We start from the raw sequence: 121,141 nt of genomic DNA on the forward strand, positions 1-121,141 counted from the left end.
AAGGTTCAGACATTTTTATTGGAGCCAAGGAACATTCCAGCTTCCAAAGGTAATAAAAGTGCTTTGTGCCAGAAAACAACAGCAAACAATAGCAAAGGGATTTTTGGTCTGTGAGGTGCTGCTAAATTCACTGTTACTGCCTCTCTCAGGGTTCCAGCATCACCCCAATGGGACAGACACCTCATATTCCCAAATTCCTCCATGCCTTCCAAGCTCTGAAGGGTTTAATTAATCTTTTTCCTGGAATGATGAGCTTGTGAATTGAAAGACCTGGAAATTCCAATTCTGTGCTCTGTTCTGGCTGGAGAGCAATTGTGCCACAGACAGAGAGAACTCTGGCACCAGCACAAGATTTTTTCTTCCTACACGACCACTAAGCTTAATGAAGTCCTGTAACCCAGCAAGGCATATTCTACAGACTCCAGGACATTGTTCCCTGAATTTATCTCGCAATATTTATTTCAGAAAGTATTTCAGAAAGGCTGCATCAGCCCCAGCATCCTGGATCATCCAGGAGTTCATTACAAGGCAGCACTCCGGAGGTACAGACATTTCCTCGCTGTGGGTGATGTGCCATTTGTCACTGTATTCCTGCAGGGGGGGGAATTTCTGGGGGAAACAGAGAATTTTTTAAATTGTATTCCCATCTGGTTGGCTCAGCTGAGGCTGGAGCCTGAGCAGGCAGTGCTGAGGTGGTGGGAGGAGAAGGCAGCAGCAGCGTGGAGCTGGCACAGAACACTCAGAGCAGATCTGCATGTTCTGCTCCCTCCTCCAGCATGTTCTCCTGCACCCTGTGGCACCTCAGCATGACACAGAGATGAGAATTCCTCATGATCTCACCCCAGTGTTTTTCCAGGGGAAGCTTCATGCCTGCACAAGCATTCTGCTGCGATCAGCCAGTTGGACACAGGGCTGCTTTGTTTGACTTCATGCTCTGCGGATGTCCAATGACACATCAAGCTGGAAAGATCATTTCTGAGCAACTCAAGCTGGCATTTCCACACATGAGGTGTCAGCCAGGGAGATTTCAGTCAGATTTTTAATACCTCCATAAGCCAAGAGCTTAAATCATCTCTGCTTTGTCACTGTGTGTTAACTGTAGCCATCGACAGATTTAGGGTGAGATTTTAAACATTGCTTAATCACTGTTGGTTTTAAATAGAATAGACTTTCCTGAGCCATGCGTTTGGTGCTGAAAATCCCATTCAGCATTTTTCCTGCACACGGATAATGGGAACAACAGTCTCAGTGGGTTTGCCAGGGAGATGTGGAGCCTGAGGTTCACATCTGTGTTTGGAAGGGATGAGAGGATGTGGGGCTATCTGGGAATCCTCCTAAGGTGGATTCAGCCATCTCCTTCCAGGGATCCATCTCCAGCTGGCAGGAATGGATGTGTTCAGCAGCAAGGCTTCGATAAGGAGAACAACACAAAGCCGTAAAAATGGAAATCAGCTCCTGTTCTGCATCAACCTGGCAAAAATTCTCGCTGTGGCCAACAATGAGCTAATTACAGAAACACCTCTAAGCACGTGAAGTATCAGATTGACTGAGAAGTTGCTACCTGCCTGTATTTTCCTGTCTGAGCAGCCCAGAAGTCTCAAAGCACATTGTTGATTTGCCTCCCTGCCCACATCCCAGGGGCTGTGTGGGGAGATAAAATCTGCAGGAGTGCCTGGGACTCTCCCAGATCCTGGGGCTGGAGGCTCCAGCAGCCAATTTGGCTGCACAAATCTGCTCCTTCCAGCCAGCACTGCCTGCAAAGTCAACCTCAAGGAGCTCCAAATTTTTCTTACATAACACTCAATACCCGGCCTGACTCTCCAAGTACTCTTTGTATCATTTAGACAAGAAAAAAGCCCCTTTAGGGCAAAGTAATTCAAGCCCTTCTCCTGCAGATGATGCTTTGATGGGTAGTGTAAGCTTAGTCCTCCAGTGCATTTAAACACCCTGAGGAGCACAGCACAGGACAATAATGCTGAAAATCCAGCTTTTTCTCCCTGAAACTTTGCCAGTAATTCCCCTCTTCCCCTGCTCCTTGTTTATTTGCCTTGTTTGTTTGCCATTGGCGTGTCCTCCCCGCCTCCAGCTCGGCACAAAGGGACACTGCAGTGTCTCTCACTCCTCCCAGCAAATTCCCTGGATGGAAAAGAGGGAATGGCAGTGAATTCTCTTCCCTGGGCACCGCAGGGACAGGCAGGAGTGGAGAGTGGACTCCGGTAGGGAATGATCAGCCTGGCAAGGTCTCCTTGCTCAGCATCCCCCAAAGTTGGGATGTCCCTCCTGGTGACTCTGCTCTCCCAGGGCCGGCAGGATTTCATGGATTGGGTTTTTCAGCAGGAAAATGATTGTAAAGATCTCCAAACCTGGGCTTGCAAAGGGTTCATCAAGGACTGGAAGGGTGGGGCTGTTGTGTGAGGGTTCATTTTTAAAAATTACCTCTGTTTTACGGCAGGATCTGACAAGAACTACAGCACGAGCACCGTTCATCAAATTCTTGTGTGCAAACCACAGCCAGGGAGGCACAAGGACCTCATTCCCCAGGAGCAAAGCCAAATATTCATCTCCAGCCACACAGGCCTTGACTCAGGTACATGAGTGAGTTGCTTAAATAACTCAGCAATTCCTGCAGCAGCAGGGAAAGAAAAACCAAAAAAAAGGAGGATTGATTTCATTTTCTACCCTGTGGCTGGGCTGAGGCTTAGCCCTGGTGAAATCCCACTGATTTCTCTGCAGTCCCACTCGGGATCACTTTGGGATTTTGGAGGCCCTGTTAATGCAGCAGGATGCTGCTCTGCTCCCAGGCTTTCCCACACATTAGCATTCTGGGCTGGTAGAAATCCATCCCATCACACAGTGCTGAGAATTTTCAAATAATAAAGAAGCCAAGACGCCTGCTGTCACCACCAGCAGCTAATTATAGCAGCATGGACAGGCTTTCCTTGCAGAATTCCATATGCTGTATTCCTCCAGCACAACAAATAAACCATGTTAGAGAGGGAGGGCTGAGAAGACATTGCTGATTTTGAAATCCTCTAACCCCAAAGTCAGAAACACTTGAAAGAATTGAATGGAAATGTGCCTATATATATATATGTATCTATTTTTTTATGTAGCTTTTTCTCGACATGTGCTGCTGGGGAAGTGAGCACGGTGCAGGGGCAGAACCTGATATTTAGCTATTTATTAAGAGTTTTTCTATTAGATTCCTCCACACAACCCTGGGCTTTAGGCACAGCCATCCCAAAATTCAGTTAGTCTTTCACCTGGCACTGCTGGAACACTCAGCAAAGGCCAGGAGGCTGATCCAGTTTTCCTAATTTTTCAGTGATGCTGAGCACTGGAGGCATCCTGCCTTAGCTATTTTTTGGAGCAGCCCCAGTAGGAAGAGGAGACTCCAAATACACCTCAAAGAGCAGAGCTGCTGCCACAGGTGATTATCTCACACAGGCTCCATCCCCTGCCTGCTGCTGCTACCCTTAATTATTCTTTTTGCACATTTTCCAGTGCTAAAAATTGCCTGGAAGGAATAAAGAGGAATCCCCCTTGGGCTTGGATTCTATTAAGCCGTGGTTCCATTTGCTTCAGAGGAGAGAGACCTAAATGTGGAGCTGAATTTCCTGAAAGTTAATTCCCCAAGCTGGGCACTGGATGGATGTAGGTCACTTTGCTTTGTTCTGAGACCGAGCTGAGCTATAAATACCACTCGATTTTCTCGGAAAAGTGGGAGAACTCACATCCTTGCTGCACTATCCAGGTCATTGCCTCCAAAGGCAAAGCCACAAGGTAACATCAGTGGCTCCTGCAGCTCCTCCTGCCACTTCCAGGCTCTGCTTTTTGGGAGAATTTTTTCCAATTTTTCCAATTTATTTTTTTTGGGAGAATTTTTTCCAATTTTTCCAATTTATTTTTTTTAATTAAGCATGCAAAACAGCACTGCAGGACATGCATTTGGGGGAATTATTCTTCCACGCAGGTCCTGAAACACATTTCTCCCCCTCAATCACTGATATATTCTTATCTCACAAACTGTTCACACTCAAAGAACATCATTCCTGTTGCCATCACAGAGGGATCAAGCAGCCCAAGTTTTCCATGTGCTATGTCGGGAAGGTGCAAAATATTAAGATTTCCTTAGGGGGGGAAAAAAAAGCAGGTTAACAGGGATAAATCCATCTAGCCTGGCTGGCCCTGGAGTGGCTTCCATGGCTGACACAAGGAAGGAAATAGTCATGAATATTTCTGTGGAACAGCGGCATCCAGTGGGCAAAGAATAATTCCTGGTAACATCCCTGAAAAATTGGGATAGGCCTGGAAAAGCAGAGGTTTCTCCCAGATATTCAGTGCTGTGCATCTCCAGCTCGTAAACATTGCAATGTCCAAATTTTCCCTGACACCCAAGCTGAGTTTTCCTTGCTGCATTCTTGAATTTTAATATTTTTTAATTTAAAAAAATCTTTAAAATTTTTTTAGAAGAGAAATTAGTGTGAATCTTATTTTTTTTAAATTTAAAAAATATTCCATTTTTAATTTTTTTTTTTTAAAGAGAAATTAACCTGAAAAAAAACCCCCAACCTGACATAACTCAAAGCCTGGGTGTGCAAGCACTGGCAAAGGTAAGGCCTAAATTATTTTGATATTTATTGACTGAGCCCAAAACCAGCTACTCTGTGAATGGATCTTGTAGGACAATTGCTGTTGGCTGCAGGTGAATTGGTGTTGGCTGCACTCACCTACCTTTAATTTATTTTTATATTTATTTTAACATAAATCTGCTTGGCAAAAGGCAAGCTGAGTGAGGGAACAGAGCATGTTCAGACCCACTTACCACATTCCCAAATATTTCCTAGCGCTCACTTTTCACCTTCTGGCCAAAGGCTGACATCAAATGCAGTTGTGGACACAACCAGAGCAGATCAATTCCCTCATTCCACGCTCACATGTCCATATTTCCTCAATTTGTGTGTTCAGCTGGCCTGGCCAACATCACTTTTACGCAACCCAGAGGACAAGGGACACCGAGTGCTCCTGTTTGGCTTTATCAAGTGGCAATGACAAGCTTGTTTTTGGACAGGTCCTTTGTACCCTGCAGCCATAAAACTTCAGTAACAGCTGCTGTGCTGTGACACTGTCTCAGAAATTTGCTCTCTTCAGCCTCCACGAGCTTCAGGCAATGCTGCTGCCTGATGTCCTTCCTTCCTCTGTTTGACTTTCAGGGCTCTGGTGGTGTTCCTGATAGGCTGGAGGGACAGGGGTGGCACTTGGGGTGGTTTTGGTGACCTTGCTGGGAGTGCAGGGTGTTGGGCTGGCAAGGTCTCACCTCTCTAAACCTCAGTGTTTGTGAGGTGTCTCCAGGCTCAGCAGGGGCAAAGTCAGCAGAAGGTGTGTCCTACACCTGCCAAGAGAAATCCATGTCAGCACTGTCGTCTTTGTCATCATCACAGAGAGGATATAAACTCCTAAATTGCCTCTGGAAGTAATTATAAAAGTAGGAGTCTTATGCTTTTAGGTTAAAGGCCAGGCTGGGTGGAGCTCTGAGCAACTTGGTGGAGTGGAAGGTGTCCCTGTCCACAGCAGGGGTTTGGGGCTGGATGCTCTTCAAGATCTCCTCCAACCCAACCTATTCCATGGTTTGGGTGTTCAGATTCATGTCTGGTGGCACATAAGCCACCCATGATCTCATTCCAGGCAAAAGGCTGGGGTGAGCAATGGGAGGATTTCAAAGCCCTCCTGGCCTGCCCTGCTGAACAAAGATACGAATCTCCCTTAGAATTCATAGAATCATAGAATGATTTGGGCTGGAAGGGGACCTTGAAGATCATTTCATTTCACCCCCTGCCATGGCAGGGACACCTTCCACCATCCCAGGCTGCTCCAAGCATCGAACACTTCCAGGGATGGGAGATCCACACCCTCCCTGCACCCAGCCAGTGCCTCACCCCGCTCACAGGGCAGGATTTGCCCCTAATATCCAACCTAAACCCACTCTTAAAAATCTGATCCCGCTAACTAAGGACTCGCTGGACTCAATCATCCCGAAAAACCCAAATCCCAACCACTGAACCACCTGCATCCCCTCATGTCCCCTCACAACCCCTCACATCCCTCCCCATCCCCTCACTACCCTCACATCCCCTCACTGCCCTCGTATCCCCTCACAACCCCTCACAACCCCTCTCCATCCCTCCCCATCCCCTCACACCCCTCCCCATCCCCTCAATTCCCTCACATCCCTCCTCATCCCTCCCATCCCTCCCCATCCCCTCACGCAGGCTCCCCACCGCCCCGCCTGGCCCATCCCCACACGCCGCCGCACCTTTCCCACCACTCCCCAACATTTCCCCTCACCCCGGAGCCGGGGCGGGCCCGGGGCTCCCCGCGGGCTCCCGGGAGTTGTAGTCGGAGCGCCCGGAGCGGAACTACGGCTCCCGGCTGCCCGCGGGAGGGGCGGCCCCGGGGCCGAGCGGCGGCTGCGGCAGCGGCACCGCGGGGACGCGGCGGCCGCGGGGACACGGCCCGGCTCCACACCGGGGCGGGCGGATCGGGGACAGCCACGCCGGCAAGGGCCGGGATTACCGGGAGAAGGGCGGATCTCAGCGCCGGCGCCCACCTGAGCGCCTTCGCCGCGTTCTCCGCCCGCCCGGGCGCGGCTGTGGGGATGGAGGGACGGCGGAGAGCGCAGCGCCGGGCTCGGGGCTCTGGGGATCCTCGGCTCTCCCTTCGCGCTGAGGTACGTGCGCGGCTTTGCCCCGGGTTTTCCCCTCGGGATGGGGTGGTTGTGGCAGCTTTAGCGGGGCGGTTGTGGCAGCTTTAGCCGGGGTGAGGCCGAGCCCGCCGCTGGCGCTCCGGGTGAGGAGGGTGTGAGCAGCCGTCCTGTTCCCGGCAGGTACTGCAGGTACGGCCTGGCTGCCCGAGGGGACAGCGGCGATTCCTGCGGGAATTCCCTGTCCCTGCAGCCTGTGGCGAAGGGAGCTGCGAGATGAGGCACGTGTGGCTTTTTTTCTCTTGTGTTTATGTGTTTCCAATCTTCCTGAATGGAGGTAGAGGCGTGAAAAGCAAGGGTCGGGCTAAAGCCGGACTAAAGGCAGAGAAGTTGGTGCAGCTGCACTGGAGGCACTGAAGGTGTTTGCTCTCATTTCTCTGTCCGTGCTCGGCTGCAGAATTACTTTCTGAATGTCACAAATTCTGGTTTCTACCTCGCTGAGAAGCAAGGGAGCCCTGGCTCACCTTCATGGAGGTCACTTGAGCTTGGCTTTGCTGCTCAACCTTCTCTCTTTTTGGCTAAGAGCCTTATGACATCCTCTGCACTTCTTCGTTGCTATAGGAGGAGTTTATTTGGCTCAAATGAGATACCATTTTTATTTCTCCTCCGCTGAGCAACTCCACGGTTTCCTGAAACTGCCTGCTACGAAGAATGATGCAGATGTTCATCCTTCTAGGACCTTCCTCCGTGCTTGATTACCTGTTGAATTTTTCATTCATGGTTCTAGGATATGGAGGAGTGGATTGTCAAGGGATGCAGCTCCTGTAAATAACCCACATCCCACATTGTTATGATGGGAATGTTGCTGTGTGACAAGGAGATAATGGAAATCAGGAAGGGGAAGCTTCCATAGCCTTGGCAGAGCTGGAGAATTTGTGATCTTTGCTTTCCGCTCTGAGTTGTAGGTGTGTAGGTTTGTGTTTGGAGCAGGTGACATCTTTTGGGCACGTGATGGTTCCTTAAAAAAGTTCTTTTTTAACTTCCAGGGCAGTAGTTTGGATATCAGGACACTCACTGTAATCCCAGCTCTACTACTGGTGTATCTTCAGTACCTTAAGCCTGTTTTTCAGACTGATTTATTCCTGTGGAGGAAGGTCAGGAGCTCCTCTAGGGTGCCTGCAGCATTGTTAACAAACAACCTCCCCGTTGTCATTTAACAATGGCTCTGTTTTATTGAAGAGTTGTTCCCTTTTTAGGCTTCACAAAGGTAAATGTGTTCCCCATCCCTCACAGCTCTGTGAGTCACTGACATGAGAAGGAGCTTCATATTTGTATGATATTTGGCTTGGCTCAGTTCTCTGCTTATTCTGATATTGCTGTATAGCATCATATGTTTTGACATTTATTTTGAGTGCATGTTTGGAGTTCTGTGGCTGCGAAAACCCTATGCCAAATTTGTGGATAAAGAATCTGTTTTTCTCCTGCTTTGGTCTGCAATGGCCACTGCTGGGGTTGTTTGGGAGAACTGGGATGGCATGCACAGCCCCTTTCCACTAAAACTTTGTCAGATGTCTGGGAAACTGCAAAAACTGTGGAAGCACTGCGAGTACGGTGGTTGCAGTTGTCTCCTTCCCTTTTTTTTGTGGAAGGGGTATATCCATGGCTTTTTAAGCTGCCTTGATCGAGAGGTGGGTGGCTCAGGAGCACAGGATGCTCAGAGCTGTGGCTGCTGCCTCTGAAATGAGCTCCTCTCATGTCTGGTGCTTGGTTTTGTTGCTCACAGAGGCAAGTCCTGGTGGTTTCTCTGGAGTTGAAGGCTCTCTCCAACCCAGTCCAGCTCTCTGAGGTCATATTGTCCCTGCCTGCTCCCATCAAATGTTTGCCTTGCTCATCATCTCTGCTCCAGAAGTGCTCCTGGCTCTGGCAGGATTCAGGGCTGTGCTGAATGTGACCGTGCCACTCACAGCAGCCCTGATCCTGCCCTTCTTTCAGCTGCTGTTTTCCAGGGACAGGATGGAAAGTCCTGGTTGAGTTCTGTTTCTTTTTCGAGGATTCTAATTCATGGCTTATCAAGGGCATTTTTGGGGAGACCAAAACACCTTTCCCTACACTCTAACTGGAAGCTCTGATGGGAGAGAGATCACTGGATTCTCCTTAAACAAAGAGAAAGTGGAATCTGTTGTTTCTTGGGAGACTTGCAGAATTTAAATATTTCTTTTCCCTCTCTATTAGTGTTTGAAATTTCCGAGAATACAGAAAAAGTGTTGCAGCATTTAGACTGGAAAATGGAATCGGTGAAGTTACATGTGTGCTGGCAGGACATCAATGGCTCAGTCTCACACCTTGATCCACATTCCTTAATGGGACCCCAAGGAAATTAGGGATGCATGCTGAATCAGGGGTTGAAATTCCCTTCTTTTCCTGTGACCAGGCTGTGGAGAACAGAACTTGGAGCTGGCATGTGTGAGCTTTGTTCCTGGCTCTGCCACCAACCCCACGTGTACCCATGGCTCCATTTCCCACCTGAAAAATGTCCTTGTGTTCTCCAGAGTCCCCAGAACTCAGAGATAACATCTGGATTTGTAAAATGCACAGAGTTGGAGGTGAAAGGATGGACGTGCTGACCCTCAGATCTTGGCTGAGTAAGGAAGGCAACAGCTCCCACTCACTTTGTTCAGCTCCTCCACGTCTGCCTGGCCAAAGGCATGTCAGGAGAGATTAGACTTAAACCTCCTTGATCTGCTTTCAGAGCACAGAAAGGGCAAGTTCGGGGCTGAAAGCAGGCAGGAGTGCAGTGCTGACCCTTCTGGGAGCCTGAAGGGGAATCTCAAGTCGGTAGGATGAGCTATCAAGGCTCATCAGGGATCCAGCAGGTTTCATGCTCCAGCTCCCTCCGTGCCAGGCTGAAGGAGCTGCTTTTCAGTTGGAAAAATCGGAGGAGGTTGTGTTCGTAACTCAGCTGATTTGTTAATCCCGTTGTACCACCGCTGCTGAGGGTAGCAGGGTGTAAATAAATACCTGTGAGCAGCCCTGTGTTTCCTCAGCCCCGTGATTCAACCACCCCTCAGGACTTCAGAGTTAACTCCTCTTGATTTTTTCACTCCTGCAGTAAGTCCGAATTTTTATTTTGAATGACTTCTGGGCACACTTACTGCCCTTCTGCACAGGCAAGGCAGTGGTGCCATTAGACTGAAGTTTTATGAAGTTTTAACTGCTCAGACTCAGATTTTAGTGGTAAATAGGAGTTGATGGCTGGTGTGAGAGAGATGCAGACCTGAGCTTTACCAGGGCTCCACACCATCAGCTCTGGGCCAGATGGTCTTGCCTCTGAGAAATATATTAGAGCAATGTCAAGGAAGAGCACAGTTGAAATCCGCTGCCAAGACAGATTTCTCACTGTTGGAATATGTTTCTGTCTGATCCTCTATTTCGAGATGATTGAAAATAGTTCTGGAAGGGATTTTGCTGAGGCCACCTAGTCCATCCTTTTCCACAAGGCATGATAAAGTGCACTGAAACCCTTCCTGATGGATCTGTTAAGCTTGTTCTTTAAGCAATGGAAATTTTCCAGCTGCCCTGGGTGGGTTGTGTTTGACTTTAATAAACTATTTTTTTTTTATATTGTGGCCTTTGTCACTATCCTGGACACAGAAAAAAAGGATGCAAGTGGCTGATTATTGACCTCTTAATGCCAAGGGCCAGAAAAGTGATGGTGATTCCTGGCAGGAGATGGGAGAGGAATCACTCAATGCAATACTATTGAGTTTTTGTTTTCCACAGGGATCTTCCATGGAGGGCATGGCAAAGTTAAAATACCATTCTCCCATTTTTTTCCATGCAAAGTAAAAAAGACCTTCATTCAAACTTAGCAAATAATTGCTTTTTTTCCCCTTAAACAACATTACCTAGTGTGTGTGTGTGGGTGGGCAGGGAGTATTTGTTTTTGCTGTAAAGCAATGTAAATTTAACTCTGAGATCTGCTATTGAGGAAAAAAGTGGATTCTCATCAGCTACTGAGCTTTTTCAAGGCTCCAGGCTCAAATCTGCAAACTGTCGGCTCCAATTAAAGCAAATGGCTGGAGCTGTTTTTTCTCCCTCCTGGAAAGAACACAGTTCATCAAAAGCCAGAAGGAAATTTCATCGGGCTCATGAGCAATTATCTCATGGGATGTAATAAGAGACATCCACGAGATGCCCAGTGTGAACTTTCACTTGTAATCACTTTTGATTCTCCACTGGGCAGACGAGCACTGATCTCAGCAATTTGAAGTTTTCCTGTGGAGCAGAAGCTGTTGGAGGGAACTTGTGCTCTTGTAAGGTTTGATTGATGTCGACTCAGAAATGTGGATTTGGAGCATCCCTGAGCTGGCAAAAGGTATTTCAGATTTAGGAGTGGGGTGGGTTAACCCTGCTGGGCAGATCCCAGTGGGACAGGGAGCAGGGCTGGAAGGGTAAAATTCAGAAAGCAGGACTTCCTCAGCTGTAAGGATTGCTCAGGAAGGCAAAGAGACTCCAAACATTCCCCTTTCCTATTTCTTCCCCCAGTTTTTATTGCTCTGATCACTCGGGGTCAGCTGCCCTGGCTGCTTCCTCCCAAATTCCTGTGCACCTTCAGTGGGAAAACCAGAAAAGGCTTAGATTGTTCAGCACTGCTTTGGTCTCAAATCCAGAACAGAGCACCAGACAAGCTGCAGTGAAGAAAAATCCCAGCCAAACCCAGTTCACTGTGGTGTACCACAGCTTGTGGTGGTGGCAGCCTGTGCCAGCTGCTTCTTTTTGGTTTATGGTGGTGTTTCCCAAAGGTAGTGTTTGCATTTCTGTGTTTTAAAGCAAATATTGACCATTGTGCAATCTGGTTTATTGCATGGTTTAGTCCTTCAGTTAGCACGGAGCTGATTCATGGAAAACACTGTGCTGTGTCTTTGCTCCTGGGTGATCACTGTCACTTTCTTTTTAATTAATTTTGTTACTCACTGGTGACAAAAAGCCCTTTTCGCTCCACAGATCTCAGTGACAAGCCCAGCTTGGATTTTGTGCAGATCAGGACTGGTTTTGGAGCAGGTTCACTTTTCTGTGTCTTTTTTTGTTGTGGAGGGAGGTTGAAATTTGGGTAAGAATTAAAGATTCAAGGCCAACTCAGTTTATTTGGCTTTTGTGTCCACTGAAGCTGTTAGGTCCTGCCATTCTCACACACAGTGAACCCAAAATTTAAGATATGTAATTTCTCTGTAACATCTTCCACATTTAGGATTTATTCTGAGGTTGTTGGCCATTTTTTAGGAAACCAGAATGCTGGAATCAAGCATTTACACAAAACTCCTGCTCCTGAACATTCACAAATCTGCTGGAGCTTCCTTTAGACTCACATCCTCTAACAAGGTGAAGGAATAGATGGAAAAGCAGAGTGAGAATCACTAAAATATCGCCGAAAGGGAAAGGGAACAACTCAATGCCAGGACACAACCAGTGTAAAATGGAATGTAAAAATCAGTGTGGGCAAAACAGATCAATGGGCTGGCATTTGTAAAGGCCAAGTGTTGATTGCAGAGATAAAATGCTCGGTGGGGACTCTGAGCCTGGATATTTTTAGCATTTCCTCGCTGTGTTTCAGGATGTGCCTGTGCCTGCTCTCGGTGACGCCGAAATGACAAGATATTAATCCCTGAGCAAAGGCCTATTAATCACCTGCTTTATTCTGTTTATGTAATACAGTTAAATATACTCTGGGAGCAGGTGAGGTTTGAGGCTTGGAAATCATTTTGCCTCATGCAAGCTTTTTTTTTTTTTTTGATTGATTGGTTTTACCAGTGGCTGCTGCCCTATATCTGGTTTTTATTTTTTCATCTGAGGCTGTTTTATCAGTAAAATGGGTTGCTTGATCTGCTGTTGGTATTTAAGCCACAAAACCAGCATCTGCTCCTCTCTCCCTCCCTCCCTCCTTCCCCCGTGCCAGTGATGCCATTTAGCAAAATTTTAGGCTAAACAAAATTCCTGGCTGCACCGAGGGAAAGGGAAGAAAAGCATCACTGAGGCCTTGTGGCTTTGCAGGGGAATATCATGGAATTCCAGGCTGGTTTGGGTTGGAAGGGAAATTAAAGTTAATTTTGGTCCTGCACTGTCCCAGGTTGCTCATGTCCAGCCTGGCCTTGGACACTTCCAGGGATCCAGGGAGAAATCAGTACTGCTAAAAACCAGCAGTTCTTAAGTCAGTATGAGCTGACTTAATTCAGCCATTACACCAAAATTGTGTCTGTGTTGATATTCCTGGCGTGAAGATGTGCAAAAGTTAAGTCTTGAAGCTTTACAGTGGTGGTAGTTGATCAATCCACACATTTAATGGCTTGATAAGATTATTTAATGGCACTGGAAGAGTCAAAGGGAACAAAAAGAGTAAGAAATGGGGGCTGATGTTATTTTCAAAATGCTCTTTTGGGGCTTATCAGTTGGGAATTTCAGGCTGGAGGGAGCTGCTGTGGAAAGGACCCTGAAATAGAAGTTCTGCTGCAGCCACCTCCACGTGTGTTCACAAAGGATGGCCAGAAATGAGGGAAATGTCAAAGCCTGAGCTTGTGCTGTTTTGGAGAAGTGTGGAGAAGCTCCAACTGTTTTGGAGAAGTGTGTGATTTGCAATTAAATCTCTCTAAAGTGGAGCAATTCACCTCAGAAGACAATGTAAACACCATGTAAAGGAAAGAAAAAAAAACCTACTTTTTTTAAAAAAAATTTTTAAACACTTCCTCTGTTTACCACGCTGTTCAAATAGTGTGATCAGCAGGTTCCAGGCTCTGATTTTTGTCACCTGCTTACACCACTGCTGGGTTCTGTTTGCTGTGGGGCCACAACAGCAGCGACCTTTGCCTCCCACGAGGTGCATATTGGGTTGTCACAGCTGAATATTGGCAGAAAAGTTGCCACAGTTATTGCAGCTAAAATGTTGTGGATTAAATACCAGAGTATTTTCCCTTTGTTCCAGTTAAGTTTTAGTGGGATTTCCTCAAGATGGGCTCAGAGATTAGGCCTGGGTTGCTCTTTCCTGTGTCACAGTAGGCAAGGTCAGGATGTTAGATGAGGATTCAGAAATCTGCTTGCGTCTTATAATGGATTTTTTGTTCATGGTTACTCGGAATTCCCAAGGGAAACCGATGTTTTCTCTGTGAATCACTTCTGGCAGCAATACCTGTCCTTCCCTGGAATAATTAGGGCCCAGGCAGCATCAAGGGAGGAGTATTTGCTTCAGTGAGTGAAACATTTCCACTTAGGAAGTCAATAATGCTGCTCTGGCAAGGCTCAGACCACAAGAGCGCTGTAATTCATCTCAGAAAGATTCTGAACAACCCTTTCCTCCTGTTCTGCATCTCCCCTGCGGAGGAGCTGGGAATGCAGGATGTACTTGGTGCATTCTGGGGTGGAAAATGGAATATTCCCATTAGGAAGATGTCCTTAGATCAGCCAGCAAGGGACTGGTGGTGGTTTTTCCAGCACTGACAGCTCCTTTAGAAGCATTCAGCATCGCAAATGTGCAGCTGAGCTCCAGCAGCATCCAGAATCGGTGGGAAGGTGCATGGGGAAAGTGTGGGATTGCCTTTCTGGGGCACAGGGTTGGCTCTGCTGTTGGGATTGTCTGCTGGGCACTTGTCAGGATGTGTCAGTGCCAGCCTGCTCTGCTCTCGTCAGGTAGGGAGGGATTATCCTCCTTTATGCTGAGGGGATTTATGTCTTATGGGTTTGTGGCACAGCCTGGAATGTTCTCTGGTGATCAATAATTGCTGGAACTGGCATTGCCTTCCTTGGGGTGCTGAAAGGTCTGAAGCCTGTGGTGTTTCATTCCTTCCTGGGCAGGGAGAGAAGGCCCAGAGAAATGGCAGAAAACTCTTTAGGCTGGCAAGTGACTCTCTATCCCCATCCAATACCCTGTGGAATTTGTTGTTTCCTTCCCTAAGGAAGCGTGGAATTCCTCTGGATGGAACAGGAAGGGGTGGTGGTGGTGGTTCTCTTTAGGAAAAGCCCTGGAACAATAATTGAATTGTGTTTCTCGTTCTACCTTTGCATTGTGGGATGTTCCCATTCGTTTTCTCTGCTTAGCTGCCTTGACTGGTTCTTAGCAGCCTTGAAAAAAAAAAAAAAGCAGTTCTGCCTCTCAGTTGCAGTGATAAATAGTCCATTTTATTCATCTCTGATCTGGAGGAAGAGAGAGACTCTCACCAGAGCTCTGCAGAGCTTTCTGAAAGGAATATTCTTTGATAATTCCTGCCTTCATAAAGACAGTAAACACTGGTGCACCTTCAGCTCAGCAATGTTACATCCACCCCCACAAACCCCAATGAAAGAGTCGCCCAGGGCGACTTTTAGCGATGATTAGAAGCAAAGCTGATGTGAAGTTCAAAAGGACAGCTGGGTTTGATGCTGTTCTCATGTGACAGGTGTTGGGATGTCACAGTGAAGCGTGGCAGGGAGAGGCTGAGGCTGCAGAGATGCTGAGGCTGAGCAGAAATCAGCCTCGTTCCACACGCTGGAAATGGGGTTTTGCATCAGACGACTCCTCCATGCATTCAAAAGGGGATGTTTGGCTGGAGGATGGGTTTATTTTTAGGGCTTGGTGGTTTCAGTTGCTTTTCTTGGTAGGTGGGAGATTTGACAACACGGCACAGGGCCCAGAGCTGCTCCTGTTGCTGGGGCTGAGCACATCCCAGCAGCTGGACCAGGCTCCTCACCCTGGGCTGAGCTGCCTCTGTGTCATGGCACTGGGGGAGCTTTGCTCCTGACATCTGCATTATTCAGCCCTTGGCATCCCCTTGGGCCTTTTTTTCTAATTTTTGAGAAAATCTGAAAGTTATTGTCAGCTCAGGAGGAGCAGGGAGACCCAGGGATGCCCAAGGATGCTACATGAGATTTTTCCACGTGTTGAAAACCACACTCCTCTGTCCTGTTGTGCTGGTAAAGGGAGAAACAAGGATTTGAGAATGTTTGATTTGAGAATCTGTTCGATTTGAGAATCTGATCTAAGTCAGAGCTGAGGATGTGCTGCATCTGTGTGGCATTCACCTCATTTACCCATTGTCATGGCAACAGTTGGGAAGGCTGTCCCTGTCTCACTGATCCCAGCACTAAATCTGCTGGGTTTATTGCAGCTTGAGCAATAGCCCTTCCCTGTTCCTGCTGCAGCTCATGGATAAATAACAGGAAAAGACTGAAATTAATCTGATATTGGCCATGTTTTGGAAAAACTGCAGTTACTTGGGGAAAACGGACAAACGCTTCTTTCAACTTCTAAAACTTCCTGTGTCCTCAAATCAAAACTAAAAGTGGCCTGAAGAGGCAAGTGAAACTCGACAGTGCAGTATGAAGATAAGATGCATGTGAGGACACTTCCTGAAAAATAGACCGATATTGACTTTTATTGCTGAGATCGTGCTGCTGGTGTTTTCCTGGTCATTTCTTTCGATTTTATTTACTGTGCTTGCTTGTTTCTGTTACTGTTCTGTCTCTGGTGGCTGTTGTGCTTATTCCTGAGCTTGGAATCACGGGTTGGTACTGGAATTTTGTAATTTGCCCGGTTCTCCCCTCACACACAGCACTCTGGAACAAGTTTTTGGGGTTGGTACTGGAATTTTGTAATTTGCCCATTTCTCTCCCCTCACACACAGGACTCTGGAACAAGTTTTTGGATATTATTGCAGACGATGATGAACCTTGGAAGCTTGCTGAGTTTTTATATCATCCCCATCAGCGCTCAAGCTGTGAGGATCCCAGTTTTGAATAAAACAGAGATTTATCTGCTCAAAAATCAGGCTTTTTTGGGGGGGGGAAGGATGCACGGAGTGGCATCACCCAAATTGCTCTGTGTTCCCAGGTGTGCTGACCATGCTGCCCGCAGTGCTGCCGCTCTCCCCTCCCGTCTCCGAGACCCCCGTGCAGGAGGAGCTGTAGGGTTTGCAGTGCAGATCCATGGACCTGGAGCCCCATGCCAGCATGCAGGTGGGCATGAGGGTCGTGCGTGGCGTGGACTGGAAGTGGGGCAGCCAGGACAGCGGCGAGGGCAACGTGGGCACCGTGGTGGAGATCGGCCGGACGGGCAGCCCGACCACGCCCGACAAGACCGTGGTGGTGCAGTGGGACCAGGGCAACAGGACCAACTACAGGACAGGCTTCCAGGGGGCCTACGACCTGCTGCTCTACGACAACGCCCAGATAGGTGAGCAGGGCAGGGCAGGGCACAGCCACTCCTGCCCCCTGTGCCAGCCTTTGGCACCTGCCTTGGTGGTGGCAAGGATGTTCCTGTTCCACTCTGTGCAAAGGCTCTGCTTTCCTCCTTTTTCCATCTGGGAATTCAACACTTTCACTTGATGCCTTAGGATTTTGGCTTCTATATTTTTTAGGTGTCTGTAATCCTGTGATTCTTAATGTATAACTCTGAACTCCACACAGGGTGCTGAGCTGCTGTTCTCTCATTTTTAGACAAAACAATTCTTCTCTAAGCTTGAAATTCAATGACACTTTACTGTCTCATGCCCCAAGATATGTAAACAGCAGTGAATTAATTGGGGGAGAAATCTTGGAGTAATTGACTTCATTACTTGAAACTGTAATTGGAGGATCAACCCCAATGTGCAAATGGACAAAACCTATAAAGTATGAAAAACCTGTGACCTTATAAAAACCTTATAAAGTAGGAAAAAACTTACTTAAAAGTATGACCTGCTGTCCATTTTGGATGTAGTCCCTGAGTGGGCTGTGACTGCCCTAAATGCACCTGAAGGGCCTTCAATAAATTTGCCTGCTTTTTATTCTCTTACCTTTGTCTGGCCTGTGTTTTAGGTAACCCTTTGGCACTGATTCTGTCCTTCTGCTGAGTCCCTCAGCCAGGAAATGGATATTTCAAATTACACCTATCCCTTTTTATTATATTATCCCATCACCTTCAATAAATACACGATTTTTTTGCCGTTTAAAACATACATTCATCAAGTTTCAGTTTATTCCCCTTTACAGTCATGTGTCCTAATTCTGTAAAACATGGGCTAGAGGAGTTTTTTCATTCAGAGCAGTTGTGCCAGGATTTTCTAGCCCTTAAATAATTTCCCTTTAGAAACGTAGCTGTTTCAATGCCCAGCACTAAGCATGGCACTCTTTCAGGAGCAGCACTCATGCTGTAATGAGCAGAGATAATTACTTGAGATATAACTAGGATGAACAATGGGAATGTCAGAAGCTGGAAAGAGGTGAACACAGGAGTCACAGGATTTCTAGGTGCATTGTGTTTGCGTGTGAAGCACTTTTACCTCCCTTGGCTCTGTGAAATGTCTTTTTCTGGAAAGGTTTGGCATTCTGCAGTGCCAAAAAGCGATTTAAATCCCTGTGCAGTTCTAACCTGTTTTTCTGTGGAATTTTTGTGCATCTCCCATCCCCTTTTGCTCCCCCAGGTGTCCGACACCCCAACATCATCTGCGACTGCTGCAAGAAGCACGGCATCCGGGGGATGAGGTGGAAATGCAAGATGTGCTTCGACTACGACCTGTGCACCCAGTGCTACATGAACAACAAACACGACCTGTCGCACTCCTTCGAGCGCTACGAGACAGCTCATTCCCAGCCGTGAGTCCTCTCCACCCCCAGGGGATTTAGTCCAGCTCAGTCCCATCCTAGGGCTCTCCAAAACGTGCTCTGTGCACCCCAGGGCTGTGCAAAAGAACCCAGAGCTTGGCTCGTGTTAAATCCCGTGGCTGTGGGATTTGTAAAGAATTAAATATAAATATATCAGGCAGCGCTCAGTTTTTATTGATTGGGTTGCATGACCAGAAAGGTTTATTCTGTAGAATAATAGAAGGCTTGGTTGGGCAGTTTTATGAAGCTGTATGAGAAAAGGGCAGCAAACAGAAATCTGCAGAGTGGTTTTGTAAAGTGCCAAAAGAATGCTTTTCTGCTCTGGTTTTTCTCTTCCTCACCCCCCACACAATTAAATAATTTCTCAGACATGCTTTGCTATTTGCTGTTCTCAGGCCACAGTGAAGCTGGCAGGGATCTTGCACTCCCAAATTGTTGATTTATTCTTGGGGTCTATTCGCTGAAGAGCAGCACCTTCTCATTTACTCCTGCTCTGCACATTAATCTTTTTTAGAGGTGACTGCTGCACTGATGCCTCTGGAACAGCACCTGTAATTTTATGCTCCTCCATGATTTGCCAAAACATGGGAGATCTGTTCTCCTGTCCTGAGCAAGAACTCAAAAATAGTCTCAGCAGTACTTTTATTTGCACCTCCTAAAGTGGGCATGAAGATGAATCATGTAATCCTCTTGCCTTCAGGAGAAGGAATAAGAAATCAGCTTATCTCTGTCATTGGTTTTCTTTTTTTCTTTCTTTTTTTTTTTTTTGCCTCCTTTTGAAAATATCACTGTGCCTTGCATCCATCTGTGGAATGAAAAGTGTAATTACTGTGCTAAAGGCAGCGGTGTGGGATTTGCAGCTGCTTTTCCTGCCATGTGGGAAGCTCTGCCTGGAGCTGATTGTGCCAGTGTTGGTTGAGCCAGAATTCCGAGGGATTCTGCTGTCCAGAGAATCTCCCCTCTGAGCTCTGAGCCCTGTGTTGATCCACCAGATCAGGGTGTTTGTGGAACTGATTTTAATATGACAAACCAGCCAGATCCTGCTGTGAAATGAGCTTCACAATTTGGTGTGGCAATAAAAACACACATCTCGGTAAAAATAGACATGTGGGGTTTTTTTTTTTTTCTCCTTCTATTAATAAGAGAGTCATCTCCAAGTAGTTACCTCAGGGATGCCTGCTTGTGGCTTTGATTTGAGCTCAAGGTACATCATTTTATTCATATTTAAATTAAAAAAAAATAATTAAAAAGGCAGTGCTGCAGAGCAGCCCTAATTTTCTGCCTTGTGCTGGGGACTTCCCAACTCTGCATCCTTTGGGAAGCAGGGAGCTGACCTTCCCCAGGAACACCTGGGATCAAAAGGCAGATTTCTAGGTAATTCCTCCCCAGGACTCATCCCCTGCAGAACTTGTTCCCTCTTCTGAGGAATCCCAGTGGTGAAAGATATAAAATAGAGCAATTTTCTCCTCCAAGGCTTGTCTCTGCCTGTGTCCAGGCTGCTGGAGGAGCTGGGCAGTGGAGTTCTTGCTGTCAGGGTGAGAAAGGGAGTTTGGAGGGTGGCCAGGAAACTTGCCAGGGCCAGAGCTGTCCTGTGTGAATGGTTTGACTTTCCCAGGAGCTGCAGCACCACTCTGGAATGTCCTGGAAGCACTGGAAAGCTCTTCAGAGGTGCAGAGCAGAATGTGATGTGTGATGGTGCTTTGGTAGCTTTTTGGTTAGGTTGTTGTTTTATTTGTTTCCTAAATTCTTTTGCCTTTTAAATTTTTTTAGTTCTATGAGTGTGGCTGGTTGAGTGGTTAGAGAAAATGTCATAAAAATTAACTTTACATGCCAAAAAGAACTCTAGACGTAGTCCAGTGTGTCTGACACCAAGTCTTTGTAAAATTAGCTCTATTCTGATTTCCATTGCTATGTGTTAGCAGGAATAAGCATCTTCATTAAAAAAGGAATTAAAAAATGAAAAGGTAAAGGGACGCAGCATGAGCCTGTCAGGTGTGGCAGTGATTTCTGGGAGCCTCAGTGAGGGGCAGGGATAAACCAGCAGCTGAAATTGGGTACTGGAACACCTTCCCTGCTGCTCTGTGTGCCAGGTACTGATTCCAGCTGAGCTTTGGGATGGAGAGGAATTAGAAATTTCCCAGGAAGAAGCTCCCCGTTGTGGAAAGCTGCAGTTTTTAAAGATGAATGAAAAGCTCACGTTGTGGTTCTTGGAAGTCACTGAGCTTTTGGAGCAAACAGGTTGTCACAAATGGGTTTTGTTTCAGGATTTGACCGAGGGTGGCACAATAACTGCAATAAATGTGTGTTTTCTGCAGGAGCTTTCACACAGGGAGCTGGCAAATTAAAACCCTTTTACTCCGAAATCTCTCGCAGTGCAAGGGCAGGAAGGAAGTGGAAACATCTTTGCTTTAATGCAAATGTAGCCCTGGGATTTGTTGGTTCAGGGTTCTGCAGAGTGCTCTGCAGTTGAGAATGGAATGTCCTGATGTGAAACAAAGGGATTTCTGACCTCTGAACAATGCCATGGAGAGGATTTCTTTGGAATAAGGGAGGTCTGAGCTGTGCAGAGACTTTGCTGTAGGCACTGCTGCATCCTTTTCCAAGAACAGGAATTGCCTGCTTATGACTCACTGGGACTATTGCTTAGATCACTCATCTCTTTTTTTCTTTTTCTTCTTCTTCTTTTTTTTTTTTTTCTTCTAAATAAAGTAGAAGATAAAACCTTTGGCAGTTCCTTGAGGACAAAAAGAGAAAATCAGAGTATTTAAAAAGGCATGGTAAATGCTGTGTGGATTTGGGTTTTGTTGTTGAGTGGCTGTGAAACACAGAGTGAATCTCCTTTAGAGACCAGGATTCTCCCACTCCTTTCTCTGGCAGGGAATGGGGATCCTTTGGGATTTGGGAATTTTTCACCAATTCCTGCTGCCAGAGCCACCCCATGGCACCTGAACCAGGCAAGGCCAACACATCCGTGTTTGTAGCAGGTCACTAATCCAGGATTGAGGAGATTTAACCCCAGACAGGCACTGCAGAGGGTTCCCAATCAGTTTTCTAAAGAGGCTTTGAAGACACCTTTACCTGAAGGCTATTTCAGGTCTTAAAATGACCTGAGTTCGAACTTTCAGTGACAGGAAGTGCTGATTTTTATTTAAATTTTGCTATTTGGGGTAATCTCTTCCTGACCTCCTAATTTTTTATTTTTTATTGGTCTTGTTTGGTTTGAATTTTACGACTGTTGTGGGAGAGGATCTCATCCTTGGCTTAAAAGGATGGAACAGCTCAGTTTTACTGAAGAGCTTTTTTTTCAGAGTCGTTGTATCCATTTGCTGAATATGTGCTTAGTAATTGGGAGATAAATCAGTGTCTGTGAGCAGGGCAGCAAAGCAAAGCTCATCGAGTTTATATCAGGGCTGGAGAACTCAGGCACACTCTGGTGAGTTCTGCAAATAATCAAGCCTGAGATAATCCCCTACAAAATATTCATGTTGTTATATTCCCTTTCATTTCACTGGCATTTTGGATCACCTGCTCAGGGATGGGGCTGAGTTGAATTTCAGATCTGCTGTATTTTACCCAGGCTGTTTTCTAGGCTTCACTCAGCAATAAATCACAACCTCAACAGTTTTTCACAAACCCTGGTTGGTTGTTTTTTCCCCTGGCAAACAATGGAGCTGGAGAAGCCAGCGAGCTGCGCAGGGAAATGTTTTGTGTAATCAGGCATAAGAAATACAAATATTTTCTCCCATTGTGTTTTATCCTGTAGTCAAAACAGAGATTGCAGTTATTTTCATCTGTAATTCTTCAACCAGCTCTGTCTGGTGGAGTTACCAGCTGGATTTGGCAGTCAGAGCCAGGAACAAGTGCGTGCTCTGATTTAGGGCTGTGCAGCGCAGACCCATTCAAGGCAGCTTTAATAATCCAGCCTCCCATCTGTGGCTGCTTATATGAGAGGCTGAACTGAGCCAGCAGCTGAGTGACAACTGCTGGGTGTTTGATTACTGGGCAATAAAGGGATGCAGGTTTATTTACATGGTAACCTCCTCAACATGTGTTATTTATGCAGTGGTGGTTGAAGCGAAGAAATTTGGGTGAGGGATATTTGGGATAGAATGTGACTCTTCTGTGCTGAAGTTTTTATCCCCTGACTTGTAAGAAGTGCTCATGAAGTGTGAATGGATTTATTAATATGAATTTATTCATTTTTTTGTTAATGAATTTGTATAATTTTACTTTAAAATCAAAACCCACCATGATTTGCCAGATAAACTGCCTGTGCCTCCTTAAAAAAACCCAAACATGAATACCATTGCCACACTGGGGCTTCCCTTGTGTAATTTGGATTATTCTGTTTGATTTGTAGAACAGGGATTGTGTTTCAATGACATATTTTATCTTTATCTTCTCTGGAATTACATGATCAAAACTATAAGCAAGAGAAACCTTCACTAAAGCAGCCTTAGCCTGTGTTTTGAGCTAATAATGATGTTTGAAGGATGGTAATGAAACATTTTCACTCCATGTGCTCTGTGGTGTTTCTGCATCTTCCCAGTGCAATATTCTGCCTTTAAGGGCTCTGTGTGAACATCTCTGAGAGCACAGTTGTGAGAACCTCCTGTCTGCAGGAACCTTTTCAGTTCCCATTTGGCAGCCTTGCTCTGAAACCTTCGCTGCTGTGGCTTTGCAGAACAGGATTTGATCCGCGTTAATTTTGGGGGTTACAAAAAACCCACAGGTTTTACTTATAAATATGTGTTGTAAAGATACAGCTGGTTCTGTAAGGAACTCTGTCTTGTCAAGGAATAGGAGAGGATTGAAAAGGAAAAAAGTCTGGGTAAAGACAGTTCCTGAAATAGGTTCCTGTGATCCTGATCCCTCTCCAGCGTCCTTGTCTTAGTCTGGTTCCTGCTTGAGCAACCAGCAGCCATCTGTCAGAGCTGCCTTCCTTTATCCTCTGCTGGAAGTGCTTCAGGAAAGGTTTTGCTGGGGGGATTAGACAACCTGGAATTTCTTGCACTGAGGTCAGTTTTCCCTGTAGTTCCTGCAGGATCTTTGTGTTAGCTTTTCTGGAGGTGCAGCTTTGTGTGTCCTGGGAGGGATGTGGGTTTGTGTCTCCCACAAGTTGAAAATCTCATTGAGAGCTGTGCCTTTCTGCAGGGATTAATGTGATATTTATGGAGATATTTAGAGACCTTACAGGGCAACCATCCCTTGTGTTTCCCAGTCCTGTGCATTGTGTTTATTTCTGTAGATAAGAACTTTCTGCAGCCCAAAAGCCTCACAAAACACATCAGCCATGCCTGGGTGAAGGGGCTCTGACTTGCTGCTGCAAATTAGAAGTATTTTTTTGTTTAAACTTCTCCAGATCAGTAGATCTGTGTCTCCCATCCCTCTCTCCAAAGCAGGGGTGGTGCTGCTGTTCCAGCTGCCTGCAGCAGAGTTCTCAGGGATGTCAAAAGCCAAGTGAGCACCTCAGAGCAACTCAAGCACAGGCAGAACACCCCCAGGGAGTGTTTCCAGCATGCTGGAGAGAGGCAGAACTCCATTCTGTGCAGCACATGTTCCCCAGAGCTTTCTGGGCTCTACAGTAATTTAATACCCTCGGAATTTGTAGGGCAGAAATGGCTGCAGACTTGGGCTGTCATAATTAACGTGCTTATTAAAGGCATCTCGCAGTGATTAAATTTATCCCGAGGGTATTTTTGCATCAGACTGGCTAACTTCAATACTGGATATACTTGTTATCCAGTATTTGGAGCAAAACACATTGAATTAGATTAAAACCTAATCAGAATCATTGGCTCAGGACATCTGGTGCTTGCATCACTCTGTAGAGATGCTGGTCAGCAGGGGTTTAAAGCAGGCAAGGATTTTGGTGAGGCTGGGGAAGCACAGGTCTGGTTGGTGACCCTCAGCATTCCAGCAGGACAGGAGATGGAATTTCTTACATTTTCCTTCTTTAAGGAAATTTTGCTTCTTTAAGGCAGCTCAGCTTTCTGAACTGACCAGCTTTGCATTTTTAGTCCCCAGCCACAAATTTCAGTGGAAGTGGCAGGTTAATGTGAGAGCTGTTGAGCTGGGAAATGACTGCTGTTACATGTTTATCCAAAAAGGGAACTTAATGCTCAGAATAGAATGAGTGGTGGTTATTTTGCTATTTAAACATCTCAAGCTTAGCTCAGTGCTGTATTTTTCTATCACTAAGAATCTTTGCATTGAATTCCATCCCTTGTGAGAGAAATGTATTTTTATCACGTTGTCTCAGGGCTTGGCTGAGACATCTTTGATAAATTATTAGAAAAACATTGAACAAAATGCAGTGAAAACAGCTCAGCTGTTCCAGAGGCTGTACCCAAATCCATGCTGGTTTTCAAGCCAGTCTATAGTGCCTGACACAGTGCAATAAAATGAATTGCTGATCAGTGGCTCTTTTTAGCTGAGCTTTTCCCTCCACTGTCATTATCTTCTTTCATAACAATATCCAGCCTTGATGGTGCTTAAACCAGACAAAATCTCAGCCATCCAAATGAAAGGCCTCCATCTTCTTGTTGAGCCTGGGTAATGAGCATTCAGTGATTATGACAGCAAGGCATAAATAATCTCTTCCTCTTTTTAAACATACAAGGAGGTTGTAAACCACAGGTGGGAGATCCGTTAGCAGGTTAAGGAAGGTAAAAGACTTAAGCCCTTGGTGGATAAGTAAACAGTAAGTTCAGGCATAAGCTTTTTATCCTCCTGAGTCTCCACCTTCCCTCTGTAGGTATTAGATGGAAAATAAATACAGTGTTCTGAGGTCAGCCCTCCCCCCAAGGAGCTTCCCCTCCCCTTGCCCTGTGCAACAGCTGCTGAACTTGGGTTGCTCTGTCTGGGCTGGGAGTTGCCAAGAGCCTGTCAGGCTCCCCTGGCATGGATCAGAGCACCTTTGCAGTCACCCAGAGCAGGGGATTGTGCCCTGGCTGAGCAGCCCCGGCAGGTCCCAGCAGATTTTGGGGGCTGGGTGACCCATGAGAAGGTTTTGTGGCAGCCTGGCAGCAGCACACACAGAGCCAGCAGGGCTGCTGGGCCGTTATGGGGATTGGGAGCTGCTTTAACAGGACATCAGACCCCCTGTTCACCATCACGTAGGTACCTTTTCCTTTTCCCTTCAGCTGCAGGGGGGCTGTGCTGCTGATGAGGGGGACAGGGCAGCTGGGAAGGGCTGGGATGTCCTGGGAATGTCCAGCCACAGCACTGCTCTGATTTTCAGGGTACAGAATGTGCTGAGCTCCATTAATGCAGGGCCACCCCAGTAAAGTCCCCTGCCCCAAAGTGAAAGATGGTCCTCATGTGACAGCCCTCGGCTGGAGCAGAGCTTTATCAGTGTCTATAACAACAACAGATCCATTTGTTTTCTCTGATTTTGTTTTTTTCCAGGGTCCTAGTGAGCCCTCGACAGAATCTGACTCGCATCACATTAAAAGGGACTTTCCAGGGGGCTAAAGTGGTCCGTGGGCCTGACTGGGAGTGGGGTAACCAGGATGGTAAGCTGCTTTTGGGATGTCCTGTAGAACACCATTTGATTTTTATATATATATGTATATATATAAAAAATATTATTTTATTTTTGCAAATTGCGGGCTGAAAATCCATGTGCTGAATGGTTTTTCCATTCAGATGATGCAGGTTCCTGTCCTTCAGAGCATTAAATATTCCTTGTTTTCTTGTTATTTGTCACATATCTGTGACATAAACCGTGTGAAGAATGTGGGAGGGAAGTTTTGCTGCTCCTCTTTCATAGATGTGAAAACCTCTGGGAACCATCCTGGAAGTTCTTGTGTAAAACTGCAAATGCACACCATGTTACAGGGAAATAAAGGTCCCTCTCTTCCTGAAAAAGCTTTCACTGATAGTGGAAGGTTTGACTTTGTGTAAAGTATCCATTTTCATTTGGAGTTCTGTGGAATGTCCTTATTTGGATACTTTTAAGAACAACGAGGAGAAATGCTCTGTAAGGAGGATTTCATATGCAGCACTAATGAAACACTTTGTGATTACTGAAGAGTGGTGTCTGCTTCCTGTAGGAATTGTAACTTCAGGCTGAAAGTGCAGTGGGACAAAAATGCCTTTTCTAGAGCTGCTTTTGGGGTGTAATCCTGCCCCTAATTCACTGATAGCCATTTCTGTGTGGTGCTCCAGGGTGAAGGGACCTTTCCTGTCCGTTTGTCCCACAGCCCTGGACACCCACTGTGGTGTTTACAGCTCCTTTTGCCCCTGAAGAATTAAGTCAGAAGTTCAAAGGTTTCCAAAGTTGACTCTGCCATTTATTGCAGCTCTGGGTTCAGTGGAGGACGTGGATGCTTGCAGGGTCTGAGAGCAAAAGCAGCTTATGCTCAATACAGCTTATCCATCCTGCTGAGATCAGAGCAGCATTTACATGTCTGAGACTTGCGTTGCTCACGGCGGGGATGACCTGAAAGCGTCTCCCAGAGCAGGAGCAGCGAGAGGAACCCCAAATCCAGCCCTCAGCTGGTCTGCATTGGGTTTGGTGGAGCTGCCCCATCCCCAGCCATGCTCTTGGCATGGGTAGAACTGTCACCAAAACCCAGTATTTGCACTGTGCTTTTAGATGTGCTGATAGATGAGGAATTCCACTTCTTTAAGCTGTTGAATTTCAGGGCTTTGCAGACAATCAGAAGTTCCTCAGTGAGACAGATGTTGCTGTCCCCATTTGGGGAAGTCCTGGGACACAGAGTGACCTTGCAGCAGAGTGGGGATGGCAATCTGCAAACCCTTCCTGCCCTCACGAGGTTCAGGATTGTCTTTTGGATGAGAACATCTCCCAGTGCCCAGCCAGATTCACCTCCTCACATCCACCCTCCTGCTCTGAATTCTTCCTTGAAGAATTCTTGCTTGAAGAAAACAAACTTGATTCGCTGTTTCTCCACCTGGCCAGTGTTGGGGAGAGATTCAAAGATCCTGGGTGGGTTTTGCAGCAGTGCAGAGTTTTTTGTCTTGCCACAGTGTGGTGCCATGACACCACATGTGTGTTCCCTAGCTCAGCCATGAATTCTGCACCCAATCCAGCTTTTCCACAGTTGTATTCCAAAATGAACGACTCGCCAGGTTTCAGCAAACTTAACACAGAGATTCCTTCCTAATTGCACAAAATGAGTTGTCTCCTGCTCCAATTTTCCTAATTTTCTCTTTTTTTCCCCGCAGGGGGTGAGGGCAAGACTGGCCGTGTGGTGGACATCCGGGGCTGGGATGTGGAGACCGGCCGCAGCGTGGCCAGCGTCACCTGGGCTGACGGAACCACCAACGTCTACAGGGTGGGCCACAAGGGAAAAGTGGACCTCAAATGCACTGTGGAGGCTTCTGGGGGCTTCTACTACAAGGAGCATCTCCCAAAATTAGGTGGGTGGAGATGAGTCTTTGTCGAGATGAGTGTGTGTTGAGAGGTTGTGATTCACGCTGAAGCCGTTTTGCTTGGAGGACATAAAACCATCTCCTATTAATAAGCATAATTTGAAAAAACATTGGTTTATTTGTGAACATACTGCTTGATCTCAGAGTGGTTCATTAAATAGTTTGGCCTTTCAGTGGTAAAACCATCAGGAAAATCCCAAACTGCTACAGAGAATCCAACCCAGTGTCAGTTCTGTCCATCCAAAGCTTTTCGTTCTTCAAAGTTCTTCAAAGCTGTTGCTCACTGTGCTTTTAGAGAGCAAGCACTCTTCTGGTGGAGCCAAAAGAGTTGGGGAAAAAGTGTTGAAGGGGAAAATGTGGCCAAAGGGAGACTTTGAAGAATGGAACTGCCAAAGACTATAAAAAGTGATGGGAAAAGGTGATATCTGCAACTTGCTGCAATCCACCTTTCCTCTGAAGTCCAAAGGAAATTCCTTGTGCTTTTGGACTTGCAGATTTTTTTACCCAGGTGAAATTTAGTTGAGGATTTTTGGTTTCTTTATTTTTAATGAGGTGCAAGGACCATCTTTTTTCCCCTAAAGGAAAAGGGATCTGATTTGGTATTTGCAGCAGCAGAATCAGGGTTTTATCAAACTTTTCTCTCCCTGAGCAGCTTGGCAAGAGCATGAAGGAAGGGGAGGGCTGGATGAGGAGCTTAATTCCAGAGGCATGGCTGCATGGGAAGGGTAGGAGGGCTGGGCACTCCTCAGAGGGAGTTCTGTGGAGGGGAGAACTAATTTTGGGTGCTGTGTGGGTGTGTCTGTGAGCAGCAGTTGTGGGTGAGTGGATTGCTAAGAACAGCTCCTGGTGTCTGCCGTGGCCTCAGAGGCATTCCCTGCTCTGCAGAGGGAAAAAATGGCTCTGGTTGGAGCTGCCTGGTGTTTAATTCTAATTAATATCCAATTGGAGTGAAATGCTGCTGATTTCTCTGCACAGTGCTGATCTATAGAATGTGTTGGTGTTGCCTTTTGGTTGGTCTTAGAATGTGAGGCAGACATGGTTAAAGGGGTAAAAGGGTTTTACTTTGGTATTTTAATAGGATTTTAGGTGCACAGCTCTGCAAAGGTGGAACACACCGAGATGCACTCACCATATAAGGCATATTTAATTTTTGTGGACCTTACAAATTAGCATATCTGTCTAGGATTCCCTAATAAGAAACTTAATAAATGAAGTAATGTCCCCCTATTCTAAGAATCTCCCCCCCTTAAATGAGGCTAGAGCCCAATTTACAAAAAGCTTTTACAAAAAGAAGGTTTCCACCAAGGTTAAAACCTCGAGGTTTTGATATCACAGAGCTCTCTGGCTTTTTACTGTGAATGTTTGGTCTTTCTACCTTGCAGAGCCCCAAAACTAAGCCAGAATATCAGACTACAAAAATTACAAGCGTGTAGGCCGAGGGTACAAGGAATGTATAAAGGGTACAGAATATATAAAGCAGGTATAAAAATGTATAAAAGGGTATCTAAAAAGAAAAGGCAAAAAATCACCAGGCATCAAGGGCACGCCCCACAGCTGAGAAGGGGTTTTGCACCATTCTGCCCAAATTAAGGTTAATTTGAAATGTTTTTTATGAGGCCAAATGGTGTGGGAGTTCCTCCTGCATGGCTGTGGTGTTGTCCTTGTCACCCCCAGGCAAACCTGCGGAGCTGCAGAGGAAGGAGAGCACAGACAGACATCCCTTCCAGCACGGGGACAAGGTGAAGTGCCTGCTGGACATCGACATCCTGCGCGAGATGCAGGAGGGCCACGGGGGCTGGAATCCCAAAATGGCTGAGGTGTGTCCTTGGGTGTTCCCAAAATTCCAGCCATTCCCAAATTCTGCACTGCTCGGGAAGTTGCCAGAATATCTTTGTGTGTGACCTTAAGGTTGAGTGAATTGCTGATGCAGATTTTTTTTAGTGATAGGATGGTGGAGTTGGAGTTATTTTTAGGCTCTGTTGGGTGGCTTTGTGGAGCCTTGCATAGCACTTGCTCAAAAGTCTTGGAAGGAAAAAAAGAACAAAACTGAAAAGCCCAAAACACAAAACAAAACGAACAAACCCAACAAAAACCCCACAAACAAACAAACAAAAAACCAACCAAATGAAAACCACCAAAAAAACAAACACAAAACCCCCACAAAAGAACTAATCAGAATGATTAGAATGATGAACTTTACCAAGGCTGCCAGTGGAGCCATGGATTTTTTAATTCCAGCTGAGGAATACATCCCCAAAGCTGTAGTTTTTGGGTATTGCTGTGTCTGTTTGTTGTGAAACCTCTGTGCTCCTGAATTCCTGTTGTTGGGGAATTCATGGGTAGAGAGTGACATTAAACAGAGAAACAGCAACTTCCTGTCACCTCAGAAATGGATATTTTTTACCACTTTATAAACCATGAGCTGCTCAGGACCTGCCAGAACAGCAGCTCTAGAACTCTGCACCACAATTCTGTTTTGATTTCTGAACCATTTCCCTTTTCCCCTCTCAGAGTGCGCCTTGCTGGTATTTTAAAATGCAGAACAATGTTGGAATCCCTGCCCACCTTTGTCATTTGGAAAGAGGACAATTTGTGCTGCCTTTGCAAGCACTTTTGCACTTTGTATTCCTATCCCCCTCCTCCCCCAATATGCTCCTTCAAAGGAGCTTTTTTAGGAGCCTTTCCCCTCCTTTTGTAGAAAAACAGTGGCTGCACCTCATGTGGAGCAGATTTGGGGAGCAGGTTGGTCTGTGGATGGGAAATGCTGTGTAATTTAGCCATCCATGCCTTGAATGCCTTTTTTCCCCACTATTAAACAACATAATTTATTTAGGAGCTTTTCTCTCCTTTTCTTTTCTTCTTTCCTTCCTCCTCTCCAAAGTTCATTGGCCAGACAGGGACAGTGCACAGGATCACAGACAGAGGGGACGTCAGGGTGCAGTTCAACAGTGACACTCGCTGGACTTTCCATCCTGGAGCTCTGACCAAGGTAGGTGCTGCCCTTGGCCTCCAAAAGCTGCAGAAAAGCCATTTTAGCTGCTGGGTTGTGACACACTGTGTCCCCAGTGAGTGCTGAAGGAAAGCCCTGCTGTTAGAAATGATCCAGTTCTATGAATTTTTGCATTTGTAAGTCCTTAAGGTAAACTACATTTCTTAATTTCAGCTTTTTTTGATGAGTGTTCACAGTAGATCTGCAGTGCCTCATCCTTCTGCAGCTGCCTTTGCCTTGTGATGAACTTTTTCCCACTTTTTGATTTTTCTGTTTTTCCTTGTTCTTGTGCCTCTATGTTGTTATATTTTTCTTTTTTTTTGCATCTTTGTCTTGCTTCTCTCTGATTCTTCCGAATCTTTAATGCAACTCTTCTCATTTTGGGGCTGCATTTCTAAAACTCACAGCTCTGGCCTTCCCCAGAGGTTTGAGGACTTTGAAATGTGGATTATTAGAAATAGAGATAATTAGGTATAGAAGAAGCTGCTGGAAGCCCACAAAATTCTGACCTGAGCAAGGTCACGATGCTAAAAACTCTCAATACCAATGGAAAATGCAGTGTCAGACTGTTTTGCACAAAATTAGTTTTCTTTAAAAAGTGTGTTTTGACACTACTCCCTTCCTAGCCCAGTGAGCATCTGGCAAATTACCAGCACAGATAAACCCTGGTTTCCCTTCTCTGCTTTAAATAACAGATTTAACTTCCTTATTAAAGCAAATTAAAATCTCCAGTGCCAAGTCAGGTGTAGCGAGATGGACCAAGAAAACTTCCATCCTTTATCTGGTATTAATTACAAACTATTTGGAGGAAAAGACGTTTGAAAACTGCCTGTTCCAAATTATTCCCCTATTTAAATGTGCACTTGGCTTAAAAGAGAATTGGACTGTGTTTGTTTTGCAGCTCAGTGGTTACAGCTTTCTCGTAGTTGTATTTCTATGTTGCAATGCTGTTTTTTGACTCGGTGTTGTGTTGTTTGTTGGGATTTCGGGGAGTGGGGTGGGAAGGGCTGATCACTGTTATGTTTTCGTGTGTGGCGTGTGCTTGGCTTCATCCCCCAAAAAAGCTTATGACTTTCTTTTTCTTGTAGCTCAACACCTTTTGGGTTGGTGATGTGGTCCGGGTGATAGATGATATGGAAACAGTGAAGCGATTCCAACCTGGTCATGGGGAGTGGACAGATGAGATGGCACCTGTGAGTGCGCGCCAGTTCCAGTTCCAGGACAGTCCAGTAACCTCCCGAGCTTCCCCAAGCCCTCAGCACTTAGAGATGGGCTTGGATCCCCCCAGAATTCCTGCTGGGAATTCCTCCCTGCCCAGCCCCAGGTGCTGGTGGCTCTCGGTGACACCGTGGTGTCCACGGTGGGAAAAGGGGGAATGTGACAAAAAGGATTTGGCTGCCACCAACTCGAGGTTTCCATAACCAAAGTCCTCTTACTCCTTCCCTGATTCTCTGGAATGAGGCAGGGAGCTGGAAAAATGGTCTGATCAGCCCAGTGTGGCTAAAAAGTGGGATGCAGGTGTCCTCCAGGAGCGAGTAAAGCCCAGAGGAAACCATCCCTGGTCCCAGTTTGATCTGTTCTTCATCAGCACCTCCCTCCCCAGCTATTTCCAATGTGTCTGGGAAAAACCATGCCAAACCAGTGAGAGAGAAACTGGTGAGAACCCTCTGGTGTCCTCGAAGTGGGAGCTGTCTGCGAGTGTGTCACTTGTCCAGTGCTTCTTTTCACACAGCAGGAGCTGCAGCTTTGCGAAAAAAAATAAAAAATCCCAAAACCCCCTGGCTTTGGGTGTGGGAACATTGGGGAAAAAATCCTTTTTTTTTGTCCTTACAGACCCTGGGACACATTGGGAAGGTGATCAAGGTCTATGGGGATGGAGATCTGCGAGTGTCAGTGGGGGGACAATCCTGGACCTTCAACCCTGCCTGCCTGACAGCCTACCAGAGGGAGGAGGAGGCCAACCTGATGACCACGGAGAGTGCCAAGGAGCCCAAAAGTGAGGGACAAACCTGGGCCTGGGAGCTCTTGGGTCCAGCTCTGTGGAGGGTGGGAAAATCCAGATGTTCTTCCATGGATGGAGAGCCAAAGCCCAGCTGTGCCTTAGTGGGCAAGCAAAACTGGCCTTGATTGGAAAGTGCAGGATTGGAAATGCTGGGATTTAATGGGAAAATACAGAATAAAACTTTGCTGTGCCTTAGTGGGCAAGCAAAACTGGCCTTGATTGGAAAATGCAGGATTGGAAATGCTGGGATTTAGTGGGAAAATACAGAATAAAACTTTGCTGTGCCTTAGTGGGCAAGCAAAACTGGCCTTGATTGGAAAGTGCAGGATTGGAAATGCTGGGATTTAATGGGAAAATACAGAATAAAACTTTGCTGTGCCTTAGTGGGCAAGCAAAGGTGGGCCTTAGCACGAAAATGCAGGATTTAGGACTTGGAAATGCTGGGATTAATGGGAAAATACAGAGTTTAGGACTTGGAAATGCTGGGCTTAATAGGAAAATACAGAATAAAGCCCAGCTGCGCCTTACTGGGCAAGCAAAACTGGTTTTGACAGAAAACTCCAGAATTTAGGACTCAGAATTGCTAACCATAGCACTGCCCTGGGTTCAGCATTTGCCTCATGCCTGTTCTGTCTCAGTTCCCTGTCCCATGCTGTTTCCTGTGCAAGGACACTCATTTTGCAGGCTTGTGAAACATTCCCAGGTCTGTGCGTGGAACTGTTGTGAAATCAACAATTATTTGGCCTAATCCGCCCTGAAATCGAGTTTGGGATCACATGATGCGTGGAGGGGATTTTTTTTTTTTGGTGTTTTGCACATCTGTTCATAAATTTTTTCGTGGCTTGACCATCTTTATTTCCTCTGCATGTCAGGACCGTGTGGGAGAGAGCACAGACTTGCCAGGATTTTTTTTGTTTTCTTGCTGTTTAGATGGATCTCGAATTGTTTGCTCAAGTCAGACCTGAGGGAGAACTTGCAAAATTTTTCTCTTTCCTCTGCCTGGGGAGCTGTGACACCTCTGTCACCTCAAGCACTCAGAAATACGTGGTTACAAGTCCATTTTTTCCTCTTTTTCAGGTACTTTGGTGACTGTCCTGGAGAAGCTGCTGTCCCAGAGGACAGAGTCAGAGCATGCAGGCTGCCTGGTCATTTGTGCAGCCATCAACAATGCAGCCAAAGTCCGGGAGCTCCTCCAGAAATACCCAGACAAGGCAAGTTTGGAAAGCAAAAATGGACATTTTTTGGTTTGTTTCTGCTCTTTAAAATGCTGGCATAAAAGGGGAAAAGGATTTAAGAAAAAGAATAGATTTTTCAGGTTTAGTGATGTAAGAAAAAGAGTAGATTTTTCAGGTTTAGTGATATCTCTTAACAGTTGGAATATTATTTTGCTGCAATTTAGGGTTAAATTTCTCTGTTAAATGTGCATATTTTCTGCCTCTGGTTTGTGGCATTAAATCTGAGCTAAAGTCCTCACAGCACCTTTCCAAAGCTGGCTTTTCCCAGATTTCCTGTGTGGCCACTGCAGCTGGAGAATGAGGGGGAGAGGGGTTTATCTATATGAAAACAGGAGCAGATATCAGAATATCTGCTGGACAAGAAAGCCATGGGTTGTGTCTGGTTCTGCCTGTCCTTAGAGGACCTTGTAAAATCACTTTTTTGGAATCAGGAAGGAGAAAAGCTGCCCAGATCTGTGCAGTGTCTTATCTCATGTCTGACTGGAGGAGGGAACTGGGCTGGACTCGTTGCTGGACAATTCCTGTGCTTGCAGAGTGCCAAACTGTCAGGGTCACATCTCCTGAAAGCTCCTTCAGGGAGAGGCTCAGGGTTTAGGAACAGCTTGAAAAAAGCACCACCAAAAAGCCTTTCAGCAGTGTGTCCTTGGAAACCATTGGGAACAAGAAGGGGTTTTGTGGGGGTTGTGTTTGTGGGGCTGGCAGGAGCAGCTGGGGGTGTCACCCAGGAAAAGTAGGATTGGGATGTTGAAGCTGATTTAGTGGTTAGTTATCTGGTATTTATTATAGTTCTTTATTTATAAAGTTAATGAGGTTTCAGGGGATGGGAAGGAGGCAAAAATACTTGCAATTCTCAAATTGATCCCAGATAGGAAAGTCCCAAGAGTAAGGAATCCATTATGTGATTAGTTCTTTTTCTTAGCCTTCTATTTCTACTCTAATATTCATATTAATAAATCAGCTATTTCTATTAGAGTCTTACAGAGAGCTGGCTGGATTTGAGGTTCATTTAGTGCCATTGCTAGGCAGGGCCAGTCCAGCTGCTCAGCCCTGTCTGCCTTGTGGAAATGGCAGAGCAGCAGTGACCTCTGATTCCTCCTTGCCCAAAGGACTCACCCATCATTCTGAGCCCATCCAGGGAAGTCCTGCCTGTCCTGTTCTCTGTTCTCTGCCAGCTGCATAAAATCAGCTGCAGGAAAAAAAACTCCTTCATTAACTTGTTCTCCTTGCCAGTCTGCTGAGGTTTTGTGCCTCCTTCTCCTCTCCTTAGCCTCCCACTGCTTTCAGGAGCTGCTTTGCCTTTTTTTTCCCCTCTTGCCTCATGCTCTTCAGTGCCTTTAATTCTCCAAACCCTCATTGCAGCACTTGAGCCCTGAGCTCTCCCCAGCAGCCCCTGCACCCTCTGAAGTACCTGCAGCAGCACAGCCCAGCGGGGTCTTGGCACCTCCAGAGCCTTATGCAAAGTTAATTTGATTTCCTCACACATTTTCCTCTCGGGAGGGGAGTTTTTGGCAGAGATATCAGGGAGTGCTGTGCTCACAGGCACAGAGTGATTTGGCTCTGCAGTTCCAGCCCTGGCTGCCAGCTCTGCTCTCTCACTTTTCCCCTTTGACTAAACGTGCTGTCCCCTTCCCCTTCCCAATTGTGCTGGGACAAGGTCACCTGGGAGCTGCTGGGCAGGGAGAGGAGCCAGCAGGGCGTGGACTTTGTGGGGTTTCTGGGCACAGAGTGTGGGGTTTCTGGGCACAGACTCTGTGGGGTTTCTGGGCGCAGACTCTGTGGGGTTTCTGGGCACAGACTGTGGGGTTTCTGGGCACAGACTGTGGGATTTCTGGGCACAGACTTCATGGGATTTTGGGGTACAGAGTGTGGGATTCCTGGGCACAGACTGTGGGATTTTTGGTCGCAGACTCCATGGGATTTTGTGGTACAGACTGTAGGATTTTTGTGCACAGACTCTGTGGGATTTCTGGTCACAGACCCTGTAGGGTTTCTGGTCACAGACTCTGTGGGGTTTCTGGTCACAGACTCTGTGGGGTTTCTGGTCACAGACTGGGATTTCTGGTCATAGACCCTGTGGGGTTTCTGGGCACAGATCCTGTGGGGTTTCTGGTCACAGACTCTGGGGGATTTCTGGGCACAGACCCTGCAGGATTTCTGGTCACAGACTCTGGGATTTCTGGTCACAGCCACCATGGGATTTCTAGACTTCCACATCCAGTGACTCCCACCCTGCTCCAGCACCACGACAAGGTCATCCCTAATTTTCTGTGTTTCTGCCCTTCCCAAAGGTCGATGCCAAGAACCAGGGCAGGACTGCCCTGCAAATTGCCTCTTACCAGGGGCACCTGGAGGTGGTGAAGACCCTGCTGCAGGCTCATGCCAACGTCGACCTGCGGGACGATGAGGGAGACACAGCACTGCACTATGCAGCTTTTGGGTAGGATGGACATCTCCCCATGTGTTATCCCTGATGGAAAACTCCTATCCTAGATGGAAATGGATGCTCTGTGGGAAGGATGTGTGGCTGGTGGAGGCTTTTTTCTGATTTTTATGTTGGGAATCAGCCTTTAAGCCTCAGCTCACAGGAGAATTTCTTCTACAACATCCATCTTTCCAAAAAGGATTTCTAGCATGAGGTTTCTTAGCACGAGGATTTCTTATCCTCCGCAGTTAGGGTCAGTTCCATGCTAGGAATTTTCAGGGGGAATCAGAAAAAAAAAGTGATGAGGAGGTTTTAGTGATGGAATTCTTTTCAAGGGGATGGGGGAGGTGGTTTGTTTGACTGATACCAATTAGTTTGGTTGGGTTCTGTCAGTTTGTGTGTTTTCCAGAGCAGGATGAGATTTTTGAATTGTATCATCAGCTACCAGGGAAGAATTCATCATTAAGAGTGGGAATTCCTGTTGATTCAGAGCAGAGAGCACAACTTAGGAAGGTTTTGTTGCATGTGGGATTTTTTTAACATGAAGAGTTAGTGGGTTGAGGCTGAGAGGATACAAAACCCAAGTTCTGTTGCTTTGCAAAGAGAAAGAATTTACTGTGTGCACAGGATTGGCTCTAATCTGGATTTTTCCTTGCTTTTAAACCAGAAACCAGGCTGAGGTTGCCCGTGTGCTCCTGGCCAAAGGAGCCAGTGCAGACCTGCTGAACAATGCCAAGTGCACAGCCCTGTACATTGCTGTCAGCCAGGGATTCACAGAGGTGGTGAGGGCCCTCTGTGAGGTCAACTGTGATGTCAACCTCCCAGTAAGTTTGGGATTTCAGGGAGGTGTTTGGGGCAGGGAGGTGTTTGGGATATTTTGCGGGTTTTTTTGAGGTGGAGAGATCCTAATTTATGTCTCACACCATTTATTGCCTTGTAGAATTTGAAAATCATTCCCTTAAAATTCCCTGCTGTGCATAGCTCAGGAAATATTCCTGAATTTCAGTGCCCTGAAGTGCCAGGTTTGGCTCTGTCCCTTCTTCATCACATTAGCATTCTCTGCTGGCTTCAGGCTTCCAGGGAGAGCTGAGCTGCTGTTCCTGTGTGTTGTTCCAACACTCAGAGAATGGGGAGATTTTTCACTCAGGCAATGATGGTGCCTCTGACCCAACCCATTTTTAGGGTGTTCTGTGTGCTGGTGGGGCTGTTCTGTGCAGGGTCAGAGCTGCTCAGGAGTTCCAGCAGCTCACAGGGGGTTTCCTTGGAGTTCCTGAGGTTGGTAACCTGTGGTTTTTTTGGGTCTGCATGTGTAGGATGCCCAGGGAGACACCCCCCTGCATTACGCGATCACTCTGGACTACAAAGTCGTGATTGAGATTCTCACTGAAGTTCCCAACATAGACTTCACTGTCCAGAACTGTCAAGGCTTCAACCTGCTCCACTATTCTGCTCTGAAAGGCAACAAGCTGTAAGTGACCTTTCTTTTTCCCCCCATTTTTATCGTTTTGCAGATGTTCATTGGTGCTGGCTGGTGTAGTTCTGGGTAGTTGGTCACACATTTCTTGGGTTTGCCCTCCTTCAGGCCAGAAATTCCTGCCTCCTTTCCCCATCCCATCTTTCTCATGCTTCCCTAGGCTAGGAAATCTCTCTGTTTCTGGACAGTCTCCTCAGATGTTTGGGTTCACACTTGGAAGGACAGGAGAAGGTCTTAGTGAAGACTGAGAGCCTCTGGAACCCTTCCAAGGATAAATCTGCTCATTATTTTCAAAGCAGTGTGACTTCTCCCTGCTTTATTAAATGATAACTGAGGGCTTTTGTTGTGTTCTTGTAATTCAATTTGTGAGTTCCAGGGACTGCTCTGCCCTGCTGGTGTCAGCTCTTGGTGCTGCCTGGTAAAACATGGAAATTCATAACCCCTGAGCAGGAGAGGCTTCCTTCCTGTTCAATTAACTTCCATTAATTATTCCAACTAATTCTCTGCTCACCTCTCCAACTCTACAGAGCCATAAAGAAGATTCTGGCCAGGGCTAGGCAGCTGGTGGACTCCAAAAAGGAAGATGGATTCACTGCCCTGCACCTTGCTGCTCTCAACAACCACCTGGAAGTGGCTGAAATCCTCATCAAAGAGGTGAGGAAAAAACCAAAGCCACCATCAAAAGAAGCTCCCATTTATCTATCCCACTGCCATTTATCCAAGGCCCACACTTCCCAGCCACTCTGAGTCAAGGCTGGCACTCACAGGAATGTCCCTGTCCCTCTGAGGAGCTGGCATTGTTTGCCAGGCTGACAAGCAGGGACTGGCATTCCTGGGGAGATTTTCCTTTGGCACAAGAAGGGTTTCCTGGCTAAGAGGTTGGAACTGAAATGTTCAGTGAATGGGAATTAGGACCTCCCAGGCCCCACACTCCCCCTGTTCCCAACCCAGCTCAGCAGCCACAACTCTGGGATGCAATTCCTGCTTTTCCAGGGTCGCTGCGACGTCAACGTGAAGAACAACAGGAACCAGAGCCCTCTGCACCTGGCTGTGATCCAGGGCCACGTGGGCATGGTGCAGCTGCTGGTGAGCCAGGGCAGCGATGTCAACGCCGAGGATGAGGATGGAGACACAGCCATGCACATCGCCCTGGAGCGCCAGCAGCTCATGGCCCTCGCCATGGAGAAGAGGGAAGGGGATACAGGAGCCTCCCTCCTTTCCAAGGTGAGAATTCCAGCAGCAAGGGGCAGGAAAATCATCCTTTTCTAGCTTCTGTATTTTTTGTGTGTCTGTAGTTAAAGTGTGTGGCTCTGGACTCCGTACAGAGTGCTAAAACTTCTGTTCCCAGCATTTGTTAGACAAAACAATGCCTCTGGGTTGGAAATCTGAGGACACTTTGCTGCCTCAGAGCCCCAAAATATGTAAACAACAGTGAATTGGGGGGAGCAAACTTGGAGTAATTGAATTCATCAGCTGAAGGTGTAATTGGAGGATTAAACCTTGATATGTTAATAGACAGAAATTATAAAGTATGAAAGACTCGTGACTCAGTGTCCATTTTGGATAAACTCTCAGGTGACTCTGTCTGCCCTAAATGCACCTGAAGGCCTTCACTAAATTTAACTGCTTTTTATTCCCCTAACTTTGTCTAGCCTCAGTTTTAGGTAAGTCCATCCGGGCATGAACAATATCATTAGGTTGTGGGGTCTGAGGGGTGAAGGAAGGCAGGGAAATTCCAAAGCCAATCCAGATGGAAACAAACCTTGCTTGTGGGAAAGCAGGAATAGATCCTGTGAGGCGATGCCTGAATTTACAGCATGAAACCTGACATAGTCAGACAACAACTCAGAGCTGTCTGATACTTTTATGAGCATTGTGCACTTCTTCCCTGAACATGGGAAAGGTCATGAATCCAGCTGCAGAGCCAAGGGAGTCTGGGGTTTAATTCTTCCCCCAGAACCACAGCAATCCATTTCTGTCTGGTGGCATGGAAAATATGAGGAGAGCTGACCACAGCCACCCCAGGTATCTGCAGATGGACAGCAGGGTGAGAGGGGAGATGGAGCAGCCTGAAGGAGAAGGGGGAAGCTGTTGCAAAGCCTGAACTGGGTTTCTCCATGCTGCTCTGTATCCATGGATATAAAGATCTAGAAATCACTGCAGGATAGGCTAAAAGTGCAGAGATAATTGAATACACTGGAAAATCCAGCTTAGATTTTTTTTAAATTTTATTTTAAAATGATCAGAATAAGTGAAACCACCCATTCCTCCTTTTTTAGCTGTTGGTGCTTGGAAAACTCAAAGCATTGCACTTCCATCCTGCCCCTGACCAAACCACCAGGAGCTGATGGCTCAAATTCCTGCATGCAGAAATTCCTAAAGAGGGATCTGTGCATGCCATTCCCAATATTATTTACAGTAACATCACAGCTAAATGCTGGAGATTCCTTCCCATCTAATTTTACTTGCCTTGACTGACATGCTCTGGTCTTCTAAGTCAGTGGAATATGTGAGTTGACTTCAAATTATTTGGGATCATGCACATCAGAATTTGGCTCTTTAAATAGCTGTCACTTTGGGCCCCTTGCAGCAGCTGTTCATCAGTTCTGTGGTGTCCTCAGCTTCTTCCTTTTCACTCCCTGAAGAAGTCATTGCCCAATACTCTGATTTTCAGTGATTATAACCAGGTGGGATCAGTCTGAGGCACTCCTGACCCTGGAATGTAAGATTTTAATCCGTTATCTGCATAAAGAAAAAAGAATTTTTGTGTGCTGCCAAAAAAGTTGCGCTTTCAACTGTAAGGACGAGGTTTAAGACTTTATTTAGATTTTGATACAAATCAAAACAGAGGATCAGAAGCATCTAATGTTGACAGAGTTTCTCCACATCTCTTAGCTGCAGGCTTCTGGCTTCCTGGGCAATGTGGAGCTGAATGTTGGGACTGCCATTGCCTGCTACTTAGCACAAGAAGGAGCAGATATTAATTATGCAAATCATCGGGGAAAGTCTCCTTTGGACCTCATTACAGATGGAAGGATTGTCCAGATTGTCAAAGACTTCTCACAGAAATTCAGGTAAATCCTGTCCTCAGGAAATCCCCCTGCAAAACTGAGTTTTCCCCAGCTCTGGTGTCACTTCAGCTGCTCCAGGAGGGATGGAGCATCCCTGGGACCCTCAGGATGTCACCCTGAGCACCTCCTGTTCCTTCTGGAGCTGCCCTGAGTTTCTGCAGGGGTTCTGTGAGGCTGTGGGCTGAGCTGGGAAGGGTTGGGAAAAGCAGATTAGTGTGGCTCTGTGCAAACTTGGCCTCTTGGCTTGCAGAGAGCCCTGAGGCCATCAGAGGAGTTTGGGCACTGAGGCCAAGAGCAACTCTGCAGAGTAACCCTGAGTTGTGCTTTACTTCCATTTGATTCTTCACTGACAGATACTTAAAGAGAGTGAAGTAAAAGTGTGGGCACCAGAATCTGTAGGATTTATCCCAGGGCTGCATAAACACTTGCTGTGAAGCTGATAAGAGAAATACAGCAGAGAAAATGCCCAAGGGAGACTATAGCAAGTCAAAGATGGCTTTATCTGTGGTTCTGAGGAGCATTTGTTTGGAGTTTGCCTTTGCAAACATGAAAGCAGAGTTCTGTTTGATCCCAGGGCACAGCTCGGTGCTGTTGCTGCTGGAGGAGGAACCTCCCAGCAGTGCTGCCATTGGCCATGCCTCTGGCCCACTGCCATGACAGGTGAAATGTGTCCCTTTAAACACCTTCCACTGGAATTATTTCTGTGGAGGATGAGTTGGATTGAGTTTTTTTCCTTAAAGAATGTAATTTCTTTCAGACTGACATTTCTCATGGTTTCAGGGGCTGATTGTGCTGTCACTACCTTAATGTCACCTCCAAAAGAGCAGTTTCAAGTAAATATGAGTCACCCCTGCTCTTTTCCTTTCTTTTGGGACAGAACTAACCAGAATCCCATCTGAGCTGTCCCAGTAGGGCAGGAAAGGTTCCCAGCTTTATCCCACCTGAGCACAACATGCTGCTCTGTGGGCTGTTTGCCAAGGATCAACCCAGTGTTCTCCACTGCTGGAGGAGGATCTGGAGCTCGTGGCTCACATCTCCTGGCGGTTTCTCCTTGCAGGGAACAGCAGGTTTCTTCAGAGAGCTCAACCATCACCTGCAGCCTTCGCCGTGTGCACACCACGCCCAACACCATGACCAACCTCAGCGTCTCCAGCGTGGCAGTGCCCACTGAGTGCCTGGTCTGCTCAGAGCTGGCCTTGCTCATCCATTTCTTCCCATGCCAGCACAGCATTGTGTGTGAAGGTGAGCCCACCCTGCTTTTTTTCCCCTTTTTTCCAATGTTTTTCCTCCCTGTTCTCCCACTCAGCCTCCCTGACAGAAATCCAGCTCTGCTCAGACACTGAGCTATTGTGCTGTTTGTGTCCTGAAGCAACCCCAGCGTGATTTCAGCATCTCAGAGAGCCAAAGTTATCTCTGAAAAACACAGAATGTTCTGCCCACCTGCTGCTTGGGACTCCAGGCAGCTCTGCTTGGGCTCAGAGATGCCTGGCTAATTCAGAGGGAAAGGCAGATGCCTCAGCTCTGCCTGTCAGTGCTTCATCCCTCCTGAGGAGGATTTCCCTCTCCTCTGGCTTTTGTAACTCTTTGCATTTTAGCAGATTTAAGGGCAGCCTGCTCAGACCTGTCAGCAAGTTTCTCTCACAAGGCACAGTGTGACCACAGGGAATTTGGTCAGGACTCTGTGCCAGAGCTCCATCCTCCTCCCCCAGAGCTGCTGGATCAGAGCAGCAGCTCCAGTGGCACCGAGCAGGGAGGATTTAAAGGTGTTGTGTTTGCTGCTGACCTGGGAAGATTAAACAGGGGAGCAGGGCATGGCTCAGAAAGGAGATAGTGACCTCATTCCATGCAGGAAAAATCCCTTAATCACCCAGGGAGGCCTCAGGTTGTTGAAAGCTGACGTTCTTGAGTCTGCTGTGGCCTTAATTGTCATCTCTCCTTGTGTCACCCGTGGCAGAATGCTCCAGGAGGATGAAGAAGTGCATCAAATGTCAAGTGACAATAACCAAAAAACTGAAACAAGGTATGTTTTGGGGCTGTTCCTGCTGCTCAGGGCTGTGGGGATCCTGCACAGTGCCAGTTTGAGGGGCATCAGTGATTTGCACTGAAATATGAGAGTTCATTTATCTTGGCTCCTGTTCTGTGTGTTCCTGTTGCATTATCCACTTTTAGAGGGAAAAAATGTCTTTTCCCTCAGGTGTCCCAGGCCAAGCTCAAGCTGCTTTAAAGTCTTAAAGACAGGACAGGACATTTCAGGGAGCTTTGCCTGGGCCTGCCTTGTTTTTTGTGCACTGAAAGCAAACAGCAGCTCCCCCAGTCTGTCCCACATGGGATAATTTAACAGTGAAAATTTATGAGAGGGGGAAAATCACATCTTGTGCAAGCCTTGCTGAGAAATCCCAGTGCCTGTGCTGGGCTGGCATGAGCCAGGGATCCAGAAATCTTTGAGCTGCAATGTTTCAATAAAGCTCTTGAAAGCTTTGAAAGCTCTGCCCCCTGCTCTGCCCCCAGACAGTACAGAGGTGGAGTAGAGAAAAAAGCATCACCCCAAGGCTTTTTATGTGATTCCTGGCTGCAGATTTATTTGATTCTCAGTGCAGAGAGTTCAGTGTGAGTGAAATGAGGGGCAGAATCCCATGATTAACCCTGCTCTGACCCCTTGCTCTGCCCCTAGACAGCACAGAGGTGGAGTTAAAAAAAAAAATCATCACCCCAAGGCTTTTTATTTGATTCCTGGTTGAGCCTCAGTGCAGAAACTTCAGTGTGAGTAAAATGAGGTGCAGAACCTCATGGTTAACCCTTCTCTGACCCCCTGCTCTGCCCCCAGACAGCACAGAGGTGGAGTAGAAAAAAACCTCATAAGCCCAAGGCTTTTTATTTGATTCCTGGGTGCAGATTTATTTGATTCTCAGTGCAGAGAGTTCAGTATGAGTGAAATGGTGCAATATGAGGGGCAGAACCCTGTGGTTACCCCTGCTCTGACCCTCTGCTCTGCCCCCAGACAGCACAGAGGTGGAGTAAAAAAAATCATCACCCCAAGTCTTTTTATATGATTCCTGGGTGATCCTCAGTGCAGAGGGTTCAGTGTGAGTGAAATGGTGCAATATGAGTGAAATGAGGAGCAGAACCCTGTGGTTAACCCTTCTCTGCCCCCAGACAGCACAGAGGTGGAGTAGAAAAAAAAACCCATCACCCCAAGGATTTTGATTTGAATCCTGGGTGCAGATTTATTTGATCCTCAGTGCAGAGAGTTCAGTGTGAGTGAAATGGTTCAATATGAGTAAAATGAGGGGCTTCCAGACAGCACAGAGGTGGAGTGAAAAAAATCATCACCCCAAGTCTCTTTGTATGATTCCTGGGTGATCCTCAGTGCAGAGGGTTCAGTGTGAGTGAAATGGTGCAATATGAGTGAAATGAGGGGCAGAACCCTGTGGTTAACCCTGCTCTGACCCCCTGCTCTGCCCCCAGACAGCACAGAGGTGGAGTGCAGCCCCAGCTCGGAGTCCACGGACCAGAGGAAGCTGATGGAGGAGCTGCAGAGCCGCTACAGGCAGATGGAGGAGAGGATCACCTGCCCCATCTGCATCGACGACCAAATCAAGCTGGTGTTCCAGTGTGGCCACGGCTCGTGTCCTGACTGCAGCAGCGCCCTCACCGTGTGCCCCATCTGCCGCCAGGCCATCCGGGAGAGGATCCAGATCTTTGTCTGAGGATGGGCGTTGCTCTCATTCCCATCCCAGCCCCATCCCTCCCTCCTCCCTCCCCGTTTGGGTGTAGATGAGAAGTGCAGGTTGGGCTCTGCGGGGTGTGGATCGCTGGAGGAAGGAGGGAAGCACTTCAGGGATGTGCTGGGGTGGAGGAGGAAGAGTTCCCTCCACCGTGCTGCTCATCCCGACACCCCAAACCACTCTTGAGAGCTAAACAGACTCCCCAGGAGATGCTCCAGAGGCCTCCAGGACTGCTCCGAGTCCCTCCTCCCTCATCCCTTGGCAGATTCCCGGGGAGATGCCAGGGATCAACTCTCCCAGACAGCTCCCTCTGAACCCTCGGGGCTCAACAGCAACGAGAGGCAAACCTGGATGTCAGGAGGTCCTAAAGACAGAGCGTGTGCCTTAGAGAAAAAGTAGTGAACACTGATTGGAGAAAATCTGTTACAACAAATATTTCTAACCTCTAAGTGACACTCTTCTTCCATTTTATTTTTTTCTTTTTTTTTTTTTTTTTTTGGCACAACCGTGTGTTCAGAGACTCCTGAGCTTTCTATCCATAATGCCAAAGGCAGGTGTTAAATACTCCAATCAAAGTGTAAAGAAAATAAATAGTAATAATTAAGATATGAGGGGAGGGAAAAAAAAAAGGGATTTCATTTTTGTTTCTTTGTTTTGCAGCAAAACTTAATAAAATAAAATATATATTTTCCTGAGCATTAAAAATGAATGTACAAACAGTAGCTGCAGTATGGATCCAGCTGTATTGTTTTCCAACTGAGTGAAGAATTATTATCCACTGAGTCATCCTGTAAAGTAAATTTTGGTGGAAGTGTGGCTGTTTGTGTGGGGGGGTTTCTCTGGTGACACAATGATGCCCAAACCTCCTGTTTGTTACGTATTGGAAGCAATATTTAAACAAACAAAACAACAAAAAAAAAATTCCTGTGTTCCTCTACTCTCTTTGTTCGTTAGCAAAGAGGTGGCAGATCTTTTAAAGAAATGTTGAGCTGTGTGGAATGTGTGGTGGTGATGGGAATATTTATTACTTTATAACCCTGTGGTGTACTGGGAAAGTTATTTCATCAATTCTTGACTCCTAGAGATAATATTTATCAAAATACTCACTTGAGCTTGTTAGAGTTTCAATAGATTTTTTTTTTTGAGCTGTGAAGATGGATCAGATTTAACCCTATAAAATTATTTGCCTCAGGCTTTGGAAAAGGGAAGGAAATTCTGTTTTCCTTGATGAACCTGCACCAAATTTATTGAGAGATAATGAGACAGGAGAGCTGGGGGAGTAGAGAGATAATTTATTGAGAGATAATGAGACAGGAGCTCCCCTTCCTGTCCTTTTCCACCATTCTCCTGTTGGATTTCCTGCTGGCTTTGGGATTTCTCGCTGGAAATCCAGGAAGTGTGGCCAAAACTCTCTATTTTACAGACAAGGTGAGACTGAGGGAGTAGAGAGAGGGAGATTTTTGTAGAAAGGCAGAATCAGGTAAAGAATCACCTCTGCTTTATGCTCCCACTGCTCCCAGCATTTCAGGAGGATTGGTCCACCCACAAATGGATTAATAATATTAAATAACAGCTAATTAACACAGCCCACCAAAGACCAGCGATAAAAATAGCCCCACCCTGAGTTGCACTTCATCCTCTGTGTTTTGGGCAACATTTCTGCCTCATTTAATCCCTGAAATTCTGCTTTTTCCGTGGTCAGGGCTGCACTGAGCTTCAGCCTGGGCTCAGAGCTCTGTGCTAGCACAGCCCTGCACAGGCACTTCTGTGAGCTCACACTGACAATTAAGCAAAATATTCCTTTTTCCTTGCCAGCTGGAGCAAACCCCTGCTTTCAGCTATCCGTCAGACCGTGGATTTTTCTAGGAACGTCAGCAGCTGCTGATCACGAGGGCCTGCAGGGTACAAAGGGGGAAAATGTCCTTCAGTCCCCAAACATCCTTTTTCTCCCCCTCACAGCACACACAACCCTTTTTTTAGCCTGTGACCCACTGAAAAGGCACCAGATTTAAGTGCCATTCCCACAGGAACTCTGCAAGAATGTTGGGTTGTTGTTTTGTTTCCTTTTCCCCACAAGCTGGGAGCTGAAGGCCTCAATCTGGGAGTGCTTTTTAAAGGAAGGCCTGGGTGAGGCCTTGATTGCTTTCATGTGGGACACCGAGGAGCTGCTCTGCTAAATCCCATTCCCTGGGGTAAGAAATCCTATTCCCTAGGGTAAAAAATCACATTCCTTGGGGTAAGAAATCCCGTTCCCTGTGGTAAATCCCGTTCCCTGTGGTAAAATCCCATTCCCTGAGGTAAAAAATCCCATTCCCTGAGGTAAAAAATCCCATTCCCTGTGGTAAATCCCATTCTCTGTGGTAAAATCCCATTCTCTGAGGTAAAAAATCCCATTCCCTGGGGTAAATCCCATTCCCTGGGGTAAAATGCCATTCCCTGGGGTAAATCCCATTTTCTGTGGTAAAAAATCCCATTCCATGGGGTAAATCCCATTCCCTGTGGTAAAAAATCCCATTCCCTGTGGTAAAATCCCATTCCCTGTGGTAAATCCCATTCCCTGGGGTAAATCCCATTCCCTGTGGTAAAAAAAATCCCATTCCTTGAGGTAAATCCCATTCCCTGTGTTGTGTGTTATGCACAGCTCTGCTTTAAACCAAATATTTCAGCAACTGAGTGCAAAGAGCAAAGCCAGGCTGAAGTGGCTGAGGGAGGGCAGTGCATCGTTGTGTGCAGAGAATCCTGTGCCTCATGTTCTCCACAGCCTCTCCTGGCCTCTGGAACATTCTGGGACATTCTGGAACATTCCTTCCCTCCTGAGAGCTGCTTCACCATTGTGCTTTGTACCCCCAGACAGCTCTGGAGCACAAAAATTGAGTTTTCCTCACCCAAATTTTCCTGAGATTTAATTCCAGTGAGGCCCTTCTACTAGAAATGATGGAAGAGAATTAGAATAACCAGGAGGGAGAAATAACTTGCTTTTAAAGCCTTTTTTCAGTGCCGTGAACTGGCAAAACATGGAATATCCATGGATCCATCAGCTGATCCCACTCCAGCTGGGCTTTCACAGTGCCCAGAGCTCAGGATGTGCATCCCTGAAGGTTTGCTTGGAAAATCCCAGCTCCCTACAAAGGACAATCCAGGTCCTGCTGCTCACAGGGAGGACAAAGCAGAGTCAGTTCCATGCCCTGCCTTGCTCCCCTTTCCCCATTACACCACATGGATTCCCTCAGTGTCATGTGTTCCACTGCTTTTAGACACAAACCAAAGCCAGGAATGGCTTTTTTTTTGCTGCCCAAATATAGTCAGGATGAGAGTTCCTGCCTGGAGTCCAAACCAAATATCTGCACTCCAGAACCTCCAAACCTCAGCAGAACTGCAGCAGCAGCTGGATAGCTGCCTGATAAAGAGTGGGGAATATTTTAATTTCATTTATCAGGAGCACTGCAGGACAAGGAGTTAATGAGGCTCCCTGAGCTGCACCTGGGAGTCCTGAGTGCCTCAGAGCTCTCCTCATCTGCCTCTCATTGCCCTAAAAACTGAGGTTTGTCTTGGCCTCAGTGCTGAGCTGGTTTCTCAGCAAATATTTGGCTCAAATAATCCTTTTCAAAGCACTCTGCAGCCAGGGGTTTGGTGGGGTTGGACGCGCTGGATTTTGGTGTGGATGGGCACAGGGCATTCCCAGGAGATGGGGAGAGAAAGCAAAGTGCTTTCCAAGGAAACAAACCCTGCTTTCCCTGCTGATCTGTCCAGGGATAACCTGACAGGGCAGCAGGATCCTGGAATGCCACAGAGGTCCTGAATCATCTCTGCAGCCCAAGATTCCCATTCAGCCAGCACAGGATAAATAGATCATGTGCAGTGTGGTCTCTTCCCATTCAGAACAGTCCAGTGACTCATGGAAAAGAGTTTTCTTGGCTGTGCTAACCTCTGGTAGCTGCATGGAGAAGTATTCAGGAGCAGTGAGGTCCTCAAAATGCACTTTACTAAAGCTCAGTGCACTCACTTTGCAAGGGGCTGTGCTGAGATGGGTTTTACAAAAACTTTTACTTTCTTTACATTGGGACAAAGGGAATTCTTGGTTCCCTCAGGAAATCATGTGAGTTCCCAACCATGCTGTGCTGAGATGTGTTTTACAAAAACTTTTCTTTACATTGGGACAAAGGAAATTCTTGTTTCCCTCAGGAAATTGTCTGAGTTCCCAATCTGTGCTTTAAAGCTCAGGCTCCTGTGCTCCCCTCCACAAAATCAGGGCACTCAGTGGGTGCTTGGAGGGTTTCAGGTTCTGCAACAGTGCTGGGGCTCTGAGACCCTAAAAGGTGCAGGTAAAATCCTGCCCTGGCTCAGGACTGGTGAGGCATTAAATTGCTCTGAGGGACCGAGCTGCTCTGGCAGGAGAGGTTAATGAAATTAAAAATAATAAAATTCAAATCTCTCCCCATCACTGAGTCCTCCTGGCTCTGGGAGAGGCAGAGGCTCTCAGAGCTGTTCCGTGACTGAAACTCAATGTTCTTCCAGCTCTGTGTTTGATAATAATATTTGTCTTTCAAGCCAGAGCTGCTTTGCTGGAGAAGAGCTCTTGGCTGGAGGTTTCAAGCCCCATTCCAAGGCAGGTTTTCCCCTCAGGTCTCCCCTCTCAATCAGCCTTTCTGTTCTCATCTTCAGACCCTGAAATTTCGAGTTCAGGGACTCGAGGAGGCATTGATCAGTTGAGTTTCTCTCCTCGTGCTGTGACTGCAGCTCAAACCACAAACAGAGCTGCGTTTGCATCTCTCTCTGGAGCTCCAAATGAAGGATTTTTTCAGGGATTTTTTCAGAGTCATGCACAGGCACATTCCTTCTGCCAACGGTGCTGCTGGGGAAGGAGGAACCATCCCTAGAAAGCTGCAGCAAACAGCTGAGGGGAGCCAATTCTGCAGGAAGGAAAGCCCTGGACTCTGGATTTCTGCTCTTCCTCATGCTTCCAGCTTCCCTTTGCAATTCTGTCCATTGCTTCCTTCCCTGGTACTCCTTATCCTTTTCCTGCTGCCCTTTTTGTCGTGGTTTTCCTTGGTGAGAGCTGAAAAGGAAAATGGTAATGAAATTGCACACCCAGACTCTCTGGCCTTATTTATCTTGAGTTCTTTAAAAGCTCCAGGCCAGCTTTAGTCTGAAAATATATGAAACTGAGCAAATGTTGCAGCCTTGATGACGAACTAGGGTGGAAAAAAATGCCAATTAAAAATTTTTCTCATTATTAAAATTACAAGGCTGTTCCGAAACCTCTCGAATGCCTCAGATGCCCCCAAGGAATTTTTTCATGACCTATTCCCTCCCTGGCATTTGCCTGTGGAACTGGGAGCTTCCAGAACTCCTTTTCCTCTGTCTGGGCAGATCTGGGGTTGAGTTCACCCCAGGACCAGACAGAAAAGTGCAACTTTCTCTGAAAACCTGAGAATTTCTAAGTAAGCTTTTCTAAAAGTCCTGAATTGACTCGAGCCTGGAGATGCCTCAAAGAACCTCCCAGATTAAGAAAAGTTGATAAACTCCTCCAAGGCAGCCTTTGGGACCCAAAATCAGTGTGATTCTGGAAACCCCTGATAACCTGAGCACCCAAAAACTCGCAGATCCCCTGCCAGGTTTGATGGGAGAGGGTCTGGAGTTCATTCTGTGTGAGTTGTGAACTCCCCGAGCTGTTTCCCCAGCAGAGGAGCTCAGGCTGCTCTCCCACATCTCATTTTCCATCCCTCCCGAGGACAGCCCGTGACAAAGGACTGAGCATCCCCAGCGACACATTCCAAGGGGGTGATGTGTCCCTTCTGGATTCCTTTTGCTGCCACCTCCCCCCTTTGTTTTCCTTTTTTCCCCCTTTTTTCATTCCATATAGCTGACAACTGCAGATTTGCCCTCTGCTGCTCACACAGTTAAAGAAAAGAGTTCATGTCCACCCCAGCTTGTTTCACTTTGCTGCTGCTCCTCCGCCAGCCCAACTTTCAGCTGCGGTAACATGATCCCACTTGGCAGAGCCTGAGAGAATCTTTGGCACATTGGAAAGAGGCTTAATGTAAAGTCTACTCTTTTTTTTTTTTCTTTTCCTTTTTTCTTTTTTTTTTTTTTTTTAATTTTTTTTTTTTAAGAGCTTTTTGCAACTCGGCTGGTTGTGCACAGCTCTGGCTGTGGCTGCAGGGCTGCTCGCAAAAGGCTCCAAATGTGAGCTCCAGGATTTACAGATGCATTCTGTGCAGGGAATGTCCTGAACGCCTCTCCCATCTCCATCCAAAAACTGCTCGAGGACGACATGGATCAGGCAGAAGAACTTTCTGCAGGCAGCAGGGAAAGCTCTCTGGCACTGGACGAGAAAAAGGGCAATTGGTGGAGAACCACGGTGGGATTTTTGTGTGTTTTTGGTGTGGTGGCTCTGCTGGTGGCTGTGGAATATCCAGGTGGAGCTGCAGATCAGGAAATTCAGGTGAGGAGAAGGGATTTGACTCTCAAACACCTGGGAGGGGAGTGGGGTGTGAAATAGAGGTGCAGGTGTGTTCTGGTTAGAGGGTGGAATCTAAATAGGTGAATATCTAAATAGATAAGTATCTAATCTAAATAGATAATCAGATCTGAGTAGGTCTATAGAGTAAAAATATCTAAATGGATAAATAGATCTGAGTAGATAAATAGGTCTATAGATAAAAAATATCTAAACAGATAAATAGATTTGAGTAGATAAATAGATCTATAGATAAAAAAGATCTAAGTAGATAACTAGATCTGAGTAAGTAGATCTATAGATAAAAAAGATCTAAAGAGATAAATAGATCTGAGTGGATAAATAAATCTATAGATAAAAAAGAGAGGGATACATCTGAGTAGATCTAGAGATAAAAATGTCTGAATAGATAAATAGATCAGAGTAGATAGATCTGTAGATAAAAAAGATCTAAAGAGATAAATAACTGTTAAGGTAACCAGATGTTTTTAGGGCAGTTTGAACCCCTTTTTGCCAAGGATCCCCAAGGGAACAGTGCATCCCAAGTGGGATCAGAGTTCAGGCTATGTGTGCAGCCTGAGAGCCAAACAGGGAATTCTCAGAGGGTTGGGGCTGCTTTCCCTCAGAGCTTTGCTGTTCCTGGGGATCCTCTGCCTCCCCAGCTGAGGCTGATGTGGCACTGCTGGGTTGGGATTTCTGGGCTGAGCTGAGCTGAGCTGAGCTGAACTGAGCTGAGCTGAGCTGAGCTGAGCTTCCCTGCTCTCCAGGGCTCCTGGCGTGGGATCTGAATTGGGACCTCCAGAGCCTCAGCTGCCTCTCTTTTGAGGTCCAACCCTTAGCAAGGTGTGCTGGGACAGCCAAAATCCAGGGGGATCCACGGCAGAGCTCTGGGACTCTCACAAGTTGAACTTCATTTTTCCTTTTAGCTTAGTTTTAGCTTCTACTTTTATTTTAAAAAAATATTCAAGTGCATCCTCTGCTGGTTTTTGTGTCTATAAAGATCCTGGCACAACTCCCCCCTTGTTTGCATCACATGTCAGGCTGTCATTAATTGGTCCTAATTCAGAGTGATGCTCCTGCTTGGCTTGAGGGGGAACTGCATGGCTGGGAGGGAGAAGGGAATTAATTACAGTCATTACAGCTCAATGAAGGAAATTACTGCAGGTCTGAGTGCACAGGGTGAATAATTCAGAGCAGGGGTGTTGGCCAGTGTCTGCCTTTATATATATTTAACATATAGTATATGTAATATATATATATATATGCTATATTCTTATATTATATATTTTAATATAATTATATGTATATACATATATAAATATTTTATATATTTTATATAATATATATATTATTTATATTTATATTTCATTTATATTATTATTTATATATCTTTTCTATAACAATAAATATAGATACTTTATCTATAATTTATATATAATTTTTATATATAATTTTTATATACTTTTTTTTTTTTTTTAATATAGATGTTGTTGAGAAAGACAGTTGAGTTCTTGCCCTTCTATTCCCTCCCAAGCATTTGGGGTGTTTGAGACCTTCAAACAGCTCAGGGGGTGTCAGGGCCTTTGGGAAGTGCCTTGATGCCTCTGGAACCCAGAAATTGTCACTGTCTCAGCTCCAAAAAGGGATACAGAGCTGGGAGACTTCCAGCAAACCCTTTTGGGTCCCATTAATTTCCCCCCAGGCACTGAAAGGCTTTCCCAGCTGGAGTCAGACGTGTCACACAATTTGTTCAATGCCCTCAAAGCTCTCCAGGCTCTCCAGAGCTCCTCTTGGCTTTGAAGGCATTTCAGCCCCACAGCTCTGCTCTCCAAAAACCTGCTCTCCCTGCACAAAGAGCTGCCTGTTTTAGTCATTTCTCCAGATTTACATTTCTTCCATGGCCAGCCTGGAGAGCCATGGCGAGGAGAGGAGGAAATGAGAACTTTCCAGGCAGAGCTGCAGCCTGGCTGTGGCCAAACCTCCTCATTTCTGCTCTCCAGGAGGAGAGTGGCTCCTCTGGGATGCTGCAGCCAGACAGCACCAGTTTCGTCTTTTCAACACCCCTGAGGCAAACCAGTGGTGATCCCCAACCCCCAGGCATCCTTTTCTGTGTAGATTTTATTCTACTGATGCCTGATGATTTTTGCCTTTTCTTTTTATATGCCCTTTATATATTTTCTATACCCTTTTATATATATTTTTGATACCCTTTTATATATTTTCTGTACTCTTTATACATTCTTTGTACCCTTGTCCAACACCCTTGTCTTTTTTGTAGCCATAATACAAAATAATTTGTACAATCAGACATAATTTTGGAGTTCTGCAAGGCAGGAAAACCAAACATCCCCAGCAGGAGGCCAGAGAGTTCTATGCCATCAAAAAACTTGAGGTTCAACCTTGGTTGAAACCTCTTTGGAACATATTTGATAAACTGAGTTCTAGCTTCATCTGGGGAGAAATTCTTTAGAATAAAGGGACATTACTTCATTTATTAGATTTCTTATGAGGGAATTCTAGACAGATAATTTTGCTAATTTTCAAAGTCTATAAAAATTGTATATGTGTTATACAGTGAGTGCATCTTGGTGTGTTCCACCTTGAAGAGCTGTGCACCTAAAATCCTATTAAAATCCCCAAACAAAACCCTTTAACCATGTCTAACTCAGAATTCTAAGACCAAAACCAGCACCACACTGTCCTGGGGTGTCTCCCATCTCCTCCAAACTCCTATTTTTTTCTTCAAGGAAGATGCCACATCCTCTGTGCTGCCAGGAGGGAGATCCCCAGCCCTGCCCAAAGCCTTTCCTCGGGCTGTGGTGAGGAGCAGAAGGTACACCATCACCCCAGGGCGCCTCAGGTGGGATCACTTCAACCTCACCTACAAGTAAGACCTGCTTTTGGCCCCAAAACTGCTCCTGGGGAGTGGGATTTTCCTGCTGGATCCCTGTGGCTGTTGCTGAGCTGCTAAAGCACTCTGAAATGAGAATGTTTTGACAAATTCTGCACCTTTCTCTGTTCAGGGTAGGTTCAGGTTCCTCACAACAGGGACTTGGCTCAGAAGGTCGTGACTGAGCATTAATTTGAGGATTAATTATTTTATTCTGGTGGTTTTTGAAGAGTTCTGTGTGAACCTAAATCAGCACTGAGGGAAGATAGCGGGGAGAATAGTTTGGATAGAAATAGAAAACAAGAAAACTTGTTTTCCTATCAAACCTTTGATATTTTTTTGAATTTTTTGGAAGTTCTACCTAAGAGTTTTCCACAAATACTCCCTTGAGTCTCCCAGTCTCCCAAGTGATTAGATTTTTCTTCAAAGGAAATAACTTGTTTTCCTATAGATATTTTTTCCAAGCTAAAAAACTTGTTTTCCTATCAGACCTTTACTATTCCTTGGAACTCTTCTGCAAGTTTTTCCTGAGATTATTCCCCATTAGCATGCTCAAATCCCCTGGAGCCCAAGTGTCAGGAACAAGAATTCCCTGCTGCTGGAATGCAGTTTTTCCCTTTTCCACCAAGCAGACTGGGAGATACCAGAATAAAAACAATTTTCCAAGAGAACCTAGGCTGGAGAGAAGCAAGAAAAGCTGTAGCTAGTCCAGAACACATAAAGAACATCAGGAATTCACTCACCCCTGCGGGGGTTTTATCAAATATTTTTCCCATCCAGCTCAAGCCACTCCTGATTTGAACCTCTTGCAGTGAGCGCTCGAAACGCTGGAGAAATCCTTGATTGCTGAGAGCCTGCAAAAGTGAGGAGGGAAGGGCGTTTTCCTGAGGCTGTCCTGTGTGTCCCTGCAGGATCCTGTCCTTCCCCAGGAACCTGCTGAGCGCCAGGGACACACGCCGGGGCTTGGCGGCAGCGTTCCGCATGTGGAGCGAGGTGTCCCCGTTCAGCTTCAGGGAGGTCCCGCGGCACCTTCCCAGCGACCTCAAAATCGGTGAGTGGCCTTTTGGGGATCCTGAGCTGGGGCAGGGTGCGGTGGGGTGGGGGAATTGCAGCAGTTCCGTGTGTGTGATGCAGGAGAGCTCTGCTGGGTGTTAATTCCAGCAGTTCCCTGTATAATGCAGGAGTTGGGATGCAGGAGAGCCCCAATGTGTGTTAATTCCAGCAATTCCATTTGTAATCCAGGAGTTGGGATGCAGGAGAGCCCTGATGTGTGTAAATTCCAGCAATTCCAGTGCATAATCGAGGAGCTGGGATGCAGGAGAGCTCTGCTGTGTGCTAATTCCATGTGTAATCCAGGAGCTGGGATGCAGGAGAGCCCTGATGTGTGTTAATTCCAGCAATTCCAGTGCATAATTCAGCAGCTGGGATGCAGGAGAGCCTTGCTGGATGTTAATTCCAGCAATTCCATGCATGATGCAGGAGTTGGGATGCAGAAGAGCTCTGCTGTGTGTTAATTCCATGTGTAATCCAGGAGTTGGGATGCAGGAGAGCCTTGCTGTGGGTTAATTCCAGCAATTCCATGTATAATGCAGGAGTTGGGATGCAGGAGAGCCCCAATGTGGGTTAATTCCAGCAATTCCATATGTGTAATCCAGGAGAGCCCTGCTGGGTGTTAATTCCAGCAATGCCAGGGTGTAATCCAGGAGCTGGGATGCAGGAGAGCCCAGCTGGGCTGTGTGGACTCAGCAGGGACTCTTGGATAAAGTTTTATTATTTCTTATTATTTTCTCTGCCTTTAGCCAGGCAGAGAAAAACTGCTTTTACAAGGCAATATTAATGTCCCAATGAATGCTTCCTGTGAGTCTCATGGGCAGGAAGGTTTAGGCATTTGCCAAGAATGAACCTTCAAATTCTGCCACTGGGATGAGATATCACAGGTAGGGGATCAAAACAGAATAATAATCCACAGATTATTCTATAGATGGGGAAAATGAAGTTGGGAGGGGAAGTGGCACAGTCAGGGTCACACAGAGCCAGAGGGCAGAACTGAAGGTGAAGCAGGTGAAGAATTCCAGGTGTTTTTGGGTTCAGGTGATTTTTGGGTTCAGGTGTTTGGGTTTTGCTGCTCCCACTGGAGCACTGCCTTTGCTCCATGGCTCTCTAGCTGCTCCTGACTTTCCTGGGGCCTGGAAAAGCTCAGTGCTGAGGCGTTTTCTGCTCAGCCTCAAGCCCAGATGTCAATTCTTGCTGGGATTTCTGGTGTGTGTGAAGCACAGATTGACCAGCATTTCGCAACACTTTCCCCTCTGGTGCTGCAGGACATTCTGTGCCTCCCAGGGCTCTGTCCTGCCACCACGTGTGACCTCCAGGTGCCCAATTCCAGGGATTCAGGATCCACTGTGATCCATCCTGGTGCAGCTCTGACTCTGAGGATCCTGCTTGTTCACAGTGAAAATGGAACAATCCCATCCAGGGGGTTATCAGCTCTGGCCAGCTTCCCCCTCAAAAAGAGAATTTCCACGTGGTGGTGTTGCAAAACCAGCTGAGCATTCCCTGCTGGAAAACAAATCCATTTGTGTCTCTTGGGAACAGCTCTAAATCCAGGGTCAGCCGTGGCTGAGCGTTACCAGCACTCCTGACATTTCTTGGCATTTATCTTTTATTTTGTGGCTCTGGAAGCTGGAAAACACCTTTCCAGCTCCCCAGGGGTTTTCTGGGCAAGCTGATCCTGCTGGATAAACCCCAAACCTGCTGCTTTTCCCCCAGGATTCTACTCCATCAACCACACGGACTGCCTGGAGTCTCTGACCCACCACTGCTTCGATGGCACCACGGGGGAGTTGGCTCATGCCTTCTTCCCTCCCCACGGGGAAATCCACTTTGATGACCACGAATATTGGATCCTGGGCAACACCAGGTTCAGCTGGAAAAAAGGTAACACAGAGCACAGGGTGAATGCCTAGGGTTGAGATTTTTAGTCTGGGGTTTGCCTGATGTGGGGAAGTGGCAGAGAGTTGGGATTTTCTGTGGGTTTGGAAGGTGTTGCTCCTCTGCTCCAAGGGACGCTGGGTGGTGGCAGGGCTGTTTCTTGCTGGAAAGTGGACTTTTTGGATGGTTCAGCCACATCCTTCAGTTCAAATCCACGTTCTGGATGCTGCCACGAGGCTTGAGTTTGCCCTCCAGGCTGTGGGGGATGCAGAGGTCAAACAGGAGGATCTTTCAGACTGGAATATTCTGCTGGCAGCCCCAATCCCAGTTCCAGCTCAGGGCTGGGGGAACAGCAGGAAGCCGAAGAGGATCACTGCTGCACTGACCTTCAACCACTGCAGTTCTCCTGGAGCCTGGCACTGCTCTGGCTCCTGCTGCTGGAAATTGGAAGCACATGGAAATGAATTGGCTCTATTTGGGCTGAAGCAGCTCCAGAGAAGATGAAACTGGAGCACTGTTGGCTGTTCTGGTGCCGAAACATTTTTCACACCAGGAAAAATTTGGCGTCAGAGCCGCACACCAGTTGTGTCACCAGCTGTACTGGTGTCACTTTGACACACACCCAACGCCAGATTTTGGGTTTGGTTTCCCTTTCCCCAGGGGTGTGGCTGACAGACCTGGTGCACGTGGCAGCCCATGAGATTGGCCACGCCTTGGGCCTCATGCACTCGCTGAACCCCAACGCCCTGATGCACATCAACGCCACGCTGACAGGCAAGAAGAGCATCTCCCAGGATGAGGTGTGGGGAATCCACAGGCTCTACGGTGAGCAACCAGAGCTCTGCTCTTGCAGGGCTGGGGCTGAAGGGGCAGCTGGAGCCTGTGCAGCTCTGGGGGTGTCACATCCCAGCTCTGGTTTTGTGCTCCTGCTTCAGATCATCCCCCAGCCCAGCTCCGTGTTGCTCCTTCTGAGCAACAAACTGACATTTCACTGAAATGGGATGGCTCAGCCTCCCCCAGCCCCTCTGACACCTCCTCTCCTCCCATTCCAGGCTGCCAGGACAGATTAATCATGTGCCCATCGTGGGCAAAAAAAGGTTTCTGTGAGAAGCGCAGGAAGCTGATGAAGAAGCACTGCCCATCCACCTGTGACTTCTGCTATGGTACCCAAGGGCTTTCCTGGGATTTGGGGTGGGATCTGCAAGGGGGAAGAGGGAAAAGTCTGAATTTCACACCAAAGATCAGTGGACATGAGTGATCCAGCTCCATGCAGCACAACAGGGATGGGAATCTTGGATCTGAGTGCAGATCCAGGCCTGGAATGAGGAATATTTAAACATTTCTGGAGTGGAACATGAAACTGTTAAAAGAGAGTAAAAGAGAAGTTCCTCTCTGGTTTAGGGAATAGCAAGGCAGAGAGAGAGGCTGCAGGGCAGATCCTGAGGCAGGAATGGGACAGAAACAAGACTGAGGACATCTCCAGCACAGCTGACAGAACAGGAGAGAAAGGATGTTAATCACCTTATCCAGGCTCACTTTGTGGATTCAGATGAGGAATAAAGCAGGACCAAGGCAATTCCACCTGCTGCAGCTGTGGAATTAAACTCAGATAAACACCCACAGGCCTGGAGATGTCCTGTATCAGCAATCCTTCGGCACAGAGGTGTTTCTTTGGTCACATTAATGAAAGATGCAATCAGATAATTACAAACACAGCTATTCCACAGGCTTGTGCAGACCATGGACTCCTCATATCCTCCTCCAGAGCTGTGAAAGGACAATTGGTTTTTATCCATCTCAGTTCACACACCACGAAGCTGTTTTTATCTTTGCACATCCATCGTGTCATTTGTCAATCCAAAAACTGCTCAGGAGGAACTTTTAAATTAATACTTGCAAGTTCCTTAAAGATAATTTTGAGAGTGTTTTGGGGTGACTAAAGCTTGTTAACTTGTGCATTTCCTTCTCTCCCTGGGCAGAATTCCCATTTCCAACGGTGCCTCCCACTCTGCCCCCACCCAGGACCAAAACCAAGACAGTTTCTGAGGGCAGGAATGTCACCTTCCGCTGCGGGCAGAAGATCATCCACAAAAAAGGCAAAGTCTAGTAAGTGCTCAGTCCCTGATCCCAGGGCTCAGGAGACTTTACACACCAAAATCCATGGGGAAGGATGACAAAACAGGGAAATAAGAGTGGAGTTTGTAATGTGGAACTCAAAAAAAACTTATAAATATATATATAAATCTAATTTTTATATATAGCACAAAGCTAATTCCTACCATCAAGCCAAATCTTCCAGACCATATTCTGCAAAACCCCTAAAATTTAAATTTACCCTTTCAGTTAATAGTTAGTTGCATGTGACTAAAATATGAACAGACTCTGGATGTATATAAAATCTATTTTGGCTCAAATCCATGAGTTGGTTTAGACCTGAGGAGCCAAATTCCATCAACTTTCAGAGATTCAAGTTCCAAAACTTCTCAGGATTGTGCTCTGCTAACCCTGATTATCCACCTGAAATGAAGAGTAAAACTCAGCCATGTTTTGCTAAAGTCTCTACACTTACTCATCAAAATTTATTAGAAATAAGCCCCACCACAAATTGAACTGTGCAGTTTAATTTCCATTATTTTTTTCTCCTGACAGCTGGTATAAAGACAAGGAGCTCCTGGAATATTCATATCCAGGTTATTTATCCCTCAATGAAGACCACATGAGCATCATTGCCAACGCAATTAACGAAGGAACTTACACTTGTATAGTGAAGAAAAAAGAAAGAATCCTCACTACTTATTCCTGGAGAATCAGACTGAAGCACTGACAGCCCTGCAATGAGCCTTCAGCTCCTGCTGCTTCTGTTCCCAATTGTTTCTTTGGCATTTTATATTTAATCTCCAGTACTGCAAAGGAATTCTCCATCAGCTGCTTCGTTACCTTGGGCAAAAGAGACTCATTACTGGAATGGCAAACTCTTCCAGATTAGTTCTAATGATAAAGGATTTATCAATCATGTGCTGTACAGAGAATTAAAGCCATTTTTGTAAGAAAAGTGTCAGATGGTGCAGTTGAGCTGCGTGGGGCAGTTGAGCTGCTGCAAAGCCCGTTGGGATGGCAGGAAAAGGATCAGTTTGACACTCTCTGAGTATTTTTCTGCCATTTTTTTACATCCTGGCACAAGAAATTACAAGGCTAAGCCTTAATATTCCTTTTCTTTCACTTGTCAGGAGGATGAGGATCACACAAACCCTGTTTTGCTTCTCAATTCTCCATTTCAACTGCCAGTTCAATTATCCACAGAACAGCTTTTCCCCCAAAGTGGTTTGTGGGTTTTCCTCTTCTCCCAACAGGCATTTCCTGCTCAGAGTTTGGTCCTTGAGGTGTCAGCAGTGAGTCCTGGGGGAAACCAGGCTGAGGAAAATTGAGCTGGAAAGGGAATAATTCCATGTCACTCCCAAACTATGCAGTAAGGTTCTGGTTTAATCCTTCACTCTGCTTTTCAGTGGGTCACTGAGGAAGCTTCTGGAATCAGGAATGGTTCAGCTGGTTCTCCCTGAGCAGCAGGCAGGGCTGAGGAGAGCAGGGATTTGTGGAAAACATCCCTCAGGAAAACATCCAGACTGCATTCCCAGCTCAGCCCAACCGCAGCACATCCACATTCCAGCCCCACAGCCTTTTCCCAGCAAAGCTCTTCAGAATGTACTGAAATTGATAAAATGTTTAGGGTTGGAGTTAATCCCCTGGCTGGCCTGAGGCCCAGCTGGGGTTGCATGAAAATGTGGTGTTTTCCAGATCTCCCTGTTCCCAAACAAAGTGACAGCACCACAAATCAGGGATGCTGAGATTCCAGCAGGATTCCTCCTCTCCTCTTTCCCCAGAAAGGATTGGAATGTTGAATTACACAACCACTAAAGATGAGCTCTTCTTCAGATGGAAAAAGGGCATATTACAAAAAAAAGAAACTTCCACAGAAAATAAAGTTTCAAGTCTCCATATTAAATCTTTTTTGATTTATAAAACAATAGTTAAACTTGTTTTACACCATTGTAAATACATTTACAGAACAAAAAAAAAACTGGTCAGAGTATCAAACCCAGCCCAACTCTCTCCCAGGTAACAGGACACAAACCTCAGAATTGTCTTTTTTTTTTGCCCCAAATATATATTCAGACACAAACAATTTACTTATTTAAAATAAAAAATAAACTCTTTACTGTCACCAACATCCCACTTTGCTGCATGTGAAGCAATGAAATCCTTCACGCTATTAAACAATTGAAAATGTATTTTAATTCTACAAATTTACAAGGAAAAAAACAAAACAAAACAAACTCAACAAAAGAAAAAAAAAAACCCTAAAAAGAAACCAGAAACTGTTCCAGGACTGTATTTCAAGTTGTCCTTTGTCACAGTTTGTGATGATCCTGGGGTTTTTCAGGTAACTCCAGTCCTCTAATGGAATGCAGCAGTTAAACTCCACATTGATTTATAAAACAAGAGCCTTGGAATCTGTGATCATGTTTGAGTTTTTTCACAGGGAAAAACATCTGGTGCCCCTGACACGGAGAACAGACCTGGGGCACTCAAACCCACTCACATGAATGGTGCTTTTTTTTGGATTTGTGGGGTTTTTTCTCCCCTTTTTCATGCTGAGTTCAGAACTTGAGGCTGAAGCCAGGTCCTGCAGCTGATGCTCCTTGGTTTGTGGTGGTCAGATGGAAACCTGTGTCCTTCAGATCATCATCACCCTGTGGAAACCAAGCACAGGTCATTGGTCAGGGGCTGGGCAGCTGCATTTCCCTCTCCAGAAATCTAAACAACAAAAATAATCTAAATATCTCGAGGTGAGAATCAAATCTTTGATTTAGTGGAACCACAGCCAAGGGTTATTTATAATCTTTAAATATTGCCATTTCAAAAGTCAGCTTTGCTAAAGGCAGTTTGAGTGTTCCTAGTTTCTGTACCCACTTTTGTCTGGGTGAGAAAGAGAAAAAATTGGGCATAAATAAGTGTAAACTCCACTTCTTGAGCATCTAATCAAACACATACTCACACCCTCCATGGCAATGTTTATACCCTGAAAAATCAGGGCTAAATAAACTTTCTAAATTACTTAAACTGTAAACTAGGCACAATATTGCACAGTGCCATTTCAGCCATGCTGAGACATGGAATCGGTAATAAGAATTTTCCAGAATTAGGGCACCTGAGATCTAAAAAGTGTGAACAGTACAAGACATGGAAGTGGTGATAAGAATTTCCTCGAATTAGGACCTTAACATGCCATACTGTGTGAGCAGAATCATCTGGAAAGATGGAAAAGATAAATACCAGACAGATATCCATCCCCAGAGACAGAACACCAGCCTGGCCTTTTAGGAATTCTCCAAGACTGGAAAAAGGAGGCTGTTTCTATCCCCAAGAACTGTATCATTTACCAGGCTGTGGATTTATTTCAAAACCAAAATTTAACACCTTAGCCAAAGGTGTAAAACTATGAACACTTTCCACACAGAACCTGCTCTGCACTGGGATAAACCAGACTTTATTTCCTTCTGATTATATCCTGAAATGGTGATTCTGGGAACAGAGGAGTGAGTGGTACTGTCCTTTGGGAAGGAACAGTGGGAAAGCTCACAGACTGTCCTTTCCATGGCAGACCAGGGGAATCTCAGGATCCCAATAAAACCCTAAAGAGAGGCTGTGGAGCTTCCTCACACTCACCAGTGGCTGTAGCCCAGCCTTGGTGTCCCTCTTGACCCTCTGCACTGGCATAAACCAGACAATATTTCCTTCTGATTATGCCTTGAAATAGTGATTGAGGGAACAGAGAAATAACCAGCACTGCTCTTTGGGAAGGAACAGCAGGAAAGCAGACCAGGGGAAACTCAGGACCCCAACAAAACCCCACAGAGCAGCCCAGGAGAGGCTGTGGAGTTTCCCCCCAACTCACCAGCTGGCTGTAGCCCAGCCTTGGTGTCCCTCTTGACCCTCTGCCCTGGCATAAACCAGACATTATTTCCTTCTGATTATATCTTGAAACAGTGATTGTGGGAACAGAGAAATAACTAGCTCTGTCCTTTGGGAAGGAACAGCAGGAAAGCAGACCAGGGCAATCTCAGACCCCAACAAAACTCCACAGAGCAGCCCAGGAGAGGCTGTGGAGTTTCCCCCACTCACCAGCTGGCTGTAGCCCAGCCCTCCCTCGGGGGGCCTGGGGCTGGTGCCCCTCTTGACCCTCTGCTGCTCGCTCTTGGCTGGCCAGGTGGGGAACATGGAGGGGTCGATGGGCAGCGGCGTCTCTCGGAAGTACTCGTGCTTCAGCCCATCCTCTGCCGTGATCCTCCGCGCTGGGTAGTAGGTCAGGAAGCTGCAGAGCAACCAGGGAGGGAAGCTTTAGCCCCAAATTGTGAATTATACAGGAAAGAGGGTGAGAGTTTGGTGATATTTAACACAGAATTCTGGCACTGGGTATTGCAGTACCATGAGGTATAATTCTGCTACTGATATTCAGGATAATAATTCTATTAATTGGGTATTGGGTCTAATGCTATTAATTTGGTACAATTTTTATCATTGGGCATTGGGTACAATTCTATTGATTTGCCTTAATTCTATTAATTGGGTACAATTTTATTATTTGGGTATTGGGTCTAATTAGGTATTGAGTATAACTCCATTAATTTGGTATAATTCTATCATTGAGTATTGGGTACAATTCTATTAATTGGGTACAATTCTATTAATTTGGTATTGGGTATAATTCTATGACTAGGTATTGAGTATAACTATTAATTTAGTTTAATTCTATGACTGGGTATTGGGTATAATTCCATTAATTTGGTATAGTTTCTATGACTGGGTATTGGCTATAATTCTATTGATTTGGTATAATTTTATTATTGGGTATTGGGTATAATTCTAGTCATTGGCTTTAATTCTATTAACTGGCTTTAATGCTAAGACTAGGTATTGGGTGTAATTCTATTAATAGGGTGTAATTCTATGATTGATTATTGGGCTAAGTTCTATTAATTTTATATTGTTCTATTAATTGGGTATTGGGTATAATTCTATTAATTAGGTATAATTCTATGACTGGGTATTGGGTGTAATTCTATGAATTATATATATTGGATATTATATATATAATAGATATTGGATATAATTCTATTAATTAGGTATAATTCTATGACTGGGTATTGGGTATAATTCTATTAATTAGGCATAATTCTATGACTGGGTATTAAATAAATAATAAAGTACTTAAATATTTTGGTATTTAAAGACAGATTTTCGACATTCTATGACTACACCAGGCACTCCTGTAACACAGCCTAACTGCACAGCTTGGGGATGATTTTTTTAAACCTTTCACAACACAGAAAGTTGTTTTCCTGCCCACAAATTCCCTGGAAATTGTCACCTACTTGTTCATGAGGTCAAAGCCCTGGTCAGAGAGCAGAGCCCCAAATCTCTTGCGCAGGTTGTTGTAAGGATATTCTGTGAAGGTCATTTTCTTCACTGCTGGCAGCTCGTTGTAACCAGGCCAGATTTTTTCACTTGGAGTACCCAGATCCTGAAAATTAAAGTATTTCCTTAATAAATTCAGAGTGAAATCCTTGACTTATTCATTAGGGGTTGTTGGGAAGAGAAACAGACAAAATAAATAGTGGTTTTGGGTGACTCAAAGTGTTGTAAAGCGGATTAATTAGGTTTTTATTATGGTTGAATCTCTGTCAAAGAGCAACAAACACTTTTTTATTACTATCTCTAAACTCAGTCAGAATTTTAAAAAAATAAATTAAAAATTACCTTAAAAACTTTGTTGATCTGGTCGATTTCTGACTTCCCTGGGAACAGTGGCTTCTGTGTCAGCAGCTCCCCAAAAATACACCCCACTGACCACATGTCTATGGCTGTGGAATATTCCTGGGAAGAAGGGAAATCAAATTATACCTCAGAAAAATCAGGAAGAGATTTTCACTGGGTTGTCTGGAGGGTTTTTGGGGGTTTATTTGAGTTTTTTTTTTTATTTCACCCAGATTTTGGTTATCAGTAGAGAACATTGCCAGGACAGTGCCAGTGCCTTATTATGCTCTCAGATGTCACGAATTTTAGACTAATTTAAAAAGATTTTAAAATTCAGCTGCCAAAGATGAGTTTACCTCAACCCATGAGAAGTCCAGATCAGCATTCCAAAGGACAAAAACCATCTGTCACCCACCCAGCCTCTGTCTGGGCAAGATGGAAGGTTTTCAGCTGTGCCATTAGGAGGAATAATACTGAATATTCAGCATTTCCCCCTCTGAATTGATAAAAACAACCAAACATGCTCATGCTTTGTTAATTATTTATAAAACACAGTCAGCCAGGGGAACAAGGAGGGATTTACCTTTGCTCCAAGCAGCAGCTCTGGAGCTCTGTACCACAGAGTCACAACCACAGGGGTGTAAGGCTTCAGGGGAGATCCATATTCCCTGGCTAATCCAAAATCTCCAACCTGAAGGGAAAACAAACAACATTTCCAGCACTGTTCATTCTCCATCAGTGCCACACTGAGAGAGAGAGAGAGAAAACTTTCCTCAGCTCTGGCCACAGCTATAACTCTGTGCAATTCTGCTGCACAAAACTTGTCCTGATTTTCTCAATTTTTTTCCTGATTTTACCTTCAGAATGCCTGAATGACTGAGCAGCAGGTTGGAAGTTTTCAAGTCTCTGTGGAGGATCCAGTTGTCGTGGAGGTGTTTGACTCCTCGCAGTAACTGAATCATCAAAGTCTTCACTTCCCCTGCAAGGAGAAAAAGAAGCCAAATGCATTTGAGATAATAAATTTGATAAAATTTATTTTAAAAACAAAGAAATAAATAGTGTTTTTTATAATTTGGTATTTAGTTTTTTGTTGATTTGGAGAACAGGGAAGGGAGCAGGAAGAAATGTTTAACTAAAAGTACATTATAGGCTGCACCATAAAAATGTGTCCCAAAGTTACACCCACAGAGCTGCCAACAAAGCAAAATTCATTTGGATAGCTGGAATGCATCCAAATGATGCTCAGGAATTACTGTCTCTCATAGGAAGCAGCCAAAATTAAAACTCAGTGGTTTTTTTTCCAAGTCAAAATCTCCCAGTTTGACCTGAGCAGCTCCACTGCACCCCAAACACAGACTGGGTTCTTCACCAGGTTGTCACCACCAGGGTCAGGTGTCACCACCAGGACCAGGTTTTACAGAACAAACAGCAAAAGCAAGGAATTCTCAGTTCCAAGGAGCACAGGACATTCCAAAGCAGCACATGTCACCTCTGCCAGCAGGGACATTGCCATTTGTGTTGGCCACTCATCCAGTTTGGAGAATTTTGGGACACTGTGGCAAACAGTACCTGGCAGGAAAGGCTGTTTCATTGTTTCCATCAGGCTCTTGAGGTCGTGTTCCACATAGTTCATCACAATATAGATTTTATCCATATTGCTGCCCACGACAATCTCCTGCAAGGTGGAAAAAGATGATCAAAACCTGCACAAGGTGTTTAAAAAGCATCCAAAATCAATTTTAGAAAGATACTGGCAGGAGGATGGAGGCTACCATTGGTGATATCATTAGAAAATTAATTTTTTCTATTAAAAACCAGCTCATTTTTGCAAAAATCAGATTATGCAGACAGTGATGTCTCTGTAGCCTTATGAGAAGCAACTGTTCATAAAAACAAACTCTGCTTATGAGGCATTTAAAAGCCAAGAGAAATATTTAAACAATAAAAGTGCTTTTGACAGAAAAGATTGCAGCCTTACTCTGACAGTGACAATATTTAGGTGCTGTGCTTTCAGAATTGTATTTATTTCTCTCAGAGAAGTAATGGGAAATCCTTCCTTTTCCTTTTCCATCTTCAGTCGCTTCAGAGCCACAATTTCATCTGCAAAGGGAACACATTTCCCATCACACAACTAATAAATACTCATTAACAGGTTCCCCACTCTCACTGATTCAATATTTAATTAACTGTGCTGTTTTGCCTTGAAAACGAGCAGCTTGCTGGTAAAGAAGTATTTTAAATGGATTTTGTTAGCAGAACCATAATTTGCACCCAAGTGCAGCCCTAAATACCCTGAAGAAATGATAAAAAGTGATACCCACCAGTTTTTTTGTCCTTTGCCCTGTACACCACACCATAAGTTCCTTCTTCAATCCTGTTCAAACACTGGAATTCCTCCACGCTGCGACATCCCTGACAGAACAGAGGGAAAATATTTATTCCTCCAGAAATGGGGGAAAGTTTGGCTTGGGTTTTTAAAAGGACATCAACTTCAGAGTTAAAATTTACCAGAAGAATTCAACTATACACCATATGAGAAAGGTATTTTTGGGGTTTCTTTTTCATAGTTTCTAAAGGAATCCTGGACAGAGCCTGTGTTTCAGTACATTATCTAAATTACTTCATCAAGTCATCACTCACTTTGCATAGAATAATCTGGGATTTCTGCTACAAAGGCAAAGGCAGTAACTCAGCACCTTACATTGCCACTTTTCACATAATTTAATTAGCAAAAATCTGCTTTATATTAATATTTTTACGCTTTGCCTACATAAACATAAAGTTCCTGTTTATGGTAACAGAACTCTTCTCTCCCAAAGATCTATTTTCAGACAGCAATTCCAAGATAACAGATATCAATTACACAATTACATTCTGATCTACATTTTAAAGGGTGAATCCCTTACCTGAAGTGCAGGAAGATACTTGGGAAGCTCCTGTTTCAGCTCAATGGGGGAGGAAGCTGGTGAATCAGGAATATATTCCCCTTCTGTCATGGCATTGGAATGAGGAGAACCTTCCCCGACCTCCTCCTCCTCCACCTCACTCCCTGCTGAATCTCGGTCAAACCTCGACTCTGTAACTTTAAAAGTCAGAATCAGTGGTGGAAAGAGGAGCTGTTTGGGAATAATTAAACTCAGCTTTAGGCAAATCAAGGTGGTGACACTGATCACTGCAACATGGAAAAGCCAAATTTCTCCCCTTGGCAGAGGTGATGATTTCAAGAGCTCATTTACAGTCATGGATATGCAGTTTTCAGTGTTAATGCAGCAGGGCAGAAAAATAAATCTTTACACCAGAATGAAAGAGGAAATTGATCCAGGATGGCTCATTCTGATTGCAAAGCTTTTTGGATGAGAGGACAGAATAAAATAACCCAAAATGGAAAAAAGAAAACAAGTGATTCCCTCTAAAAATTGAGCATGGAGCAGATTTCATGGAATTTCTGTGTTTGACATGAGAATGGCATTTAAATCTTTGAAATATTTGCAGGAATGGATTTATTTAGCTGCAAAATCTCAGCCAAGCAGTTCTTTAAAACAGTATTTGCACTGTACCAACTGGGATGTGGTTTCCATTCTCCCGTTCCTCCTCTTCGCTCATTTCCTCTTCGCTCACCTCCTCTGCAAAACAGAATTAAGTTTAATTGAATAAATTGCACATTTCTGCAGCTCCTTGGGAGGCAAAGCCCTGCTGGAATCCTTTCCTATCTCAGCAGGATTTCTGACCAAACACTTCTGTTTCACTTGGACAGCAAATGCTTCCAACAGGGAACATAATTCTTGCCAATTATCTGGGAATTGGGATGTGGGCAGGTAAATAAATTATGGGTATTTGCTTATTAAGTCTAATTGATTTTCAAGAAAAACAGCCAGAAATCAGAGCCTGGTTTTGTGCCTTTTCTTTACTAATTAATGACAAGAATGGCTGCATGCAGACTTCTTTACTGAACCTTTATGATGTTCATTCACTTCAAAAAAAGATCTGAAATTTGCAACTGAAAAGAATTCCAAATGACAAAGACATTTGTATTTCCACCCCGCAAAGAAGTGCAAAATTGTGCTCTGCAGAATATTTGCTGTGTCACAGAACCACCTGGGGAGACAAAAACAGCTTTCCTGTTTCTGATCTGGCTTTTAGATGAAGAATTGGTATTACCTCCACACAAAAATAAAAATAGGACTTGTACTTGAGTTTTTTCTTGCTAGTTATCTTGACCTGTGAGGTCTCAGCCTAGCCTAGACTAAGAGAAAAGGAAAATGTTGAAATAAAACCAGCACAGGATGAGAAACAAAGGAAATCCCAGCCCGGTGTGGGTCTGCTTTGTGATGCTCACCTGCTGATTGCTCAGACACCTCCTCAGAATTGCTGCCTGTCTCCTCCTCCTCCTCCTCTTCCTCTCCCTCCTCCTCAGAGCCTTCACTGCTGGACTCTTCCTCCTCCTCTTCTGAGCCTGATCCAGATTCTGTGCAGGAATAATCAAACACACAACCAAGCAGACACTTAACACCCACAGTGCTTCCTCAGCAGAGAAATTAATTACATCTGCACAATTAATCACAGCTCCTAAATTGCACTTAATCACCTGAGGAAGACTCTGCTGAGCTGGTTTTTCTCTCACTGTCACTGATGTCTTGCAAGTCTGAAAGGGGATCCCTCTCTTCTGGTTTTTCTTCTTTTACTGCTGAAACCATAAAAATTAAAAAAAAAAAAGCTAATTGAGTATCAATTCCAAGAGTCTGAATTCCCAGGTAACTGCTTCACTTTCTGCTGGCATTAAATCAGTGCTGAACATTCAGTATTGGAAATTCAGAGCACTAAAAAAAAATAAAAATAATAATTTCACACTCTGCTCGATGACAAACAGCTTTTCTGAATTGCAGTGGTGCAGGACCAACAGCCAAAAATATGGAATATCGACCTGTTTTTTTTAAACATGATGTGTTCCTAAGCTCTTCTAAGATTTATTAAAATGGGGGGAAAAAAGGGGAAAAACACCATGGTGACAAAAATCACCAGGACAGTGTCCCTGCAAAATGGTTACTGTCAGTGCTCACTGCTCCAGTGCAGACTCTCTGATCACCACAGAAAATCCCAGGGGGTTGATGAGGCAGGAGTTTCCCAGGATTTGCTGCCTGCCTCCACCTGGAATTCCAGCTGACTCCACCCTGCTTGGAGAGGCTGCATTAATTCTCACACATTATCAAGGCAGACACAGCTTTCCTCCTTCAAACAAAGGCATTTTTATGTCACTTAGGCAAGTTCTCTGCCTCCACAACATTCAGGTGGGACCATTTTCTGGATTGAACAACAAAATTCACCACCTAAGCAGAACAATGCTTTAAGAATTTAATTTTTTTCTGCAAGATGACAATATCAGTGATGCTCCCACTGATCCCTGTGAGGTAACTTTTTAAGGTAGCTTAGCTCCTAACCCCAAATCCAACTGGAGCTGGAGTAACCAATCCCTTTTTTTAACTCTCAAAGGAATTGAACTGCAGGATCGATTTTAAAAATTCAGTCAGCTGCTTCTTTCACCACTGAATGGGGTAAACTCATTTTAAAACTTTTCCAATTCCTACTCCTAGCCCGAAATCCATTCCATTTGTCACTCGTACACCTCCTGCAAAACCAGCACTGCTTTACAACAGTCCAAATGCAGATTATTTGTGAAGATCCCAGAGTCACGCCAATGTGGCTGAGGTGGACAAGGCTTTGAACTGAGCACCTGGGATGTTTTTTAGGACTAAAAATGAAACCCCAGCCCAGCTGCTGCTGCCCCCCAAGACAGTGTAGAGTGGCAGTTGCTACCTGGTTTCCTGCTCTCTCCTTGCTCAAGCTTGTCTCTCTGCTGGCGCAAAGGGCTGCGACTCCAGGGTCTCATTTTTACTTTGTCTCCATATTCTTCCCTCACTGTTCTATGGTGTGCAGAAACTAGGGAAAACAAAACCACAAGAAATTGTTACAGCTGCCTAATTTAGAGTTGTCCTGTCTGCCACAGCCAGCTGATTGGAATGCTTTGCATTTTTTTTTTTTTTTCTCTGCAGGGTTAACGGGGAAGAGTGGGAGAGGAATCTGCCAAAATCTGGGAGAATGAAGGACTTTAATTTATCTAAAATAAAATATGGATTTGTACTGCTTAGAGAAAGCTGCTGCCACGCTTGGGAAACAGAAGCAAGCTGCCCTGTATGTTACACAGGAAACACCCTGATTCCAAAGCATTAATGCCAGAGAAAGAAGTGGAAGATATGTAAAAGAATAAAACCAGCTGAGGTTTAGAAGGAGCTGACAGAACATTCAGAACAATCAAACCAATTAAAATGAAAGGCTATGCACAGATTGAGCACTATCAGCATCAAGCCAAGCACAAAAAGGAGCTGTTTGGTATGAGCTGAGCAGGAAAGAAAAGCAAAAAATATGGTTTGTTCTGCTATTCTTGAACAACCTTTGTCACCTGGTCACTCTGATTTTTACCTCTGAGAGTTGGGGCAGAGATCCTTTAACCAACAACCATCTAAGCTTAGATTGCAAATACCCAACAAGCTGTGCAAAGAGTTCAACTGTTCAGGCACCAGATCTTCCCAGCTGACTGTCACTACAGCATTTTCCATGGCTGGAGTACTTACATCACCTCTCCCCCCTTTGCAATTTATTCCCCCAAATCCTTAAAATGTTGAAAGCAGAGGTTTGAACCTCTATCAAACTGGGTTAGACTCAGAAAAGGGTTCAGACCACTCAGTGTCACCTACAGAAATGTTGGTTCTGTAGGAAACCAGACTGACAGGGAGAGGCAAAGACTCACTGACTGCTCAACCTGCCAGGATATTTTAGGCAGATAACATCATCCCATTGTTTTATCTCCCCATGCAGAACTTAGATTTCCTTTTCCCTCCCATATAAAAAGCCTCCCCACTTTAATTTTTCAAAAATTCTACCACTGCCCTAAGTAAAAAGCACTTTCTCCACTCCAGCCCTGTGTCAGCAGATAGGAAAGTGATAGAGAACATGAAGAATATTTATGCAGAGAGTGTCACCTTCTCTCCTGGCTTCTCTCTCCTTCCTCCTCTCCTCAGCTCTCCTTTCTCTCTCCTTTTGCTCCCGTTGCTCCTTCTGCTGCTCCCGGATTTTTCTTTCCCTTTCTCTCTCCAGTTGTTCCAGACGATCTCTGGAAAATAATTCACAAGTTCAGCTCCTGAAGGGAAGGAAATCTGGTTTGCTGCAACAAACCACTAACCTCAACTTCCTTATCAACACCCCCCATTGTGCATCAGTCAAAAAACTGGTGGAGCTTTTCAGCTGATCCTTAAAAAAAAACAAATTTCAAAGACCCACACCAGGAGTTCTCCACCCTTAATGAGGATTAAAGCAGAAATTAAGCCAGTTTAATTAATTAACCCCTTGATACTATGCAACTTTTTTTTTCTAGGTTGGAAAAAAGCTCTAAGACAAATCAGCTTTGCACTTTTTTTTAGGTTGGAAAAAAGCTCCAAGACAAATCAGGTTTGCACTTTTTTTTAGATCGGAAAAAAAAACCTCTAAAACAAATCAGGTTTGCACTTTTTTTTTAGGTTGGAAAAAAGCTCTAAGACAAATCAGGTTTGCACTTTTTTGTTGGATGGAAAAAAATTCTAAGACAAATCTTTTTATTATAATGAACCACTGGCAGTGAATTCACCTGGAATATCCACAGTAACGAAGCACTTAAAACAATTAAAGTGAAGAACACATGTTAAACAACAGATTCCCAGGAATAGATACAAATATTCACTGTGGATTTTTTTGGTCACTTCAGCACAAGGAATGCTCAGAGATAAATCAGAGCAGGCAGCTGCTCCTCTCCCTGCCCAGGGGAGGCAGGGCTGGATGTACCTCTCCCTCCTGGAATGCTCCCTTGCCATCTCTCTCCGTTTCTGTCTCTCCCATTCACGCCGGGCTTTATCCTGCTCTTCTCTATGCCTCTTCCTACGCTCATGCTCTCGTTCTTTCTCTTTCACTCTGGCATGTTTCCCTTGAACAGACAGAAATCAGCTCCTGAGTGTCACAGGTCAGAGGATTCAGCACTCTTGTTGTCACAAAGCACAGCTGGAGAGGGGGAAGCTGATGGGAATCTATTGCCAGGATCTTTGGGGTTTTTTTAAAGGGAAAATTAAAGGGGGCTGGGAAATCCAAAGTCTGGAAGATGTTGCACAAACACTCAGAAAACAGCTTTTAGCAACAGGAGGACAATGGGAATTTCTCTAGAAAGGATATTATTTTCCTTGCTAGGTACAAAGATCAGAGGCTTTTCACTCAGTGAAGCCAGAAAGAAGCTAATCAAGCATCAAGGAGTAAAAGTGACCTCAGTGTCCCTGTCCCAAAGTGACTTCTGTCCTCACAACCACATTTACACCCCTGGCATTCCCACAAGGGCACTAAACACAGCCAAAGAAACAACAAGAGTTGAAATTCCTTTGTCTGCTCCACCTGACATGTTTTCTTTGGTCTGAATTATTATTTACTCTTCATGAAGCTTCCCTGGGGAAACTCCCAGAAAGCAGAAATTTCCAAGAAGCACCTTCTGCAGAATGACTCCTGTGCCTTCGTTTCTCTTTCCTCTTCTCATCTTTCCTATGGTGAGTTTTTTCTTTCCGGGACATTTGCTGGGGTGGTTTGATAGCCAAGGAATCATCTTCTTCTCCCCTAAAAGGCAGGACAGGAATCAACTCAGGGAGGTGACAGAGGCTGTCAACAGACCAGGAGTTATTTCCTCTTTTTTTAAAAAATATTCCAATTTTATTATTCTATACTGGATTTCCAAAACTAGAACACAACACTCAAATCTGCTTCAAAAAGTGTTCTCTCAACAGGATTTGCCACATCTGCACACTAAAAAAAATAGATTTTTCCCTTCAAATATTGAAACCCTCCTCTCAGGACTTCTAAAGGTTCATTTTAGTAATTCTCCCTCTCTTTTTTCCCCTCATTCTCACTCTGTTAAATCTGCTTCAAAAAGTGTTCTCTCAACAGGATTTGCCACATCTGCACACTAAAAAAATTAGATTTTTCCCCTTCAAATATTGAAACCTTCTTCTCAGGACTTCTAAAGGTTCATTTCAGTAATTCTTCCTCCTTTTTTTCCCCTCATTCTCACTCTGTTAAATCTGCTTCAAAAAGTGTTCTCTCAACAGGATTTGCCACATCTGCACACTAAAAAAAATGTATTTTTCCCTTCAAATATTGAAACCTTCCTCTCAGGACTTCTAAAGGTTCATTTCAGTAATTCTTCCTCCTTTTTTTCCCCTCATTCTCACTCTGTTAAATCTGCTTCAAAAAGTGTTCTCTCAACAGGATTTGCCACATCTGCACACTAAAAAAAAATAGATTTTTCCCTTCAAATATTGAAACCTTCCTCTCAGGACTTCTAAAGGTTCATTTCAGTAATTCTTCCTCTTTTTTCCCCTCATTCTCACCTGTCTTCCATCGAGTCTTCCCTCCTGTAAGGTGAGTTCCTGATGGTGATTTCCATGCGATGATCTCTCAGCTCCCCCTCTTCAAGAGAATCCCGCTTGGAATCCCTGTCATCTGACTGAGGGAATCACAAAAAAAGGGAAAATTCTGTTTATTTGGATGTCCCAAAATGAAAAAAGTTTAAATATTGCTGAAGTTTTCCACTGCTGGCTCAAAAAAATCCAGCCTCACGTGGTCACCACGGTAAAATCCACTTATTTGTGATAGCAGTTTGTAATTAGAGCTGAACTGCTTTAATTCAACATTAATTAGACAAAATTAAACCTGAAATTAATCCTCCTGATTAAGGAGGATTGCATAAATTACTGTGTGGGTGTTCTTTCCTGAATTAATTATTTTGTGCATAGCTGGACAAAACCAACCAGCAGCATCAAAGTGATTCAAAATCAATGATTTTAACCCATTTTCCTAGAAAATCTTTCAAGGTTATTCCTCAAACTGCAACTCCCAGTTAATTACATTAATTTATTGATCTTTTCTGACCAACAATTACACCAAAGCACAGTATTTAATGCAAGGCAAATGAAATCTTCACAAAGCATCCTATTTTTGTTCAAGTTTGGAATTAAAAGCTTAATTTTAATTCAACTTTTTTGGAATTAAATTTAAACTTTGGAATTAAAGATCACACACAGAGAAATCCAACTGACAGCCTTGTTGTCACCAGAAAACCAGGATATCACTGCATCCCAATAAAATCCACTTTTCCACTGATAAATCCACTCTGTCCACCCAAAAGGAATCCCAAATTGCAGCTTACATTTTTCATACGTTTTATTTCTGCCTTCTCCTCTTGCTCCTTCCTTCGCTTCTTCTCCTGGAGAATTTCATCTAAAGTTTTCACCTTCCAAGAATCCTTTTCATCACCCATTGGAGTTTAAAAACAAAAACAGCCTCTGAAAAATGAAGGAGACATTCACAAACTTCACACAAAAATCTATTTTACACTGATTTTTTTCAGTGCAAACACTTAATTTTCTAATTTTTTTAGTAAAGTTAGGAAGGAGTTACTTATGGTAAAGCAGAAATATTTATTTTAAATTCAGGTTTTGAACCCAAAGGAATAAAGACTCTGCTGTGAACTCAGGGAGCTGTTGGAGTGCACAGAAAATACAGTTTGTGGTCAAGGTTTGGAGTCACACATTCAATAATGACCTGAGACCTTGAGGAAATTAAAAAAGCTTCGAGGAAAAGAGGATATGCAGGGATAGGGACACGAGGAATGCAGAATTGATGGGATATTTGGCAAAATTCTTAAGATAAGGAAGAAAATAGTCACTGAGGAAAAGTGGCACTGAGGTAAAGGTGACAAATAAAAGTAAATTCCAGCACGACCAGCGACCCAAAAACCCCCAAGGCACGAGAGGTGAAAGGCTGAGTGTGGCACTAATTCGTGTGAGAAGCAAGAGAATCAATAATAGAAAACAATGCTAATTAACAAGAGAACTATGCAACTTAGAGCCAACGAACGTTAATTCCTTGGTTTGCTGGAATACATAAACAGCAAAAAGTGACAGTTGGGGTTTGATCTGCGGAACGCTCAGCTCTGAGGTAACTCATCCACATCTCCCTGCCGGGGGTCATTCCCGGCTCGCCGCAGCGCCGGAACGAAGCCGATTTTAGCTGCTAACACTGCCCAGCCCGGCCCGGTACCAGCGGTACCAGAGCTCCCACAGCCCCGCACAGCCCTGCCCGGTACCGGCGGTGTGAGAGCTCCCACAGCCCCTGCCCTGCCCGCTACGAGCGCTCCCACAGCCCCGCTCAGCCCTGCCCGGTACCGGCGGTGTGAGAGCTCCCACAGCCCTGCCCGGTACCGGCGGCCCGAGAGCTCCCACAGCCCAGCCCTGCCCTGTCCGGTACCGGCGGTCCGAGCGCTCCCACAGCCCCGCAGAGCCCTGCCCGGTACCGGCGGTACCAGAGCTCCCACAGCCCCTCACAGGCCCTCACGGAGCACCGCCACCCTCAGGCCCGCCCGGACCGCCAGCGCGGCCGCTCCTCCGCCCGCCCTGAGCGCTGAGGCTGCCGCACAGCGCCCAGAGCCCCGCGGCGCCGCCCCGATGTCCCTCAGTGTCCCCACAGTGTCCCACAGTGTCCCCTCGCTGTCCCCTCAGCCCCCCGCGCTCCCCCAGCCCCTCTCACCGCCGCCGCCACCGGGGACTGAGCGCCGCGCGGGGATAATGCGTCACTTCCGGCCGCCGCCGCGCCGCGATGACGTCACGCCGCCTCACTGATTAATTATTAACGTTAATGAGGCGTTAATTAACCGGTTGCTGAACGGCGCGGCAGCCCCGCGCCAGCAGGGGTTAATTAGTTAACATCAGCAATGTTCTCAGCGATAAATACAAAGGCAGCGGGGTGGGAAGGGAGGAGCTGGCGGCACAGGCCGCGCCTGCAATTCCTCATTAAAATGAATAGTTAATTAAATAAAGCGATGTTAAAACCAAAGCACGCGCTGGGAACATCCCCAAACCTGCCCTTCCTAACGGGAAAGGAGCTGAGAGTTGATTTAGTTATAGAAATAAGGGAGAAGGTGACCCAGACTGAACAGCGAAGTCATTATATGCCTAATTATCAATTTAACTGGGAAATAATGACAATTTACAAACACACTGTGATGAATGAGTGGCTGGTGAATGTTGGCTGTATGAATTTAGCATTTGTAAGGGATCAGGTGTGTGAAGTGGCACTAGGATAGAATAGAGTCAAGTAGAAACAAAGTTAGAGTGAATTATAACTTTGTAATAGTTGGAGTTTGGCAGAAATGTGGTGAGAAATACATAGTAATAGATATCTTTAAATCTGATGAGCCACAAGGCCAGAGATCGAGAGGGAAGGAAGGAATTAAAAGAAAGGAAGGAATAAAAAGAAAGGAAGGAATAAGAAGAAAGGTCCTGAAGAAATAAAAAGAAATAAATCTCATGCATCCCAGGGAATCTGTGATTTACAGTCACACCACCAAAACCTGCAATTCCTAAATAGAAATGAGCTGAGAGTTGATTTATTTGTAGAAATAAATGGTGAGAAATAAGGGAGAAGGTGACAGAGACTGAACAGCAAAGTCATTATATGCCTAATTATCCATTTAACTGGGAAATAATGACAATTTACAAACACATTGGGATAAATGAGTGGCTGGTGAATGTTGGCTTTATGAATTTAGCATTTATAAGTGATCAGGGACTGTGTAAAGTAGCACTGGGATAAAATAGAGTTAAGTAGAAACAAAGTTAGAGTGAATTATAACTTTGTAATAGTTGGAGTTTGGTAGAAATGTGGTGAGAAATACATAGTAATAGATATCTTTTAAACGGATGAGCCACAAGGTCAGAGATCGAGAGGGAAGGAAGGAATTAAAAGAAAGGAAGAAAGGAATAAAAAGAAAAGAAGGAATAAAAAGAAATGCCCTGAAGGAATAAAAAGAAATAAATAGAAATAAAAAGAAACAAACCTCATGCATCCCAGGACATCTGTGATTTACAGTCACACCACCAAAACCTGCAATTCCTAAATAGAAATGAGCTGAGAGATTATTTATTTATAGAAATAAATGGTGAGAAATAAGGGAGAAGGTGGCAGAGACTGAACAGCACAGAACAGCAAAGTCATTATATGCCTAATTATCCATTTAACTGGGAAATAATGACAAAAACATCACTTTAAACACCTTAAAGTGTTGAAAGTAGCAGCAAGGTGTGGGATTTCAGGGATTCCCATTTTAAGGAAGGGGTGCTGTGATGTAAAATGGAAATGTCAAATAAATGTAAAATACGTCAAATAAATGTAAAATGTCAAATAAATGTAAATATAAAATAAATGTAAAATGTAAAATAAATATAAATATAAATATAATATAAATATAAATATAAATATAAATATAAATATAAATATAAAATAAACATAAAAGATGTAAAATAAACGTAAAATGTAAAATAAATATAAATATAAAATAAACATAAAAGATGTAAAATAAATGTAAAATGTAAAATAAATGTAAAATGTAAATGTAAAATATATGTAAAATAAATGTAAAACGTAAAATAAATGTAAAATGTAAAATAAATGTAAATATAAATATAAAATAAACGTAAAATATGTAAAATAAACATAAAATGTAAAATAAATATAAATATAAATATAAAATAAACATAAAATATGTAAAATAAATGTAAAATGTAAAATAAACGTAAAATGTAAATGTAAAATATATGTAAAATGAATGTAAAATGTAAAATAAATATAAATATAAAATAAACATAAAATATGTAAAATAAATGTAAAATGTAAAATAAATGTAAAATGTAAAATAAATGTAAAATGTAAATGTAAAATATATGTAAAATACATGTAAAATGTAATATAAATATAAATATAAATATAAAATAAACATAAAATATGTAAAATAAATGTAAAATGTAAATGTAAAATATATGTAAAATGAATGTAAAATGTAAAATAAATATAAATATAAATATAAAATAAACATAAAATATGTAAAATAAATGTAAAATGTGTAAATGTAAAATAAAATGTGAAATAAATAATCTGCACAGGTTGTCCTCATCACTATTACCTGGGAGAAATGCACTGACAGAAACTCTAAAATATTCCCAAAAAAATGGATTTTCTGGCCAGCAGTGCTGCTGTTACCCAAGAGGCAGAGCTGGGGTGTGACAACCTCGTGAATTCTCCACAAAGAGCAAAAAGCTCCTTGTTTACACAAGAGCAAAGATGATTTACTGGTCTGACTGGAGAATAAAGAGGTTTTAGAAGTGGCCAGTCAAGAGGTTGGTTTGTTTGACCAAAGCAAAGGTCAAAAAGAGGGCAAATAAAAATACAGGAGATCAACTGTGGAACAGAGAGCAGGATGTTGTTCTGCCACCCCTGAGCTTCTCCAGGTGTTAAAATCCCATTCCCAAATCTTCTCAGGGCTGTGTTTTGATCCCAGGAAGGCAAATAACCTGCTGGGTTTTCAAATGAAACATTAAATTTTCAAATGAAGCGTTAAATTTAAAAATGAAGCAATAAATTTTAAATTAAAGCATTTAAAATGCAGCAGCTGATGGTGGCTGGGAGATTTCTCAGAGCTGGGATTTCTCTCTGTCACCTAAAGCAGAAATATGACACAAACCACACTTTGTTTTCTTTCTTTTTTTCTTTTTTTTTTTTTGCAGTTATACTTTCAAAACTCTCAGTGTATTTGGCAGAAAACAAACCACCAAAACAAAAAAATTAAACCACAGAGCTCCACGCCACAGTCCACAGTTTTTATAAAAGTGACAGGAGTAGAAAAAAAAACCCCAAATACCACAGACAAATCACATACACAAGGATGAAAAACTTGGCATTTCCGTCCCTCAGGTCTTTGGGCAATCTGGCCCAGGTGTGGAAATGGAATGACAAATGGAAATTTGTAATCATGGAGATAAAAATGTAACCATGAGCTTCAATTTGACAGGAATTCTACTGGTAATTTCCTTTTAGCCACTATTTTTACCACAAAGACCACTATATATCCATGCTACAGCCTTCCAGGAGTGTGGAAATTATTCAAATCCACTCGTTTTAACTTAGTTTTGTTCCCCAAAAAAAGTCCATTTGAATGTTTTTGTAGCTACATGTGTGCTTTTTTTATACCAAAATTAATGACTGTTCTGAAGAATTCTGAAAAGGAAAGTTAACTTTTAAACTTTGCTCTACCACAGAAGCAAATTTCCTTTAAAAAAAAAGGCAACTTAAGAGCAGCAGAAATAAAGATTTGCCTCAGTTTATGGTTAATATTCCTCTCATTTGCCACAGATAACTCAGAGATTCTGATTCAGATAATCAGAAATTAGACAAATATTTTACACACAGGTCAGACTCATAACCCTGAGTTTCTAAAAGGCAACCTTTTGTTGCACTCTTAGAAATAATATAAAAAAAAACCCCATCCTTTTATTTCCTCGTAACAGAAACACAGAATAAAATGAAAATAAAATAAATTGGTTTTTTTATGGAAATACAGAGATCCTGCTTCCTTTGTCACCACAATTTTCAGTGGTTTTTTTTTTGTTTTTACCTCTAAGCAACTACAAGTATTTAACTCAACACTCCATTTACACAGGGGATGTGTGTGAAAATACTGGCACTTCTGTTTTGTCAAATCCATGATCAGAATGCAATATTTCCACGTTAAATCTTAGGAGAAAAAAACCCTACAAATCCTCAATTTGTAGCCAGCAGGAGGTTCTCCCCACTGCTCATTTCCCACAGTTTGCTCCAACCAAACCTATCGAGTTGTCTGTTGGGAGACAAAGAGTTCCCTGTTGGAATCATGGAATGTCCTGAGTTGGACCCACAAGGATCATCCAGAGCAACTCCTGCCCTGCACAGCCACCCCAAAATCCCACCTGGTGTTGTCCAAGTGCTCCTGGCAGCTTTTGGGGCCCAAAAAGCCTCAGAGTGGGACAATCCCCTCCTTGGAGCTCTTGGAATGGCAAAGGATGCAGGAAAAGCAGAGCAAAACTGGGAATTTCCACGCTGCAGCAATTCCACCCCTCTGCCAGCAGAATCCAGTGATGGGGCTGTTTTCACATTGCTGGGATGGGGAAGGAGACAGGAACTGTTTTCCCACCAGACACTGAAGTTCTTTCACCAGCACAGCCTTGGACATGATTTGCAGTCGAGGAAAGACAGCAAAGCCCACGTTTACCACATTCCAGGTCCTGCTTGGGGCTTTTCTGGATCCTTCCCAGGTCCTTCCTGCTTCAAATCCTGGGCTCATCCCACCAGGAACCAGCAGATCCAGGAAGATTTCCTTGGAGCCACACTCAGGTGGAAGAACCAACATCCCCATTAGTTATAGGGTTCCAAATCCTCGGGGATCAGTGGCTCAGTGTCCTCAGCTGGCCCTGGCTGGGGCTGGGGGGCTGTGGCCAGGCTGTGCAGGGTGTCCTGCTGGTGCTGCTTGGCTTTGTTGTAGAGCAGGACGCCCACGGTGACCAGGACAGTGCCCACGGCTGACAGGCTGGTGATCTTGTTGCCAAACACAATGATGCTCAGCCAGATGGACAGGGCGTGCTTGACGGTGCTGGCGACGCTGCGGGGACAGCGGGGACATCAGGGACATCAGGGACAGCAGGGACGGGGGGACAGGGGGGACAGCAGGGACAGCAGGGACAGGGGGGACATCAGGGACAGTGGGGATGGCAGGGACATCAGGGACAGCAGGGATGGCAGGGACATCAGGGACAGCAGGGATGGCAGGGGACATCAGGGGTGGCAGGGACATGGGGGACAGCAGGGGATATGGGGGACAGTAGGGATGGTAGGGACATGGGGGACAGTAGGGATGGTAGGGACATGGGGACATCAGGGGTGGCAGGGACAGGGGGGACAGCAGGGATGGCAGGGACATAGGGGACAGCAGGGACGGCAAGGATGGCAGGGACATGGGGGACAGGGGGGACAGCAGGGGACAGCAGGGATGGCAGGGACAGGGGGACAGCAGGGACAGCAAGGGACATGGGGGACAGCAGGGATGGCAGGGACAGGGGGGACAGCAGGGGACATGGGGGACAGCAGCTCTGCCAGGTCCCACACCCAGGCTTTAACGTCTGCCTTGCTGCTAAACACCACCTCAGACTCCATTTCCAGCCCCAACCATCCCGTGATTTCCCTCATTCATTTCTGTTCATACCTTCAGTTTTCCTCTTTTTTTTTAATACCTCAGATTCCATTTCCAGCCCCAACAATCCTGTGATTTCCCTTATGCATTTTATACCTTATTTTCCTTGCTTTTCAACACCATCTCAGATTCCACTTCCAGCCCCAAACATCCTGTAATTTCCCTCATTCATTTCTGTTCACAACACCTTTAGTTTTCCTTTTTTTTTAACCACCTCAGATTCCACTTCCACCCCCAAAAAATTTATGATTTCCCTTATTTTATGATTTCCCTCATTTATTTCTGTTTACACCTTTAGTTTTCCGATTTTTTTCAACACCACCTCAGATTCCACTTCCAACCCCAACCATTCTAGGATTTCCCTTATTCTGTGATTTCCCTCATTCATTTCTTTGCACAATTCCTCATCTTCCTTGCTTTTCAACACTACCTCAGATTCCACTTCCAACCCCAACCATTCTATGATTTCCCTTTTTCATCTCTTTTCCCACTACCTTTACTGCCTGGTTCCCAAGCAGAAATACTGAGCAGGAGAGAAAACAATAGCAAATAGTGTTCCTGACCAAAAAAAAAAATAAAATAGTGCTGCTGAGGGTTTTACCTGAAAGTCACAGGAGAAATTTTCCCCATCAAGGCATAGGCTGTGACACTCTGCAGGTGGAACAGAACTCCATCGATCAGGAGAAGGATCACAATATCCTGGTTGTAGCTGAAGCTCCTCCCACTTTTCCCAATCACAGGCACGTCCTAAATGGGAAAAAAAAATAAAAAAAGAAAAAAAAATTTAAGAGTTTAGTTCCTGAGAAAATACAAAAATTATTTTCCATCCAACTCATTATTTTGTAAACAGACATAGTTTTATATTTAAATTTTTTAGTGAAACAAAATCTAAAACAAGACAAATCTAAACCTAAAGACAAGACATGAAAATCCTGTATTTTTCTCAAAAAAATTTGCTTTCAGAGAGTTAATATACCTGTACACACCATATGAATATCAACAACAACAAAAAAATTAAAAAAAAAAATCAACAAATATTCCAGATTTTGTTTGCAAGTCTAAAACTTCAAATGCAAAGAGACAAAATGATGATTTGCCTCAAAAATCCTGAGATGAACTCAGGCTTTTTGGATCAACTCATGTCTATAATAAATTATTTCTTTTACAATCTTCTACTCTCCCAATCTCCTGCAAACGTAAGATGAAGTGAAACAAAAAAAACCCCTAAATTAATAATAATGAATTCAAATTACCATGAAAAATATCCAAGCTGGAATAAGCATAACCACAGCAGCAGCACTTGTGTAGAACTGAAGCTCTGGGGCTCTATAAAGGAGAAAAAATGTGAATAAAATAATTGAAAGCTTCCTTTTTTCAAAGCAAAGGCAGTGCTTTGTTCTCAGGGACTGAAGCTCAAAGGCACAAAAGACCAAAAGCAGCTTTTTATCTCATGGTAAAAGACAAATCTATTGTTAAAGGTGGTTTTTAGCTCAAGACTTCACTCCTGGTTTAAGTTTCATGGTTAAAATTTGCTTTCTGCACACCCAACAATGATAAGGATGATTCCTGAGTGCAGAATAAAGACTGATTTCTGTGGAAAATATGATTTTTTTGGGGTTTGCTGGGAGTTGTAGGTGATTGTGAAACTCCAGGCAACTGCAGTGGGAGCTCAGGGAGTTTTCCTTCCCTGAAAAAATGATAGAAGTGATCAGATTTCCACCTTCTGGTGCAATAAAATGATAAATATTTGGTTTCCTTATACAGACTTAATAGAACCAAACCCAAAATATTTGGAATACTTACGAAAATCTGTATTTATCTCCACTGAGTAGTTTTTTGGAAAAGACGTTTTGCAAACTGGAAAAGAAAAATAATTTTAAAAATCACCATTTAGCTGTATTTTAGTTAGGAAAAATCAATCAATCAATTAATCCTGTTTCTCTCAGATGGGTAAATATATTTTCTACAAGTAAAGAAAGGAGTTTGATCTAATGAAGTTTTGTTATTTAATCTCAATAATGCTCTCAGATACGAGAAAGTGAATAATTCATTAAAATTCATTAAAAATGCATTTTCAATCCCAACTTCTAAATGCACTGCACAGAATTAACCACATGAAACAACTTTCTCTCCATCTGCCAATAAATAAATTTGCTTCATTCCACCCCAGAGCTGCTCTGTGCCTCACCAGTCCATGATGTTGGTGGAGAGAGCTGCAGAGAAGCCCAGGATGTTGAAGCTGATTTCTGTGGCTGTGCACAGAGCCAAGCCTCCCATCACAGGGATCAGGGACAGATTCACCAGCAACCCTGCAAAGTGAAAAGTGAAACCTCAGTTGCATTGCTGCACTTTTAATGGATCTAACCCCGTGGGTTTGGAAGGGATTTGAAATTCTGAACAGCAAAAAAAAAAATCACATTTGGCTTCAGTTACTTAAAGCCACAATATTTCTTGACAAAAAAATAACAACAATTCTCCCTACACCAAACCCTTTTTAATTCTATATACTCATTGTGTTCAGTCTGATTCTTCCAGCTGCATTTATTGTATTATTAATTTAATATAATATTATATTATTATATTATATTAAAAATTTATATTATATTTTGTGAGCTTCCATTGGCCATGGCCACTAAAAAAAATTAATAAAAATTAAAAAAAATTAATATAGAGAGAGTAATTAAATCTGATTTCAGGATTTACCAGTGTATTCCCCCAAGATCATCCGAGACATGATGACAGTGAAAATAGGAGCAGAGCTTTTCACAGTTTCTGCAAATGAAACTGCCACATTCTTCAAGCTGACCAAGCCCAGCACCACTGTTGCAAATCTAGAGGAGAAGAAACATTAGAAGAAATTAATAAAATCCTAAGGGATTGATTAGTGCATTAGAAGAAATTAAAATAATGCTTTAAGAGCCACTCTTAGACATTCAGCACAAACAGAGCTGCACTAGAATTTCTCCTGCACCTGCAAGGTCAGATCTATTTCTTCCAGCTTTGGCTTCAACTTTATTTATTTAAAGCAAATAAAGGCACCCTTGGGCAATTGTGCAATTTCTTTGGCTGTAGAGTGGATTTCTAGAAAACAAAGTTCACTTTTTAACACTCCATGGGTTCAAATGATCATTTTTTTCAGCCAAGGTTTTCAACAGGCTCAGTTAGAAAAGTGAAAATCTTCTGAGAAACAGTAATTCACCAAGGAAATTTTATCTGCAGTTATCCATCTTTAGTGTACATTAGATATGCTACATAATTACCACAGTTTAAGCCATGAAATTAATTTAATTTATCATTTATTTGATTATTCTTTACCACAGGAAACAAAACCATGTATTCTTATTCCCTCCTAGCCCACAAACTGATACTATCCCAGCAAATATTGACGTTTGAAAAGATAAATGTGAATAGCCTGGATCACTTTGGAGGTAAAAGGCTGGTAAACACTAATACACTAAACAAACATCAGCCTCAAAAGAGAGCAGGGAGAAAGTAAATGGAAAGAGAAGTGTGCTCTGAAAAAAATGTAAATGTGATGGGAAGGTAAGAAAGCCAAAAAATTGAAATCTGGGAAAAGGAACAACAGGAAATAAAAATAAGATTATCCTGGGATATTTTCTGGGGGTGGAAAGGTGAATCCTCCAAACACTTTCTCATCAAGAATGAAGAGGCAGAGAGCCATGAAAACACAGCTTTTGTTTAGAAAACCAAAAATATTAGCCTAGGAAATATCAGCCAAGAGGATTTACCTCATTAATCCAACGAAGAGCATTATCATGATGAAATTGGGAGGGTAGGAGATGCGGGTTTTGTGTTGGTAAAGACAGCAAGGGACAAACATTTTGATGCAGCCAATGAAGGTGGTTGAAAGCATTTGAACAGCACCTGAAGGAGGGTGAGAGGGGAAATAAAGTCAGATCAGAACAGAGAACACAACAAATCAATGGGAGAACATTTCTTAGACAAACTTCCGTGCAGTTAAGGAATCACTGTCTAGGTTTTATATATTCTCACAAAAGCCCTTTGCTTGTGCATGGATCAGCAAGACAGCACAATAAACCTGGTTTATTAACAATAAATAAAAAAAAAAAATAAATAAAGATTCTTATAAACCTGGTTCACAGATAAACTGCCCTTTGTTTGCCCCTTAAGAAGTCAAAAAAAAAAAAAGAATTAAAATGGTTGTGGGATAATGGAGATCACCAAAGGCAACTTTTGCACTGAACAGCTCTGGAGACCATCAACAACTTACTCAAAACTTTACTTTTTTTAAACCCTCCAACACAGAAAACAAACAAAAAAAATCACAGTCTTTTTCCCCCTTAAAGCTCCTCTACAAGCAAAATTACATCTTTCAGTGAGAGGAGGAAAGGACAGTGTCAGAAACCACTTTAAAACCAAAATCTCAAGTTCCCAGCCAGGCCTTTTGCACTTCAGCTGAACCATTCTCTCCCTCAGCTCTATATGGGATGAGCTGGTATTGTCAAATCATAGGATCATGGAATATCCTGAGCTGGAAGAGACCCACAGGGATCATCCTTATCCCTGCACAGACCCCAAAACAATCCCACCCTGTGCCTGGAAGTGTCCAAACACTGCTGGAGCTCTGGGAGCTGTGACCATTCCCTGAGGATCCTGCTCCAGTAAAACAGATAAATCTCTCCAGTAAAACAGTAAAACAAAAAATCTCTCCAAGGAATTCAGGTGCAAGGAAAAGAAGAGTACCTAGCATGCTGGGCTCTCCCTCCAGCAAGGAGAGAATGTATTTGTTAAGAAACAGAGTGCAAAAGCTGAAGAAAAACCACAAGGTGAGGTAGATGAGAGCGTGGGAATTCCAGATGCCCAGGTCAGACTCGATGACTGTGGTCTCTGTGATTGTGATTTTCAGGACGTTCTCCTCTGGCAGACTGTCACTGCGAGCAATCACAAATTTCTCACTCCTGTTAGCAAACAGGGAGCCCAGATGGAAGAGGGATTTTCCCTTTGGTTTCTCCTCCAGCTGGGCAGGACTTGGAGCCTCCTGTGTCGGGGAATTTGTCACAGCTGCCATGGTGAGGTGGAGGAATGAATATTTGTCCTTCACACAAAGCAACACTGACACAGCACTTGGCAAAACAGAAACAGCACGTGGTTAATGCTTCATCTCCCAGGGGCCAGGAAAAGTGTGCTTGGTCCTCCAAAGAGCATCTTGAGGGAATATAAACTCCACACACTTCCTCATGTGGGCTGTTCTGGGTTTGCTGCCTAAGAGGGAAAAAAAGGGAGAATTATGTGTGATGTTTTACATCCCTGATGGAGGAGAGAGAGCACATTATGGAAAATAAAGACACTTTTGTAGTCCTTCAGGCTGGGTTGTGAACTCCTCATGTCTTGATAACAAGATTAGGCACCAAGAATTTATCTCACATGCTTTATGTGTTTTGAAGTTCTTTTTCCTCTAAAGCACCTCAACACAGCCTTTCCAATTGTAAAATTTGGAAATTTCACCATTTTACCCTAGATTTTACAATTTACCCTAACTCCTCTTGCAGATTCTACAGTGTCTTTGATCTCAGTCTGTCTTTAAAAATTCCCCAACCCACCAAACCCAAGCAGCAGCCTCTGCCCTTAGTACTCATTAACTTGTTATCAACCAGAGTCAAAGAGAGCAATCAATAATCAAGGGCTGGAACTCCCAGTAATCACAGTCATCCTGGTAAATGTATCCAGGTGAAAAAAAAAGTAGGAAAATATGTCCAAGAGCTTTCCAGAGTGGTTATCTATTTAATTACATATGAATAATGCAACCTTCCTCATTTTGCCATACCTTGCAATTCAGTATTAAGCACTTCATTTGCAATTCAGTATTAGCACTTGCACTAATTCTTGAAGCATTTTTAACACCAGTGAAAGGCAATAAATCATTTGCAACTAAAGCTTTTTTCATTTACAAATTACACAAAATGTGGCAAGTTAGAGTAGCAGAGGAAACAACAAAACCACCCTGTGATTTTTACTCCTCTCATAATCAACAGCAGGAGAAATACAAGAGTTGTAAATCAGCTGCATCTGCCCTGATTTTGTGAACAATTCACACTATTTTCTTTTTCAAGATTTTATTTTGAATGCTTTTTGAATGTCCAGTGTGGCATCTCAAATAAATCACAAGGAGGTACTAAGGAGTTGAATATCTTGCGTCAGTCCCAGTCTCCAGCACAGCAGCTACTTCACAGAGAAATTCTCCATTCCTCACATTCTCGAGTTATTACAGCCATGCACTGAAGATTTCCATCCCTATCCCCTTATCTCTTTCCATTTTTCCAGGAATTCCTGCCAGCAGCACACTAAAGTACAAGACCCTCCAACACAATCACATTAAACCACGTACTTGTTTAACAATTTAACACAAAATTCTGAAAAAAGACAGACATTCTCCAAGAGAATTTGTGAAGAAAAATGGATTCTTGGCTCCTCCTCCTTTTCAGGTCATTAAAAAATACCTTTCAACATGCAAAAATAGCTAATTATCACTGGTTTTTTTGGCATCTTTCCTGTTTTTACAACTTAATTAAAACCAAGACCAATTAAGCACAACCAAAGCTCCACCCTCGGCAGCACTGCGATATCAGATTTGATATCACTGATTCCACACATGGCAGGAAGCAGAACAGCAAATAAAGAACAAAAACTACTCTCCCCTAAATTACTGACCTGCTGGCTTAAATCAACTGGAAAGTCTAAACGGGCTGAAAGAGTTCTCCATCTGGAACTAATTGAGTCTTCCTCCCTCAAGGCCAACCAGCAGCTGATGTTTACCAACAGATGAAAACGTGGCAGTGGTTGGCAGTTGTTTCTCTTGGATTACACACAAAGACTCAATCTTCCAGCTCAGCTGAACCAGCAGCCTGCAGTGCCTTCACACTCCTTGCAGCTTCTCCAGCCCTTAACTGAACTAGCAGTAACAATGTATTAAGCTGGAAAAAAAATATCCACAAAGAATTTTTTTAAATCGGCTCTATGCAAAAAGAAACTAAAGCGCAAATATGTTGCAAGGGTTTGGGAAGCTAAGGCTGATTTGATCGTGAAAAAACAGCTTTGTGTCCGTGACTCTTCATCTGCTACACAAAAGGTCACCCAAATATTGCTCCCAACGCAGCAAAAGCACAAAATTCATCACCCTGAGCAAGCTGTGAATATTAACACTGCCTCACTAACGACAACGAGAGCATCCAAGACGTTACAAACACTATAAATACACCAGCAGAACTATTAACAGATGCCGTGCAGAGAAGATGCTGAAATAGCTCAGCACTTTATATATAGTTTATATACTTTATAGCCGGAGTGGCACTCCAGCTGTATTTCTGCTCAGAGCCTTCCCTCCGCATTCCGAACCGGCTCTCTGCAGGCTATTCCTATTCCTATTCCTATTCCTATTCCTATTCCTATTCCTATTCCTATTCCTGCTCCCCTTCCCATTCCCTGCTCCATTCTCATTCCTATTCCGGTTCCCGTTCCTATTCCTGTTCCCATCCCGTTACCCGCAGCTCCCGCAGCATCCCCCGCACCGGAGCGCTTCGGAGCCCCGCGGCCCTTCTGCCCCGGCCTTCTGAAGGGTCCAGGGGTTCTTCAGCACCGCCAGAGCCCTGCCCAGGCCCGGCTCAGACCCTCCTCCGCACCAGCGCCCTCCGCTCCCATCCCTCCTTCCCTCCGTCCCCGGAGCCGCTCAGCGCATCCCGGCCGGCACTGGGCGCTCCCCGCTCGCTGCTGCCGCAGCCCCGGCGCTCCGGTCCCGCCGGGCTAAGCCGCCCATCCCCTGCGCTCCCGCGGCTCCGGTCCCGCCGGGCCAAGCCGCCCACCCGATCCCATCCCATCCCCGGCGCTCCCGCGGCTCCGGTCCCGCCGGGCCAAGCCGCCCATCCCATCCCATCCCCGGCGCTCCCGGAGCCCCGAGCCGGGCGGACAGGCGGGTCAGGCCGCGCACCGCCCCGCCGGCCGCACGGGCACCGGGCTCGCCCCTTTGTCACCGCTCGTTCCCCCGTGGCGGGGAGGCCATTTTACCAACCCACGAGGAAATAAAGCAAAAAGGGGTTAGGGGGCACGCACAGCCGGGTGGAACCGCGCAGAGCCCCGCCGGGCGCTTCGCTGCGGGCCGCCCCTCCATGGAGGCGGGCGGGATCCCTGAGGGGACCCCCGGGGCGGAGGGGCGGGAGCGCGGCGGCCCCGCCGCCCGGGAGGATCCCGGGGAGCTCTTCCCGCCCGCGCCGGGGAAGTGACGTCCCCGCCGGCCCCCGGAAGAGCTGCCGGGACCCTCAGCCATGTAGGGCCGGCAGCCGGGGCGGGACGCGCGGCCGCCGCCATGGACGGCAGGTACGGGCGGGCCGGGCGGCACCACGCGCGGTGCGGGGGTGACACCCCGCGCTCCCCGTGCGCCTCACCTGGAGGTGCCCATGATGGGGATGGGGGGGTGCGGGCGGCTCCCTCCGCTGAGGGGTGGTACGGCCCCGTGACGGTCCCGTTGTCTCTCCCACAGCGGCGCCGCGGCCCCGGCGGGGCCCAACCTGCCCAACCTCACCCCGCGGCACCGGCAGCTCATCCCCACGCCCTGCGGCCCCGTGAGTACATCCGCGCTGGCCTGCGCAGTTTACCGGTGTCCTCCGCGTTGCTTTGCCCGGGGGGAATGGAAAAAACCGTGTCTGAAATCCGTGTCCAGAGGCAGGGGGATAGGGGGGTTCAGGTGTCCTCACGGCGAGGTGTCACAGCGCTCCTCTGCTGACAGAATCACTAAATCATGGAATATCCTGAGCTGGAAGGGATCATCCAGTCCAACCCCTCGCCCTGCACAGACACCCAACCATCCCACCCTGTGCATCCCTCAGAGCATTGTCCAAACGCTCCTGGAGCTCTGGCAGATTTGGGAATGTCACCATTTCCCTGGGGAGCCTGGGCAGTGCTCCACCACCCTCTGGGGGAAGAATCTTTCCCTAAAATCCAACTTAAATCCCTGTGAGACAGCTCCAGCCCTTCCCAGAGAGCAGAGATCGGCGCTGTCCTTCAGGAGGTGCTGCAGCCCCTCACTCTCCCCTCAGTCTCCCCTCAGTCTCCCCTCAGTCTTTCCTCATCTCTCCCCTCACTCTCCCCTCAGTCTCTCCCCTCAGTCTCTCCCCTCATTCTGCCCTCTCTCTTCCCTCAGTCTCCCCTCAGTCTCCCCTCACTCTCCCCTCACTCCCCTCACTCTTTCCTCATCTCTCCCCTCACTCTCCACCACCTGGACAAGCCAAGTGTTAAATTCCTGTGAGAATGTTGCTTCACCTGAAGTATTTTAATAAAAGAAAATAAAGACCTCTCCTTGCTGAGAATACTGACGCTGTCTTTACAATTTTCTAAAACTGAAAGTCTGGGAAAATGTTATTTCCATGCTCTGAGGTATTGGCAATCTCCAGGTCATGGATTATAACACCAAAGCCTTGTGAGACACAAAGACAGGCTGAAGGTATAAACCAGGACAATCTAGGCTGAGATGAATTATGAAATAAAGTCAGACTTCTCCTTTCCTCAGCAGTTTGGGTGTTTCAATTCAATTGCAGGGTTTCTCTTCCTTTTCCCAAAGGAAACCCTGAACTACCTCATTTACCCTACTCGCCTCAATGTGTTTTTTAGGAACAGCAACAAGTTTATTCTGCATGATGTGTTGAAGAATTTTCTCCCTTTACAGATAAAACCATGTTCAGAGCTCTCCTTCCCTGTGAAGATCTACTTCTGTGTCACTATTTTGTCCCTGCTGAGTGTCATTGGCCTCACCATAGAGACACTGGTCCGCCAGACTGAGGAGGATTTCACCATTTCCTTTATTCAGCTGGTGGGAGTTGGTAAGAAACACTGTGTGGATGTAGTAAATAATAAAAATAATAATGAAAATAATTAAAATAATGGTGATGATAGTAATAATTATAATTGAGTGATTAAGCAGCAACTGAAGTTTCTTTATATAAGAAATATTGAATGTTCAGCTATGCCAAAAAAACTCACCCATTCCTATTTAATATCTTTGCCATAATATGTTGGGAATTCAGGTGTCCACACTCCAAGCTTCCTTCCTTGGGTATTTCCAATTAGAGCTTCAGTAGAAATGTCTTAGTCCATTTGTACTAAATAGAAATTAACATTAAAATAATAAACTCAAGGATTTCAGGAAATTTTATGTGCATATGCCATCTCTGCAAAAAGCTTAATGACCAAAAAAAAGAGGTTATGTTCAAGTTTGTGCAGATTTCTTTGGATTTAGCAGCTGAATTGGCAAAACAAGGAAATACCATCTTAAGACCTTTCAGGTCTTTCTGAGGTCATAAGCATGTCCAGAAAATCACATGATTTACTTTGTAATTTGCCAGTCATTTTCCCTTTTCTCAGTTTCCCTTTTTTCAAGATGTTAAGGGCAGTGAGAAAGGAAGTCCATTCACTGAAGGTTTATTTAGAGACACTGAAGTTATTATTTAACTTGAAAATGTGTACAAAACTGTCCCCATGTCCCAGCATAGCCAATGTGGATGATTTGATGTGTGGAATTAAGGAAGCAGCGCTCTGGAAAAAAAGAAACTTATTGTTACTTTGGCTGTGGTAAGAATACCCTGCCGTTTGGAAAGTGTTACTTCACAAGTAATTTAAAAATCTAACTAATTATCTCATTTCTTGTGTGCTAAACACAGTGGGGAGTATTTTAATTATCTGACTGAGGCTCCTGGGTCAAAACAAAGACCGAGGAGCCTCAGGGAGGCTCTGATCTTTCCACTTGTGGCTCCAGCACACTGAAAATTTCCCCCTGTCTGAGCTGGCACTGACATTCCCTCTCCTCCCCAGTGTTCTGTGTGTATTATGTGACCAGGGGGATCCTGCAGGAGAACCGCCAGGAGCTCATTGTCTTCGTGCTCTCCATCCTGCTGGTGATGTTCCGCTCCATCATCAACTTCACCGTGCTCCCTGCTGACCAGAAGCCAAAACTCCTGGTCAGTCTCCTGCTTTTAATCAGCTTTTCCTTCCCCTACAGCTTGGGTTTGGAAATTCATCATTGGGAAGGCAAGATTATAGATTATATTTTATATATATGAAAAAATAAATTATGTATCTATTATATATTACCACTGATAACAGACAGTCAGGCTGAATTATTCTAGCTGAACAAAAGAATGTGCACACCCATGATTGCAAATCTTCTCTGAGCTGTTCTCTGAGTTTCCTTATGGCAGCACCCAAAAATAACATAAACATCAAAGAATTACACAGGATTGCTGCAGAATATACCCTTCACTTCACCTTCTCTGCTTCAGATTTCCCTCTGTAAAATGTCTGCCTGAAGCCACATAAATCTAACCTGTGGATAGAGTTGGAATCCCCAATCTATAGGCACAGGCACAGCCATTACCCCAGTGCTCCATAAATGCATTTTTATGAGGAAAAAGGAAACAAAAAGATACAATGCTGCACTCCAGATTATCTTGTTTGCATTTCATAGCAGTAAAAATTAATAAAGGATTGTATTTTAGGCCTTAGTGAGTTCTGCAGTAAAACTTCCACTTGCTGTGCTTCCAGGAAGTTCATCCTTTTATCACATATTTATCACGAATGAAGATGTTTCCTTGCTGTGAAGTCATCCAAAAATAACTCTTCAACAGGAGAGGTGGCAGCCAAGCAAGAGAGAATGGAGCAAAGCAGCCTTTGCCAGTTCAGTTTATTTATCAATTTGACATTTAGTTAAACACACTTATCTGCAGCAAATTGGGTTGGTAAGGCCAATAAGGAACAGGCATGAAAGAAATACAGGTTACTTTTAAGATGCACAGCCAAGTCACCAGTTTAAATATTAAACAAGAACTTCAAAGTAAAGCCTGGTTTAAATGTGAAAAGTACTATTACGTAATTTTTTTACTACTCTAACTGTAACTTGGATTACTGTAACTCTGCTTTCTGAGCCACAATCATTTCTAGTTATGAATATTTTCATATCAATGTAATTCTGAAGGACATTTTGCCACTTGAGCCACCCTTAAAGCAGCAGACATTTAGTGTGGATCCCAGCAAAGTGAATACAACCCAGACAAAAACCTGTGTTCCTTGGAATTTTACAAGTCCAGCATTCAGAATAATGCAGTCCCTGCTGGAATCAGTGGGAAAGGTTGGTTTGTTCCAACAGGAAGCTGAGAAACACAGTGTCTGTTACGATTTTGTTACTCCTGTCTTTATTTCCAGCTGGATTCCAGGTGCCAGCCTGGCAATTCCATCCCTGTTTCTCTCCCCTGCAGGCCCGTTTTGTGCTGATCCTGCTGGTTGGCTCCTTTGATGTGATCTGTGCCATCATCCTCATCCAGAGCCAATCCATGATGGCATTCCGGGTCGGGGGAGCCCTGGAGAGCCTCCAGTCCCAGTACTTCATGCTCAACCTCTGCTTTTCCATGCTCACTTTTGATCTGCAGGCACAGGTACAGAGCTCTGACCCCCAGATCCCCTTTTCCCTCTTGTTGATAACATCCTGGACTAGCTGAGCTGAGTCACCAACTTCCAAGAGCAATCCTCTGTCTTAATAAATTAATATTTATTAATATTAACTTAATAACAGTTGTATCTCCAGGTGTTTGCCATTGCTTAGCTAAAATCCATAGCAATGAATCAAAATACATTTTATCATTGTCCTGTGCAAAAGGAGAACTGAAACTTATTTTTGGGAAGTTTATTCCTAGAAAAACAATTGCAACCAGGAACTCCTAAACCAAGAAAGGTTATTACTGCACATCTCAGTCTCCAGTCTGCTGCTTTCCAGCTGCCTCTTGCACTTGAGGGGATGATAGTGGGATGGGAGAGGAGAACAACACTGACCAACAGGGCAGTGAGACAGAAAATGAAGTTATAGATGGGGAAAGTGAACTCAAGATCTGTTACTTCTCTAACTACCCCTTATTCTTATTTACTTCTGCATTATTTAAGCTTGACCTCCTCTTCCTGTTCTTTTTGGTTGCTATTATGACATCCAGGGAAGCACCTCTGTCCTTATTTCCCATTCCATGAGGAATCATTTCAGTTTCAGACCCGTGCCCAGCTCGCTGCTGCAGACAGTTTGTGTCAGGTATTTTTTGGTGAGGCTGCAGGGTCTCCAAGCAATAATTTCACCCAAACTTTGCCTCCCCAGCTGTGCCTGTGCATCCTGCTGATCAGCCTGCACGAGATCACCCTGCTGCACAACATCATCTCTGCCACTGGTGTGGTGTGGGGCTGCCTCAAGGTCACCGTGGGCATCATCGCGGTGAGTGTCCAGCTGGAGGGGACAGCTGGGGGGACACAGCCCCTGGCACTGCACATCCTCACCCTGAGGCATCCCCACAGGAGGGAGAAAACCAAAGCACCAACAGGACTGAAGCCAGGTTTTGTCTAAATCTTGGCTGAACCTGCACTGAGCACAGAGGGAAACAATGTCACATTGTCATTATTTCCTTCTGAGGGACATTGTTTCAGTCTCAGTGCTTGATCACTTTAATGAAACCTGTCTGGCTTCAGTATTTCTACCTCTCTGCCAAGGCTGGGTGAAACTGGGAGCAAACCTCCAAGTTATTACAGTGATACAGACACAGCAGGGCCTTAAATCCTTAGGAATCCACACCAAAACGATGAGGGGTCCTTTATTTAGGGCATCTTCAAAGCTCAGGGACTTTCCAGGTTAACCTAAAGATTTGTGAACTTCAAATGTCTTTTTTTGCATGTCAGTCACACTGAACCTCCTCTGAAATCTTGAGCTTCTGTTCCAATACAGATTGCAGAATCAGGGCCAAAGTACATCAGATAAGTGAGTTTTTTATTACCAGGAAGGAGTTTAGGGGGTTTTGGGGGTGGATGTTGTTTTAGGCTCCTGGGGTGTTTGCTTTAGTCGTTCACACAAATTCCTGACAACTGAAATACAACTTGCTATGTGTTTTGATGGCTTTCCATGCTAAAATTGTGCTTTTAAAATAAATCAGTAAGTCAGGCAACAGGTCAACATACTGACCATTGCAGAAGGATCAATTTTGGGTTTGGGGAAATCTGGTGCTGATCAGGTGCATCAAATCCAATCCTAACCCTGGCACAGTCACTGCTCTCACCCCCAGTGACTCAGCTGTTTCCTCCCTTTGCTCAGCCCTGCCCTCCCAGCTCAGGGCAGCTGCAGTCCCTTCCTGCTTTCACAAATCCCAGGGTGAATTGTGAAATTTAATTCTCCTGGCACTTAAATCCTCTTGCTTCTCCCACATTTCACTCCTCAGTGACTGCACTTCTGTGGACTAAAAAGAATGGTGGAGAAAAAGTCATGGAGAGCTTTCAGTCTCTTAGCAAAGAAAACATTTTAGAGAAAAATGTGAGTTTGCCCATAGAGAAGGGACATCATCACTCCTGGCCCAGCTCAGTGGAAAACAGACTGAATTTCCTGGCAAAAAACACAAGTGGAGAGCAAAGCTAAGACTGAGAACTCAGATTAACCAACACCTGAAATGCTATGAAAAATCAGCCAGATGTAGATTTTTTAAAGTACATAGCAACAACTTATAAAGCTGTATCTTACCTTATTTTGCAGATTTTAAAAGAGCTGAAACCTCTGGTGTGGATTTTTCTGATTCAGAATGTGCCTGAGGTGGTTTATCTCATCTACCTGCTCTACACGGTAAGGGGAGCAAGGCTCTCATCCTCCTCAGGCCCCAAGGCTGCTGCCTCAGCCCTTCCTGCAGCTCCTGCTGGATTTAGAGAGCAGCAGGCACATCCTGGTTCTTCAGGATCAACTTTTCAGGACAGGGATCATGTCAAGTTGCTCTTGAACTGATCAGAGGGAGAGGCTCTGGAAGTCCCTGCAAAGAATGATGAAGAAAAGATGAAACAAAATCTTATACAAGATACACAACTCTTCAAAAATGGCTCTCCTGCCCAAGAAGTCTCAAGTGGTGCCAGAGCATTTGACCAGGGCTCAATTGTTGTATTTTAAAGAATTTCTGGGCAGCAACACCAGCTGTTGATCCTGATGTAGCCAAAACAAGGCATTGCAAGCCCAGCAAACTCCAGTTTGGGGCAGTTCTTTGGCACTGTAACAGTGATAAAGCCTTTATCAGTGAGCACCTCCCACACCATGTGTGAAAGGAGGTGAGGAGGGAGGAGGACAAAGGGAAACCAGGCTGTTCATCCTGGGCAGGGCTGGAATGCTGAGAGTGACCAATGTTTCATCCTTCACATCCTCAGCCCCCAGACACAGCCACCCCCAGCTCAGGGATCCATTTATCAAAGTGTGCAAACAAATCAGGCTCAGTCCATCATTCCAGGCCTGTTTGAGCTGGCACAGCACAGCAGGACCCCACATTGTACATCAAATAATCAGAAAACTTACATAGCTTAAAGTGACCACTTGGGTTTGTGCTTTTTTTCTTTCCCCCAGTTACCACCTCGTGACTCCTCTCAGAAATTCAGTGCTTGGTTGTGTGTTCTGCTGATGGTTTCATGTCTCCTTTTTGCTGCAGGTGATAAGGGAGTGGGGCAAAGGCAATTCTTACACGCTGGAAGCTGCTTTCATCACTGGCTCCTGCATTTCTGTCGCAATAAAATCCGTTCTGTTCTGGGCATTGGTTCATGTCTACCGCAGCTTTGGGCAGGGGCTCCGGGAGAGAAGTAAGTAATTCCCAAAAATTCACTGGGAAGGGTGGAGCCTGTTCTGTCACAGTGAAAATATCAGGAAAATCCTTAGGGATAGCCACAGTAAAAGGGAGATCCCCAATGACATCGAGGAGTTCTGCAGCCTCAGAATTCCTGGGCTGACAGAGCTCAGAAGTTGGGTGGAACAGATGTGGAATAAATTTCTTCTTTTCCTGAAGAAAGCTGCTGCTGTCCAAAAAATCAGAGCTGTGTGAGCAAATCTCTGTATGGTACTTGTAGTTTTTCTATCATATTGTATAATATAGAGACAATGAAAGGACCTAGAGAGCCACAAATTGAAAGAGCCCAACCCTGCTGTCCATGCAGCACCCTGAGGCACTGCAGTGCTGACTGAGCTCCTTCTCTTCCCACAGTGTTTTCTTCCTATGGAAGGATCGACTCCTGAGCCCTGCAGCTCACAGTGAGGTCACACCAGGGAACTCCTGACCAAGGACCTGCCTTCAGGGTGGAAACAATGGGTCACTTTCCCAGGCTAGAGGAAGTTCAGGAAGATGTCACACAGGTGGGACAGAGCTGAAAAAGCAAAATGTGCTCGGGAAATTCCCAGTTGATCCTCGCTCCTGTGAGTTGTGCTGCCAGGACAAGGCAGCTTCCATTCCTCCTTTTCCTGCTGCTGCTTTGGAACCACAGGGGGTTCCCATGTGCATGAGTGGGGAATGCTGTTCCTGTCGATGCTTTCTGCCTGGATCTGCACAGACATCATGAAGGAAATTTGCACTCCCACCCTCTGTCCCCAAGTCTAGAAGTGGATTGTGCTGCCATCATTTCTCAGCTGGAGCTGCTGCTGAGCAGGTCCAGCCCTGACATTGCTTTGGTGACAGCTGTGTCCCCTGTCTGGGACTCTTCCTGCTCCTCTGGCTTCAGAATATTCCATTTTTTTTTTTTAACCCCAGCTACACATGAATATTACTCACTGTAACCTCACCCCTCCCTCAGTGTTACCAAGGTGTCATTGCATACCTGGGGACTGTTACAATTAAGCCTTTAATACTGGAATTTAAAAGTTTGGTATTTTATTGACTGGAACCTTTAACTACTGGCTATTTTTTAATAAAGTATAAGCACAGTTGGTGTGTGGATAATTATTTCACATGGTTTTCACAGATGCCACTGTCCCATGGGAAAAAACTGTGTGGCAAATCCCACACAATTCCAAGGAAGTGATTGTGTATTCCCAGTTTTATATTCTACCCAGTTCAAAGGGCAAACCAACCAATCCAACTTTACAAAAAGATTTTATTGAAAGGATTGAAAAATACTTTGTTTCTCAACAATATTTAAAACCAAGTTTTCAATGCATTAACAATATGTAACAGGATTTTTTTCATCTTTTAAAAATTCAGTACACTGCTTTATTCCCTACTACACTGTTGGTAACAACTTCTTCAATTTTTACCAGAGGATAACTTTGTTTTTTTTAAAAAAATCAAATTAATTTCCCAGCTTCCACTTTGGCCCTTTGCAGATGAAAGGACTTGTAGGTACCACTGACTTACAAACCCTTTTATTAGAAACTCTTAATCAGCAAACCCCCATTTTTAAGCACAGTTTAAACAAGTTATTCTGAATAAGCTACATCAGCAAAATGAGGTTTTATTGCCAATAAAATGAGGTGCATTTCAGCTTTTCTCTGGTTCAACTCCCCCACACCTGGAGCAGTTAAAATACAGACCTCCAGGGCTGCTCCAGCCTCACTCTCCTGCAGTTTGCAGATTAAAAGCCTTGGAAAGGACTTTGTACACTCAGATAAACTTTGTGATGTTTTAACACAGCAAAAGCAGCTGACCAGGGAGAATCAAGGCAGCTTTCTGGAGGAAAAGCAAGGACTGAAGTCACTGAGAGACTGCCCTGCCTTGGCTGATCAGCCACCCAAAAACTGGTTGTTCTCAGCAGGAATTTCCTACAAGCAAAGCTGCAGCAGCCTCAGAGCCAAGAATGCAATTGCAGCAGGTGAGAAATTGAAAGAATAAATTTCAAGCCAACCCCTAATGTAGATCTAAAGTTGCTCAGTACACTTTGATTACAGATTGCATGACCTGTGCACTCTGAAAATTAAAAGTTCAGCAATTTAGTCAAGAATAGCTTTACTATTATAAAAAGCATAAATAAAAAGTGCTGAATATAGTTTTATCTTTAAAAAAATACTAGATAAGGCTCATAAATCATTTCACCTCTGCAAAATGATTTCCACTCCCCAGTGTGCCTAGAACTGCTCACTCTCCACTCACCCACACGTTTCTCTAGACACCATACCCTGTTCCTTCTCTCAATTATTGCATGTTTAAATAAAATAGTTTCAAAGCAAAAAGCCTGACACTTCTCTAGTTCAAAAAGTAACCCAGTTATCGAATAACTGAATACTCCACTTAGGAAACCCGTAAGCAGCTTTAAAACAGTGATAAAACAATTACTGCAGATTCAAGTGAAAGAGAAATCCCAAAAGCTCTCTGGATATTCTCCAAGATATCCCAAAATCCGTCTGGTTTTGACTGAATCAAACCAATATTCTATTTTACAAAATGTACAAACCACCTATTAATTTATATGAACAAACTTCCACTGCAATTTGAATCGTTAGCCAAGAGTTTGCTTCTCTTTTCTGGAAAAGTGCTCTGCATTGAATGAACTCAGCCCAGGGCAGCAACCAAAAGGGATGAGACATTATTGAAACCATCAGAGGACAACAGGTCAGGCAGAGTCTGGAAATTAACCATTTCCCATTTCCACTTTGGACCACATAAACAACGTAAGACAATCATGAAAAAAGTTCCACAGAGATTCACACTCCATTCCCAAGGAAATCCCACCTTAAGCAGTAAATTCAATTAATTCCTTGGCAAGATTCTGCCACAGGCTTACATTGAACAGCTCCTGTCCCTTCCTTTAATGACCAATGCAGCAAGACTGGAAAATGCTGAAGTTTGGATAAGATGATGATGAGACTGCACCACAGAGAACATAAATGTAAACATTATCCTCGGGTTTGTTATTTTGCAGGTAAATTACAGTACAAACCCTTTTTTTTTTTCCTCCCCAACCAGTTCTTTCGTTGGGGTTGTTGTTTTGTTCTTTCATAAAAGCACACACGATAAAATATGTACAGAGAGAAGTTAGAAACGTTTGAAAGCATCTTAAAAAAAGTAAATGTGAGACTTAGAATATCTTGAGTGTGCTGAAGGCACCGTTGCTACTCCATTGGGAATGTGTCCTCTCGTTTTTCCAGCCCACCAATGCAGAATCCCATCCTGGATTACTCAGCACCAAGAGTTGGAAGGAATCCATGGAAGTTGAGGGCATTTCAGGGTCTAGAATAGGATATTTTCTTCAGGACAATAGTGGAACTATAATACAGTAGCAATTGAAGTCCAGATTCTTCTTGAACACTTGGATTTTCTTTTTTTAAAAAACCATGATAGTCTCTAATGCTACCATTTATCCCAGGGAATCCAACAAAAATATCAAGAAAAACCAACACATGGATGATTCCCACCAGGAGGAACTGCAGAGCTATGAATTAGCTCAGCTACAAACCCAGAGAAACTTATAATAATCAAAGCTCATTGCTGCTGTTTGTGGGTATTTCCACAGTGCTGACAGCCAAGGGTCAACCACTGCTCAAATGGGCACAAGAGAGAGAATTGTATATATAAAAAATATATACTTTTTATTACTAATTCCATCTATTAATAAAAAACATCCTTTGTGGGTGTTTAAGTGTGTCACACTTACAAGTAAGAAAGTATTTTTTGGGTATTTAAGATAACAAACAGGAGCTATTGTTTTTTTAAAGAAAACTTCTCAGAGCCTTTCTATTCCTAGTAGTGTTAAATGGAGTTACAAATCTACCAAATGAAAGATTTTAATGCCACTTTTCTGCTGCCACTTTCCCCTGGTGTATCTACATTCAGCCTACCATGGAACTGGTAAGTTAAGAGGTTACAATCAGATCTGCAGATGTGGTTGTTGACACCAATCAGGAGTAATCCACCCTCAGACTGCTCATCTGGAAGGAAATTCACACTGGATTAAAACCACCAGAGCTTCCACTCCTGCTCTTGGGGGACAGGAAGGAGCAACAACCCTTCCCAGCCACAGGATTTGAGGGATCTAAACCACAACCACGAGGCAGGTCTGGGGTTGCGCCACACCAAGAGCTCCAAAATCCAGCAGAGAGGAGAGATACTGCCCCATTCCATTCCCACGAGTCCTGCAGGATGCAAACACTCAGAATTCCTCTTCCTCCACGGCAAAGTTGTTCTGTTTCTTGCGCACATTCCAGTGCAGGCACTCGGCCAAGCTCTCGAACCAGTCGCTCACAGGGTCCCGGAAGCAGATGGAAGGGAGGGGATAGCAAGAGGTAGTGATGCTGATACTGCAAGAGCACAGCACAGTCAGCCAGGGCAGCAGCAAGCTGAACAAAACCCAGCCTGCTCCCCACCCAGCACACCTATGGTGTCAAACAGCAGCTTTCTGTCATCACACAAGAGCCAAATTAAAGCTGGTGTCAACTGAGCTTGAAATAATGAAGAGCTTTTTAAATAATAAATAAACACAGATGCTCTGTGGACACTACCTGTGACACAGCTTTGATATGATATCCTGCATCTTGTTGGCTTCACATCACCCACACAGGGGCAAAGGAAAACGCAAGGAACCACCTTGGCCTGTCAGCCTTCTCACCTCTGAGAATTCCAAGGTGTAACCAAGGGCCAAACCTTGTGTTTGATCTTTACTGGGCTCCTGAACTACTCTATAGGTGATCCAAGCTCAGAGGAAATCAAACCTGTGTTACACCAGCTGGACATTTTCCTTCATGGCCACTCGTGTGGGCCAAGAGGAAAAAGGGCATCCAGAATAACAAACCTACCAACCTCCTCCCCACAGCTGCCTTTAATCCCCTCCACCACCACATATTGAACATAAAACTGAGCAATTCACACCTTTCTGCTCACTCAAGGCAAGAGCAAGCGACCACAACCCCTCCCAGTTAACCCAGTTTAAACCAGTTTCCCAGCAGCTCTGCTCACAGGCAGCTCCTGTTGGTTTATATCTTCTAGAATTCCTAAGATTTATCTTGAAGTTAAAATTTACAGTTTTCTAAAGATATGCCCATCTTCCTTGCGAAGCATGCAATGTTTACAGAGCCTGAACATTTCACTTGCTTTTATGGGAAGATCTAGAGAGCCCAAGTTAGAAATTAAATCCTTTTAGTGCAGTTTGTGTTCTAGGAGGTGTTAGGGTTTATAAAAGCTCATTTCTTCACTGCCAAAAACCCTTTTGGCAGATGTTAGAGAACGAGGGAGCTGCATGAATCAGGATTTTCTATACTTAGAGATAATACAATCAGGAAAAAGGCTTGACCTGTCTCCATGGCATATTTCCTGCCTCTTCCTTCCATCAAACGAAACCCACGCCGTGTTCCTGGCATCTGGGGAGAGCATAATCTGAAAAACAGAAATCAGCTCAACTTCAGGTCCAAAACTCCAAAGAACAAACACCTCCTCCATCCTCCCTCTGAGAGCAGAGCTGACTCTTTGGAACTCCACAGCTGCACTGGAATTCCTCATGTGTCCATGGCAGCAGTGCAGGAAAACACCACTCAAATTCCAAACCTTTCTTTTAGGTTTGGCTGATACACATATTTTTCTATTTGCAATAAATCCCCTTTTTATATTTACAAGGTCTAACCCACAGAGGCCTTCCAGTAACAGCCAGTTCGTGCTTTAATTCAGTTATAGGTGTTGACTTAGCTTCTCTGTCAATAAAAAGAATGAAGTTAATCCACAAAAATAGATTTTGATACATAATGACTCCAAAGCTGTTAAATTGAGGAAGTTTGGCTCACTTGTAACATAATTCCCAATAAAAGAATTAACTACCACTGGCCAGTAACGCTCACTGACATGAAGGTAACTGTGGGCTGAGGGCAGTGCCATGAATAAACATTCAATTTATGTTGTAAAACAGGAACAAAACGTTCAGCATACACTTATTTCTCAATGCTAATCCTCTAACACCCCTAGCAGAGTCCTTCCAAATTACCTCCAGCCTGCTTAAGTAGGAAGAGAGCTAACAGAGATAAAAGGAGAAAGGAGTTGGTTCTTCCTTGCACAAGAGTATTTGCCCAAAATGCACCTTATCTATTTTATACTCAGCTATTAAAGGCCTTTTTTTGCAAGACAACACTGACAAACAGTGAATTGCAGATAATGCTACCAATACATACTTAAAATCTGCAGTATTTCTGCATGAAAGGAGAATTTTTTATTCCCTGCAGCACTAAACATTTACAGGCACTTTAGCTGAGACTACGTAAAATTGTCAAACGCAAACGTAGGAATTCCCATTTCATAGAATGTAATAGAGCTACAATCCAGTAGGAAAGGCATAAAGTATTCAAATTCTTTTAAAGAAAGACACATTCTTGACCCAGCCTTGGTCTGATCCTGCTCAGATCAGGGCGAGAAGTCAGAGGAAATGAGAAGAAGCAGGAGCCACACAGCACTTCCCAGCTTCCTCGCCCTGCTCACATTCCCACTCACACCATGGAACTTTTTAATTTAACAAGGAGAAATAAAACAACAGAAGCCAACCTTGAGTTCCACTCCAGCAGGAACCACGATGGGTCTGAAGGACAGGGAGTGGGGGCAGATGGGGGTGATCATGATGGCAGGGACGTTGGGGTGGATCATGGAGGCTCCGGCGGCCGCGGCGTAGGCAGTGCTGCCGGTCGGTGTGGAAACAATCACCCCTGGAACAGCAAACAGGGCAGGAATGTCAGCACTGAACACCTCTGGGAGACACCAACAAAGCCCAGCAAACAGGGCAGGAACATGAGCACTGAACAGCCAGGGATGCCTCTGTGGGACACCAACAACTCCCAGCAAACAGGGCAGGAATACCAGCACTGAACACCTCTGGGAGTCACCAACAAAGCCCAGCAAACAGGGCAGGAACATCAGCACTGCACACCTCTGGGAGTCACCAACAAACACCAGTGCTGGGGAAATGAACCTCTGCACTAGTGTTTCACAGCCCAACACACACGAAGAGGGGAACTCCCTCCTGACCCTGCCACGGGCTTTCAGAAGTTGCACAAACTTCTGCAGCTCTGGTTACACAATTTTGTAACAGTGACTTTCATTTTTTTTTTTCTTTAAGGGTAAGAGCTTTAGAGATTAACTCCAGACGTTTGTGAGATTGTTTGCCTTCAGCAAATTCCTGATACCCAGGCCAATCTTTTTGGAGCCATTTCTTGCCCTTAGCCTGAAATGTAATACCCAAAAAAGAGCTGCTTGCCTTCACAAGCCCATAAACAAAACCTTTCAGCACCTTAAAGCTTCACAGTGGGAATAAACACACCTATTCTTTGCACACTCAGTGCTTGCTGCCAGCAGTGAACTGAAGCTCTGTTTCCATGTGAGGAAATCCACCAGGAAAACAGCAACAGGCTGTAGCTGAGCTGGGAAACCATCCCAGCACACTCACCATCTCCTTGCACTGTGGTTATCAGGTGTCCATCCAGAAACACATCCACGTTGGACAGGTAGGAGGAAGGGCCACGATCCACTACAACTTCATTCAGGACCTGTCATGACACCAAACATTACTCCATTGCATTGGTGATGAAATAAATGTCAAATCAAAACATGTTTTCCAGATCTGGTAATAATCTGTGCTGATTTAATACCTGCAAATTAAACTCTCTTTATACTTCTGTTCTATCAAGCACCAGCTGAAGTTTTGAGATGTTAAGAATTACTTCCAGAAGTTGGTCACTAACAATGTGTAGGGTTTTATCTCTCATTTATGAAAATCTTTGGTGTATCTCACTTTAGATCTACTACTTTGTTTTCAAAATAGAAGGAACGTTGAACTCAATTTTGGGGAACTTCTCCAGCCTAAATGATTCTGAGAAATTATTTTTACAGCAAAGTACAAGATGAGCATTTCTGACTGCACAAAGTAAATAATGTGCAGCAATTCCTCAGCATTTAGAGCAGATTGTGAGATGGAGCAGCAAGGAGCAGCCCCACACTGCTGGGGGAGAGTTTTAATAAAATAATACAATTACATTGTTTTAATAAAACAACTACAAAGTTACAAACAATATATTGGTTCTTTTTGCTCATTTTGCCCTCTGACCTGATATTGCATAATTTGCTTGCCCACTTCCTTCTCCAGGTTTGCAGACACAACTCCATTCTCCTCTATCCCATTCTGGACTGTCATTTTCTCCCTGTGCTCCTTCACCACCTTCACTTTGAGTCTGCTCCGGAGAACGAGGGCTGCATTGCCTGCAGGTGGAACACAGGGAAAAACACACCAAAGTGAAATGCTGGCACAGGAAATAAAGCCCAGGAATGACTAACCAACTCTAGGAAATGCCATCCTGAGCTTTCATCATTCCCACTTTCATTCACAACATAATTGGCTACACTTGGCTAAAGCTCAAAACTGATTTTTGGCAGTAATGGGCAAAATCAAAGTCGAATTTCAACCTAGTCCCTTCCCACTTCTCTCATTATGTAAAAAGAAAATTTAAATTTTACATTGAAAAGTTTAAGATTGGAAAACACTGTCGTGATCTTCAGTGAGACAAAAGCTAAACTTAAAGAAAATTAAAGCATTACAAACATGTATTGAAAGACAACATATTTTCAGGAACCTACTTTGGATGGAACTCAAATAACCTCATATTGAAGAAACAAAAAATTTACTTCCTCAAATATTTCATTTGCCTGACTTCTCAGTATTTAAACACTGCACTTTATTTCTATGTTTAGCTGCCCTTCAACATAAATTCTACATCATCTTACATTTATTTACTCCACAAATTATTTCTTAGCCCTTTTCCTTTACAGAGAGCAGCACTGGATGGGTCAATGCAATGTAAAACTTCTGTTAATTTAAGATTACATTTCTGTTAATTTAAGATCCAATTCTCCAAATTTTAAGGGCCAACCTAGAAGAGTTGGTTAAGAAAAAGAAACAAACAAACACCACACCTCATCCCCTTAAATTTACCTTCTATAACCTGAGTGACTTGGGACTGAAAATTCTCAAAATTAAATGGAGTAAGAAATCCAAGGGATCCCAGATGAAAAGCCATAACTGGAGGGACACTACCCTATCAATAAAGAAAAGAGTTTTAAAGCTACTCAGTCAAAGCAATTCATACTTCAACTAATTGCCTGTAAATATTGTGACTATTGATGTAACTTCAACTGTGCTCAATAAAAACAACACATTTTACATTCTTTTCACATGGCAGAGGATAAAAAAGAAGGAATGAACAGCAAAGGACAAATGCTGAACTCAGTAACAATGGGGGAAAAAAAAATCCCACTTTCAAATACTTCAAAAAGAAAAGGTTTATAGGTTTATTTTATATTAGAACCAACCTGGAAAAGTGAAGAAGCATAAAGTAAGGTCCCATCTCCTCCCAGGCATATGATAAAGTCTATCTGATTGGAGATATCATCATAATCTAGAAGCAACATTGAAAATAAAAAGTCTTGAATTAAGTTGTATCCACAATCTTAATTTCCTAACAAAAATCAGGAAGAAAAATTACAATTTGCACCATACAGACATCCACTCACAAATATAATAAAGCTAAGGTGTAACAACAATTGTTTGCAAAAGACACTTTAGTTTTACAAACCTGACCCAACAACTAAGACAAAAAATATACTCCAACTGTCCTTTCAAGAAGTCATTTCCATACCTTCTCTGAAGGTGCAAAATTTCTTCTTCACTGGTCCAAAATTCTCATCATTAGCTATAGCAGGGTCTTCCAGTACTTTTTTTTCCACATACACTATCATGTTGTTCTCCTGCAGGGAGAGAAAATAAGCTTGTTAGTCACCTCCTAACAACACATTTGACTCTCTCCATCATTTCCACTGATTTAAGACAGATAAATAATATTTTTCAGTAGTGTTCTGCATCTGCTGGTTGTTTTTAATGTGTGGTCTGATCCTAATGAGAATTTTGCAGCATGCACAGCCCATTTGATAAATTAAACTAAAGCTTGGGATATTGATTACATGATACAGCAACATTGCTGTGTTTGCTCAAGGCTGAAAGGTTTAAGCTTTTCATATCCCATTTCCCATTATTTAGAACTGGAAACAGAAGGGAAGTTTTTACTTTAAGTTTTTACTTTAATTTTTAGCTTTAAGCTCTGTACTTAAGGTACTTCATACTGATTTTAAGCTCTGCAATGAATTTTAGCACATGCAGTGGCAATGTGTATAAAGATCTGTCTGTAAATACAATTCTGCACAGAAGCAGCAGCTGTAATTTAATTTTCTTACCTCAGTCAGGTACACACAGAGCTCTTTGAAGGGCTGCAGCAGACTGGCATCACGGATCTTCTTAATCACAAGGACACTCTTGGGAGGTTTGTTCCATGTCAACCGCTGGCTTGCTGGATCCTGAATGTGCCTGGGAGACAAAAAGCCCCAAGTATCACCACATTGTGATCTTACACCTTTCTGATCTGCTCAGGACACATCCTGAAGCACCACAAAAGCTCTCAGATCAAATTATTCAACTGACTGACACCACAATGATGCTTTCCTCTATTTTGTTTTAGTGCTGACCCAAAGGAGAAACATTCAATCAGAGGATCAGAAAAAGCCACAGCATAATTTTTTTTCCCCCATCCAATATTCTGAATCAAACACCTCAATGTAAATTTAAAATTCATTTCATTTTTGTGCTTATATTTGATATACAAATATAGCAGAAATTAAAGGTTGCAGCACTGAATAAACCCAGAACCAGGATCAGCTTCATTCAACAAAAGCCTGTTTCAGCTGTACTCACCAATTCCATGCAGTTCTACTGAATGAAAAATTATTCATAACTTGCTTTAAGATCTTCATGTTTCCTTCCAGGGCTCAGGCAAATGCAACAGCTCCAAAAAAATAAAAGGCTGAGGCTCTTATCACTTATTAATAACTGCAACCTCAGAAGGATACATTTTTCTCTGAATTTTTTTTTTTTTTCTTCTAGTAAAGATTTCAATCAATTCCAATAAAAAGTGAGGCTTTACAGAAGAATCCTGTGTAAAACTTGTGTTCCAGATCCTCAAGGCAAGATTTCATAAGGAAAATCTCATTTAAAAATAAAACAAAAACAAACAGGTATTTGACCTCCCCTGCTCTCAAAACCACAAGACCCTGATCCTTTTTTTTTTTTTCCACTGACTATTCACTCAAATCTGCTCATCAAAAAGGAGGTTTGCAAGCTTTAGTGCTGCTGGTTGTATTGAAAGAGACACCAAACCTTCCCTGCACATAAAACCCACGATTTTCTGTCAAATAAAAATCCCCCCAGCGAGGAGAATTTAACCAAATTACCAACTGCACAAGAGAAAAAAACACCAACAGGGTTTTGCTTGTTTTTAGAAGCCGCAAAACCTTGGGTGTAGTAAAAAAAATAATTTAAAATTTGCTTTTCAAACAGTCCTTCCCACCTCTGCTGCCCAGCTCTGCCTGCCCAAGCTTTCCCCTGGCACAATCCTGTCCCTGTCTTTATATCCCTGAGCTGGTCCAGCCCCTGGGAGGAGCAATTCTCCAGGTCAGGTGGGTAAACACAACCTGGGCTGGATTTCAGCTTCGCTGCAGCACCCCAGGGCTCCTTACAGCACCGGGGGAGAATGAGGAAGCTCTGAGTTACAGAAGGGAGGATTTTGTGTCACACTTTCCCAGGAAAGGGTTGGATGTTACCAGGAAGGTTACTGGCTGCAGAGGGAGAGATTGAGACAAATAAATATTGACTCGAATATCTTACTTTTAACTGGAAGAGCAATTAAATAAAACTTTTTTAAAGGGGCAAGAAGCACGGAATGGTTTGGGTTGGAAGGGCCTTGAAGACCATCCAGTCCCACTTTACACTATCCCAGGGTGCTCCAACCTAGTCTTGGACACTTCCAGGGATCCAGGGGGCTCCAAAAATAAGGAGCACAACCTTGGCTAAACCCTGAAATTCCTCATCTGGCCAAGTCAAGACCCCATTTATTAAATACACAATACCTGGTGTAGAAAGCAACACTTTAGCCACCCAGCCTACAAAATTAAAATGTTTATTTGCCCACTAAGCAGAAACAAGCCCTTATTTCCACATTTATCAGCAAACCTGCCAAAACTGGAAGTACCAGAGATCAAACACAAAGTACAAATTCAATAATTGATTCAACCATCATCACCAAGGGAGGGAGAAGGCTTCCCTCAGATCTCACAGTACGCAGAACAATTCCTCTTCCTTCCCTTGTGGTGCCCAGCACAATTTTTGTTGGGTTAGAAACATTAAGAGTTGCCATTTTAAACAGCAAACTATGCATTGCAGACCATGCCAGTTTGGCAATGCTGACCCCAGGGTGGCAACCAAGCACCATGAAAACTTCAAAATATCAGGTAAAATACAAACAGTGCTGATTGGGGGCTGAAAAAGCAGAATTAGTGGAAAAGCCAGCTGGTTTCTTTGCCACAGAAGGAGCACAATAGTGTCACTGATGAGATGAATACTCACATAATCGTTTTAGGATTCTGCAGCATGCAGGCCTTTGGTCCAAACGTGGTCACTGGGCATGGTCCGTGCAAGGAGCGAGTTCTCCTGAATGCAGAGAAAATAATCAGTGAATAAAAGAGATGTGGTGACAAACTGGGGATATCTGGCTGCTCAAACACCAAACCCAGTGCTTTGAGCCAGCTGCACAAAGCAATACAGGGCAAAGTGCATTTCTTAAACCTACGTGAGAGCTTCCCAGGCAGGGTAATTTTACAGATTAGCTCTCACATTTCAAATGTCTCCATCAGTTCCTAAGTGACACGAGTTTCACTGCTGCAGGCACAGCAGCAACACTTTTATTCTGTGTTTCTTGAAGCACTACATCTTATCTAAAAGCACATGTTTTTAGAGTGACTGAATCTGGGATAAATACACATAAAATAGCTCAGTGAGTGCTCTTGCCCTCACTAAGGCAGTAATGTACATACATTGGGTTTTTCAGTGTGCCTTGACAAGCATTTACAATGAGATCTCCAACACCTGCAGATGTTTTTGGCATGGTCAAGTCACAGCAGTGTGTGTCTTGGTCATTTAAACACCCTTAATAAATGAATCAACCAGAAATTCTTCAGCTCTGAGGTACATGGAGATTTATATCTGCACTATCAGGCTGCAGTTTTGAACAGGTTGAAAAAAACTGCAACTTCCCCCCATTTATTTCTCTAACAAGATCTTTGTCTTCAGATAAACAAGAGCTCTGAGGTGCCACTTATCCTCAAAATTGAAGCCTGCCAGGACACAGGGTTACTCCTGGCTCTAGGATGAGATTATCTGCAGCAAGTCAGAACTCTGCTGCCTCACCTCCCTCCCACCTCCTCCAGCAGAGCTGGAAATGGGAACAAAACTTGCTCAAGTCATGGAACTGTTGAAACATTATGTGACTGCTGTTAGAATTATTCCATTAAAGAGAAGGGGGAAACATGCCTTTCCTGGGCTTAATTCAATTACATATTGCTTGGCAGTAACAATCATCACTGCAGTGTCTTCCATTGTGTGTTAAAAAGTAGCTCAGACCAGCCTGATGACTCACTGCTAGAGCTAAAAAACCCTCAGAAATGTAATAAAAATCAAACCCAGATCACAGGTTAAACATATGTATATAATTATGGAACAGCAACATCTTATTTGTTCCCTGCCTAATAAAATATGCGAGTCGAAGATCTGAATTCCAGTAACAAAACCAGAAATTGTATTTGTTTTTCAACTGTTTTCCCATTTCCAAGTTCAGGCATGACTAGCCAAGTCAGATAAGAGCATTGCTAAGTGTCTTATAAAGTTTTCCTTATTTATTTAAACAGAAAAGTGAGCAAGGCCTGACATAACAAGAGATTAATGTGTGTGCCAATATGTGTCAAAGGGATGATAAGTCTCTATCTTCTTATGAACAATTACCCTTGGAATCAGGAGAGTTAAATAACAACCTGGCAGCATCACCTCCCACTTCTTGCTCCACTCCAGCTTCTCCCAGATAACTGTAATTTTTGCCTTCTTCCAAGGCAGGTCATTATTTGATGCCACTCCCAATAATTGGCCAAATTCTGTTCCCACATGAGGCATTAAAAATCCACACCTGACCTTCATGACATCCCAAAATTAAGCCCTAATTAATAACTAGAGCACATTCTGCCTGAGATTTCACTTGGTTTTATTAGTGCTCAATGAAGTGCTTCGGTGAACAGAATTTAAAGTTATTCACAGCCAGGCTGCCTTTGCTAAGAATGAGCAGCAGCAATGCCCTGGAAATTATACATCTTTTAGGGAAATCTATTTATCAGTTCACAGCAGCTGGGCAGCTACCTCGAGCTGAACACCACAGAGGAAGCCTGAGAGCAGCACTTCCTGACAGCCTGCAAAATGCCTTGAGACAATTTAGCTCCAGATTGAAGACAGGCAGTGAATGACTGCAGAGCATCCTAATGAAGGAAAATCTCGGAAGCAATTACCCTGATTCAAACCCACAATGGACAGAGCACTTCTGGTGGGAAAAGTAGCTGTTTAGCTAGAAAATAATACATAAAAATTTAGAGCACATGGTCTTCTGAACAGGTTGACTGAAAGGTTTAAGCAGAGAAGGGGAAAACCACCAGTTTTACAGCATGATTTAAATGTCAAGCCTTATGCATTTTGACCATGCACACACCACCAGAGCTACACCAGAGCACAGCCCTCAGAAAACACTTCCCAAAAGCATCAAGTTCACTGAACTACACAGGCAGAGCAGGTAACCTAACTAATTTTCCTAACCTTTCAGCCTCTCCAGACCAAAGCTTTTAGTATGCCTCCCTTCACCACAAAACCACCCCCTGCAACCTTCAGCCTCACCCGTAGGTGCTCTTGCCTCCCAAGAGCATTCCTACCAGCCAAGCAGGAGCTCTGGACAGGAATTCCATCTGCTGAGCAGCTTCCCCGTGGCTCTGGCTGTGCCTTAGGAACTCTCACAGCCCAAGGAAGGTGAAGTTCTGCTGTGCCTCCCAAAAGATCAAGACGCGGCGCTGCCCCTGCCCGCTGTTCAATATTTACAGCGGGTCCAAAGATCACCGAATCAAAAGTTCTATCCACCCTGTCCACATGACAAGAGCCTTGCAATGAGATCAGAAGGTTGGCTCCAATCAAAAACGGGTGTTTCTCGCTGCTCTGAAACCGTCAGCAAACACAAACTTTTCGCTGCCTCACGCATAACCTAACACAGGTTTTTAACACACAGGTTTTTAACAAACAGCGCTAAAGCTCTGCCTTGAGCATTTGTCAAAGTCTGAGGAATTGTCTCTACTGTTGACTGATCATTTTTTGAGACTATGAGCTCTGCAGACACCTGTTTTGACAGGCCATGAGATTCTGATTACAAGTCTGCTCTTAGTCAGCTCTACACTTTCAACTCCCCTTTGCTTTGAACCTTCCGAGGTGCACTTTAAGAATCCCTCACGGCCATATAAAAACAAAACCACTAAAATCTAGTAAACTTCATACACTTTAGCAACAAGGGGAAGAACCAAGGGCCTTACCTGAATTCTTTGGTGCTTCCAAGGGCTGGTGAAGCTGACAAACTCCGTGACTTGGCTCGTCCCCTGCTCGTGCTGCCCCACTCCTCATCGCCGTGACACGCCGAGCAGTGGTAGGCAGAGTCTGAGCTCCCGTCAGCCTTGCTGGCACACAGCTTCTCCCGACTCATCTCCATCCTGGAACTGCAGAAACCTCAGCCAGAGAGAAATTCAATCCCTGGGATGGAGAGAGAGAGAGGAGGAAAATCTCAGTTTTCGCAAAGGTAACAGATCCTTCCTTAAAATTCAAATTATTTTTAGCTGGCGCAAAAAAAACCTGAAGCTTCGCTATCACAATCCTTAAGCTCCCTCTTCTCTCAGTAGATTAAGTGCTGAACATCAAAAAAATTACTGGAATTGTCCAGAAGATGAGCATTGCTGCTGAGGTGAGATGGTGGTTTGAGCTGTTCCCCTGCTTTTTGTAGCTCCTGCTCTGTGCTCAGCACTGCTGACCAAGGTGGAGTTTTCCCAGTGTCCCCACTGTGGTTTTTATAATCGTTTTTTGGCAATTAAAGTGCTTTAAAGTCCCTGGAAGAAAAGCTGGAGGAGCATGGTACACGAAACACAGAGTTCACAGACACTGATAAACACTTCTCCAAAGAATCTGCGCAACTGGAAAGTTTTTCAAGGTAATCAGAAAACCCTGGAATGAAAAATGACCAAGGGTGTTGCCAGATTGAGAAGAGGCTCAGTACAAAGTTGTTTCAAGACCAGCACAGATTTGTGTCTTCAGTTACGTAAGAGACAAAATTATTTTTTTTAGATATTGGAAAGAAAAAGTTTTAAATACATGCCAAGGAATCTGGAAAAACTAAGATGTCTCCTATTGGGTGATACACATATTGGACAGATAAAACTGGAATACTCTAAAAGCAAAAAGAAAAAACCCTGTCAAATAATGCAATGGAAATAACCTTAATAAGCCTCAGCTTTTGAAAAAAACAGAGGTTAATACCGAGCTGAGGAGAGACAAAAACAAGCTGGAGGACGATACCCAAGTCCTTAACTCATTTTTGACAAACTGGGGAGATGGTCCAAAACAAACAGGACAAAATAAGCACAAATGTGCAGTATTTCAGTTCCACGAACAACCAGCACAAATGAAAGATAAACAGCTGGGTAGAGCACGGCTTTGCAGAAGTAAAAAAAAACCCCAAACTCGAAATAACTGCAGAAGTTCTAGAAATCTTGTGTGCAAGTTCTCATCATTACTTGAAGCAAGCAGAGAAGAAGTCTTATCAGAATATAAATAGAAACCAACTTTCAGTGTATGAACAAACACTAAACTATAAACAAATAGTATCCAAGTGAGTGCAGTGCAGAGGAACAGCACATTCCTCAAGTCAGTTGATTCCAACACGGGGAAAAAGTTGGTTCAATAAAAATTTGCAGATGTTTTTCCCCAACGGTTTCATCGCTTTGGATGAATTCCCCACCTCATCCTGCAGAGAGAGGAACTAAACATTCCTGTAACTATTAAAATGGACTATGGCTCTGGGAAATCGTCACATAATGAGGATATCTGGGGAGAAAGCCCCCAGACAATGGCAATCCCCACAATTTCACCAGCATCCCAACTTCCAGACAACAAAACCATCACTAAAATGCAGCTGTAATTTTAGACACATTACTAAATTAGACAGAACCACCACCTAATCAAATTAGAAAGTACTTTTGCTCCTGCTGTAGCTCAGGCTTACCCGAGGAGAGCAGCACTACAGAGAGGTGCAATTACTGCCAGCCATTAATAATTTATAGCATCCTGCCCTTGGAAAGGTATCAGTGTTTAGCTGGGGGTTACTCATTGCTGTGTCACCTGTGACCAAGACTTGGGAAACAGCCATTGCAACACTCTTGTAATTTTTTCTAGCTAAAATTAGAAAAATGTACCTCTATTTTTAGGCAATTCAAGCTTAATATATAAATGTTGTGCCTGTTAGTTGAGTAAGGGAGGCAAAGAGCAATAATTTATGTAATAAGCAAGATGTGTTTCCATGTGACTTTGATTGAAGAATGTTCATCTGACAGATGCTGACAGTAAAGAAAATCAGATTAGCACAAAACTGGAAGTAAGAACTGTACAGACCTACTAAATACAGCCTAAGAACTTGATATTCCCTCCATGTAATACTTTCCAATTCAGGATGTTTTAACTACAGCTTACACCATGTACTGTTTAATTAACATTCCCTCACAGGACCTTTATTGAATAAGCAGACCTGACATAAGACAAAACTACCACTGAACAGCTTCCAGGATTGGATCCAAAAAACTTTTAAGCACATGGTAACAAACTGATGAAAAGGCTGCTCTGTTTTAAATCATGTCCAAAATAAAAACAACATGAGAAAAGCAAGTGTTTAAATGTCCAGCACTGAAGAATGAAGGACAACTGAGAAAGTGTCAACATCTAATATTAAATATCTGTGATGGTGACACAGCAGCCAGGTGAATCACCTCTCACATGTATCCAAGTTCTGTTTCACTGTCATTTCCCATTTTCAATTTCACTGAGCATTCCTGTGCATCAAAACTTCCTAGGATTTCATCAAACCATCTTTTACAGAAGGACACAATCCCATGACATCCCCAAAAGGAGACAAGGCTGTAAATCACCAAGGGATTTAATTTTATTTTATAACGAGCATGCTTGTAAGCTGTTCTTTCGTAACAAACTTTTCCTGTCAAATGCCCTGCCCTAAATCATCCTGGTTAAAGGATTACTGCAGGGTCCATCCTGACAAAGTCCTCACAGTGTTTTAACTCACCTCCAAGGCTGCAGCATTTGTAGAGATTTCTTAGAAGTTATATCAGTAATTCAAAACTCATTTTGTACTTTGTTATCAACTTTCTCTTGTGGCATAAGAGGATAATGTTCTATCCAAAACTGGCATCCCTTTTCCCACTGCTACAGAGCTTGATCACTGAGTGGAAAAGCACTGTGGAGCTTTTTTTTTGTTGCATTTTGCTGAAGAAAGCACTCCAACAGAGGTTACATGCCTGTGACTCCATCCCTAAGGCACTAAACCCCCTCTCACACACACAAAAAAGAAGAAACAACTCTATCATACAGTCAAAGCTTGGTTTAGGTTTAGAACTTCATATTCCAGTCAAAGCTTGGTTTAGTTCAGAACTTCATATTCCAGCGTGCACGGAGAAACCCAAAATCCGTAATAAAACCCAGCAGTCTGCGAGCATTACAATTTTAGGTTTTGATTACACACCCCAATGCTATTTCCACCCAAAACCAGCCGGTATGACCATCACGTGCCCACGGGCAGGCAAAACAATTTAACCCTTCCTCTCCGGAACCCCAACACCCCCCGAGCACTGCACGGGGGGACACTGAGCACCCAGAGCAGGGGGACAGCAGGGGGACAAGCAGGGGGACAGCAGTGGGACAGCAGGGGGACAAGCCGGGGGACAGCCTGTTGTCCCTGAGGGAATGGCCATGGGGATCCCGCCGGGTGTGACAGAGCCGCCCCAGAGCCTGCTGAGGGACAGGCTGCGGACACTTGGGACAGCGGCCCGAGCGGGGACAGGGAGCCGGGAGGGGACACAGGGTGGGACACACACCGGACAGCACCGGGGGGACACAGGACACACACCGGGGGGACACAGGACACACACCGGGCGGGCAGAGGGACACGCACCGGGCGGACAGAGGGACACACACCGGGCGGACAGAGGGACACGCACCGCGCACACACACACCGCGCCGCGGCCGCCCGCACCGCTCCCCCCTCAGGGCCGCCCGTCCCGGCCGCGCTGCCCCGCGGGTTCCCCCGGCGCCCCGACTCACGGCGTGGCTCAGGGCCGAGCCCCGCGGCGGAGCAGGCGGTGCGGGGCGCTGCGAGGGGCGCTGTGAGGGGCGCGGGGCAGGCAGGGCTGGCGGGGCTGGCGGGGCCGGCAGACCCTGCGCGCCTCCATCGTCCCTCCCCGCCGCCCCCGCGCAGGCGCGCTGCAGCCGCGGGGCCATTGCGCAGGCGCGGCCGGTGCGGCTGCGACGGGGGAGAGACCCCGCGGGTTGGTTAGCGCTAATTAGCGTTAATTAGCACGGCGGGCTCGGTGCGCTGGGGATGTGTGGCGGCAGGCTGAGTGTGGGCGCCGCGTGGGGTTGTGGCCGCGGTAGAGGTGCCCATGGGACAGGGGCATGGCAGGAACAACCATCTCCTTCAGCCATCGCACACCTCCCAGCTATCCCACACCTTCCAGCATCCCATCCCACACCTCCAGCCATCGCACCTCTCCAAACATCTCACACTCCCAGCCATCTCCCTCCTCTAGCCATCCCATCTCCTTCCACTCCACCCCTACAACCATCCTATCTCATTCCATCCCACAGCTCCAACCACCTCCTCTCCAGCTATCTCATACTTCTCACCTCCAAGCATGTCACCCTGCCAACTATCCCACAGCCCCATCCCATCCCATCCCATCCCATCCCATCCCATCCCATCCCATCCCATCCCATCCCATCCCATCCCATCCCATCCACCATCCCATATCCCACCATCCCATATCCCACCATCTTGCCTCAACGCTCACTCCTCTCAGGGCAGCCCGGACTGTCCCATCCCCTCCTCTCCATCCGCCTTTTGCCCTCCAGCTCACACCACGCCCTGTGCCGAGGGTGTGGCTGTTGGCACAAACTTCTCTCACACCCTGCTCGAATCTCCCTACAATACCTGCCACGAACTTTTACCCTAATCTGGCCTTTCATCATCGAGTTAATACCCTGTCTGACACAAAACTGACAGCACACGCCACTTAGTGAGGATCGCTCAATCTCAAATACACACATGGAGTGCTGAAATGTAGGAAGCCTTTTTCCAGTCTGTGCTTGATCTGAGAAAACAAAAGGTTTCAGTACCTTGAAATCACCAGGAGCTCTGTTACAGACCTCAGCAGAGGTAGGATTGAGCTCCTGGATAGATGCCAACAAGGAAACGATTCTTCAGTTATCAAACCCATCAGGTTTCATAATTTTCAAATTGCATCTTCAGCCAGTGCTGCTTTAAAGAGGCCACACTCACACATGAAGCTCACTGGATAAATCACACGAGGATGAATCCACAAAATAAGAGCAAGTCACACCATAGGAGAGAGAATGTGGCAACTGAGGACTTTTTTTTCTTCTTCCTTTATGTAGTAATTTATTTTTGAGGAACCAGGGAGCTGTAAAAAACTGATGGTTCATACATGCTGAAACGAACTTGAAAAAGAGGAAGCAGTTGCTAGATGTGGGAAAATACCATTGGCTGTGTTACACCACTCCTGAAAGTACAGGATTTTGAGCTAAAATTTCTCTTTTGTCCGTCTTTCTGCAGACCAGCAAGTGAGGAATTAAGGCAACAACAAATATTCTATGGGGTGAATATCTCAGAGCCTCAAATACCTTTAATGTGCTGAAAGGGATTCTCCAAGTGCTAAGGGACACCAGAAGATGACACTAGGCAGGAATTCAGCTTTAGGGAGGCAAAGCATTGCTCTGCAGTGAAAAACCAACCCAGGAGTGATGCTCAGACACAGAGCACTGACCAAGGAGCAGATTCTCCTCAGAGAATCCTTGGGATGGATTCTTCCAAATCCACCAGGGTGAAAGTGATAAATCCCCACTGCAGCCACAGCAATTTACATCGGCTGCTCCAAAATAAACATTTCAAGCCGCAGGTTGCTCTTCCCACAGCGCAGCGACTTCCCCTCTGTTGCTCAATATTTTGTAAGAGGCCTGAACCCTGCAGCACGAGGAGCACTTATCCCTGGTAATTGGTGGAGATAAGACTGCTAAGCAGCTGAGCCTGTCCTATTTATAAAAGGGCTGCAGTTAAAACAGCAGATCTGAGCTGGGCAAGTTCAGCAGCGACCTTGGGAGCTCTGCTTGGGTGGCAGGGTGGGTGTCCCAGGCTGTGACAGCTCTTCCCTCCACAGACTGAAGGGACGTGAAAAAGAGAAAAAGAGAAGAGTTTTAGGTCCCTTTTCAGCCTGTCCAGCCCAACATCACAACCACAGCACTGGAGCTCAGCACTAACCCAGGTTGTGATTCCTTTCTCCCAGGGATGAAAATAAAGAGAAATGTTGGCAGTAACTTGAGGAATGAACACAAAAACATTCTGCTTTTTTTTTTTTCTGCTGGGGCTCTCAGCTCCTAGAAATATGGAGTTAGATTAGCAAAAAAGATAATTTAACAAAAATGCTGTTGTTTGACAACTTGCACAGATGTGCCTGAGACAGAGAGGCTCTGTTCAACCTCCACCTACACCCCAAAGCTACCTCCAGCGGGAGGCATTTCCACCGAGCAGGAAGCAATTAGCAAATTGTCTCTATTAACATCTAACAGGGTTGCAGAACATAGTTCTTACCTCTCAACCTTAATATCAAGCAGCCTCTGATGACTCAGAGTTCCTGAGGGATCACGAGAAATGAAAAGGTACCACAAAGCCTAAATTCTGATGGAGATGGTGGCACGTGAATGTGACAAATAAATGATTTCTCAATGGTCACACACACTGACATAAACACAGGGAAATGCTTTTCATTATTCAGGCTGATTACCAACACCTCCAATCGTTATGTAAATGTCATTGTCCCAGTTTTGAGGCTGAGCTACATTAAATAAATCTGAGATAAGCGATTGGGAATGTTGGCCCAATAGCCACACTCCATCCCCAGATCATCCTTGACAGTGTCAGGGTAGGACTGAGAGCAGGCAAGGAAAGTTAGGTAATAGAAGTGGAGAGATTTTGGAGAAATCTAACATGAAGAAGTGCATCAAAATATGCAGCCAGGACTTACCTCCTGTCTTGAAGCAGGATGAGGAGGAGAGAGACTCCTGGAGGATGGCTTGGGGTGTTTGGGAGGTGCTCTGTAACTAATGGAGTCTGCTTTTCTGCCTTCAAAACAGATAAAAACAGTTACTTTCCCCTTTATCAGTCTTGTCAAGACTGTAATCTCTCCCTGACACAGGAAATGCATCGTTGCATGAGCCTCAGAAGTGTTCTGAGTTTGATGGGTTTCCACTTGTAAATAAAATAATTTTAAAAACTGGTTTACTCATCACACCATTTCACTGTTCCCAGAAAAACTGGGGATGCTTTTGAGGAAGGATTCTGGTTCACAGCAGACCTCGATTCTTTTTAGGAAAGCAGCTTGATGAGCTGGAAAATTTAAAAGCTTCTGGTTGCTTCAGTTTCCCAGAGGCTTCTGCAAGCTCAGCCCTGCAGCAGTGGATTTTAAACCAAGTTCCCAGCGAGATGTGCAGCCCAGAGGAGTTAATTCTCTTTTCTGTAGGATCCCTTGAAAGCCAAACACCCCTTAAACCTTTACCAGGCTAAACTTTCCCATTGGCAAAGTCAACATTGTCTGCAATTCTGAGTGGAGAGACTGAAGGGAACTGTGGGGAAAACCTCTTGGTTTTCTATAAAATAATTTTGCTTTGGAGAGGTGTGGGAATTTGGAGAGGTGTGGGAACTGGCCCATGAGCCAGTGCTTCCAACATTTATAACAGGAAGACAGGAGAGATGTCAGAATTCTTTACAGCATTCCAGCTCTCAGTATTTCAAGGAAATGGGCTTATTTGTACCACCTGGACTATCATCAGAACACACCCCAACAGCATCACAAACTGCTAAAAGATACTGGAATTGCCACTCCAGCCACCAGTTGGCCCTTGATAGTGGGGAGACTGGTTGTTGTGGAGCTTTTCCTTGCCAGAAGTCACCCAAGTCGAGCGAGGAAGATAAACACCCTGCTGTGAGAGCAGAGGAAGTTGGGTCACCAGCTTTCATAACTGCCCAGACTTTGAAAACAGCCCTGGGGGTGACAATAAAAGAGTGAGATGGTTCCTCTGCACTGGATTGCTCTTTGTTGTCCTGTGTCACCAGGCACTGGCAGCTGTGGAATGGGCTGAAAAAGCACCAGGCACATGTTCAACAGGTGACAGGAAAA

General features: G+C 44.5%; 6 protein-coding genes across 20 annotated transcripts; 3 read left to right on the forward strand and 3 right to left on the reverse strand.

Moving 5' to 3' along the window:
- Positions 1–6,472: 6,472 nt before the first annotated feature.
- On the forward strand, positions 6,473–45,343 carry MIB2 (MIB E3 ubiquitin protein ligase 2). 3 transcript variants are annotated; one of them, XM_085080243.1, is made up of 19 exons: positions 6,473–6,727; positions 16,551–16,892; positions 18,121–18,292; positions 25,712–25,818; positions 27,497–27,691; positions 29,378–29,520; positions 30,585–30,692; positions 31,781–31,885; positions 32,526–32,688; positions 33,772–33,905; positions 36,218–36,366; positions 37,019–37,175; positions 37,665–37,819; positions 38,353–38,479; positions 38,819–39,049; positions 40,721–40,899; positions 41,954–42,138; positions 42,851–42,916; positions 44,362–45,343. In XM_085080243.1, the coding sequence occupies exons 2-19, from the start codon at positions 16,646–16,648 to the stop codon at positions 44,601–44,603; spliced, it is 2,865 nt and encodes a 954-aa protein (XP_084936369.1). In that variant the 5' UTR covers positions 6,473–6,727; positions 16,551–16,645; the 3' UTR covers positions 44,604–45,343. The 3 variants fall into 3 exon arrangements, with proteins under 3 accessions (XP_084936369.1, XP_084936373.1, XP_084936372.1); XM_085080247.1 differs by lacking the exon at positions 44,362–45,343 and adding an exon at positions 43,568–44,014; XM_085080246.1 differs by lacking the exon at positions 31,781–31,885.
- A 5,153-nt stretch (positions 45,344–50,496) lies between these two features.
- MMP23B (matrix metallopeptidase 23B) lies at positions 50,497–61,087 on the forward strand. Its single transcript, XM_085080378.1, has 8 exons — positions 50,497–51,066; positions 53,829–53,968; positions 54,883–55,022; positions 56,738–56,905; positions 57,560–57,724; positions 57,952–58,062; positions 58,879–59,005; positions 59,549–61,087. Exons 1-8 carry the CDS (start codon positions 50,896–50,898, stop codon positions 59,721–59,723), a joined length of 1,197 nt encoding a protein of 398 aa, XP_084936504.1. The 5' UTR covers positions 50,497–50,895; the 3' UTR covers positions 59,724–61,087.
- A 79-nt stretch (positions 61,088–61,166) lies between these two features.
- Positions 61,167–76,490, reverse strand: LOC146428242 (cyclin-dependent kinase 11B). 5 transcript variants are annotated; one of them, XM_085080376.1, is made up of 20 exons: positions 76,358–76,490; positions 74,979–75,114; positions 74,161–74,276; positions 73,266–73,390; positions 72,581–72,719; positions 71,746–71,876; positions 70,523–70,645; positions 69,297–69,392; positions 69,048–69,176; positions 68,269–68,334; positions 67,618–67,787; positions 67,033–67,123; positions 66,690–66,811; positions 66,281–66,386; positions 65,569–65,690; positions 65,295–65,402; positions 64,715–64,831; positions 64,330–64,478; positions 63,080–63,269; positions 61,167–61,647 (listed from the first exon to the last, which is right to left on the reverse strand). In XM_085080376.1, the coding sequence occupies exons 2-20, from the start codon at positions 75,087–75,089 to the stop codon at positions 61,555–61,557; spliced, it is 2,304 nt and encodes a 767-aa protein (XP_084936502.1). In that variant the 5' UTR covers positions 75,090–75,114; positions 76,358–76,490; the 3' UTR covers positions 61,167–61,554. The 5 variants fall into 5 exon arrangements, with proteins under 5 accessions (XP_084936502.1, XP_084936500.1, XP_084936501.1 ...); XM_085080374.1 differs by having other exon boundaries at positions 67,618–67,793; XM_085080375.1 differs by having other exon boundaries at positions 69,297–69,395; positions 76,358–76,489.
- Positions 76,491–79,351: 2,861 nt separating this feature from the next.
- SLC35E2B (solute carrier family 35 member E2B) lies at positions 79,352–90,109 on the reverse strand. 2 transcript variants are annotated; one of them, XM_085080024.1, is made up of 10 exons: positions 89,970–90,109; positions 88,575–88,837; positions 86,610–87,128; positions 85,634–85,769; positions 84,588–84,715; positions 84,073–84,193; positions 83,688–83,741; positions 83,138–83,210; positions 82,486–82,631; positions 79,352–81,296 (listed from the first exon to the last, which is right to left on the reverse strand). In XM_085080024.1, the coding sequence occupies exons 3-10, from the start codon at positions 86,932–86,934 to the stop codon at positions 81,053–81,055; spliced, it is 1,227 nt and encodes a 408-aa protein (XP_084936150.1). In that variant the 5' UTR covers positions 86,935–87,128; positions 88,575–88,837; positions 89,970–90,109; the 3' UTR covers positions 79,352–81,052. The 2 variants fall into 2 exon arrangements, with proteins under 2 accessions (XP_084936150.1, XP_084936151.1); XM_085080025.1 differs by lacking the exon at positions 88,575–88,837.
- LOC146428244 (uncharacterized) lies at positions 90,101–98,640 on the forward strand. Its single transcript, XM_085080026.1, has 9 exons — positions 90,101–90,233; positions 90,397–90,478; positions 91,579–91,732; positions 92,721–92,866; positions 94,160–94,336; positions 95,041–95,154; positions 96,454–96,540; positions 97,382–97,529; positions 97,928–98,640. The coding sequence occupies exons 1-9, from the start codon at positions 90,223–90,225 to the stop codon at positions 97,957–97,959; spliced, it is 951 nt and encodes a 316-aa protein (XP_084936152.1). The 5' UTR covers positions 90,101–90,222; the 3' UTR covers positions 97,960–98,640.
- Positions 98,641–98,790: 150 nt separating this feature from the next.
- On the reverse strand, positions 98,791–118,216 carry NADK (NAD kinase). 8 transcript variants are annotated; one of them, XM_085080020.1, is made up of 12 exons: positions 118,068–118,216; positions 113,159–113,372; positions 110,118–110,201; positions 107,897–108,026; positions 107,305–107,413; positions 106,979–107,064; positions 106,602–106,704; positions 105,720–105,871; positions 105,063–105,162; positions 104,168–104,325; positions 102,936–103,018; positions 98,791–101,946 (listed from the first exon to the last, which is right to left on the reverse strand). In XM_085080020.1, the coding sequence occupies exons 2-12, from the start codon at positions 113,329–113,331 to the stop codon at positions 101,799–101,801; spliced, it is 1,326 nt and encodes a 441-aa protein (XP_084936146.1). In that variant the 5' UTR covers positions 113,332–113,372; positions 118,068–118,216; the 3' UTR covers positions 98,791–101,798. The 8 variants fall into 8 exon arrangements, with proteins under 8 accessions (XP_084936146.1, XP_084936143.1, XP_084936144.1 ...); XM_085080017.1 differs by lacking the exon at positions 118,068–118,216 and adding an exon at positions 117,723–117,803; XM_085080018.1 differs by lacking the exon at positions 118,068–118,216 and adding an exon at positions 117,731–117,749.
- Between the last annotated feature and the right edge of the window lie 2,925 nt (positions 118,217–121,141).

This window comes from Lichenostomus cassidix, chromosome 21 (genome assembly GCF_008360975.1).
Source record: "Lichenostomus cassidix isolate B80296 chromosome 21, HeHo_3.0, whole genome shotgun sequence".
Classification (NCBI taxonomy): domain Eukaryota; kingdom Metazoa; phylum Chordata; class Aves; order Passeriformes; family Meliphagidae; genus Lichenostomus; species Lichenostomus cassidix.

What these genes read in the sequence shown, in the direction of transcription:
- MIB2 (XM_085080243.1), top strand. Translation starts at nt 16,646, where the DNA reads ATGGACCTGGAGCCCCATGCCAGCATGCAGGTGGGCATGAGGGTCGTG. An exon ending in GAGACAGCTCATTCCCAGCC is followed by an intron (nt 18,293 to 25,711) that starts GTGAGTCCTCTC and finishes GTTTTTTTCCAG; the next exon opens with GGTCCTAGTGAGCCCTCGAC. An exon ending in TCCAGAAATACCCAGACAAG is followed by an intron (nt 33,906 to 36,217) that starts GCAAGTTTGGAA and finishes CCCTTCCCAAAG; the next exon opens with GTCGATGCCAAGAACCAGGG.
- MMP23B (XM_085080378.1), top strand. Translation starts at nt 50,896, where the DNA reads ATGGATCAGGCAGAAGAACTTTCTGCAGGCAGCAGGGAAAGCTCTCTG. An exon ending in CACTTCAACCTCACCTACAA is followed by an intron (nt 53,969 to 54,882) that starts GTAAGACCTGCT and finishes GTGTCCCTGCAG; the next exon opens with GATCCTGTCCTTCCCCAGGA. An exon ending in CACCTGTGACTTCTGCTATG is followed by an intron (nt 58,063 to 58,878) that starts GTACCCAAGGGC and finishes CTCCCTGGGCAG; the next exon opens with AATTCCCATTTCCAACGGTG.
- LOC146428242 (XM_085080373.1), bottom strand. Translation starts at nt 75,089, where the DNA reads ATGGGTGATGAAAAGGATTCTTGGAAGGTGAAAACTTTAGATGAAATT. An exon ending in GTCATTCAGGCATTCTGAAG is followed by an intron (nt 65,403 to 65,568) that starts GTAAAATCAGGA and finishes TTTTCCCTTCAG; the next exon opens with GTTGGAGATTTTGGATTAGC. An exon ending in GGCTTTGACCTCATGAACAA is followed by an intron (nt 63,270 to 64,329) that starts GTAGGTGACAAT and finishes GTTGCTCTGCAG; the next exon opens with CTTCCTGACCTACTACCCAG.
- SLC35E2B (XM_085080025.1), bottom strand. Translation starts at nt 86,934, where the DNA reads ATGGCAGCTGTGACAAATTCCCCGACACAGGAGGCTCCAAGTCCTGCC. An exon ending in CTCTTCGTTGGATTAATGAG is followed by an intron (nt 84,716 to 85,633) that starts GTAAATCCTCTT and finishes CTTCTCCTCTAG; the next exon opens with ATTTGCAACAGTGGTGCTGG. An exon ending in CAGCTTGGATATTTTTCATG is followed by an intron (nt 82,632 to 83,137) that starts GTAATTTGAATT and finishes TTTCCCATTTAG; the next exon opens with GACGTGCCTGTGATTGGGAA.
- LOC146428244 (XM_085080026.1), top strand. An exon ending in TCCCCACGCCCTGCGGCCCC is followed by an intron (nt 90,479 to 91,578) that starts GTGAGTACATCC and finishes CTCCCTTTACAG; the next exon opens with ATAAAACCATGTTCAGAGCT. An exon ending in TCACCGTGGGCATCATCGCG is followed by an intron (nt 95,155 to 96,453) that starts GTGAGTGTCCAG and finishes CTTATTTTGCAG; the next exon opens with ATTTTAAAAGAGCTGAAACC.
- NADK (XM_085080020.1), bottom strand. Translation starts at nt 113,331, where the DNA reads ATGGAGATGAGTCGGGAGAAGCTGTGTGCCAGCAAGGCTGACGGGAGC. An exon ending in CTGCTGGAGTGGAACTCAAG is followed by an intron (nt 103,019 to 104,167) that starts GTTGGCTTCTGT and finishes TCTGTTTTTCAG; the next exon opens with ATTATGCTCTCCCCAGATGC. An exon ending in GAAATATGCCATGGAGACAG is followed by an intron (nt 101,947 to 102,935) that starts GTCAAGCCTTTT and finishes GTGCTCTTGCAG; the next exon opens with TATCAGCATCACTACCTCTT.